Source organism: Marmota flaviventris, chromosome 15 (assembly GCF_047511675.1).
Source record: "Marmota flaviventris isolate mMarFla1 chromosome 15, mMarFla1.hap1, whole genome shotgun sequence".
Taxonomy (NCBI): domain Eukaryota; kingdom Metazoa; phylum Chordata; class Mammalia; order Rodentia; family Sciuridae; genus Marmota; species Marmota flaviventris.
The window spans coordinates 42174232-42318410 of record NC_092512.1 but is presented as its reverse complement, the minus strand read 5'-3'; the positions used below and the strand labels follow the sequence as shown (position 1 = coordinate 42318410).

The following is a 144179-nucleotide window of genomic DNA, read 5'->3' as shown; positions in this document are numbered from 1 at the left end:
TGAAAAGAAAGTGCATTCTTTAGGTATTGGATGGAAAGTCCTGTAAATGTTTGTTAAATCCATTCAATCCAAAGTATACTTTAACTCTGATATTTCTTTGTTGACTTATTGTCTAGATGATCTGTCCATTGATGAAAGTGGTATATTGAAGTCTCCCACTATTATTGTATTGGATCCTACTCTCCCTTTATATTTAATAATGTTTGTTTGATAAAATTGGGTGCTCTGGCATTAAGTACATATACATTTACAGTTGTTATATTTTCTTGTCTAATTGATCCTTTGATACTTATATAAGTATCTCTTTTTACATGTTTTTCTTTAGGGCTATTTTATCTGGTGTAAGAATAGTTATTCTTGCCTGCTCTTAGTTTGCATTTGCAGGTAATATCATTTTTCATCCCTTCACTTTCAGTCTCTGTGCTTACTAGTAAAGTGAGTTTCTTGCAGGCAGAATTATCGCTGTGTCTCGTTTTGGTATCCGTATTTCAGCCAGTTCATATCATTGAGTTGGGAACTTAGTGGTTTTACAGTCAAGGTTATTATTGATCTAAGAACTTACTCCTGTCACTTCGTTAAATTTCCTGTATTTGTTTTGAATATCTTTTGTTCTATTCTTTCTATTGTACATTTTTGTGGTTTGATGGTTTACTATATTAATAAGATTCAATTTTCTTCCTATTTCTCTTTTGTGTATCTACCTTCCCAGTAAGTTTTATCTATGCTTTCATACTGATAATTATCTTTCTTTCCCTCTGGATAAGGAACCTCTTTAGCATCTTTTGTAAAGCCCATCCACTGGTGATGAATTCCATCAGATTTTTCTTGTCGTAAAAATCTTTATTTGTTCTTCATTTGTATAGAATGGCTTTGTGGTATGTAGTATTCTTGATTGACAGATATTTTCTTTCAGGAATTATAATTTGTCATTCCATTCCCTCAGGTTTCTGTTAATGTTAATCTTAAAGGTTAGTCTGTTAATGGTAATCTTAAAGGTTACCCAAAGGCCAGTGTTGAAGGCTTTGTCATTGGCCTATGACACTATTGGGAGTCAGTAGAACTCTGAGGAGGTGGAGCCTAATAGGAGGAAGTTAGGTCATTGGGGGAATGCTCCTGCAGGAGATATTGGCACCCTGGCCCCTCCTCTTTCTTTCTTTGCTTTCAGACCCCCCATGAGGTGAGCACTTTGTTTCACCACACACTCTGGCCCATGATATGCTGCCTTGCCAAAGGCTCCAAATCAACAGTACCAAGTAACCATGGACTGAAACCTCTAAAACCATGAGCCAAAATAAACCATTCTTCCATGTAAGTTGTTTATCTCACAGATCTTCTCAGTGACAGAAATCCAACTAACATAGCTGAGAACACTGCTGTTTAATGGAAGTGCCCTTAAATGTAATTTTGTGTTTTCTCTTAAAATGTATAGAATTCTTTGTCTTATACTTTTGACAGCTTAATTATAATACAACATGGTAAATATACTTTCTGGTCATGTCTATTTGGGTGTTATGGGCCTCCTGTATCTGGATGTCCTTATCATTCCCAATATTTGGGAAGTTTTTAGATGTTATTTCATTTAATAGTTTTTCTATACCTTTCCCCTTTCCTTCCACTTTGGGAATAACAAAAATGAAACTATTTTTTTATTTAGTGATGCTCCAAAGGTCTCAAGTTCTGTATTCATTCTTTCATGTTTTTCTTCCTTTTTCTTTCTTTCTTTCTCTTTCTTTCTTTTAATCTGACTAGGATATTTCAAAAGGTCTGTCTTCAAATTCAGATTTGTTTCTTTTGCTTGATCTAGTCAGTCACTGAGACTTTCAATTTTATTTTTATTTCACTTATTGCACTTATTTTTCCAAGATTTCTATTTCATTCTATTTCAAGCTCTGTCTTTGCTGAATTCCTCATTCATATATGCATTGTTTCCTAATTTGGTTCAACTCTGTATATTCTCATGAAAACTTTCCTTCAGAATTGGAGATGAAGTAAAAACCTTCCATGATAAGCAGAAAATAAAAGAATTCATAACCACTAAGCCTGCACTACAAAACATACAAAATTATTTCATGCAGAGGAGATGAAAAATAAAAATAAAACCAGCATAGGAATGAATTACACTTGAAGAACAGTCAATTAAAGGAAAAGCAACTCTGAATTAAGCATCAGAAATAAATCAAAATGGCAGGGAAAAACCCATCTCTCTATAATAACACTGAATGTAAATTGTCTAAATTCTCTAATCAAAAGACTCAGATTGGCAGATTGGATGAAAAACTAGGACCCAACCATATGCTGTTTATAAAAGCTTCACCTTACAGGCAAAGACAACCACAGACTGAAGGTGAAAGAATGGGAAATGATATACCATGAAAAGGAAACCAAAAGTAAGCAGGGATAGTCACTCTTATATGAGACAAAATAGACTTTGAGTCAAAATTAATCAGAAGAAACAAAGAAGGTCACTTCATACTGGTTAGGGGAACCATCCAACAATATATAATGATTGTAAACATTCATGCCCCAAACAGTGGGGCATCTATGTACCTAAAATAAACTCTGCTAGTATGTTATTATTAATAGAAAATAAACCTCAAAAAAACTCATAAAGTATAAAAAAGAATGATAATTGCAGATCTCTTAAATATTTAAGTTAGAATCAACATAAATAAGTTTTGTTGAAAATAGTGAATATTTAATTTAAGCCCCCAAACAGTCTACTTAGGAAACTATCTGGTGATCAGTCTCAGCTCCATTATAATTATTTCTTAATTCTTTCTCTTTATTTTTTTCTAACCTATACATATTTTTCCTTAATTTCTTTAATTTTAATTGCATATGTCCTTTCTCTATTTTTCCACTTTTTTTTATTGCTTCCTGAAGATAAGGTGTTTAGCTTAGAGCAAGGGAAGGGTTCCTCTGGGCATAGTTTTCCTAGCTCATATGATGAATAGTAAGTGCCAAAATATTTACTGTTACAATCAGGCACTGGCAAAACTGGGGTCTGGATATGTTTCCTTGAGCAGACTCTCATCTCCCTTTCCAGTGTTCTCTACAGTTTTAGGACACCTCCCCCAGAACACCCACTCCATATGCCAACCTTGACCTATTACTTCAAGAATTGTCCTTTTCTTTCCAAGTGCTGCTCAAATATTGCTTGATCACTCTCTACCTCCTTACTCACAATTATTTTGCAGCTCAATCTTCCAGAAATTGCCTCTCCAGGAGACATTGAGCCTAAGTGGAAAGTACAAGGGCTTTGGAGCTTAAAAATGTTGAATTTGATGTATGAAAAAACATTCAACATCTCTAGTAATTTGAGAAATGCAAATCAAAAGTACTCTAAGATTTCATCTCATGCCAGTCAGAATGGGAGTTATCAAGAATACAGACAACAATAAATATTGGTGAGGATGTGGGTGAAAAGGCACACTCATACATTGCTGGTGGGACTGCAAATTAGTGCAACCAATCTGGAAAGCAGTATGGAGATTCCTTAGAAAACTTGGAATGGAACCACCATTTGACCCAGCTATCCCACTCCTCAGTCTATACCCAAAGGACTTAAAAACAGCATACACATAGTAACACAGTCACATCAATGTTCATGGCAGTTTAATTCACAATAGCTAAATTATGGAAGCAACCTAAATGCCCTTCAATAGATGAATGAATAGAAACTATGGTATATATACACAATGGACCATTACTCAGCATTAAAAGAGAATAAAATTATGGCATTTGCAGGTATGAATGGATGGCATTAGAGAATATCATGCTAAGCAAAGTAATCCAATCCCAAAAAACCAAAGGCCAAATGTTCTCTCTGATAAGTGGATGTGGATTCATAATGGGGGAAGCATGGGAAAAATGGAGTAATTTTGATGGGGCAAATTGGAGGGAGTGGTGGGGAGGGGTCATGGGGGCAGAAAAGATGGTGGAATGAAATGGTCATCATTATCCTAGGTAGAAGAAAAGTCCTTCACCTAATCAACAATAAAGGAAAGATCTGAAGAAGACAACACCTGAGCTACTTTTAAAAAATGAATCAAAATTATCTATGCAAAGAAACATTGAAGGATAAATATCACAAGAAAAATTAACTACTTGAAAAGAAGCATGAAAAATTAGGGTGTACCAAGAACTATCCAGCAGTAAAGTGTTATTCAAACATCAAATGTGCAGGAAGATTGACAGGAAATGTGAACAATGTATAAACTGAGGCCAGAATATGGAGGGTTTTGTCTATTGTGCTAAGAAGTGTAGCCTTGGTTCACCTCCTTGGAGAGCATATTGAGGGCGACTGAACTGATGTGGATGGATCTGGTTTCAAAGGATCATGCTGGCTGTGGTGTGGAGTTAGTGGGGAAGGAACTCAAGAGTGGAAGCGGAAATACAAGTTAAGATTGTACTGAAAAATCTAAGAGGACAACAAAGTCTTGAGCTGGGCAATGATATAAGAGGGCAAATTCAAGAAATGTGTAGAGGGTAAAAACAAAAGCCTGCTCATAAAACCATGAAGAAGTAATGAAGAAATAAAGAAATATCAAGATGTCAGCCTCTCATTAATGGTTTGCAAATACTGAAAGTAGTCACTAATGCATAAAGTACCTAGATTAACTGTTACTCCTGATTTGTCATCTATGAATTGATATCTTTACTTGCTAAACCAGGTTCACCTGTTTAATAAAATATTTTAAATGACTAATGTCAATATTTAAGCAGAACATTAAACTTTGGAGCTAGACACATTGCTAGGTACCAAAGTGATGCTCCCTTCAAGTTCTTTGTTACATTAGGTACTATTTCTTTGCCAATAATTTTTTAATTAATCAGTGCAAGTATAAAACTATTATTTGACAATCTTAAATGAAATGGACACGGGGCGTGGTGGCACTTGCCTGTAATCCCAGTAGCTCAGGAGGCTAAGGAAGGAGGATGGAGAGTTCAAAGCCAGCCTCATCATCTTAGCAAGTCCCTGAACAACTCAGCAAAATTCTGTCTCTAAATTAAATATTTAAAAGGGCTGGGTCTGTGAGTCAGTGGTAAATAGCTCCTGGGTTCAATCCCTGGAGAAAGAAGAAAGAAAGAAAGAAAAGAAAGAGAGAAAGAGAGAGAGAAAGAGAGAAAGAAGGAAAGAAGGAAGGAAAGAAAAAAAAGGAGGGAGGGAGGGAGGGAGGGAAGGAAGGAAGAAAGAAAGAAAAATTTTTTTGATCAAATAATTATTTTTACCAGTGTTGTTAAAAATTGACTAGATTCATCTATCCAAGCAAGATAGTTTAATTAGTTGTCCTATTGATATATTTCTCACTTTAAAAATGATCTGTAATTTATAATTAGCAAATGCCTTTTATACATTAGAGTTTGATGCATTTTAAAAAAATCCAAAGCTACAGTGCCTAACCAAGTAGCTTTAAATATTAATTAGTGGTGGTAAATTTTATAATAAGTTAAATGTCCATCAAAAATTGGTTAATAGCATTCTCTGACATCAACATTCACACCAATGGATGGAGATGTTCTATAGTATTCACTATTTTTACATATTGGAGTGCTGAGTGCCAGCCAATAGGTGAGTAATAGAAAATGGGTACAAGGTTTCTTTGGGAGGTAATGGAAATATTCCACAATTAGAATGTGGTGGAGCTTACACAACTGAAGATACAATGAATGGCATTGATTTGTACATTTAAAACAAGTAAATTTTATGGTACATAAATTACATTCTCAATAAAGCTGCTCAGGAATGCCAACAGTAAAAGCACTGTGTTAGAACACAGGCCGGTCCTCTCTCTGAATTAGGGAAGAGGGAGGAGCCCCCAAGTAAACAACCACATGGTATTCCCCACGTGGGAACTCTGAAAGGAGCTGTCATCAGAATCCTCAGGGAGATGACAAAGCCATCAACAGCAACAACACCATGGTGGGTGATCTGCAGAAGGTGATTGACATCCTCCTCAGCCTTCGTGAGTGTGAAATGTTCTTGCAGACATAGCAGTAGGTCACATTAGGCCAAAGAATACAAGAAAAGTCACAGAATATTCTTTAGAGATGCCAGCAAAGAACTTCTCAGGAAAAGGACCACGTGGCTGCTTTGGGGGGAAGCATTGGGGACTTGCCTCATGCAACTGCAAGAAGTGAATTTGTGTAGGCACAAACAAAACTAGGGCAGAGATGGCATGAACAAAGGCCAAGAGATGGAATGACCACAGAAGGAGGTAGGAGTCGAGAGGAGGTGTGATGCCCAGAAACAACCCTGTCATTGCAGCAATGATCGGGCCAGCTGCATCAGGTTTTTATAAACCATCAGCAAATTCTGTATTTGCTCTTACTAGCAACAGGGTCTAAGATCTAAGTTCTAGACAAGAAAAAATAAAAGTAAGAGTTGTAGATGGACTAATTTAAAGTTGACCTGCCCGATCCTTTGTAAGGGTGAGAGATTTACAGCATTTATTTTAATGACCCCAAAGAAGAAACATTTCAGAGGAAGAATTTAGTAACCATAGAGGTTTAAGAGAAGAACAAACGAGGGGGAAGATTCCAAATGGACACTGATTTTTTAGTCTATAGGAAGAAACAGAAATAAAATTAAGATATTTCATAGTCTGGAAGAGAGAAGATTGGTTTATGTCTGAGATGTTAAAACTGAAGACAGAACATCTGAATAAAACTGTTCCATCAAATAATGAGTGCTTATGAAAAAAATGAAAGGAAGGGGGAAAAAAGAGGAAATATTGCCTGTATCCTTAGCTTTCCTGTCTCATTCTTAGGTATAAGAAACTCAGTCTGGCTCCCAGAAAAGTCTCTAAGTTCTCAGAACTATAGCTTTTAAAGATATCTGTTTTCTTCAAGGATGTTGAGTTATAAAACAGTTAAAGTATGAATTAACAAGAATTCCAATGTCTTGAACATATAATTCAACCACTACATGTTATTGCTAGTTAGAGTGATTTTCAAGGCATGCAGTATTAGTTCTGCAGGAAGATTTGCTTCATGTGTTTTTCTTCTAGAAAAATTAATAATTCTGGCAATGTGTTTGTGATGTTCTTTCTAACGTGTTGTAGAAGGATATTGTTGCAACTGCTGCTTTGTGTATTCTGGCTCACAAAGATGATTTCTCACTTACTAAGTTTGAAATCTAAATCATAGGTTTACTGTTGCCAGACAGAAATATAGTAAAGGTAAGATGAAATTAAGAAATTCATGTTGTCGTTTTGAATTTTTAACTTTATGCAGAATAAAAAGCCTGTGCAATGTCAAAATTGCAGGCATGTGAGGTGTAGACTCATAGATTGCCTCAGATGAACAGTTTTTGCAAGTTCTGAAAGATCTGCAGGGCCTGTGCTACTGAAACAGCTCATTCCCAAACAAAGCAATAAATCTAGGATTGACAGTTACACAAATCCATCATCAAGTCAGGGAGGTATTGTGCACAATGCGAAGGCATTCAGGTAATTGGAGAATAAGAAGGAAACGGTGGAATGACAGGACCGCCCTGTTGCGATAGATGGCAGAGATCATTTCTAGATTATAACCTGCACAAAATCACCAGATCTGAGACTATATGAGAAATCTTCAAGTGTTTTTAATGCTAATCACAGAGATCATTAAAAATTTAACCTATCTCCTAAAACATACGCTAGCCTCTTAAATAACAGCCCCAAGAACTGATGGATTTTTTTTTCCAAGTAAAGACATTTCCAAGAAAAGCCAATGTGATTTACAGTTTTGTGAAAAGCTCTGAGTTTTAAAAACCTTTTAATGAAAGTTAAAACCCTCTTTATTTCAATTTATACATTAAGGTTTTTTGGCTTTATATGGCATTTGCTCAGATACTATCCCCCACCCACCCCAGTTTATTTTTTTAAAATCTACATTTAGTAAAATAGATGAAATTGGATATTGGGAACATCAGTCACTAGAATTGAAAAATATTATTAGTGACAAGACAAATTTCTTTTAAATTCTCCATAATTTTGTTTTCCATAAAAATTCTTAAGACACCACTCATGAAGGCACCTTTTTTACATTTTTACAAAAAGGCAGGCAGATATTTCTGATGACAGTATATTTTGCATGTCTACAACGGAAATGTGTATATCTGCTATATAATGTTCCCTTTGGCTTATTGGCACAATAGCACTAGGGAAAAACTGGAAAACTGTTTCCAGAAAACTGACTCTCAGTCATATCCTTTCAGATTAAAGGCTGTCTCCTGGCTTAAAGAGAGAGAAATACACAAAGGCATAAAAATCAAGTGGGTGATACAATTCGAAAAGTTTTCTTTAAAAACTATGTTTGTATGAGAACTGGAAAAGTTTAGCTGGAAGATATTGTTAATTATACAAACCTTTTTTTAAAAGATCCCCTTTTCCAAAAGGTGTCATCTCAATACTTCATGGAGGATGACATGATTGAATGAAGATCTCTAAGGCAAAGAGCTAGTTCCTCCCACCAGCCGCATCAAAATCAGAAAATGACTCTTTTACAGAAATACATAAAATGGGGAAGCACTGTTTGCATTTTTTACATAAATTTGTGAAATTACTGCCTAGAAGATGTGATTACAAACAAGTAAAAATCAAACGTATCCATCTCGAAGGTGGTTCAACATAGAATTTGATATATGAAACCTGAAAACACTAATAAATGGACTATAGGAAAGAGCTTTTAAATGGTAAAACAGCAACATCTACTGTCTGGAAATGAAACAGCAAGGGAAGCGATTTCATCCACTACATGCAAAGCCCCCGGGGAAGGTGGGGAGGCTGTGCACAGGTGCAGCTCAGCCTGCAAACTAGAACGAGGCTTGCCTGGTGAGACCCGGAGCACTCTGCAGAGACTGAGGAGGAGGAAGAGAAGAAAAAGCAGAAACAGGGAGAGCCCCCAAGCACAGCAGTGAACCTGTAAAACTACCAGGCAAGGAGTGAGGAAGGCTGGAGACTGGGGAAAGTGTCATGAGCAAGAATGATTTTTCCCCTGAGCACTTAGGGCTCTTTGCAGAGAAACTGTTGTTCCTATGCCATTTACTTTCTTTCTCTTCTCTCTATCCTGTTGTCCTCCTTAATTAGACCCCCTACAAATCTTTCTGAACTAGAAATCATCTATGAATGTAGAAACACCTCTCTGTATCTTTTTTTAAAATTTTTTTTTAGTTGTCAGTGGACCTTTATTTTATTCATTTATAAGTGGTGCTAAGAATCGAACCCAGTGCCTCATATACGATAGGCAAGCACTCTGTCACTCTGTCACCCAGCCCCCACTTCTCTGTATCTTTATGCAACTCTCTGCCCTTGTTGATGATCCAGTATTTTTTTCAGTTCCTTTATAAATCAAGAGATATCTGGGGGAATAGACAAACTCTAGATAGGGCAGAGGGCTGGGAGGGGAAGGGAGGGGACAGGGGGTTAGCAATTATGGTGGAATGTGATGGACATCATTATCCAAAGTACATGTATGAAGACCATGAATTGGTGTGAACATACTTTATATACAACCAGAGATGTGAAAAATTGTGCTGCATATGTGTAATAAGAATTGTAATGCATTCCACTGTCATTTATTTTTAAAAAAATAATTAAAATTTTTTTAAAAATAAAAATATAAAAAATTAAGAGATTTCTGGCTTTGAGAAAATACAATTAATATTTAAGACTAAAGTGATCCTTACAGCCCATCTAGTCTCTACATAAACAGATGAGGAAACTGAAGGAGGAAAATTGGTGTGTCCTTGAGGTCACCCAGCCTATAAATGACAAAACCCAGATGGTGTACTAGGTTTCCTCACAGATAGGGCTCAGTGAGAATAAATTTATCCTGTGAGGTGGTCAAACCTATCAAGCACTCACTCCTCACAAGTTTCCCTAACTCAAGTCTGTTTTTGTTTTGCATCTCTTTAGAATTTCATCAGCTTTAATAAAATTCTACATTTTCCTCATTTTGAATCATTTTGAGGAAAATTAGAATTTAATAGAACTACATAGCTAAAAGAGAAAATAAAATAAACAATTATCTCTAAGTCAAAGTATCTAGCACAGTACATTTCTGGAAAAAAAACTGACTCAGTGTAAATTTTATATTTCATGGTCTCTTTTAACACAATATAAGCAAATAAAACACCTTTTAACTCTCTTTTTGTGCAATTTTCTGCCATAACACTGTCATTCACTGTAGAATGAAATTTTTAGAAGATCAATAAGCAGTCTTTAATTTTCCTATAATGCAAGTTACTTAGGATGTGTTGAATGCTTACCTTTATGGTAAACTTTCTAAACATTAATTTTCATAATCTATGTTCTAAAGATCTTCTACACTTCATATTTTTTTGTAACTATGCAATGCCTCTGCAAGTCAGCTACCATACAAACCAGCAAATTGTATCCCCCAGAATGTACTTTATCTGCATATAAAAGTTCCAAAACACCTTTTTAGTTTCATTTTTTTAATTTGAATTAAATACTTTACATAGTCTCCTTTTTTTTCCAGAAATACCCTGGAAAAGGATATTTCAAATGTCAAAATTAACAGCCATCTGAATGTTTCATGTTAATCCTTCTATAAAAAAAAAGAAAGAACAAAGCCACAGTGTTTTCCAAATCCTTTTAAGGTTTAGAAGCTAATAATGTGAGATTTTACCTGAGCCCTCTGCTGGAAACACAAGGGTTAAAATGATCCTTCTACCAAGTTTGTGCAAAATAGCTCACTACAAAGAACTACCCTTTCTGTAGGACTTGGATAAGACTTATGTAAGCCCGGTGTTTACCTATGACAAGATCAAATGCAGACCCTTCAAATTACCATTCTTTGGCCCATAAATAATTAGTTGAATCCCTTGTTCTCTTGATCAATGGAAACAATTGTTAACCAAAACTTGGTCGAGCTTCTCTCCTCCTCTATCTTATGTGCCACTCCTTCATCTTACTTCTCTAGCCTCGTTCTCTCCTCTTATAAAGGAAACACCCTTTCCCCTTACACCTGAGATGCTCCAAGCTCTTAGGGTCACAGCATTCTCCCTACTGCAATAATTTTTTGAATAAAGTTTCTCCTTACCATTTGTTTTTTATTTGACAAAATCAAGAATTCTAATTAAAGTGGAGGGAAATAGACTAAATAAAAGAGATCAGAATTAAAAGATAAAATATTCTTGCTCTAGAAGCAAAATTAGGTAAAGAATATGCATATTTTTCTTATTTTTTTATTTACTCCAAAATAAAAATGCAAACCCTTTACAAAAGCAGGACTATTCAAAGGAATGAAAGGTGAAATTATTCTATTTCATATTTTTTACAATTTTTTTCCAAAAATCCCAGTGTTTTCCACATTTTGTCTGGTTTCCAAGTTCTCCAAATTTTGTCCAGATCCAAGCTTTCAATGAGTAAACGAACCACTGCTTTAGTATTCACTTACTAAGTCTCCTTGCAACTCAATATTTTGCAGCAGGGTAAGAAATCTAAATATCTTTTATTCAAAATTCTTGTAAGGGCTGGGGTTGTGGCTCAGAGGTAGAGCTCTCACCTAGCATGCATGAGGCACTGGGTTTGATCCTCAGCACCACATAAAGTAAAATAAAGACATTGTGTCCACCTATAACTAAAAAATAAATATTTTTTTTAAAAAAAATTCTTGCTAACATGCTCAATACTCAGTTGTTTTCCAGAAAAGGAATCTGATTTTTTAATGACAAAAACCACAATGTAAGGGCCAATGCTACTGCAAATCTTAAGGACATTTCTATGGCCAGAACTGACCAATACCATATGCCACATTATGTAAACAAATATGTACCAATGGGCTCAACTGTATAAGCCACAGGAGGAAGCAAAAATGATGAGCTGAACAGATGTCTTTGAAGCATAATCATTTCTCTGGCAATCCAGGAGACAAAAACCCTTGGCTATGTGGAAACAGGTTGGAAATCTTTATAGACCCTTGTTTTATTTTTAAAATATATATATATGAAAACACCAATTAAACAATTAGTTGGCTTCTCATAAACATAGCAGATCCAGGTAAATGTGAATTAATTTAGCAAGTGCCTTTCCACACATGTTGGGGAAAAACACTCATTTCCCTTGACATTAGTTCTAGGCTCAGATCCAGTGCCTATATACTCTGATTCGTTTCTGCTATGTTTTTTGAATGCTGTTATCTATTTGTTTCTTTAGTCATTAAATATTTATTGGTATCCTACTGTATGCTAAGCACTAGGGACAATCATGACAAAAGAGACAAAAATCTCTGTCCTCATAGAACTTACAGTCTAGGCAGAAAATAAACCAGATAAATGAGTAAAAACTACAGAATGCTAGATGAATTTTGTGCTAAGGAGAAAAACATAAAGCAGGAAAAGGAGATCTGAAATGTCTGTGGGACAGGAGTGTTTCAGACAATGAAAACATGATTTTTGAGTGAAGATCTCAAGAGAATGAGGGAGCCAGCCATGCAGAAGTGTGGGAAGAAAACACTCCCTGCAAATCAAACAGCAAGTGCAAAGGCCAAGTGGTAGGAATCCTGCCATGTGCAAAGCTAAGCACGCAAAGGATGTAAAGCTGAAGAAGCTCAAAGAGTTGAAAATCTCGTAAAGAGGCTTTGAATACAGATTTTTCTAAAACAAATACCAAATAGACTGTTTTAAAAGTTGGAAGAGAGGCAGAAGCATCATCCTACAGCAATTCAGAAAAGGAAATGAAAATATAATTGGGCAGCCTCAGCAAGCAGAGTGAAGCAGAACAACCTCAAATTTGAGAGCCATCTGTACAAAGTATGTGCACCAATGCAGCAGTACCCAGGGGACCAACTTAGGTTAGGACCAAAAAAGGAGGAAATATGCAAATATTAAAACTTTTATAGATACATATAAATATATGAAAGATGGATATATAAATTATAGAACTATTTATAGCATAAAAAGTGCTTGGACAAATGCTGAATATATACTTCACTGTGCAGAGGGATTTTCTTGGTATGTGTAATATGGACTTCTTCATGCATTTGTTAGTTGAAAAAAAAAGAAATGGGTTTTTTTGTTGTTTTTTTTTTGTTTGTTTGTTTGTTTTGTCAAATATTAATGCCCTACTAATAGGTGCGGGAAGAGTAAGGGAAATGGCACCAGAAGAGAATCCACAAGAGTCAGGTTATTATTTTCTCTCACTTTGGCAAAAGACAACCATTGAGCAATATCATGAGATGTATCCCTTTCTTTGTGGGTCCCTCCTTGCCAACTCCAGGCCTCTGATTTTACCACAGTCACCCTCTCTTCCAGAATCCATGCCTGCCTCCCCCTCCCCAGAAGCAAACATCTCTCATCCTCTTTGTCCTCAAGGACTCCCTTTCTTTCAGGAAATCTATGCCAGGCATGTGCTAGGGTCTGGGAGATTCAATTATGAACAGGACAGGGTCCTTGCCGCAACATGGGGGCTAAGACAAGTAATCAGGCAATTACTAGACATAGGAGGACAGCTATTCAATGATACCCCTGGGGCTGCAGGAGCCGACAGAGAAGGGAAGGGCCCAAAGGAAGGGGTTTATAAGACCTGGAGGATGAGCCCTAGGAGAAAGGCTGAATCTTCCCTTTTCTCAAGAAACTTCACCAAGAAAAGAAGTTATCCCAAAGCATAAATAATGTTTGCTGGTATAATTCCTTCAAGTATATTTCCTTTTCTGTGTCTTTCTTCCCTCATGGCTGCTTAGAGTTCTTTTCCACTTGGTGCAAAGCAAATGGTAACCAGGTGTTAGGAGAGCATGCATGGCTTCCATGGCAGAGTGATGTCCTCTCGACTTCCTTCCTACTCTTTTGTGAACTTCCGGGTTTTATAGCATGTGGCTCCTCTTTTAAAATCATGAAAAATGGCTTGCAAGAGAATTATTCTAAATAAAATAAAATGATCCCAGGTGGTAGTCACATGAGAGGAGATGCTTTGGAGCAGGGTCATTTTAGGGATCACCATAAGACCCCCTGAAAGGGGTGAGCCCCTACAGCACATAACCCAACCTGAAGAAGGGCTGAATAGGAACTGGGGCTTCTCTAATCGCCCAGTAGCCCAGGGTGTGCAGTTTACCCTGGGTTCTGCCCCCACCTCCCCAGGGCACCAGCTGCCCTGGCATAGTCACCCTCAGTCCTCTCCAAGGGTGATGCTTATCCTTGGTGCTTTGGATTAGTATCTGCAAGACGGCAAATAAAGAATTATGAATCTCCTTACCTTTAAACTCATAGTTGCCAGGATGCTAGGGATGCTGTCACAATTCCAGTTCTTTCTATTTGATTTAGAGAAATTAGATCTAAGCCTTTCCCACTAAATTATGTAAGAATTAATGAGTTGCTATTTATTAACATTCCTTAAAGACCAAATACCCCACTCTGCTATCCTATGTATTACCCCTCTCAAATGCTCTAATGCTATCCCCCAAATCTTTATTTAAAGTATGTAATCCATATACCCTTTTTTACAGCTTAGAAAACATAAAATAAAATGTAAATTGGTGGCCATTGTTTTCATACCACTTTCTTCCTTTTTTTAATATTTGTAAAAGTATTGTATATACTTGAATTTTAAGTTCTATTATTAATTAAAAATATATTAGCATCAATACCCATTTTATTACATTTTCTAGTTTCAAAAAGAGAATTTAAAATATTTCTAAGGAACACACATATTCCAGCATCTTAAAATATTGTAAAATCAAAGTGGAAAGATATCAGTGATTGATATTTAGATCAACATTCAGATCAAGATGATATTAGTCTATAAATTTATTATTTTAAAGTGATTTTTTAATACTTCTATTTTATTTCTTTATATGTGGTGCTGAGGATCGAACCTAGGGCCTCACATGTGCTAGGCGAGTGCTCTACCATTGAGCCACAATCCCAGCCCTTAAAGTGATATTTTTAAATAACATCAGCACAAAAGTAATTAATTTTATTTGAAAATAATAAAGAAAATATCTGGGAAGACTTCCATTGTCTTATTTTGGTTCCTGTTAACTACAATTAAACAGAAAATCTATCACTGACTTTTTTTTTTTCCTCCATTTGCTAGATGCATAGTTGAAAAGCAATCATTTGCTGCCCCCTAGCTGTAAGGAGAGTCCTTATCAGTAACACTGTCTAAATTCTGAGCATTCATACAGTGGTGAATTTGGAGGATTTATTTCCTCCCATAGATATCAGGGTACTTATTAATATTGATTAAGATCCTGAACTTTTAAATCAGAATGCCTAGATTCAAATCCCAGCCCTACAACAGACTAGTTCATAGCCAGCTTAACTGAACCCCTATCATCTTCATTTCCTAATATGTATAAGAATAATGAGAATAATACCTATTTCATGTGGTTGGTATAAGAATTAAATGAGCTCAAAAGTGCCTAGACAGTTTGACTCAGATGTCAGATATTAAAAAATCCTATGCTTAAAAGCAACAACAAGGGGACTGGAATTGTCAAACGTGACATAAGCACTCTTGGTCTCTGAACTTGCTCTGTTTCTCTCTTTTGTTGAGCACTTATTGCCTTCTAACATACTATAGAACTGTGGCTTTATTATGTCTGTTACCCTTTGCTTGTATCTTATCACTAAAGAGAGTCCACGGATCTTTGTTTTGCTCACTGATACATGCCCAGCACCCTGTCAAATCTCCAACATAGTAGACAATAAATATTTGCTAGTGAATGAATTCTCTGCCCATTAATTTCCTTAATATTCATAAAACCTTAAAGTCATAAGGCTGCCATGAATTTTAAAGGACAGCACAAACCCTTTTTGTGTTTGCAACTGCGAGAAGAAAAAAAATAAGGGAGACGCTTCAACATTATATAGGCACAGGCGAAGACTTCCTGAATAAGAACAGGAATCAGTAAATGGAAATGGTATAAAATTTAAAAACTTCTGCCCAGCAATGGAAACAACAGAATGAAGAGAAAACCTAATGAGTGGGAGAAAATTTTTGCCAGGTATTCTTCTGATAGAGGATTAATATTCAAAATATATAAAGAACTCAACTTGACATTTAAAAAAAATAACCCAATCAATAAATGGGTAAATCAACTGAATACACACTTCTCATTGGCCAAGAACTTTATGGGAAAAAATCAACATTTTTAAGCCACTAGGGAAATGTAAATTAAAACTACATTGAGGTTCTATTTCACTCCAGTTAGAATGGCAATCATTGAGAATATAAATAACAAGGATATGGAAAAAGAGTTCTCATACACTGTTGGTGGGAATGTAAATTAATATAGCCACTGTGAAAATCAGTATGGAGGGTCCTTAAAAAGCTAAATATAAAACTACCATATGATCCAGCTATACCATTCTTGGTACTTATGCAAAACAATAAAATAGGCACACTTTAGAGATATATGAATACCCATGTTTATCACAGCACAGTTCACAATAGCCAAGTTATGGAATTAGCCTAGGTGTTCATCAATAGATGGGTGGATAAAGAAAATGTGGTATAATATACACAATGGAGTATTATTCAACCATAAAGAAGAATGAAATTATGGCATTTGCAGGAAAATGGATGGAATTGGAGACCATCATTTTGAGCATAATAAGTCAGACTCAGAAATAAAAGTAGTGCATGTTTTCTCTGATATGTAGAAGCTAGAGCATGGAAAAAAGGATGCCATGAAAGTAGAAGACCATAAAGGTGGAGGAAGGGAGCCGGGGGAGAGAGGAGGAAAGGGTGGGGAAGATACTGGGAAGTGAACTTGATCAAATTACATTTTTATGCATATGTAAATATGCCACAATAAAACCTATCTCTATATAATTAGATGAACCAATTTTTTTCAAAATTTTTAAACCTTGTAGACTCACTCTGTGGCTGATGTTCAAGGCACATGGTATGCAAAATAATTAATGTGCAATTTATGATCAAGGAGTAAGTGGGAGGAAAAAACACATCATTTCAATACAATAAACAGTAAAAGATTTCAATAAAATGTTAGGAATTGAAAACAAGACAGTGTACATCTCTCCAGGGAGAGAGAGACAAAAGAGGGAAGAAGAGAGGCACTTATTGCCTTCTAACATATATAGAAGTGCAGGGTATGTTCAAGTTCAGGAACAGCTTGAAACAGAGCCACAAAAGAACAAACTGTCTGGAGGACACAGAGGAACCTAGGAGCTTCTCACAGGGAAGATTTATTGCTGTAATTATTGGAAGAGACACCCTCAGATATATACAGTCCCTATTTTTTAATATGGTTGTTATTCGGTTTTGTTTGGCTTTAAGCAGGCGTGGCTGAACACTGAGAAGTGAGGATATCCAGAGGGACTGGAACCAAGCAAGGGAGGCCAAGATATAACCAACAGATACCAAAATCAGGCAAGCAAGGAGTCAGTAAATACAAAACACAGACAGAGAAAATCATGAGGAAGATGTCAAGAAGATAACCATGGCTCTCTCCTGTGTGAAACTTCAAAGTAGCATAAAGTCTTCTGTTAAATTAAAAAGAAAAGCTGTTATGCATCAGTGTGGCAGAACAACTAGTACCAGAAATAGATGGAGACCAGCCAGAGATGTGATGACAGAAGAAAAGGGCTCAGTCGTGGGCCAGAAGAAAGCATATATAAAAACCCATATAGGGTAAATGATAAATTCTCCTGGGAGAAGCTGTGTTCCAATAAAAGATGCTTTACAAAAAAAAAAAAAAAAAAAACAGGAAGCAAGTTGCATTGTTTGCCATCCCCTAATCTAGAGGGTGATTTTTCTCTCTTGACTTATCTTAGAGTGAATTTTAAAATATATTAGCACATTATATATCAGTCTAATTTTTAAAGAAATATATATATTAATCTACAATATAGATATATTATAATTTTGCTATTATAAATAGCAACAGTGAATTATAAATAGCTACGGTGAATTATATTTTACATATTTCTTCATGCACATGCATGAACATGTATGTTAGATAAATGTCTAAAAGTGAAAATATGCAGTTTAAATTGATATTGCCAAAATGCCCTCTAATTTTGCCCCCCACCAACAATGTATGAGACAAAATGTTCTAGCTCCACATGGCATTATATGGGTATAGTAGTAAATTGTGATCCACCCTTATTAATTTATAGTTCTACAGATGGGTGTTCAGTTGTCCTAAGATCATTTATTACATTATCTTTACCCACTAATTTGAAATGTTATCTGATTAAAACCTTCTGCCTTTAATAACAGCCAAGAAAAATGTTCCCTATTGACTTACCAAATTAAGAAGTTAAATTTGAATGATGTTTTTATCAAAGCGCCTCTTTTCCTTTCCTATTCAAATCTAAGAAGAAGCAATTTTACTTTTTTTTAATCAATCTATAAAAGAAGTACAGAGATCAATATAGATATACCCATCATCTATGGTCTTATACTGAAAATAACACAACTAACTCTTGATACAGTAAGCATGAGAAGCAAATAGTTACATGTTTATGTTTTCTACTAAAGGGTTACTATATTTTCTCATCCATCTTAAAATTCTGCAATTCTATGTAAAAAGTATATAGATCTGAGGTTATGTCAAAGTCAAGTCTTATGGAGAGAAGAAACCCTTTTCTGGGGTATTTGCTCTATGGCAACTGACATTGAGTAATGCAAAGCATAAGGATAGATTATCTACATTATCATTCTAGATCTTCACTGTCCAAAATGCACACATTATTTTGAGTACTAGACCATATGATAGCCATTAGCCCCATGTAGCTCTAGGGCATCTGAAACTTGGATAGTTGAAATTAAAATGGACTATTAAATACACAGCAGATTTCTAAGACATAATAAAATGTAAAATATCTCAATAATTTTTATATTATTTACAATTTGGAGCTGGTGGAGTATGCCTGTAATCCCAGCAACGTGGGAGACTAAGGCAGGAAGATCACAAATTCAAAGCCAGCATCAGCAATTTAGCAAGGCCACAGTGGCTGTTTGTGTTAGTCAGATTTTTACCCTGTGACCAAAATATCTGACAGGAACAACTTAGAGGAATAGAAATTTTTTTTTTTTTTGGCTCATGGTTTCAGAGGTTTCAGCCCAGTCTATTGTTCTGAGCCCAAGGTGAAGCAGAACATCATGGTGGAAGGGCAGTGGCAAAGGAGCACTGCTCTACTCATAACGACTAGGAAGAAGATAGAAAGGGGAAGAGGCAGTAGTGAAGATGAACCCCTTTAAGACATGCCCCCAGTAGCCGACCTCCTCTAGTCATATCCCTACTTGCCTTCAGTTACCACCCAGTTATTCCATTCAAACTAGGATGGACTAATGAGGTTCAGCTCTAATAGTCTAATATTTCACCTCTAAATATTCCTGCATCCAACACAGAATCTCTTGGGGGACACCTAATATCCAAACCATAACAATGGTGGAGTAGCCAAGTTGTATAATTTGGCACTCGGTTCTCAGAGGACTTTTATGCAGAAGAGAACTTAACAAGGCATACTAAGAAACAAGCATTAGGAAGCCACATGGCAGTGGCATACAGAAATACTCATAAAGATGTCACCAGGACCGTGAAGTCCAGAATATCGGGTGGAACTTGGACAGCAAGGCAACTTTGGGGAAGCCAAATAGAGCTTCCAACGTTGTGAGAGGGAGAGATGATGGTAGAAATCATCACCTGTTAATCTTCAACATGTGGTCTCTAGGTAGCCTTTGGTCTATTGTACCCAATCTCATTTTATGTACATACTTTCTAAAAAGGATCTCAAATAAAATTTTGTTCAATAGTGTTTTAAAAAAATAAGTCCCCAGGACTGGGGCTGTAGCTCAGTGGTAGAGCACTTGCCTTGCACGTGTGAGGCACTGGGTTCGATCCTCAGCACCACATAAAAATAAAGACATTGTGTCCATCTACAACTAAAAAATATATATTTTTTTAAAAAAAATAAGTACCCAAGGACTCTGACCTAGCTCATTGTTCACTAATGGATTTTGTGGCCATTTTAAGAAAAGTCATAGAAATGTAAATTCAGAATCCACCGAAGTCTACCATACAAACAGGAATGTGTACTAATTCCCTAGATATTTTCCATTATCAAATAATAGCAATGATAGTGTGAGAGACTCCATTCCAGAGTGGCAGAGTCCAAGCCTATATAAGGAAGATTCTTGGATAATTTGCACACAAGGAAGGATATAAAGAATTCAATGACCTACTAGTTGACAGTAGACTTGCTGATTTACCATAGCTTTCAGTTTAACTACTCTTAGTTACATGCCATCTTTCTATGCCCTCCCTCCTGGCACTTATCTCACTTCAGTCTAATTATCTGTCGATCTATTTGTAGGCCCACTAGTATACAAGCTCTAAGATAAGTTCATTATTATCATGTGTCTCCATTGCCTAGCTCAGTGCATAGGACATTAGATCCTTATAAATATTTGCTGAATAAATGAATGAACCTTGAGAGGAACAATATAACCATTCAGTTCTAGGGATTCTTAAGACCCAAATGACCAGGCATTTCTGCAAAGAGGTGCAATTTACTCATATCCTTGATAACTAGCCACCCATAAGAATTTCAATATTCATATTGCCAAGAGTCATGCAACCCTTTGAAGGAGAATGGTGAGAGTTCATCTCCAAAAGAGGTTGAAATAGCAACCCCAAAGCTATAATGGGCTGACTACTACAGTTAGAACTGATATAGTTAAAGAGTGGTGCATTAACAGTCTTGCTTCATAAGAGACTCCCCCCAAAAAAATCACAGCAGGAAAATATGAGTATAGAGACTATAGACAAATTAATGCAGGTCTAGAAACAAGAGACCAGTTGAGTATAGGCCAATGCTCTAGGGGATACATGCAGAAATGCCCAGAAACATGGACAAGAAAAACCAGACCTTACTTCTAAAACTCGAAGGTAAGAGTATGAATTAAATCATAGCTCAAACTCAGGACGGAGAAGTCTTCCTCAAGTGGGGTTTGCTCAGCTAAAGAACTTGGGAAGAAACTAGAAGTCTTCTAATCTCATTGACAGTAGTAATGAAGAATAATAGATACTGAATCAAGAAAGATATTAGTTTAAAAGAGTCAACCAGCCATTGCTATGTGATGGAGCTATCTGTACTTGGAGTAAAAACAGCAGCTTCATTCTGGAATAATGCTAACAGCCCAGTGGCCTGGACCTGGCCAGTAATGTTCTCACAATCATATCTTACCTGGAATGGAAGGTAAAACCTACGTCATGGGAACCACTTTAAATGATCTTTAGGAACTCCTGATGCTTTTGGAAAAGAATTCCAAGTAAATACAAACTCCCCAAATAACAGAAAAGTCCATGAAGCAGAAAGCCATACAAAGAATCTGAAAATTAGTAGGAGAGGCATAAAACACTGTTGTTTTGGCCAGATTCATTGCCCCCTCTTTATTAATAGAATCCCAATGTTTCCTCACAAGCAAGGTTCTCTGCTAGACCACATTTTATCCAGATAAACAATGTTCTGAACTACAAAAGAATAGGGTCAAGAAGCAATTTTAAGTTCTGGTGTTCTATTGCATGGTAAGCTGACTACAGTTAACCATACTGAATTATATATTTCAAAATAACTAGAAGAGAAGAAAATGACTAGAAAGAAATTATCAAGTTTGAGAAGATGGATATGTTAAATAACTTGATTTGATTATATACAATGTATATAATACATCACCCTGTACCACATAAGTATGTACAACTATGTATCCATCAGAAACAAAACTAAAATGAATAAAAGTCTATAGTTAAAAATTAAATAAAAAGTTAAAATACCATTTTTTAATTATAACTTAAGATTCTGCTCCCATTTCTAGACAAACACTTTAGTGAAGTCTCTATGAGACCAATAAAAGGGAAAGAAATACATGGGGTCCCATATTATAAAGGAAGCTATACATTATTAAATCAAGATACTGGGAATGGTAAGTACTTAGAGAAAATACATAACACTGTTTCAACACAATGTAGAACAAATAAGTTTTAAATGAGTTAAATAATGATTTACATCAAATGAGACCATATAAAAGTTATAGGGAAGAAAAGGTAAATGCTTAATTGATCTCAACTTGGGAAAAAGGCTTTCAAAAATATAAAAGCAAATTACAGTGGTAGATACCACTAAATGGACCACATAAATATGATTGTCTGCTTTTTTGAAAACATAAAGCTAAGAGGCAAATCACAAATTGGAAAAAAAAAATAATATTTTCAGCAAATATTATGTATTCAAGAAAAATAGATTGACCACCTATTACATTTGCTCTGCTCACCCTCTGGTATATTCACATACAGTCATGGTATTTGCACAGACTCAATCCACAAATCAGCAGGACCCAACCAGATATTTATTTAAAATTGTAATCATCACTATGTAAAAGGAGAAGATGTCAGATAGCATCCAACAGTGGATCTACATGTTCCAGTTTATTTTTTAAAAGCAAAAAATATATGTGGAATTTTTTAAGAAAGTAAGAATTTTAGCCTCCCTCCCTCCCCCACCACTTCTTTCCCTCTCCCCTCCCCTCTCTTGCAGTACTGAGGATTGAACCCAGGAACACTCTACCACTGAGCTTCATCCCCAGCCTATTTTTATATTGAGACATGGTCTTGCTAAGTTGCCCAAGATGGCCTTGAACTTGCAATCCATCTGCCTTAGCTTTGCAAATAGATGGAACTATAGGCATGCACTACCATGCCCAGCATGAAAAAATATATTTGTGCATGAAGAATATATATATATATATGGCATGAAAAAATATATTTCTTTTTTCTATAATATTATAACATCATCTGGATAAAAAAGCAAGTTTTAAAAATGTTCAGATGTTTCATTTACTTCCAGAATATAGATCTAGACTATAATAAATCTCTGCATTTTTCACTTCATGGCATTTGTCATATAAACACTGTGTTTATTAGTTTCTGCTATCACAATGAGAAGTATATCTAAAAACCGGTAATCTGAAGAAATATTACTCTTTCTTCCCTTTAGACTAACCCTGTAAATATTATACATCATAAGTGTCTCCAATACAAGTAAAATGTATTATTTCAAATAGACTAGTCTAGAATTTTAGGCTTTTGGTAAAAAATATAAAAGCACAAAGAGCTATAATTTAACCCGGATTTTTACTGTGATATTCTGTTGTTAAAAATATAAACATACTGTTTCATTGACCATTGATGGTGCTTCGACTCTTTATTCAACAGGCTAACTATTCTCAAAACAATCTCAGAGAGATTGCTTCAATGAGGAACTTGGAATTTTCAGTTTAAAATGGTGCTCACTGTTCCAAGTGTTCAGCAGGGAAGGTACAAAGTGAGCCTGACAACTCAGGTAGAATATAGGTATTCCTGTAACACCAACTTGGTTCATCTTATAAATCTACCAAGTTTCTCTTGGTCTTGAGTCATTTAATCCTTTAGAATATTTTATCTCTAGTTAAAATGATTTAGTATTGGCACAGAAATAGACAAACAGGACAATGGAATAGAATGCCCCCAAACCTACAAACCTATGCAGAGAAACTAAGTTATATGATCAAAGTAGTAATAAAAATCAACTGGGGATGAATAATTCAATAAATTCATTTGGCATAAATGGTTATCCATATGGAAAAAGATAAAGTTAGATCCTTACCTCATGGCCTATACAAAAAATAAATTGTAACTTGATCTAACTTAATTAAAATTAAATAACTCCTATCTTGCAAAAGTTATTATAAACAACATGAAAAGACAATCTGTATAGATACTCTAGAGAAAAATCAAGAATATACACACTGTAGCATATTTTGTAACAAAACCTGAAATCAACCAACATCAGTATTGTGATTCATTCCTACAATAGAAATCTATACTGTACTAAATGTAAAAATACGGATAAACCTCTAAAACATCATGTTATAGTTAAAAAATAAATTTCAAAAAGATATGTAAAATATTGTTCCAGTTGCAAAAAGTTTAAAAACAACAACAAAAAAACCCTATATCATTAATGCATATAAAGCAAAAATACAAAAACAGGCATGAGAAGAATATACACCAACTTGAAGAAAGAAACTATCGTGAGAAAAAGTACTGGTCAGAGGAGTACTTTTTATCCTGAGGGGAATAAAGGGGTGAAGCTTTAACTTAATCCAGAATTTGATTATTAAAAATCTGAAACGAATACAGAAAAATATACCTAGTTTGTATATAAGTCTGTTAACTATTTTCTATATGTTTGACATTCTTCATAATGTAAATAAATCCTGTAATGCCAAAGGCGAAATACACATAAAATCCTACTTTTATAAGACTGCATTTGTGTTTTTATATATTATATATATTTTCTATCTCTATCTTCAGGTAGGTAGATAATACAGATGCAAATAGACAGATCAGCCTACGGTAATCTTTACCTAATATTAGCATACCATTTTATTATGATAGCACTGGCATTTTTTTTCCTTTTCAGTATTAATGAGATCTATCTATCTATCTATCTATCTATCTATCTATTTATCTATCTCAGCAAAGTACAGTAGATTATTGATGGTATGTGATAAAGGAGAGATCCCTAAGCCCCTCACCTTCTCTTCTCCAGGGGGTCTGGGATGGAAACTGGAAGGAGGGAGGATTCTGTGAGTTTGGGGCAGGGACTCTCCAGCTGCTGAAAGTCCCTCTATTCCTTTCATGTCTTGAGGTGGGTGATCCAGGGATTTTCATTGAAGGCCATGCTAAAGTCTACCACCCTGTTGCCATAGCAACATTTTCATACCAGGAAATGAGCTTGACAAAGTGCTTGTTGAGAGTAAAGCCAGCCCATACATCAAAAGTAGAAGACTGGGTGTCACTGTTAAAGTCACAGGAGACAACCTAGTTTTAGACGTGGCCCAGGATGCCCTTTGGGAGGTCCTCTGATGCTTGCTTTGCCATCTTCTTGGTGTCATCATATTTGGTAGATTTCTCCAGGTGGCACGTCAGATCCTTGACCAACATTTTGTGGGTAGGCCACAGAAGGCCATGCCAGTGAGCTTCCCCGTCAGCTCAGGAATGACCCTGCCCACAGTTTTGGCAGCACCTGTGGATGCAGGCATGATATTCTGGGCATCCATGGCCATCACATCCCAGTTTCCCAGAGGAGCAATTCATGGTCTTCTGGGTGTCAGTGATGGTATTGACTGTGGTCATGAGTCCCTCCATAATGCCCCAAAAGTCCCTCCAAAGTTGTCCTAATGACCTTGGCTAAGGGGGCTAGGCAGTTGATGGTGCGGATTACCTTGAGGGAGTTGTCATACTTCTCATGGTTCACACCCATCACAAACATGGGGTCATCAGCAGAAGGGGCTGCCTTCAGGTGAGCTCCAGCAGCCTTCTTCATGGCAGTGAAGATGCCAGAGGACTGCACTACATATTCAACATCCAGCATCATCCCATTTGCTGCTGGTGGGATCTCACTCCTAGAAGATGGAGATGGGTTTTCCATTGATGACAACCTTTCTGTTCTCAGCCTTGACTATGCCATTGAATTTACCATGAGTGGAATCATACTGGAACATGCAAACCATGTAACTGAGGTCAATGATGGGGTCAATGATGGGGTCATTGATAGTGACAGTATCCACTTTGCCAGAGTTGAAAGCAGTCTTGATGACCAAGAGCCCAATATGGCCATTTCTGTTTATTCTGATCTTCACCATGGTGAGACATGGTTGGCACTGCATGAGAAGATGTAACTATCTGTCAAACAGGGAGAAGCACAGAGTCTCAACTTCTAATAAACATGTATCGATTTTTTTCTAAAAGTTAAAAACATTTGCTTTATTTTTTCATACTTTATTCACATTTCCTTAGTTTTTTACCTAATGTCCATTTTGTTTTCCAGGATCTCATCTGGGACACCACATTGCACTTGCTTCTCATTTCTCCTTAAGCTCCTCTTGGGCATGATAGTTTTTCAAACTTTCCTTGTTTTTTTTTATAATCTTGACAGTTTTGAGGAATACTAGTGAGGTTTTTGTAAAATATCTGTGATTTATTTGATGTTTTTCTCGTGATTACACTGAAATTATGGGCTTGGGTGAGGAAGACCACAGGTATAAGATACCATTTTTATCATGTCATAAAACGGTTACACACTGGAAACGATAATTACCACTTTCAGTATTGACCTTGACCATCTGCTTAGTAATGTTTGAAATGTTTCTCCACTATTAAGCTATTTTTTTCTTTTTGTCAGTGCTGGGAATAAAACCCAGGGTCTTCACCTGCTAAGCAAGCACTCTACCATGGAGCTATCATCACAGCCACAAAGCTACTCTTTTTTCCCATTTCCATGCTGTATGTTTTTATTTTTATTTTTATTTATTTATTTGTGTGTATTTTGTCCACACTTAAGGAATGGGCAGTTTTACTCCATCTCCTTGAGGACACTGTGTCTATATAAATCATTTGGAATTCTTCTGCATAGGAGATTTGTCTCTTTTCCATCTATTTTCTTATTTATTTATTCATTCAATCATTGATTTATCTCAGCAAGGATTCAGGGATATTAACCTTTTGCTCTAGGTTATATTCCTTTACTACTTTATTTTGTGGCTCAATTGTTTCACCTTTGGCCATAGCTCTTTCAATTGACTTCTGTGTCTCTTTGACACAATACCCCCCTGTGTGTTTTTATCCTATTCTGTATCAATTTTTCAAATCAATGTGCAAAAAGATTGGTGTATAAATAATTAGAGAAATGGGAATGTTAATAGTGTTTATACTGTGCCAAGCACAAATACCTTAATGATAAATAAAATCGCTAATAAAACTTAGCTAACAATATTAGCTCGACAACATTATTTAGAAGTTCCACCTTATATTTTGAATTTTTCAAATTATAAAACACTGATAACTCTATGATATTAATAGAAAAAAACTTTATGGAGTATTTACTATGTCAGGTATCACACTAGGCACTCAGTATCTAATATTCCATTTAATCCTCCTAAACCTTGTAAAACATTAAGACTTAGTTTGGTCCCTGAATCATCAGAATCAATATCACCTGAGAAAGTGCTATATGTCCACGTTCAAAACCATTTCTTGGTCCTCACTCCAGACCCACTGAATCAGAAAATCCAGGGCTTGGGCCAAGAAAGCTGTGTTTTAACATTCAGTCCAGATGCTCCAGATGCACTCTAATGCTTCAGAGACTGACAGCATCAGACCTTGAATCCTGGTATTAGACATCAAAGCCAATCAAATCCCATGTGCTTAATTACTTAGTCATATTCCCTCTCTATTAAAGAGAACCAATTACAGGTGATTTCTACCTAAAAACTTGCCATAAAAGAGACCTGTAGGCAGTTTCATGCTTTCCCTCGGCTTCTAATATTTGACCAAATAAGTTTATGTATGAAATTCACCACTAGAGGGAGTTCCTACATCCAGCCCCTCATATGACAGTCATTAAAAGGCAAAAAAGTGAACAAAACCAAACAAAAAAATTAAAACTTGTTGAAGAAAAGTTTTAGCTCTGTGTATTGATATTAAACAATTTGCTCCATCTATTTATCACTGAAAAGCTGTTAGGAATGAACTAACTATTGTTATATTGTTAGGCATGAACTCACTGTTAACATAAATACAATATAGCATATGATTGGTCACTTAACATCTTTGTTTACATCTACTTTATGTGTTTGTGTGTGGTGCTGGGATTGAAGACAGGGCCATGGACATGCAAGGCAAGTGCTATACCACTGAGCTCCACTTCCAGCTTCCAATTGTTCATTTCTAAAATGGGGCCAGGGGAAAAGAGAAAGCTCAGAGTATCAAAATAATATTTAAACAAAATAATCTAATTTGAACTGCATCATCACCTCTAAAGTCCCAAAGAAGACAGACTGGAAAAGAATTCCAAAAAGGATCCAGTTGTATGTGTTCTCTTCAACCTTGCTCAGAGAACTTGAGTTCAGGAATGGTAACTTCAGCACATGGTACGTACGTGACAACTGCTCATTAACAAATGCTGAATAAATGAATCAGTGTAACGTATGTACCACGTGCTGAAGTTACCAGTTCCCTCTCAAGTCATTCCAAATAAATTGGAATTCATAATGTTACATAAAATAATACCATGCTGTTTTCATAATATGCAAATATCATGTAGTAGTGTAAGAACATTCAAAGCCTATAATGTTTGAAAACTGAAATAATAATTCCATGGATTTTGGAATTCTATATCCAAAAATGAGTGGAATCTGACATTTTTTCCCCATTCAGAGACCAGATCTACCACTGAGCCCTATCCCCAGCCTCTCTTCCCTTTTTTAAAAAATTTTTATTTGTTCTTTTTAGATAAAAATGACAGTAGAGTGTATTTTACATATTATACATACATGCAAGGAGTATAACTTTCCATTCTTGAGGTTGTGCATGATGTGGAGCTACACTGACATGTATTCATATATAAACATAGGAAAGATATGTCCAATTCATACTACTGTCTTTCTTATTCCCATCTCCCCTCCCTTCCCTTTATTCCCCTTTGTCTAATCCAAAGAACTATTCTTCCCTGCCCCTCTTTCATATCAGAAAGAACATTCAGCCTTTGGTTTTGGGGGATTGGCTCATTTCACTTAGCATGATAGTCTCCAGTTCCATCCATTTACAAGCAAATTCCATAATTTCCTTTTTCTTTATGGCTGAGTAATATTCCATTGTGTATATACCACATTTTCTTTATGCATTCATCTTTGAAGGACATCTAGGTTGGTTCCATGGCTTAGCCATTTTGAATTGAGCTGCTATAAATACTGATGTGGCTGCAGCACTATAGTATGCTGATTTTAAGTCCTTTGGGTATAAACCAAGGAGTGGGAAACTATGTCAAAGAGTGGTTCCATTCCAACTTTTTTGATGAAGCGTCATACTGCTTTCCAGAGAGGTTGCACCAATTTACAATCCCACCAACAATGTATTAGTGAACCTTTCCCCCCCACACACATCTTAGCCAACATTTATTGTTACTAGTATTCTTGATAACTGCTATTCTGACTAGAGTTTTTTTGAGTTCTTTATATATTCTGGAGATTAATGCTCTATCTGAGGTGCAGATGGCAAAGATTTTCTCCCATTCTGTAGGCTCTCTCTTCACATTCTTGGTTGTTTTCTTGTTGTAAATAAGCTTTTGAGTTTAATGGCATGTCATTTATTGATCCTTGATTTTACTTCTTGAGCTTTAGGAGTCTTGTTGAAGAACTTGGTTCCTAAGCTGACAAGATGGAGAGTTGGGCCTACTTTTTCTTCTGGTAGGTATAGGGTCTCTGGTCTAATTCCTAGGACCTTAATCCATGTTTTGAAATATCTGTTGATAGGAAAATAAGATCAAGGAGCCCAGATCTTAGAACTGAGTTCCTGAAGTCTATTCTTTCCATATATTGAGTGGAGACTAATAATGCCTGTTTGTTCAACAATTTCTATACTACACATGAGGCATTTGTTAGAAGCTTTATGTTACATGGTGAATCAAATAGCCCTTGCTCCAATATGTCAATACCTTCATACTGATACTAAAATAAGAATTGTGATAATTTTATACATTGCATGACTGGGCCACAGGTGCCCAAATGTTTTGCCACAAATTATTCTGAGTTTGACTTTGAGGATGTTTCTGAATGAAATAATCATTTTCATCTGTGGAATGAGCAAAGCAAATTGCCCTCCCTAATGTGAATAGCTCTCATGCAATTAATTGGAGATCTGAATAAAACAAAAAGACTGAGTAAAGAGCAACCGCTCCTACTAGCTGCATGACATGGGACACCAGCCTTTTCCAAGCTTCTGACTAGGACTGAGGCATAGGCTTTGGGGGGGGTCTAAGTGCCTCCAGATTTCAGACTAGAACTTACACTATCAGCTCTCCTAGTTCTCAGGCCTTTGGACTCTGAGATTCCACATTGGCTCTCCCAAGTCTTCTGTATTAGGACTGCAGATCTGCTGGGAGCCATTAGCCAAGTAGGTATGACAATTTCCTTGCCAGCGTACCCCATGTTGCAGTGACATTGAATGTAGGTGACCTTGCTCAAGGACCAAGGCGGATTAGGACCAGGGCGGATTAGGGTGTTCCGGGTTTAAGATAATCGTGTTTAGGGCGTTCCCAGTTTAGGTTCCAGGTTTAAGGTTTAAGATTATTCCTCCTGGGAATAGGGCGTATCCTGCTTGCCTGAGTTCCCCTTGAGTTCTCACGGGATTCAGACAGTATATTTTTGAGAGAGAGAAGCCCAGTGGGTGTGGATTTGGGCAGAGAACGTGGATTTGGGCAGAGAACGTGGATTTCCCCAGAACGTGATTGTAGACGGCTGGTGTGAGTTCGGGAATAAAGAGTTGCTGTTTGAATCTACAAGCTGTGTGGTGGCTCGTGATTGTGTGCCCAGCCAGACTGCGGCACAGATCTTGGGATTTCTCAACTTTTCTTTAATCACTTGAACCAACTCCTTATAATAAAACTATGTTATATTAGACACATACGTGTACACCCTATTGGTTCTGTTTCTCTGGAGAACCCTGACTCATACAAGAACCAAATTCCAAACTCCTTAGCATGGCCAAAATGGCCTTTATGATCTGAACCCTACCTACCCCTCTCCAACTACATCCCATAGATGCCCCCTCATTCCAGCTTCACTGGCTTCCTCTAATTTTCCCACAAATGAGAGACTCCCTCTGCAATGGGATTTTCACCCATTCATTCATTTATTCACTGATAAAGTCAAGTGTTATGGTTTGAATGTGAGGTATCCCCCAAAAGCTCACATGTGAGACAATGCAAGAAGGTTCAGAGAAGAAATGATTGGATTGTAAGAGTCTTAACCCAATCAGTGATTTAATCCCGACAGGAATAACTGAGTAGTAACTGAAGTGGTAGGGTGTGACTGGAGGAAGTGGGAATTACGGTGTGGCTTTGGTGAACATCTTTGTATATGGCCATTAGAATCTCTACTTCCTGATGACCATGATGTGAGTTGATTGTCTTTGCAACCCTCTCCTGCCACGATGTTCAGCCTCACCTTGAGGCCTGAGGAATGGAGCCAGCCTTCTATGGACTAAGACCTTTGAAACCGTGAGCCCTCAAATAAACTTTTCTTCCTCTATAGTTTTCTGGTCAGATCTTTTAGTCACAGCAGTGAAAAAGCTGACGAAAACATCAAGTAATTGTTTAGTTTCTACTGTGGGTATTACCAGAAATATAATGTGAACAACATAGGAAAGTACCTAATTTTAAGGGGAATATATCCTAGTCATGGGAACAGAAATAGCACGTTAGCATGTAAACAAACAGGTTAATTTCAGAAAGTGATATGTGCTTCAAGAGAAACAAAACTGAGTAATAAGACAACAATTTGATAATCAGAGAAAACCTTACTCTAAAGGTGCTTTTGAAGGACGATCCCATGATAAAAAGGGATCATCTGTGTGAAGACCTGAAGAAGAAGTATTGCAGGCTGAGAAAATGACAAACAAAACTGACTCTGAAATAAGCTTGATCCGTGCAAGGAGCAGAGAGGCACAGTGGGGCAGTAAGAAGGTAGGTGGGAATGAGATACAACTTATTTAATGGACAGAATTAGGATTTAAATTTTTATTTAAAGCATACTGGGAGCTTTGAAGGGTTGACATGATTTGATTTACATGTTTATTATCCACTGCTGTGTGTAATTGTGGATGTAGGGAGATCGATAAAGGGGGAAGGAGGTGTTGCAGTAGGTGAATGATGATAGTAGCTTAGATTATGGGGGTGTACGAGAAATGAAGAAGGAGGAATTCATGATGTTTTGAAGGTAGAACCGATGGAATTGCCAGTGTGGATGGGGAAGAGAAGGGATGACTCTAGGTTTGTGACCTGAACAATCAGCTGGAAGGTAGTACCATTTTCTGAGATATGGAAATTCTGGGTAAAAATGAGAATGGGTTTGAGGAAAAAGGAGACAATCTGCCTAGGCTGTCCCTCTTATTGGATACTCCCTTTTCACCTAGTAAACCCCCCTTCCCATTCTTCAGATCTCAGCTCAAATGTCACTTTCTCAATGAAGTCCTTCTTCAACTAATTCAAACCAAAGCTTTTTAGGATGTATTCTCTTGGTGTCATGTAGTTCCCTGAGTGCCCATGTTAGATTGCAAAAGTGGCACTAATTCTTTCCTTCGCTTTACCAACTACCCTTACCCTTAACAACAGTAGTGCCTACTCACTCTGAATCTGGTCTGGGCCATGTACCTTGCATCAACCAAAAAGATATCAGCAAATATGACACAGGTAGAGGCTTGAAAGGCACTTGTGCAGTGGGACTTGTACTGTCTTGATGATTTGAAACCCGGAAACCACCTAAATAGGCCTGGCTAGCTCCTGCCAACAGGCTGCTTACCCCAAGATACGTGAGGCCATCTGTACTAGTCTAGTTTGCATTACTAGAGTAAAATAACTCGGGCTGCCTAATTTTATTTGAATAATAAAAGTTTATTTAGTTCACAACACAGTATGTTGTGGTTTGGATATAAGGTCCTCCAAAAGTTCTTATGTTAATGCAGGAATGTTAGGAGGTGAAATAATTGGATTGTCAGAGCTGGAACATAATTAACCCACCCTAGCTTAAATGGACTGGACTGAGTGGTAACTGGAGGCAGGCAGGACATGGCTGGAGGAAGATGGTCTCTGGGGGCAAACCCAGGAAGGGTTCATCTTCCCTGTGGAACCTTTCCCCTGTCTTTGCAGCCTGGATGCCTCACTTGCCCAGAGCCAATGGAGTCGGCTCTGAATCTCTGAGAACCTCTGATATCTTGAGCCAAAGTAAGAGAGACTGAATCTCTGAAACCTTGAGCCAAAATAAGCTTCTCCTTTCAAAAGTTGTTCTTGTCCCAGCAACAAAAAGCTGGCTAAAACATGCATGCCAGGAGGTTTAAGGGTATAGAATCCAATTGCTCTACCTAGGTCATCTAGGGATGATCTCATGGCAGAATGAGTCACAAGAGCACATGTGGGAGGAAAAGATCATATCAGAGTGTGGCCTGACTCTGGCATTAAAACAATCCTCTTGAGAGAACTAACCAGAATCCCACCAGAAATTCTTTAGTCCCTTCCAAGGGCAGGGCCCCAAAGACCTAATGTCCTAACCCTAGGCTCCACCTCTTAAAGGTCCACCTCCCACTGCCACACTGAGGTCCAAGCCTCCAACACATGAACCCTTAGGGAACACATACAAACCATACCAAACCAAATCAGCTGACACACCAAGATCAGCTGACCCAGCACCGGCTTACCAGAAAGGTAGGAACTGAAGTAGTACAGAACTGAAGTAGTACCCAGCCCAATCAGAATCCCGACTTAGCCAAAGGATTTTTGTAAGACACTAAGTTTTGTGGTGACTTATTACACAGCAAAAGCTGATACAAAAATATATACCTTAATTACATATATTTGTTTGTTTGATTAGCATCTATCCCTTCCCCAAGACTATAAGCTTTATAAAAGCAAATACTCTTCTGACTTCAGGTAATCACACCATTCTCACAGCTTAGTACCTGAAACACAGCAGGCATTCAACAGCTAACTTGCTGACTGAATATATGGGGGGAAGAGAGATAACACTTTGTAACAAGAGAGTACGAGAATTTCTAAAGGTGAGGTAATAAAGGTCTTAGGGACATCCATTTGTGCAAAATACACTTTCATCCTGTCACATGAGGCCCTGAGAAATACAAGAGCAAAACCACATTTCCACTTCCTCAAAGAGCTTAAAGTCAAGGAACAGTAAAAAATCAGCAAAGTGTACTGCTGCAAAGGACCCCCAGACTGCCTGGACGAGCCAAGTGTGGGAGAAGTCCAGAAGGGTTTCTTGAGGCAAATAAAGGTTGAATTTAGACCTCAGGTTTATTTGGAAGAGCAGCTTAAGCAAATGCCAAGAGGATAGAAAGGACATGGGTGCTCAAAAGGAAAAAAAAAAAAAAATCTGTTTATTATCTCAGTGTATTTTTAACAGCTGAAATGTCTGTCTCCTCATCAAACTCTCAGGCTCTTCAGGCCAGGGACCCCTGGTTCTTATCTTTGTATTGCTCCCAGCATCTAACACAATCTTTTCCACACAGTAAGAACTCAATAATTACTTGCTGAGTAAATAAAAGGTTAAAAATTACGTGGTAAGCATTTCTTCCAAAGGCACCTTCCAAGAGTCCACATTTTCACATTCAACACAGAGCAATGCAGACAGACAAGAATGTTAGGAGACTTAATTTCCCGTAAGCAGAGACTGGACCCCATTTGCCTTTAGTTTTAGGTCCCCCTCTTGGTTCCTAGTTGATTGGCGTTTCTCTCCTTTGCTTAAGAACTGGACACACAGGGGGCTTGGTAAGAGCAGTGCATAGGCGGGATGAAAGGTCCAGGCTTTCGGTCCGCTGCCGGGGCCCACCGGCCTGCACTGGTGGGCACGTGGTCGCCGTCCCTCCCTGCGTTGCTCCGCTCCCGCTCTGTCTGGGCACTGGTCGCCTCGGGCATTGACCGTGGGGGCGCGCGCCGCGTTTCCATAGAAACGCCCCGGCCGGCGCGGTGGCGCGCGGGGCGGGCTCTCGGGTTCTCGGGCTCTCGGGCTCCCGGAGGCAGCGGATAGCGTTCGGGAGTCTCCGAGCCCCCGTCGTTGGGCTCTAGCCAAGGGTCTCTGGCGGTTCGTGCGTGAGGCAAGATGTTGAGGCGCAGCCTGGAAAACCGGTAACAGCCCGGGGCCTAGCTGCCCAGGGCCGCCCTTACGCTAAGGCTGGGGTAGGGAAAGTGGAGCCTCTCCAAGGGGCCCACCGCGCCGAATTCCGACCCTGGGCCGAAGGCTGCACAGCCCTCTCCGCGCCCAGGGGCCTACCTCCGCGGGCTGCAGCGAGAGCGAGTGCCGGCGACCCCGGAGGGCCCGGGGCAGGGCTGGCTGCCACCCACCGCTCTTCCCGGCTTCGGTCCCTCACTGCCGCTGGCGGTGCAGAAGCCCGAGAAGCTGCCGGACGCCCAGGCCGCGCGGTGCGAAGCGGCACAAGCAGTCGCAACCCCGCTGCAGTGAGGCCCGCGTGGTCCGGGCCTCATTACGGGCCTGCAGGGTCTTGGATCGGGAGGCCGGGATCCGAAGGGGTCCTAGAGGAGCGCAATTCGCCCCGCGCATCGGAAGACCGTGGGATCGTTAAGGGGGTTTGCGCCTTCACGGCTGCGGAATGCCCCGAGAATGTTTTCATATCAAATTAACGCGAAGCCATCTCATCTTAACGAGAATGTTTTGCTTTTTGTGTCACCTTTTTCTCTAGGGACGCTCAAACCAGACAACTGCAAGATGCTGTCACAAATGTGGAGAAGCATTTTGGAGAGCTGTGCCAAATCTTTGCTGCTTATGTACGGAAAACTGCCAGACTGAGAGACAAAGCAGACCTCCTGGTGAATGAAGTCAACGTGTATGCCTCTACAGAGACCCCAAATTTAAAGCAGGGCCTGAAAAACTTTGCTGATGAGTTTGCTAAACTTCAGGATTATCGGCAAGCAGAGGTATGGAATGAGGTCAGAGTGTATTGATGAATGAGCCAGGAAGTAGAGGATGAAGGAACCCCTGAAGACTTTGATTATAATCTACCTTACTGCAGTGGCAAACGCACACTTGATGATAAATGCATATTTTCTTGTCTTTAACATTGTGTTAGTCTACTAAAGGGAAGCTTTTTTGTGATTTACCGTTTCGAACTAAAATTTAGGGTGTTTTTGAAGTCTTTCCCATTTGCCAGCTTTGGCGAAGGGGAGCCCTTGTACAGAGGGTTTTAAACCTAGTGCTTATGGGGAAAAAAAAGCACGACTTATGATGTGTGCACTTAAATACATTTAAAAGTATGACGAAGATGGAAAATGTTGAGAATGGCAATGTGAATGACTGAACGGTTACTAAATGGGCAAGCAAGCTATTACTGATGTTTTCATGATCTATAGCCGACCAATGGCAAGGCTATGATTTATAACATAGTGAGACACTGTGAGGTGAGGTTGGTTGGTTTGTTTTGCTTTGCTTTGAGTGGCCAGGAACTTGTGATTGTTTTTTCTAAAACCCCCCTTTTATCCCTTTAATATTTCATAAGTGCTTTCACTTGTATTTATTTTGTTTCAAGACTCAAGTTGCTTTGTCAGAAGTTGCCCAGTTAGAACTCCATTGCTTTTTTTCTTCTTTTCATCAGTGCTTTTGGTTCTTTTTTTAAAGCCTAAAAAAAATTTCAGTTACCAAAAAGTAAAACGAACACTAATATTTGAACCCATCATTATTATACATACAAAAATTTGAGTAAAAAACTCTCCGGTACCTTTTAGGAAAATGTTGAGTTCTTGTCATAGACATTTCTCAGTTATACATGAATACACAACTGGGCATTTGTTTCAAAACTAATTTACAATCACGGGTAATTATAAAATCTTATTGTAGCCAATAATTTCCCCCTTTTCTAGATTAATGCTATTATCAAATAGCAAAGTGAATTGATTTACATTTGTTCTCCTTTTATTTTCCTTGCTTACCAAATGGTGGAGGTGCTAATGACAAAAGGTAGGCAACAGAAAGGAGAACAGAAAAAATAAACAATATGGTAATCCTTATACTATAGAGTCAGTGTATGAATTATAAGAAATGATATAGACTAAACTCTCCTGATTATTCATGGTTTTGACTTTGGGATTCCAAATATTTAAAAGTTAGGTGAGAACTTGATTGTTTTTCTTCATTTTCCTAAAATATTAATATTTACTAAAATATTAAATGAAACATTTTATAACATTTGGTTTTCAAAAACTAAAGGAAAATCAATATGAAATGAAATGATCTTACATTATATAAATATGTATCTAAAAAAGCTTTCCCTGTCATAAAAATACGTGTTCATTTTTAGCAATTAAATGTCATTTGCATTACCTGTTCTGACAGAGAAAATTTTAATGTCCAAGAGTTATTTTTCTTATGCTATATTTATATATGCACTTGCCTATTTTGAAAAAGTTTCTTCAGTTCCTTCTACTAATTTTATTAGTAAAAAAATCATTTAAATTACTTTGTTATTAAAACTATGTTTAAGGAAAACTGATTAATTCTGGTTAAAAAAAGTATAGCAATATACTTTGATCAGCAATACAGACCACTTGTGATCTAGGGTTTGATAATTCACAAATGGTCGTCAGAAAAAAACTGCAGCTAATATTGTAATCCCTAAGCATTTTTGCTTTTGAGGCTTGTTTTCAGTATGCTAGATCTTTCGGCTTCAATTTTCTGGAAAGATCTAATATCTGAATATTTAGTCTAACATTATGCTAAACAACTGAAAATGGTGGCTGTATTAAAATTTGAGATGTCTTGAAAGGTACCTGAAAACTACTACTAAACACTAAGCTCCTTGGAAATCTCAGACTTTTTTTTTTTTTTTTTTTTTTTGTCTTTCTGCTTTTACTGTTACTGTAGAGCTTACCAGTTTTTAATGTGTTTGAGTTTATATTCTGTCTTAACAATTTCTGGTGAGTATCCTTTTACTCAAAAGATGGGTTAAAAAGTGACTTTTAATTTAAAATTAAAAAATTAATCTGTACAGTGATTATTTCAAAATAAACATTTTATTTCAGCATTTAAAATTTGATATCTTTATATGTTTCTTTTCAGTTATATTTTATAATAATTTTCAATAGGTTGAAAGACTTGAAGCCAAAGTAGTTGAACCTTTGAAAGCTTATGGAACCATTGTAAAAATGAAACGGGTAAGTAAATCTATTTTCTTATCCTATTATTAGGTATTCTGGCAAAGGGCATGAGGTTTCCAACTCTCCTTTTAATATAAAATACAAATTACATGGAATCATTCTGTTTCCATATCTTTCATGTCTGAAAGATAATTTCTTGGATATTTAAAAATAATGAAATATTTTTAGTGAGCTTACTAAGTATACTACTGTAGCAGCATAAGACATTACTATGGAAGTTTAAACATATTTAATATTTATAGTCATGAAGACTGTATGGACAGAAATTGTTTTATTAGATGAATATGTTTATTTTTGTTTTTATATATTTTTTCAAAGCAGATGACACTTGTACTTTTAAAATGAATGTGACAAAGTTCTATTTTTAAAATCAATATATAATTTACATGTAATAAAATTCCTTCCTTTGTAAGTGTTCAAATGTGTATGCCTGTGTAACCACCACCACAATCAAAAGTATATATGTAAATATATTGTATGGTTGTAGCTTTGCATTGAGTGTCATTATTTTGAGAGATTTTTAAAGAAACATGCATGCTCTTTCTCTCCCTTTTTCTGACACACCCCCTGCAATAATAATAATTCCTATGATAATGGTGCCTGAATGAAAATAAAAGCATTCTTCCTTTCATAAAATAGTGTGTCTTATTTCTTAAATCAGAAATTCACAAAAAATGCTTATTTGCAGGATGACCTCAAAGCAACACTAACAGCAAAGAATCGAGAAGCTAAGCAGTTAAGTCAATTAGAAAGAACACGGCAACGAAACCCATCTGATCGACATATAATTGTATCCTTTGAATTTTGGTCTTAAAAAAGTGTTTTGTAAGGTATGCAGTACAAAAGTAAATGTGTATGGAAATTATTCATTTATAGTTTTAAATTGTGGAGACTTTTAATATAATGCTGAAAATGAAAAAAAAACTGTATTTAGAAGTTCTCACTATAGAAATTAGCTCATTGTAAAGAGATTATACCACCTAACTCAATTCCCTTATATTGTTTCCACAAACAAACAAACAACCCACTCATAAATGCAGATGTTTTCAGAGTAAATTCAAATTTTTGAGTTGTTTTTCCATGGTGATTACTAAACATTAATTATAAAATTAAAGACCTATCATTACTGCTAATATATCAATGCCTTTCTGTCCCACTTTTGAAAAGAGGAAAGAAAAAATCCTATAATAATTCCCTTCATCCTTTAAAAAGTAACTCACGTGAAACCATAATTATGACTTTCAGCCAAATACCCTCAGGAGTTTCAGAGAGTATACTGAGGTCCACAGACGGACACAAAAGAATCTAAATAGGAGTATCTGCTGAAACAAGGTCCTTATGGTAAACATTACTATTTCCTAACCTAGAATGTACCTTGTTCATGACTAATAAAAACATAAAATAGTTGCTAAGTGCTAGCAATGAGGATAGGTAGGACTGTGTAGAAAACACTAACTTATCCCTGCTGCCTCTCTTTCCCATTCCTTATGTGTCTCCTTCCTACTTCCTTAAGGTTGTTACTACTCAGCTCAGCCAGAAACCACATGAGGAGTGGCTCTTTGGGGGCATTTGAGGTTCCAGAACACCTCCATTCCTGAGGGGAGTCCCTCGAACAGTGATCTGGGGCTGCGCCAGTTGCCTGGTCCTTCTTCCCATGGACCAAAGGTACATAAGCCCAACCTTATACTTAAGAAAAATGGGCAGCCTAAGGGCTGGGAGTACCCTTTGGAGGCTCTGATAGGAACATCTAGACAATTGTTGAGGCTTAAGATCTCAAACTAGAGATTATAGAATCCATTTTAAGCAAGTCAAACCAGAGAATGCTGGAAAATTCATGACTGACACCTAGAAATCAAGTCAGAAGCCAGGCAAGAGCACCAGTATTTAAGAATTAAGCTAGATATCAATATCTTCTTTGTTTTGTTCTTGGCGGGGAGGGCTATATGAAGACAGGTAAAATATAACATCTGGAATCCCAAGCAACTGGCAATTAAAACAGGAATAATAGTATTGATACTCAATACAGAAATGAAAGCATTTCTAGATGAAGATTTTTTCTGACTTAAGTGTTCTGTTTGGGAAGGATTAAAAGCAACAATAGAAAAGATTATTGTTATAGGTGAATTGATTTGCTCACTGGTAAGATCTACATCTTACGTATTTTGACAACCTGAGGCTAGAAAATAAATGCAATCTACAGATAAATGTATTCAATAAAAATATAAAAATATTCAATCATAGCATCATAGTATTTTTACCAGGATACATCCTTAAAATTCAACTGACTCTTTGTTCAGAAGTATTCTAAAGTTCAATATGTAAAATAAAATGAAGTCCCTCTAGTAAAGATAAGAATCCGGGCTACAGATATATATAGCTCAATCAGTAGAGTGCTTGCCTCATAGGCACAAGGCCCTGGGTTCAATCTTCAGTACCACACACACACACAAAAAAAGATAATGAATCCTAGATCTTTGCCAGCTCACTACTTAGGCCAGCCCCAGGTGACTTCTGAACAAGCTTCCTGTAACAAAGTTTGAAAAACACCAATCTGGCTCCCCCTTTTATAATTATCTGAAACTCTTGACTGATTCCTTTAATATAATGATAGCTGTATCTTAATATTTTAAAAGCATATTCTACTCAAATTGGCATACTGGAGAATTTTTAAGAATTTTCAGTGAAAGGAAGAAATATTAAAAAATCTATATTCGCTTTCCTAAAACTAGCTGTGAGACTCTGGATGAGTTATTGTGCTCAGACAAATGTATTTCAGACTTTCAAAAATGAATACAAGTTGCTGAAGGATGGTAAGTTAAGATAGAGGTCCCAGCTATGGCTACTATCCCCAATGCTTTCCTAGTTTAGTGAACTCTACATATACTTATATGTTTTTATATGTTTTAAGGTGACAATATCAATAATTGGGAAAGAAAAAGACATGAATCAAAAGGAAATAGTCACAAGAACTGAATCAGTTATATTTAATAGTATTAGGAATTAATTTGCTTGAATATTCTCAGCAAAACATTGACATCAAATACTGATTTTTTTTCATTATAAATCTCCAAAACAGTTCTATATTACATTTCTGTGACAAACTCCTAAGCAAAAAAAAATATATATATATATATATATATGTGTGTTTATATATATATACATATATATATATTTAATACCAGTTATGATTAAGCTGAGAGTTTCTGTGGTTAGACTTTACATTCCATATGATAAATGTATACACAGATATAAATGAATTCATTTTTTAGTGTTTGGTATCTTGAAATTGTGTAGCTAAGTATATAGTTCTGTAAGAATACATGAGTTTAGTTTACTGAAAAAATTGTTCTCTTTGAAATGTATTTTTTCCTTTATGAAAAATTCCAGTCACAGGTGGGTAATAAAGTGGTGTATCAAGAAATGGATCCTTATAGTAAACCCTTTTACTTATTTCAATCTATACATTTCCTTAAAAAAGAAACCAATGGCTAAATGTCACAATATTACATATCATAGAAATTTAATGACAAATGCAAATTTTCCCCAGTTATTAAATGATTATATATGAGACTTTTTAATAAATATAATTCTAGCATAAGAAATAACTTGATTAGAATTTAATCAGAAAATTGGGCTATGACTTTAAAAATCTCTGTTATTGTTGAAGAAAACAAATGTGTTTGGGCAACTACTGTCTAAAGAAAGAGATGTTTAAAGAAATAGATATGAAAACTGAACAAACTACGTTATGTACACATACTAATATGTAACAACAAATCTCACTGTTATGTATAATTTTAATGCACCAATTTTAAAAAGAAGTACATGATTAAATTGGAAATGTTCAGCATTCAACAGTACTTTGTCACTGCATATGACTGTTGAGTTCTTGAAGTGTAACTAGAATACCTAGGAACCAGTTTCCACATTTGTATTTAAGTTTAATTAATTTAAATGTAAATAGCTATATGCAGCTAGTGGTCACCATATTGACTACACAGCACAGATCAAGATAGTTGTAGTACATTTCAGCATACATAAAGCAAAGCATTAAATTAGTTATTAGTGTACAAATTTTTTAATATGTATATGCTACATAGAAATAGTGTAATGTTAGTATCTGAGATATTTGTAGGGTATATACTATTCCACTGGATTAAGAATATTATAAAGTTAGAACATTTGAAGAACTATTAAACCTAAGCAAGGTGGTGTAGTAAGAGACTTTAGATATATACTTGCTAACCTTAAATATTTCAGTTATGATAGATGATTGATAGGGAGGGAGGGAGGGAGGGAAAGAAAAGGAAAGAAAGAAAATTAGACTCTCAGTTGTGGAAGGAAGGAAGGAAAGAAAAGAAAAAAATTAGACTCAGTTGTGGAAACTGACATAGCAACAGGTCCTTCTACTGTGTGTTTCTCTTAGTCCTATAGAAAGATGATTCCATCAAATCCATACAATAAATAGTCCTATGAGATAAACTTTATTGTATTTTATAGATTGAGATAATACTTGAGAGAATTGAAAATACTTACTAATAAATCCCAAGTCCTTTCTTAATAAAGTGGTAAGGGGAAGAGAGAGAAAGTAAAGGATAAGAATGATAAATGTTATAAGTAGTGAAATACAAGTATCAGAAAACAGAAAATAGTCTCACAGTAAATCTTTAAAGAGTGATAGGAAAAAGATGATTTTTATAGAAGGGAAGGATTTTTGTTTGAAATCATGAATCATGTCACTTAATAGATTCAAAATTCTTTATTCTACATGTCTTATTATATAAATCATTGTATGTGGTAAAATATAATATTTAACAATTTATACTATTGTCAAAAGCCAATACTACATTAGTAACACGAATAGACTCAACAAAATGGATACTGATTTGATTTTTTATATCTTTGGTTGGGGAATACTTTTACAGGCAGAATCTGAATTACAGAGAGCAACAATGGATGCTACCCGAACAACTCGTCATCTGGAGGAAACTATTGACAATTTTGAAAAACAGAAAATTAAGGATATAAAGGTAATTAAGAATTAAGTTTCAAAAAAAGTTTTCTAACCTTATTTTTTCAAACTTATGAAAAATTACTGATTTTTTAGACCATACTCTCTATGAAAAAAGATGTTATAAATCAAAACATATAATGTGAAAATAATGGTAGGCAAAGGAGCTGCATTTCAACCAGAGATTAGACATTCAACTTTTTATCTCAAAGACTGTTTTTTCAAGGAAAACTAACAGTATGTTTTTATGTATCAAATGGCATTTGATATGTAAATTATCTTTCAATCTTCACAATAGCCCCACAAGAATGGGTGGTGTTATTAAGAAATTAAGCAGAGAGCTTATAATCGCAGTATCTCAGGAGGCTGAGGCAGGAGGATCCCGAGTTTGAGGCCAGCCTTAGCAAATTTAACACTTAGTGAGACCCTATCTCAAAATAAAAAAATTTAAAAAGGGCTGGGAATGTAGCCCCAGGGTTCAATCCACAATACAAAAATTAAAAAAAAAAAAAAATTAAGCAGAGGTACAATTTTAAAAATCTGTGGTTTCCATTGTAAAACACTATCATTAATATCTATTACACAAGACTTTCTAATAGCTATTATCAAATAATAGGGTAATAGCCAACCATATAAATTTTCATCCACCACCACAATAAGGTGTTTTAGTCAACAAAATCACAATCATTGCCTTATTTCTTGTAACACATCATTAGACAGAAACCTTTTTACAGGATCATAAAATTCAACAGGTCTTTGGTGGCTTTTTGTTTATGTATCTTGGAAAGAAGGACTGATTATAACTACTTTATATACTTTAAAAAATTCACCTAAGGATGTCTTTTTGGCTCACTGAAAATTTTCCAGTAGCAAGTTTTAAAATTTTTCTTCCCACTTATTACTAGAAAGAAGCTTTCCTGCTTTTATAAGGTATAATCTTATCAATAAAATAAACATTATTTGCCAGTTAATTATATAATACCTCTCTGAAATCTGTGAAACAATACTCATTTGCATCTTTAATTTCCTATCATAATTTCAAAAGGATTTCAGAACTTTACTTTCTCAATTCAGTCACAGGCTTTGCACTCTGCTGTGTAAGAATCTAAGGAGGCTGCCCTGAGAAAAATGCTTTTACCAAGCTGAGAGAATAAAGGGGTGGGGGGAGGCATGAAGTTCTACAATTAATATCCTCTCACTAGAACTAGAGGAACAAGGCTTTTTTAGATATCTTTAACATGAAAAATGAGAATGGACACTTTGATTCCACTGCTGCCTAAGGGCTTCCTTAGTTAGTAATGCGAATTGAGTTTCTCCCTCCACCACTGACTCTTCCTTGTGCCTGCAAAACATTTTTACACATGGAAATTCATCTCTGATTTTTGAGCTCACTTTGTGCTCCACCTGCATGCTTGCTAACTCTACAAGTGTTAATTCTTTGAGCATCACCAAGTTAACTATTGAGGCACAGAGGATGAGTGCAGAATTTCCAGAGAAAATGCCTGCTACTGGGATTTCCTGAAATGGGAAATGGAGGGGCTGTACAAAGAGCTTCCAACACCTTCTCCTTGCCTGCAGTATCATGCCCCTAAAAACAGAAAGTCCTCTGATGGTTCTGGGATGGGGTACAGGAAGAAACCTTCACCTTTAAAAAGTTGAGATAAGCCAGACACAGTGGCACATGCCAGTATTCCCAGTGTCTCAGACAGGATCAAAAGTTTGAGATCAGCCTCAAAACTTAGTTGTCTCAAAAAAAAAAAAGGGCGCAAGCGAACAAGCAAGTGTGACCTGGGGACTCAGCTCAGTGGCACAGCGCCTTGCATTCAATCCCAGTTCCAAATTCCAATTTACTGATTTTGTGTTTGGGGCCATCACCAATTTGAGAATATTTTCATCACCTCAACCTTGGACTGTCAGCTTCTAAATCCCTGCCTACCTCCCACACCTAAGTAGTCCATTTCTTATGTGTCTATGGATTGGAATCATGCATAGTATTTTGTGACTGTTTCACTTATCATGCTTCCAAGGCTTATCCATGTTGTAGCATGCATCAGTACTTCTTTTATGGCCAAATTACATTCCATTTATTATATGGATATTGTTTTGTTTATCCATTCATCAGTTAGTAAATGTTTGGATTGTTTCTACCCTTTGGCTATTAAGATTATTAATGCTGATGTAAATAAAAATTCATGCCCAGGTTTTTGTGGACATTTTTTCTTGCATACATACCTAGGGGTGGAACTATCGAATCATATGGTAACTGAGTAGCCAGACTTTTCCAAAGCACCTGCACCATTGTACATCCCCACTAGCAGCATATGTGGTTTCTAATTTCAGTACTTCCTATTCATCAGGCTTCTTGATCGCAGCTATACTACTACTGGGTGTAAAAAAAATAAATGGCTATTTCGATATTTTGCCCATATTTTAATTTTTTTATAATTGGGTTACATTTTTGAGTTGTAAGGGCTTTTTAGTGTATTCTGGATAAAAGTTCCTTATAAAAATTTGAAGTTTTCTCCCATTCAGTAGCTTATTCACTATCTTAATGGTGTCGTGTGAAGCACAAATTTTTAACTTGTGATGAAGTCCAGCTTACTTTGATTTGTTGCTAAGACTTCGTTACTAAATCTGTGATCCTTGTTTTCTTCTAATAGTTTTAGTTCTTAATACAAGAGTATTTGAGTCTTTTATCCATTTAATTCTTGTACATGGTGTGCACTAAAGATTGAATTTCATTCTTTTGCATTAGATTATCCAATTGTCACACTATCATTTGTTGAAGAGATCACTCTTTCGCCATTGAATGGTCATATCCTTGTTGAAAATTACATGTTTTTACTTCTGGACTCTTTCTCTCATTGATCTGAAATTATCCTATGCAGTACCACACTGTCTTAACATTGCTTTGTGGTAAGTTCTAAGATCAGGTTGTGTGAGTCTTCCTATTTTCTTTTTAGATTGATTTATCTATTCTGGAGCTATATTAATTGTAGAATCAGTCGGTCAATTTTCCCAAAAAGTCAGCTGAAATTTTAATAAATATTGCATCAAATCTATACATCATTTTGGGAATAACATCTTAAGACTGATTCTTCTAAACCATGAATATGGAATAGTTAGACTGTTAAATTTTCCTTTACGTCTTTAAACTATATTTGTAGTTTTCCGTATATGGTGAAGTAGTTGATGTGAGCAAGAAACAAATTTTAATAGCTTCCTTTTATTATAAACATAATATCATGATTTTTCCATAAAATTATAGAGACAAACAAGAATCTCAGCATTCAAAAAATAATGCTAGCATTTTGGTTTAGATCTTTCCACACTTGATCCTATGCACATATACCGGAGATATAGTAAATAAGATTTAATAACACACATCTCTTGGGCACTGACTATATAGCAGGTACCATTTTATGTAAATAAACTCATTTATTCCTCACAACATACTTATGAGGAAGGCACTATTATAATAAATATAAAATTTATTGTGGACACATTCATGGTAAAAAGTAGAGATCTGTGTCATCCCTTTTTGATTTACTCAGTATTTTGTAATATGGATATTAATTTAACCAGGCTTAATGAACATCTAGGTTATTTTGCAATTGCAGATGGCTTTTTTCAACCTTTGTTCTGGTCCAGTTATTCTCTTGGGATAAGTTGCCAGAAGTGGAGTTCCTGGTTCAAAGAACACACACACACTAATTGTAATAACAATTTTAAAACCTTATGTCTGCAAAGATTGAACAGTTTCTTTTCCTATCAGACTTTGCATAAGCATACATGCAGCTGATGGGTAAATAAAAAAAAATCAGTATTATAATTTCATTAGTACTGTTAAAGCATTAAGTACTTTCTCATGTGTCTAATGATAAACTTTATTTCTTTAGGGGATGCTGCCCTTTTTTGAAATAACTCTTTACATTGAGAAAATTAACTCTAAAGAGATGTGTTGCAAATATATTTCACTTTTACTGCTTATGGCATTTCTGCCACCTTAAACCTTTGTTTTTGTTGCTAAGTCTATTGGTAGTTTTGGTTTCTGCCTTGGTGTCATACTAGAACTGTTGCTGTCCCCAACATTACATAAATATTTGCTTATGTTTTCTACTTTTGCGTTTTTAGAATATTGTTAAATATTTTTCTTGTAATTATGAGGTAGATATATAACTTTTTCCTTTTGATAGAAAGATCTGTTGTCATCCTTTCTTGAAGAGCATCTACTCTAAGTTTTCATTTCCCCTTGCTTGCCTGTTAATATCTTTTTTAAAAGAAAATGCTAGTTTTTATTTTAATTTTTTTCTGCAGATCATACATTTATAGTATTCAAAAATCAATTTTATTAAACAAAAATATGTAGTGAAATATCTTACTCCACTAAACATCATGCTGGAAGCTCTAATATTAGTTGGTAAATAATACTTTACTTTCTAATTTAGCCGATTTACTTCTTGAACAGGTGATATGGCTTGTCACTTTCACTCTCCGGTTTTCCCTGTAGGAGTTTCCACACTCTTAAAGGCACTTGATTCCTAACTGGTTAGCAATTATCTTAGGGAGATAAGCAATTAAGAAAGTCTCAGTCCTGGTCAGAAGCTATTCCACCTCTAAGGCATCCTTTGGTATCTGGCGAGTCTAAGCATCAAATCCAAAACTTAGCATCATGCCGTTTATAAAAGTCAGTTGCTAGGTCAGTGTACCAAAGCCCTCTGTGACCTATATAATAAGTGAAATAAGAGTCATTGTTGGTCATAATTAACAATCTCTTATCCCAGAATACAGTTTTTGTTTTTTTGTTTTGTTTTGTTTTGTTTTGTTAACATCAGTTGGAGTTACTAAAATACCAGCTTCAAAACTTAACTGGAATACTTAAAGGCATGTACCAGAGAATTTGCTGGCATACATTTTAGTCAGATTTTTATTTTCAGAGCTGTCAATTACCAGGTATAAAGATAACTGATAAAGAGTATGACCAGTAAACATTTTGTATAATTTTAAGGTTCTGCCATAAAAGGTGTTTATAAATATTTCTATTTTGGTGTATCTTTTGTACTTTGTCTTGTAGAAAAACAGGATACCTTTGTCTTTCATAAAATGTAAAGACTGTAGTGGGGAATAAGTACTTTTAACTACATTCATAAAGCAATTTAAATGACTAAATACAAATCTTTGTTTTTCTAGAATATATTTTCAGAATTTATCACAATTGAAATGTTATTTCATGGCAAAGCTTTAGAGGTCTATACTGCTGCCTACCAGAATATACAAAAGATTGATGAGGATGAAGATCTAGAGGTAGGACTATGTCTAATATGGTTCTGTCAATATGAAAATGTTTCAAAGAGAATATTAGTTTGTATAAGTAAAAATATCTTAAAAATTAGAACACTACAATGGTGATTATTATGTGCAGTCCCAAACACATGACTTTTCTCATTTTTCCATTTATTTATTTTTTAACTTTTCAAATTAACCATAGTAAAGTTCCAAGACAATTTATAGTAAAACATAATCTACATCAAACTATTACATGAAATAAAAATTGTGCATTTTCTCTGGTGATATAAATACTAAAGTGTACTTAACATTGATTTGAGCAACATTTTGAATGTTTATGCCATACATGATACCCAAAGCTTTTCATTTATTTTCTTATTCAATCCTCTCACAAACCTATGAGATAGTTGCTGTTTAGTCTCATTTTACAACTACAGAAGCAGGCTTAGAGGCTTTAAGTTCATTATCTGTGACCACTTTGCTAATAAATACCAAGATCTGAATTCCAATTGGCTTTGTGTAAATTACTAAGCCATGAAATAAATTTAGGTTTTATGCAGGCTTGCTGACAGGAGTTTTACTTAAATGCAAATAATTCTGACTGTCCAATTAACAATTAACATTGGCCAATCAGTAAGTGTGAAAGCCTGGACTTCAGTAAGCACACCCAAAGAGCAAATGCCCTACCTTATCTTTCCAAAGGAGAAAAAAAATGGCTTGAAAGTGTTTTTGCTAAATGAGAGAAAATATTCAAGTTAACCAGAATTCTGTATTAATAAATGGCTGATTTGGGAGTGTCTCCCATTTGCAGATTCTGCAGACTACCCTCCCTCCCCATCTTTTAAAAATATTCTTAACTATCCATAAAAATATCCTCTAAGCCTTCTTGTCTGATTACTCAACTGTTTCCAGGAAACTAATAAAATCAGGGCGCAGCATAACTAAAATGAAGAAAGGTGCATGTTTATTATGTTTGTTTCTGATTTTATGTCAGTTATGCATATGTGATCATAGTTATATATATCATTTGTTAACAGATGACCTCATAAGTGTAACCTGCTTTAAATACTAAATGTTTTTTTCACTCCTTTTCATGTTGTTTTCAAAAAGATTATTAAGTTTTTATCTGTCATTTATAAAATAGCAAATGTTTCTATAGTGATTACTTTGGGCTGATTTATACATTTTGGCTATGCTAGTTATTTTAATCTTCCTATCTTCATTTCTATGGATGAGAAAACCAAATCACAATGAAGTTAAACTTCCCAGAGATCCCATAGCTTGTTAAGTAGCAGAGCTGGGGGTCAAATTCAGAGGTCTGATTACAAAGTTGTTTTAATCCTCTACACCATACTACCAGAAGTATGATCACACGAATCATTTCCTGCAAGAAACAACACTGTACTAAGGGGCAGGTTAAAAATGATCCCCTACACTTTCAGTCTTTTTCTAATACCTTTCATATTCCACTTGTGAACTGATTCTAAAGTTCCTTCAAGTCCTTTGTTCCCTAAGACTTTTTCCCTCTCGTTCAGGGGCTTCCTTTGTAATTCCTCTTACCACTACTCTTAATCACCTCTTAATCAGTCTATGGGAGACAGATCCATGAAAACTAAAGGTCCCAGGGTGTGTGGTAGATGTGTTTTTAGTGGTACTCACAGATATGATTTATTACAGCAAAAAGCACATAAATAAAGTAAAATCAATATGGGGAGAAGGTGAAAGAGGCAAAACCTGGAGGAAACCAGGGCTAAGCTTCCAAGATCCCTCTCCCAGTTTATTGAGCACCTGTGTTTATTGAGCACCTATAATAGGCATCATTCTAAGTGCTGAGGATTTAATATTGTGAAAAATGGTCTAACTGATCAAAGCAGGAATTTAAAATATACCAGGAAGTTCAAACATTAAAACAAAAAAATACTGTGTAGCTGTTTAAGTTTTAAAATTCCATTAAAAAAAATGCTGTATATGATAATAGCATTCCAAATAGTCTCCAGAATCAAAGACTTGAGAGATAAGGAGGATGACTGACAAAAAAGTCCTGGGGCAAGCTGCTGTGAATATAGAGCAGTGTATTTTAAATAGTTCACAGTACAGGGGAAAGCACATCTTCAATAAACCAAAAGCAGTAAGAAGGTCCCAAGAGGATAAGGATCCTATAAATACAAGGATTCTTGGAAATACAGAAAATACACAAGGAGGGACAGAGAAATAATTCACTGTTCTTCCATGTAGTCCATGTTCTCTGAGAACCACTGAGATGATATTTCAGCATCAGTCAACTTTTTGCAGTTAGGCACTCTGATTACATTCAAACTATCTTACCTTATTTGTTCTTCACATAAGTAATGTTGGGCCCCTTCAAATGTTTTCCCCTTCAAAAATCACTTCTATGCAATCATTTCAGATCTTGAGATCCACACCTAGAAGAGATCTTGGATCATGTTGGAAAATGCATTATTGCCAATAAATTAATCTTTCTGTTGATCTGTTCAACAGCAGATTTGTTGTTTTGCAAGAGATTAATTGTAATAAATATTTAACTGTTTTAAGCTTATCCTAAAAGTTCCATGTTTTCCATTTTCTGCTTATTTCAATCTTTGCTAGAGATGTTTAAAATGTTCAAATAAAAAATATCAATTGATTAATAAGTCATCCAGTTTTTATATCATACCTGGACACCAGTGTTCTGTCTGGCATTAAAATAGAATTTAGTCCTTAGAAACCTGCTAACCTAATTAGTATCCCAGAATTGCCCTAAAATACAAGTTTTGTCTTCTAAGTTTCCTTTTGTGTCTTGCAGTTCTTAAAGGTTTAAAGGAATGTGTATAGAAATCACTTGATTTGGGTCTCCTTTTTCTCTCCCCACAAAATGGGGTTTAAGTTCATATTAAATCATTCTTTAGGCAAAAGTGAATTAAATTATCTATTGGGAGAACTTGCAAAAAGAAAACAGGGTTTCCTACAGTAGTTGTGGCAAAGGTTTAAAGGAATGTGTACAGAATCACTTGATTTGGGTCTCCTTTTCCCCACAAAATGGGGTTTAAGTTCATAAATTATCTATTGGGAGGACTTGCAAAAAGAAAACATCGTTTCCTGCAGTAGTTGTGGCAACAGATACTTAATCCATTAAAAACGGACATAACTATATTCTTGAAAATAAGAACAGTAGGAGCTACTGACCAGAAAACAGGGGAAAGCAAAAGATAGCATTTGACTTGGCTCTTGAAAGATGAATGAGTTTGCCGGGATCCCAAGCTGAGGAATTGCAAAGGCACAGTATGACATTATATATGTTCTCCATATAAGTATGTAGACTACAAGTGATGAATGGTAGGTAAGTTTATTAAGCCTTGGATGTCACCTAAAGTATTTGGTCTCTGGTACTACCAGAGTCAACCACCACAAAATGTTTTTTAATAGAGAAATAATATGGGGCTGGGGTTGTGGTTCAGCGTAGAATGTTTGTCTAGCACATGCAAGGCTCTGGGTTCGATCATCAGCACCACGTATACATAAAGATATTGTGTCCAACATCAACTAAAAAAATAAATATTAAAAAAATAGAGAAATAATATACTTTTGGTCTTCAGGCAAATCTAAGTAAGCTATAAAGAAAATTCTATAGTCTGTAAAATTAAAAGTACCTCAGGTAACAAATTTAGGGAGAAAGGCTTATAGCTTGGTCTACTAGGTAATATATATAGAAAGGCTAATGCCTTTCACAATAAAATTAAGTCTAGAGCTGCACTGCCCAATATAATAAGCTACTAGGTATATATGGCTTATTTTAAAGAGTAGCCTAAGGGAAAGGGCATAAGCAATAGAAAGGAGATATGAATAAATCTAGCTTTCAAAAATCTAGCCAGCTAGCACAATAAAAGAGGTTTCTAATGCCATGGAAAAGAAAAGTTTCAGGATTGGACAGGGAAGACAAAGACAAAGATTTTGGTGATTTTGGTAAGGGATTTTTGTGGAAAGTGAAAGCCCAATTGTAGTTTGCTAAAAAATGGAGATGAAGTAGAATACTTTAGAAAAATTTAAGAAGTAACACTGTACCTTGAAGTTTAAAATATATCTGGAGCTCATTTTCTAAAGGAAACCTTTGAAAAATGAACAAAATTTTTGTTTGTAAATTTAAAGTTCTAAAGAAAAAATACACATTGGAAAGGATCAGGATGCTTGCTTTTTAAAATAAGGATACATTGAAGAGTTTGAAGAAAAAGGGAAGTTGAAGAAATTCACACTTGTTAGTCTGTATGTTAGAGCTATGGGGAAAGAAAAAACCAGAGATAGGATCCGAAGTTTAGTAGAGTGCTAAGATTTGAAAATACTCTCTTAAGGGAATAAAAACTGACAGGTCATGGCATTCCAGATCCTAATGAGACTGGAATCCATGAATTAATAGTGGCTCCAGTTTACTCTTATGTGATTTTCCATAGCAATTCTGCAATGAAGTTAAATTGATGAGTCAAGAAAAGGCAGAGCAAAAAGAATCAAAGGTATGAGCTACAACTGCCTTACTAGCTTGCATACTCTTTGAAGACCAGAACTTTTGCAATTTCCTGGTAAAAGCACGCAAGTTTTTGTTTCATAATTAATTATTGCCTATATCCCCCTTCATTGTACACAGTTCCAGTGGATAAGACTATCGTCTTAAACTCACAATAATTCAAATTTTGTCCATGAAGGGTATGCTTTAAAAAATCTTGATTAATTTGACTGTCTAGATTTTCATTTAGTATCTCCTTTATAAAAATACTGTTTTATCTTTGCAATAGGTTTTCCGAAATTCTCTGTATCCACAAGATTATTCATCTCGTTTAGATATTGTAAGAGCAAATTCAAAATCACCTCTGCAGAGATCACTGTCTACTAAGTGTGTATCTGGAACAGGACAGGTAAGCTAAAAACCATTTAAATCCAAGTTTCTGCCTTTGGAGGTTTTCAGTATTTAAAAATGTTTCCATTAGGTCATATACTTTACTCTATCGGGAGCTATTTTCTGTTTTGTAAAGGACAGAAAACTACACTGTGTTATTTCTTATCTTCTATAGTCACACATTATTCTCTGAAACAGAACTCTTTGAGAGCAGAGATGAAAAGACAGAAGAATGCTAATGTAGATTTGTTGTCTGGTATATGAAGAGCATAGATTGTAAATTCAGTTTAAACCTCGCTGTCATTTAGATTTACCCAAAAAATGAATTACAAAATGAATTACACTGAACATTTTCATGACTCCAGCAATACAGCTCTTTAGAGAAAAAAAAGAGCCAGTTTTCTTTTTTCTTCTAACATACAGAAAGCCAAGAGTAACTGGACCGAGGATAGCATGCCAAACTATAGTCTAGAGAGCTCTGACCTTTCTGTATCTAGCCTTCACAATTTAAAACTGAACAAAATATTTTCCAAGTACAACTTTTAGATGAAAATAGAAATCTGACTAAATACCTTCTATTTTCATTTGATTCTCTTCTAAGCATTCATTTTCTACTTTATAGTTACGTATTTCTTCCCTCAACCAAATTATATTTTACTATCTCAGCATTAATGTGTGCTTTGCACATATATTCCATAAACTTAGTCATTATATTACATATAAAGTTTTGACTATTTGAAACTAGTTAAATATTACCTAAGTTAACTTATGTTTGTATAGTACATTATCCTAGGATTTTCAACATTAGCTCTATTGACTTGGGACCACGTAACTTAGGAGAAGGGTTATACTATCCTATCATTGTAAAGATATTAATTAAACAGCATCCCTAGCCTCTACCCACAAGATGCACAAAAAATATTAACAGTTGAAACAACCAGAAGTGTCCACTAGGAGTTATAATCACCCTTAGAAAGGGTTAAGCACATGCCAAACGTAAGCTGGTGAATTCAGATTCTCAATTCATTCCATTTAAGTCCCACTATTTTTATATCAGTATTTCTGTGACATGCCTAGTTGAAATATCCTTCTGTTTTTGCCATCCTTTTGATGATTTACTAATGCTGTTTTTGCAACCCAAGAATTTTTTTTTATACATAATATACTGAGTCCATATTTTGTTACTACTTACTGGTAGCTATCTAACCAGAATTAAATGGTTAATTTCATATATATGATAAATTTCTATGTACCCTTGTAAGGGCATATAAAAAGATACCAAGAATGTAAAAATATTTTAATAAGTATCTTTATTTTTAAAATATTAATTTTTAACAGATAGCTACCTGTCGGCTAAGAAAGGATCAACAAGCAGATGATGATGATGAAGATGATGACGACTTAGATGTTACAGAAGAAGAAAATCAATTTTAAGTAAACCTTATTTCCATTTTCATCTTAAATGAATTGAAATTCTGGATTACTAAACTGTAAAACTTTATATTCAGTTGATGGGTTTCACCTCAAAATGAAATCCTACTAAAATGGAAAAATAATTAAAGAAATTTATGCTCACCAAAAATGAAGGTTTTAAAAAATGATATACTCTAGTCATTTCAACATTCTACCCTAGTGTTGTGTGATTTTTTTTAATATAAGTTCCAGTAAAAAAAAAAAGATTATGTATTTCAAAACATTTCAGATTAATTCACTATACCTAGTTGAAGTTGCAACAATAGATAAAAAGAAAAAAAAGATTTTAACAGTTCTTCATGGCTTCTTTTTAAGACTCCCTGTTTTCAACACCAGAAAAGGTATGATTACAAATTCTACTTCATAAAGCCTTAAATAAAAAGCTTTTTTTCTCTTTTACCTTTATTAAAACCTATGTGTCATTTGATATGTAAATTTACAGTTTTCAACAAGAGTGTAATCAAATACAGTAAAGGTACTGAGGCATTATGACAATAGGTTTTACAAGTGTCCATAAAGCTTATATTTTAGTCTTAAACAAAAGTGCTATCATACCAAACAATTATATGTGGTACTGCAATTTGGAAAAAAAAAAAGTAACTTTTTGGAATGTTGCCTTATCTTGGAACACCATGAATCACTAAAAAACTCTTTAAAATTTTGCCAAGCTATCATCTAGTTAATGAAAGGTCATAAAGTCATTCTATTTCCTAAAAAAATTTAATCAGAACATTTTAGTATATGTACTGCTTTTATTTCTTTTAGGAAGAAATTATTCTTTTGTTATTTCCTGGATCCACATCAGATATTTATGAAATCATTCAGGGTAACTGGAAAAAAGCAGTTATTCGCAACAGAAAAATAAAAGAGTTTCTAGAAAGCTTTTTGACTTGTTATTCATGGTTCTGTGTTTAACAAAGTACGACTTCCTAAGACTAGTAATAATAAAATTATTTCAATGTTTTTAGAAAATTCTCAAAACACTAAGTTGATATTGTTAGTAAATTTGGTGTTGTGATTCAAAGGAAAAAAAACAGGGTTACAGTATTTTACTTGCTGCTTACTAAGAAGTAACTTCTCTTGAGCAACAGGCGCCTCACCTGTATAGCTAAAATGTTTTTGTACCTAATTAATGAATCAATCAACAAATACTTCTGGAATAAAACATATACTAAGAACAAAAGGAATACTGTCAATGAAAATGAAAATACCTTCATCAGTGTAAAATTAAGTTTCATTGTTTAAACTTAGTTTGGCATACTTACTCTTAAAGGGCCAGATGATAAATATTTCACATTTTGTGGTCCAAGAAACACAAACTAAGGTTATTATACAGTTACTTATGTAACCACTTAAGATATAGCCACATTTAAGAGTGTAAAAACCTTTCTTAGCTTCCCTGCTGCAAGCAACCAACCCAAGTTATTTAGCCTGTAGATCTTCATCACTTTAGTGATGATCATCCTGATCAAGTGATAATACTTCATATACAATTATAGATCATAAATATAAATGCAGTTATCTAACGCAGTCCACTATTTAATGCATAGACAGAGGCATAGATAGAGGCAACAAGTCTTCAGAACTCTAGTGCTCTTAACAATGATAAAAATCATATTTGGGAATATATTTCTACCTATCTCTTGATTATGGGATTAAGTTTACTTTCTAAACATGGTTTAATATTTTTCAGATACCTTCTAGACAAAATGTTTAGCTTTCAGACACTGGGTGCCATGATAGAGAATTAATATGCTATTTCCAGTGTACCTAATACATCTCTGGGCAGGACAGAAAGGAAAACTGGTTTTGAAATGACAGTTACAAAGGATGTAACACACTGTCTGAAATTGTGATGTGCTGATAAACTGGTTATCTGGAATGACAAAGGGGAGGAGAATGCCCTGATTTGCTACATTTACCAATCTGGTATAAATAACTGCTTCCAAGGCCAATTTCAGTCATCAACATATCAATGAAAGCTGAGTGGGAAAGAGACAGGCAAAAATGGCTCCCAACCAGTAGAAGCCAGCTATTATTAACATTATTAACTTTTAATAATGTTGAAAAATATTAAGCCCTAAATGTTACAGAATAAAATATTCACATCATTTAATTTCAAAATTAAAATACAAACTTGTTATTTACCATAGCTAGCCTCTCATCTACCTCTACCATCCCATCCCAGCCCAGTTTGAAAAACAATCACATATTAGGTGATTTTTCACTTTAAGCTTTATCTTACTTAGCTTAATGCTGAGAGTGGATTCAAGTCTTCCATTCATTACTCAAGAAGGTTTAATAAAAATAAACCATCTATAATCATTAAGCAATTTAAAATATTATTTCTATTTTGTTCATTGTGCTTGGTTTGGATATTCCAGTTTTATGATTCTATCTATAAGCTTACTTACTAGTTTAAAGAGCCACACAGAGGTGCTTTTTGAAAACCAAACTGAGTAGTTTCACTATTAACTATAGAAATTTAAGTAGGCTTCTGTTGAATTTCTTTATATCAATGAAAATTAACCCAAGATATGTATTGTTAGTAACTGAAAAAGTAGTCTACTTCTGCAGTATCCTATAATTAATAATTAAACTACCATAAAATTTTCGATTTTATTCTTTTCTTTACTCAATGTGGAAAAATCCCTGTATCAAAGAATTGAAGAAAATTAACTTTAAATTTTATACAAACTATGAAAGACCAAGCAGTCAAATCATGTTGGATGAAATGAAAAATTCTGAATTAGAAGCCTATATATAATGTGAGTATCCCAAGAGAAACCCTACATATATAAAAAACTCTTAAAGCTACTTTCTCCTTGTTTAACAATGTCTGAGCACACTAGTTTTATCATTTTTTAAACTGACAATGAAGGTAAGAAAATAGCATTTACTCTTGAAAATATTTCCAGCATGGTCTTCCTGAAATTAAAAATACCACTTAACAAAGTGAGGCAGTGAAAGTATTAAAGAACATACTCTTGAGTAAGTGGTCTGTTTTGGGTAATTGGCTCCATGGCTTACTGTGACTTCAGGCAAGTTGCTTAACTCTCAAAACTTCATTATCTCATTTGGGATAAAAAATAATATTATCACAGAGGTAAATAATAAATCCTGTACCTTTTAGGGAATACTGAGATCATGCATATAAAACTCTTATCATGCCTAACACATAGAAAGTGATCCATAAATGTCAGCCATGGGAATTGCTATGGGTAAAGAAAATCAAATCCAGTATTTGCAAAAATGTCTGCACTAAATGTTAAATATCAAAGTAAAAATTCAATCTTAAAACTCAACATGAAGTCAGTCTTTGGATACAAGGTTTGAAGCTAAAATATGAGAACCTAAAAATAAACAAGTTATGTAAATCATCAGTAACTTCTTCCTAGAAAAACTATATCCATTTATCAAATTCTTCCCAGCAAAGACCCGAGAGTCCCCCTGGTACCTTATTTTTATTGTCTTTTGACTATTTCATGTTAATTTTATCAATCTGATTAATAAGAAGTTGCAGAAACCACTGAACTATACATATTTCAGAATGTTTGGTCCCTCCCATCAAAAATGTAGTTTAATAGAGCTGTTGAAAAACCATAATACCCACTGCAATACTTTTATACAAATAAGTTAATTAGTTAAGTCTCTTCAGTTGTAATTTCTTTTATTTTAAAAAAACTTTGCAAAGTTATGAACATGGAAACTTTAAGAATCCCCTAAGCTTTTTACACAAATAAATTTCAATTTCACAGTCTGTTCATTTTTAACTATTTATAATTAACAGGAGACCTTAACACAGCAATATCTCAGACCAGAGGGCATGAATTCTGTAGGCAGGTAGTGATGAAAATGCCAAACCTGAAAAATTAGTCACTGACCATTTCCTTATTACAGTTTCAGTAATATATGCTGACTACAGAATGAAATAAAAGTGAATATAAAATTTATTTTTCCCAACTACAACTCCATATAAGTCTGAGGTTTACCCATAACATCAACAAAAATTAAACACTGCCCTAGCAAAGAAAAAAAAAAAAAAACATATATAATTTTAAGTTAGAAAAAAAATAAATGGCAATTTGCAAGCAAAAGAAGCAGATTCACATTCAACTATTTACAGTTTTTCTATGCACAGGTCAAAATTAAACTGTTTCACCATATAACTAAAAATAAACACTTTTTTAAAAAAATGCATTTTACTGCATCAATACTGTGGGATTAGAAATGCTCTCTAAAGCAAAATTAGCTTAACTTTGCGGGGGCCAACTGGCCTATCATTTAGATCTTTAATAGCAGCCATGGCTTCATTATAGTTTATCATAGCTACAATGGCTTCCCCTGTAGGCAATCCTTGCTCATTATACTGTATTGAAACTGAATCAGGTATGATTCTATAACCATGGAAAAAGTCTAAAATTTCATTAACATTAGCTTTAAATGGAAGATTCATTATCTTAACAGGAGTTACTCTACCTGAACCACAGTTTAACTTCTGATCAGGCATAAATCTCCCTTCAGGAAAACCTCCCATATTACGCTTTCCAAAATCAAATTTGCCACCTTCTGGACGACCAAAATTCACAAAAGGGCGATGACTTCTAAAATCATCAGGTGGGCTCCTAAAATCCTCACCAGGAGGTCTGAAATTGTCAGGAAGTCTAGGATCCTCCTCTGGAACTTCCCTGAGGTCTTCCTCCGGGAGCTGCCTGAAATCCTCATCAGAAGGGGATCTAAAATCTTCCTGGGGACTCCTGAAGTCCTCATCAGGAGGGTGTCTGAAGTCCTCATTTGGAGGGCCCCTGAAGTCTTCATCTGGCATATGTCTGAAATCTTCCTCTCGGGAGCGCCTGAAATGCTCTGGGGGTGGTCGCCTAAAATGCTCTGGGGGCGGTCGCCTGAAGTGCTCCGGGGGCGGTCGCCTGAAGTGCTCCTGGGGTGGGCGCCTGAAATGCTCCTGGGGTGGGCGCCTGAAGTGCTCCTGGGGTGGTCGCCTGAAGTGCTCCTGGGGTGGTCGCCTGAAGTGCTCCTGGGGTGGTCGCCTGAAGTGCTCCAGGGGTGACCGCCTGAAGTCCTCCTCAGGGGAATGCCTGAAATCCTCCTCAGGGGGTCTCCTAAAGTCCTCCTCAGGGGGCTGCCTGAAGTCCTCCTCCCTAGGGTGCCTGAAGTCCTCTTCCGGGGGGCGCCTGAAATCCTCTTCCCAAGGGCGCCTGAAATCCTCCTCTGGTGGCCGCCTGAAGTCCTCCTCGTGGGGCTGTCTGAAGTCCTCCTCAGGTGGCCACCTCCAGTCTTCCTCAAGAGGTCGTCTCCACTCGTCCTCCCGAGGCCGCCTGAAGTCTTCCTCAGGAGGCCGCCTGAAGTGCTCCTCCCGAGGGTGCCTAAAGCCCTCTGGGGAGTGTCTGAAGTCCTCCGGAGGGAATCTGAAGTCTTCCGGAGAGTGCCTGAAGTCTTCTGGAGGGCGCCTATCAGGCTGTCGGAAATATCCCTGGGGATGCTTGAAGTTATCTAGTTGCCTCAAGTCCTCTAGCTGATACCTAAAGTTTTCAGAAGGGCCCACTGAGTAAATCGGTGGGTCTTTTGGATCAAATAAATGGGAATGGTCATCTCTATCATGTGACTCTGAACGGCCTTGTATTCTCTCACTGGACATCAAGGAAAAATTTACACCAAACTCCTGCATTTGTGCCTCAGATATAAGTCTTAACAATACCTCTGTCCCTAAGAATCTTCTTCGGTTTAAACGTTCAGCTTTAATAGCCTGTTCTTCTGATTTAAATTTCACTAGTGCTTCTCCCAAACCAACTCCTTTGTCATCAAAAAGCAAGTAAATATCATCCTCTGAAAGAGAAAAGTCTGCAAAGAACTTTTGCACTTCAACTTTTGTAACATCAAATGGGAAATTCCTTATATATATACACAGTTTCTGGCCAGAATAGCTTTCTTGAGAATATTTTTGTGAAACATGTCCTGGCCTCTCTTTCTCTGGTCTCTTCTTTTCATAACATTCAATGAACTTCAGCATTTGTTTTCTAGAAACTGGATCAATAAGAACTGGACGATACTGTAAAACAGTCTTATGTAAACCAAGAGCAGTATTATAGTCTTTCAGAGTCTTGAACATCACAAAGGCATATCGCGTTCTTCTTTCATCTTTATATAAAAATTTAATCTGTTCGTTAGTCAGATCAGTGTCTCTAAAGAAATTTCTTAAATCTCTTTTGTTAATACTTAGTGACAGATTTTTTAAGTGAACATAAAATCCAAGAGGGGAGCGAGAACGTGTTCTGGGAGATTTTGAATGAGACCGTTTTCGAAAATGTCTATCATTAATTCCTCTCGGAGAATGTTCTTCAGATCTTATAGCGACTTCATCCTCCTTAATTGCATTACCACCAAACTCAATCCATTGTTGTTCTGAGCCTTGCATTACTTCTATAAATCTTGAACCCATAAAACTTCTATGGCACTTAAGACCTCCTGAAGCATCGATACACGAAGCAAATTTTACTATGGCATCACCATTATTTCGGCCATCATGATGTTTTAAGAAAATTACTCCATCCACACACAAACCAGAGAAAAAGACACGTACATCATCTTCATTTACTAAGTAAGGCAAACCTCGCAGAAATAAATAAGGATTCTCGGCCTTCAATGGCCTTGTCTTTCTTGGCCTTAAATCATCAAGTCCTGTACCATTAGTATGAAACCCAGCATCTTGATTCATTGAAGAGCCATATCCAGAATTACTTTCTTCTTCCTTCATAGCCTCAATAAAATTTGATAGGCTGCCAACCCCTGATGCCCCAGATCCTGGTCGCCCTCTTCCTACACGATCAGTTCTTTTCATTTCTATAGTCTTCTGCATTTCTGCCTTGCTACTAAGAAAGAGCTCTACAGATGAGTCCTTGATAAACCCTCCTGATCGACTTATGGCACGTCTTGCATCTTCATCTGTTGCAAAAATAATAAAAGCCTCCCCAACTTCCCCTCCAATTATATGCACTCCTCCATCAGGAATAGTCAATCCCGTGAAGAAGTGACGAATATCCACAGGCCCCGCAATAAAAGGAAGCCCCAGTAAACGGATGACTACAGCCATGCTGAGCTCAAACCACAGCAATAATGACCTGCAGACAAAAAGGTACACATAATAGCAAGTCTTATTTTTTAAGTACCTTAGCCTAAACTAAACTTAATAATTACCTGGTTCCCATTTCCTTCAGCATTTATAAATGAAAGCAAGATACAAGTTCACAAAAATATTGATCTTAGCTAATTCTTAAAGAAAACAAAGAATAAATTTTCTCCCATCCATCTAAACATACAAATAAACCAACTATCCTGAAGAAACATATCACCCATCCTATACAATAGGAACATCGAAAATATCAAATCTTCCTTTGTAAGTCTACCAAATTCTACTTCACAACAAGACCAAACTATTTTCAGACTCATTCTGAAACGTGTTTCCTAAATGTAAGAGAGATTAAAAGTATTTTACCAACCACAATGAGTTTAATATATTTAGAAAAGCCATCCATGGTCAGTATATAATGTCTTCTCATGATATTATGTTGCCTAACACTGTGCTTCCCTGGTTAGACATAAAATAGAAGCCACTGGTACCAAGATGTACTATTCTATTTTATATGATTTCTGTCAAGCCTGTGTGAAAGCCTTAAACTCTGGGTGTCTTACCTGTTCTTTTTATTTCTTGGAGACCTGTTAATTCTGTAAAAGCAACTTAACTGTGGAAAGAAAATGAAATACAATTAATCTTTGAACCCTGTAATTGATTTCAGTGCCCAATTAGGATATCCATTTCAGAATTACCTATCAAAAGTGAAACAAGGAACTGCAATTATGGGCATTCTAAGGCAAAATTAATTATCCCTTTGCAAAAAGTGCAAAACCCAAGTGTAGACAGATATCTACAAATTATTAAACATAAAAATGTGCTGAAAGTTATACTACTCCTTGATTGGAAGCAGAATGAGGGAATGTTAAATATTTTAAGTTCAGTGATGGTTACATGGGTATGTATATTTATCAAAGCTTGATGAATTAAGGTCTATGCATTTTGATGTATAGAAGGTTTACATTCACTCTTCCCCCATACTGGGGATCAAACCCTGGGTCACGCTACCACTGAGCTACACCCCCACTCCTTCTTGTGGCTTACATCCACTTAAAACAACAACCAACAAAACCCTGTTATCCAAATATCAATTTAAAAACAACACACATTCCAACAAAAGACCTTCTATCACTTCCCCCAATGAAAATCCAAGCTTCTAGTTCATATTTATGTCCAACTCTCTTGCCATTCTCTTCTACCTCAAAAGGTTAAGACCAAATCAAATTAATGGACCATTCAAAATGATACAATGAATACCAAATAATACAACACCAAAGCCTGAAATTCAAAAACCCAATTTTTAAAGCAATAAATCAAAACCAATGAAAGTGACTATCTGGATACAATTTTAAGTTCTTCATGTTCCAAACATAGAACCAAATTTCATGATCCCATAATCAAAGAAAATACCCCTAAAATTAAAAAAAAAAAAAAAAAAACTCCTTATGCAATAATCCTAGAACAATAACTATTAAAACTCATCTGAATGTTGATTAATATAAAATCTTATCACACCAATATGAGTCCACTTTGAATCATTATCCTGTACTCTATTAAGGAAACCCTGACAACAATGTATAAATATTTAGAATATTGGGATTACCAATATTAACAAGTGAAAAATCCAATTTAGCATTTTTGTAGAAAACTTGCATCTAATTATTTAATGCATATCCAAGCTAAGCTAACAATATTTGATGAAGTCTTACCAAAAATATTTAAGACCTGCCAAATTAATCACTGTAACCAACATGTCTTTAATATGTAAATACATGTTGGCTTCACACATTACTTAAGTACCACTTGAATACCATTACTTAAGCACCACTGTCCACAAAGTGGAATCTAAAGACATATTCCTTGAGAACTGAAAGATGGTTTTCCTTTAAAAAGGATCCAGAGATTAAACTTTTTAAACTATAAACTGAGCAAAGATATCAACAAACTACTTGGCACAAGCTATGTCTGAAAAATATTGGTGAGGTTTACTATAAATTATCTGCATAATACAACTTTTTTTTTCCAGCATAAGCCTAGTTTCTTCAACAAACTAATATCCACAGCAAACACTTCAACAAAATCTATGAATGGCTTCTGGAAAACTTGTCCATGTTAATATTTCAAGACTCCTTATTAACTGGCTTAGCTACTTTTTATTTTTTTAATTTTACAAAGCATCATTAAATAAGCATCATTTTCTCTGTGCCCAGCTTTCTTCTTTTTAATTTACAAGGGATTTACCCTGAGAACATAAATTCATTTGCAAGCAAACAAATTAGAGACACTACAAGGAACAGAGTCAAATTCAAGAAATCTCTAATAATATATCCTAATTTGCTATCTTACCTAAATATCTTAACTAAAACAATCTTAGCTAAGTAGTTTCATGATCACCAATCCCAAGAATTCCAATTCAAGCAAACTATTTAAAAAGTTTATTCTAATTTGCCACTGTTAAATAAAACTAATAATTAAACTTCCTTGTCCTTGAGATACTAGGGTAATGAGATACTAGGTAATCCCTCTACAGTAACAAATCTAGAAGACAACCTAAAAAAGACCAGCTTTCAAAATGAGTTGTTTTCATGTAGTTCCAATATGCTGTTTTCTTAAGCAAATTCTCCAGAAAATTCTATCAACACAGTACACAAAAAGCAAAACACACAAATTATCCTGCTCCTAAAATTTTCCTAATTATGAATGCAAAAGTATTTTTGTGTTAAGGACACAGTGATTTTTTTAGAACTTCTATGAAAAAGAAATGAACCCCTAAAAGCTCATTTGAGGGCAAGTGCATTTTAAATAATTGCTTATTTAAGCCAGTGCTACATCCCACTTAATCACCATTTCAGCTAAATAATATAAAATGTGCATCTTTTAATCAAGACTGAAAGGAAAACAGGAGGGGCGACTGAATTATGTCAGATCCGTTTGATTTTAACTGGCAAATAAAAAGTCATCTTCCAGACATGGTGAGGGAAAGAAAATTCTTTTACTTTGCCTGTTGACTACTTCTTAAAACCCAAAGTCATGATGAAGCATATTCAAATTCTAAATATGAACTTCAGGAAAAAAATAATCTACCCATTCCATAATTATTTTTTCTGATGACCTGCCTTTTGTAATGCAGATAGTTAAAATAAAAACCAAAGGCCATGGTCCCCAGGAGGAACTGTAAATGAAGTTGAATCCACATGGCACAGGAATTCCCATAATATCCATCATCGTCAAACGGCAATCATCCGAAGGCATCGATTCTACAGCCCAAAGCCTTTGTCCACACTCCCAGGGGTCAGAGCTTCCTTCTTTTACGCCAGGCCAAAGTTGCTACGTGGGATCCGATGCTGTCGCCAAGACCTTCAGCCAAAATCAGCCTTCCAATTAACCAGGACCGCCCAACCTCCGTGCCTTTCCTTTACACCGTCCCAAGGGCGAACATTCCACCCTAACTCACCACTGGATGAACTGCCCTCAAATCTAACTAAAACGCTTTTGCCCCTCTCAAGCCTAATGAGCAGGGCCTTCAGAGCTTCCCTGCCACCACTGACTACGATGACATAGCAAAGAAAAAAATACCTATGAGATCCTTCGCGATCTTCAGTGTCAAGATCACTGGGAAGCGCACACACACCGCCACATGGAGGCTGACGGGAGAGGGAGAGTCGGTGTTTAGCTAGAAGAGGGTGCCCTAACGGCACAGGCTACGCTAGATCCTGGCGCGGCCGCCGGCCCCGCCTTTCCCTGTTCCTCCGGCTCGGTCGCCAACCCTGCCCACCCCGACGCCCCACGGGTGACTGCTTCGCACTTGGCAGTAAACACACACCACTGCTCCGACTCGGACACACAGGCCAGGGGCTGGGGCACTCTTCGCAGCAGCCTCCACTGAACAGGCAGAACCCTCAGTGAGCCCGAACAAGATGGCGCCCACTCTCCCCTCCCGTCCGGACAAACGGACGTACAGTTTGTCTGCCCATGCGCTCGCCAGGCGTAACCCCCTACCCCGGCGCCTCGGCTGCGCCTGCGCCTGCGCCTTGCTCACCGGCTTCCCGTTGTTAGGGGCAGGGAGGAGGTGCCCTGGGCTTGTGGAGCTTCTGCGCTTGCCCAGCTTCTAGCCAACCAGAGACCCTAGACCTGGAGAAAGCAAAATTGAGACAAAATTAGGAGTAAACTGCAGTAGGTTACTGTGGAAATGGAGATCAAACGTTTGAATTTTCCAGGAGCTACGAAAAAAGACGCAAGGGAGAAAAGTTCCTGATTTATTTGTCTTCCAGTGCTGTAGTTGCTGTGTTAACTTTTGAAAGCCTTTTGAAATGCTCTTGTAAACTCTAAAAAGCCACAGAATAACTTATTTCACTGCCTTCAGCGTTTGCCAGGTATAGTTCACACCTAGAGGTTTAAAAAAATGCATGCTTACTCAATATTATAGGTATTAATAACCTAGTGAAGTACCTTTATAAATTTGTTGATCCCATCATCTGGATTTTTGAAATAAGAATAGATGAACCAGTCCTGAAAATTGAGAAATGAAAAATTCAGTTATAGACATGTTCTATTGATGGCTGGTACTTAATAGCTAGTGAACAACCTTGGGTTTGTTTTTATTTTATCATTTGTAAATAAAGCAATCCACCTTGTTGTATAACTACAAAATGCATATATGGGTGGATCAAAACTCGCCATGAAAGCAGAAATTACATTTTAAAGACATTGTTACAGACAGAGAATAACAAATAGTTTTGAATCTCTCTTGCTTCAGATTACCCATTCTTAAACTTAATAATGACTTGGAAAGAAGAAGCAATTTAAGTGAATGATATATGGTTTAAGTGAGAGCCATCTTTTACTCACTTGGGTAAATCAGCCTCTCTGCCTCAGTTTCTTCATTTAAAATGGTAATGATAATAGTACCTACCTCTTAAGATTGTGAGAAGTGTCAATGACACCTGAAACTATTACAATTACCAGTGTCTTCTGTCAAATGCCAAGGTGATCTATAGAGAAGCACAAGATGTCACCTTGGGAAGATAGGCTCATTGACTAGATATCTTATACCTTGTTAATTCAGGATTTGGTCCTGGCCTTTTAGACTCAGGAGCCTGACCTTAAAAGCTAATATTTATTGAGGGTTATAATATTTATAATATTTAATATAATATAATATTTATTAATGCCAGGCCGTGTGAATTGTCTTCTTTTAATTTTAAAATTACTTTCAGAGATAGTATCTATTATTTTTTATTTTACAGATAAAGGAAACTGAGGCATAGAGGATTACATAGCTTGCTCAAGGTCACAAAGATAGTACAAGGTAAATCCAGGAATTAAACCTTGGTGGTTTGTTTTCAGGAACCATTACTCTGTATTAGGAGAGGATTCTGAATCCTGAAGGAGAGTCCCTTAAAACAAACATGAGCAATATTATCAATATCCATTTACAAGAACAACACTTGACATCAACTCAGACTGACCAGCACCTTTGTCTGTATATGCTTTCTATATGAAGTCAAATTATTAGAGAATTGTTTGCTAAGCATAAAAATAGAACATCAGTAGCTACCTAATCTTAAAAATTAAAGCTATATTCATATGTATTCTTGCCCATTAAAACAAAAGAAATAGCTATCATTTAATGAGACCTACTATAGGACTTACCTGGAAAAGTATATTCAGACCAGACTCTCCTCTGAATAGGCTTATAAAGGCATTGTTCTGGAATGACCAACCTTTCTATTCACAAACATTTTCTCCAAAGAGGTTACTAGTGACTTCCTGTCTTTTCTAGTGTGCCTCCTGCCTTTCTCAGATTATTTCACTATTGTAAAAAAAAAAAAAAAAAAAAAAAAAAATCAGCTGAAGGTAATTTGGGTATAAGCAGGGTATACATCCAAATTACCTTCAGCTGATTCTTTTGACAGGGTATTTTATAACTTTAATGTATCAATGTCAAAATCTTAATCATTTGGGGGAGGAGAGAGAAAGTTTCTGGAACTGCACAATGGTAGACCCTGAAACAGTGATCACACTGAGCTATGACAATTCTGTGGTTCTGCCTAAACAGCTTTTCAGCCTCCCCAGATATTTTGCCACCATTGCAGCATCACCTGCCCTCCTCTAATGATTCTGGTATCATAGTTTTCAGCTACCTTTCATGGCTCTTCAACAGCCACACGAACAGCCTTGCTTCACTTGGTCTCAGAGTTACTTAGAAATTTCTCTACACTTTCTCTAGGATGCATTCTAAAGTATAAATCTGGTCTTGTATTCCTTAGCTTGAAATCCTAAGCTTGAAACCATGGTGGACAAATGTGGCATTCATAAGCTTTCATTTTTATTCCTTTCTACATTTCCAACCTCGTCTTCTATCACTGACCATACATAACATTGTATTAGTCAGGGTTCTCTAGAGGAACAGAATCACAGGAAGTATAATTATAAAAAGGGGATTTATTAGCTGGATAGTCTACGATGGCTGTCTGCAGGGTAGAGAGCTGGAGAACCAGTAGCTGCGCAGTTGAAGAGGCTGAAGCCCCAAAACAAGTGGGATCAGCGTGCTACCCTAGTCAGATTCACAGCCTTCAGGAAACTCCCTGGAGAATCAATGGCAGAGTCAGATATCTTCAGACGATAATAGCAGCAATCAGGAACCTGTTCAAGAAAACTAAGCTTGCATCTGCTGCTGCTTCCTCATTCTTCCAACTTTTATTCCATCCAAGCCATTATTCTATTAGACTGTGCGGCCCATTTCAGTTGGCTATCCCACATGCCAATCATCCCTAGACACACCCTCACTGACACACCCAGAAGCCTGTTAATCACCTACATCTCTTAATCCAATCAAGTTGATAATTCAAATTAACCATTACAAACTTACACCTCAAGAATACTGTCACTCCCCAGTGTGCCTGCCCTCTTACACCTCTGAGTCTTTCCTGCTGGTCCTTCTGCCTGTCTTGCCCATAATATTTTCTCTTTACACTGATCTTTCACATCTACAATCTCAATAAGGGCAGTTATCCATATCTACTTCTCTATTATACTTTGAGGGCCCAGATGGAAAGTGCCTTTCTTTCTGACAACTGTCTATCTCACAGAAGAGCTCAATAATGTCTCAAAACTTATTGAACTCCCCACCAAAGATAAACCACTGAGTTCTCACATAGACTCTCTTTCCTAGTCCTAAACCAAAGGCTTCAGGAAACTCCCTGGAGAATCAATGGCAGAGTTTAATATCTTCAGATGATCATAGCAGCAATCTAGAACTCCTTCAAGAAGAATCAAGCTTGCATATGCTGCTGCTCTTGCATCTTCTAGTTCAGTTTAATTTAGTTCAGTTAAGGATCCATTGGGTATTTTTCATCTCCCAGTGAGCTGCTTCCCAATTACCCACTGTGTCTTCAAAATATTTCCTATTTTACCCATGTTCATTACACAGAAAACAGATCTTATTTGACTTCTCTGCTATTTACCCTGGGGTTTCACTCATCCTCTTTTCTTTCAGACTCTAAGAATGATTCCCCCTCCTCCCATTCTTCTATCCTAGTTCTTGAACCCTTCTTTCTCCAGAGAAAATCACTTATTTCCCAAATTACTTTAAATCTCTCCTTTTCTAATTATTTCCTCTCCACTTACATATTGCCCTTGTCCTTAAAAATTGTTTTGTAACTATTTTGCTCACTGCCTTCTTGTGTTTTCATTTCAATGCCAAATCTCTCAAGATGGTTTTTATCTGGTTTCTGCTCTTTCTCACTACTGCTCTATGGTTTTCTTCTACTTCAATTGCTATAATTAAGCTGCAACCCCAAAAGTAATTAATAATCATGGTATTGCCAAATCCAAAGATCCTTTCTCTATTTTCCTCATTCTTCACCTTTGTGCAGCACATTTATACTGTTAGAACAGTATACTGTATACTGTTATACTGTTAGAACACAGAGCACTGTTTAAGCAGCCTCTAAAGCTAAACTGACAGAATTCCAACTTTGATCTTGCAAATTCTGAGCTAAGTATTTAAGTAAGTTTTTAATCTCTAATTTTTGTCTCCATTTAATCATCCATAGAAAGGAGATAAAAACAGTATATATTTCATAAAGTTATTGGGTAGATTAATTTTGATATTGCAGGTAAGGCATGGCTCAGTGCCTGTCTAATACTAGGTATACTATAAGCAGGAGCTATCCTCTTTGAACTCCTCCTCTTACTTTCTTTAGTACACTTCTTTCTAAGCTGTCATAAACTATATTCAGCTAGTCTCTTCCATTTGTCAAAAATAACTCATTTTCATATCTTCACTGGGTAATATTAGGCATGTCTACAATCCTGATAAATGGAGATAGTTTCACTTCCTGCTCAAATGGTTGTTAAGAAGACTGAAATGATGCATGAAGAAGTTTAGGACAATACACAGTATAGAGAACATATTTGTTTTCTCAATTAAGGAGAGAGAGAATGTCTCTGATCCAGCTCCTTTTCTTCTCTTAAATTTGAATTTTGATATCTGGTATGTAAAAGTCACACTGCAATTAAGAGAGAAGAGACAAAAGAACTGCAGGGATGACTATCTGACATTATTGAGCAAACATCAGCAGCCAGATTTCTGTTTGTTTTTGATTATGCTATTATGAACTGGCTTAACTACCTAGTCTTCAGTTATTTGCAAAAACAAATCTCCAATTATATACTCTCTCAAATTTATGCTTAACGGTTATACCTAACAATCTTTTCTGTTGTCCTTGTGGGTAGTTTACATAGATAAACCTACAGTACTTATAGTTATCACAACTTTAACTGTGTTTGTCTATTTCAAGTTCTACGCAGAGAACTTCTTACTTGACTACTCTCTAGATCTTTTGTTAGGTATAGTGTCCAAAGGTCTTAGACAATTATAATTCCACTGTATGTGGGCTACAATGGCAATATCATCTCATTATATAAAGATAAAGCATGAGAATATGCCAAAATGTGTCTAAATATATGCTACACAGGAGTTACTTAAAACACCACAAAGATGACAATTTTTGAAGTTATCCAGGTAAAGATAAATTCTACTTTCTTCACTTCCCCACACTTAACTTTTTTGATACTCCATTTCTATTTTTCCGAAATAGAGATAGTACTTTCTCAAGAGATTGTTATGAGTTGGCAACTTAGTGAGACCCTGTCTCAAAATAAAAAAATTAATTAAGGACTGATGTAACTCAGTGGTAAAGTGTCCCTAGATTTGATCCCCAATAATGAAAAACAGGGTTCTTATGAAGAGTTAAGATTAGGGCTGGGGTTGTGGCTCAGTGATAGAGCACTCGCCTAGCACACGTGATGCACTGGGTTCAATTCTCAGCACCACATAAAAATGAAATAAAGATATTGTATATCCACTTACAACTTAAAAAAAATTAAGAAAGAGTTAAGACTAATGTTGTTAGGTGCCTCGCACAGTGCAGAGTGTGGGGCACAAAGAAACCCATCATGAATGGAAACTCTTTTTATTACTTTAATTATACAGCAGGCAAGAACTACATATTATTGCCCTAATCCGCTCCATAGAACATATAACCATATGTACTTTATCAAGGAAGACTAGAATTATAACTCATCCAGAGGAAGCATATGCAGGTTAATTCCAACTCTTCGATCATACCTTTTCTTAGTCTTCATTAGTATCTATATGTTCACAAATTTCTTAAAATATGTATTCAGATAAGTGATTTCCAGTTTAAATGTCTACTGAAGTAACAGTAATTACTCAAAAACATTTAGAATTTCTCTTTATTTTTTAAAAAATAAAATAAAAACTTTTATTGACGGAACACACAACCATAAAATTTGAATACCTAAACAATAAACTACTACATTAAAGAAATTTTAAAAGAGATAATAGTACCCAACCCACATTACTAAGAGTGTATTTTCACAGGAAAAGTATTGCAAAATGAATATACTAGAATTTAGGGACTTATGGAAAGTTCCTTATCAAGATATCTTTTAAAAATATTTTTAACATTCCACCTTAAATAATTACATTAGGTCATTGTTTTAGTTAAGCTGACATGTGTGGTACTTAAAATTTTAGTGTGTCTCTTTTGCATAAATCTATTTTCAGAGCAAATATTCTGAGGATTTTGTTTTTTTTATTAACATTTCTGTAAAAGTTGCAATATCTGGTGCAGAGGCACCTGCCTGCAATCCCGAGACTAGGGAACCTAAGGCAGGTGGATTTCAAGTTTGAGGCTAGTCTCAGCAATTTAGCAAAGTCCTGTCTCAAAATTTAAAAGTAAAAATGGACAGGAAAATGAAATTATGGCATTTGGTAGTAAATGCATGAAACTGGAGACTATCATTTTAAAGGAAAAGCTGAGATTTAAAAAAAAGAATTTTTTTCTCTTTTTTCTTTTCTTTTCTTTTTTTTTTTTTTTTTTTTTGATGATGCTAGGGATTGAATCCAGGCTTTGTACATGTGAGGCGAGCACTCTACTCTGAGCTACGTCCCCAGCACAAAAGGAATGATTTTATAAGACAACATTGGTCATCAAAATATTCCTTTACCAACTTTATCACTTAGAGTATTTGTCCTCCATTCAACTTCTACTCCCCATATGGTCATGTCTACTTGAAATTCTCATATTAGGCTCACCAAGGCCAACACAATGAGATCCTGTGAAATGTAACAAGCACAGTGAAAGGAGAACCAGTGTTAGGAACTGCTCAGGTACAAAAATGAATAAGATTTAGACCCAGCTCCTAAGCAACCTACAGTCATAAAAGGGAACTTAACAGTTATATAACCAACCACCAACTCCGTACTTCCACATGTAATAAGTGTAGTAAGTGTCTTAAAAGAAATACAATGAAAATCAAATAGTGTTCCTTAGATGTGTAAGCTCATTTTTAAAAGCAAATTTGGCCAAAATAAAATGCTAATTGCTAACTTATTGAGACTTACTACCCATCAGGTACTGTAATTTGCATGCACTATCTTATTTAAATATTTAATCCTTAAAATAACCCAATGAGGTTGTTTATATTGCACTATTTTAAAGAGGATACTGAGGAAAGCAGGTAGAGACATTTGAGGAACAAAAGATGTTCCTTTCCCAATGAAGAACAGAATTTGGAGGGTGGAGAAGAGGCCGGGAGAATAAGTTCCCATACAGTATCTGTCTGTGTTGTCCACTATGGCAGCCTGAGCCACAGTGGGGCTACTGAGTACATGGAATGTGGCTGGTCTTAATGGAGATGTGCCAGCATAGGCCTGGAGGATCCATACCCAGGAGAGAAATTGTACAGAAGCCTGGCGGTCCAAAGAGACTGATGGTGAAGATGAAATCTGAAAAGAGGGCCAAACCTTGTAGAGCAGTTCTGTAGCCCCAGCAAGTCCAGAACTTGAGGCAGGAGGATCACATCTTGAAGGCCAGCCTCAGCAACTTAATGAGACCCTCTACTTAAGTCCTCCCCTTAATTAAAGTCCCTGCAGGCGACTTCAGGCTTCCACTTATCCTCGCTCTGGAAGGGCCTTAAAGAGATTTTTGGGAGGTCTCCTGTAGGGACACTTTCCCAACAGCACCAGCTACATGGCACATAGAATTTCTCTTTAAGGAACTTCTTTCAGAACATAAATTTCTTGTGTCAGAGATAATAGTAATTGGATAAACGCTGGTCTTTTGAGCAAGGACTAATGGGTAACTAATGGTTACAGTTATGGAACTTCCTTAGGTGCATTTTCCACATGCACTAAGACTATATATACACTCCTTAATAGAGACAACTCATTCTTACAAAAAATGCACTTTTTCGAAAAAGCAAAAAGTTACCTAATAAATAAGGTGCCTTAAAAATATATCAGGTGATTCTACTGGGGAGAAAGAAAGAGAGAGACAAAATACAACAATCTTACAAAATAAAATAAAACAGAAGTTAGATTTAAATGTTAAGAAGTAAGTTTTTCCTAAAGGCCTGTAAACTGGCTATGAAGGCAATTTCAAAATATTCGGGAGCTAACAGTCTCCAAGTATGTTTATTTATTCACTTATTTATTGGATCAGGGATTGAACCCAAGGTTGTGCTTAGTCACTGAGCCACATCCCAAGGCATGCATTCATTCATTCATTTATTTTAAAATTTTAAGACAGGATCTCGCCAAGTTGCTGAGTCTGGCTTTGACTTGCAATCCTCCTGCCTCAGCCTCCTTAGCAGATGGGATTAGAGGCGTGGACCACTGCACCTGGCCAACTAGGAAATATTTAGAAAGAAAGTTGTTTTCCCCCAATTTTGAGCCATAGTAAACCTCCAAAATTGCATATTTTAAATCAGTGGAGGTTGGGGGTTCTTTGTTTCTCAGAGCTAAGGATTGAACTAACAGGATCTCACACATGCTAGGCACTCCACCACTGACCTACACCCCTAGTCCTCAGTGAGAATTTTTGAAAATTACTATAACACACACCATGTCTCCTTTATCGTGAAAATTACATAGACTGGATAAACTCTGACGTAAATATCATTTAAGAGTTTCATGAAACAATACTTACTTTATGTTATACAACAGGATGTATTCTTTGCTTAGGTATTCTGTTTCCCCAACCCGAACATTGACTTTCACGTCTCTCTAAAGTATCGCGTGGCGGTGTTTGAAATGCGCGTTTTAAATAGCCTCCGGACTCTGTGGACAGTCCTCCTCTAATCGGTCTTTTCTTGGACCAGCCACCTACCTGCGGTTTTGGTAACCTAGCAACCAAACCGCGCAGAATGAGAGTTCCAGAACCTGAGATGTCCAATCAGCTCAGCGGAATCGCCGCAGAGGCTCATGGGGTGTTGGAGACTGCGCCGTCGCTGGCGTCGGTGCCATGGAGACGCGCGGAGGCGCTTGGGTGGTGATGGCGGGCTGGTGTGTCTTCTCCTCGGGAGCTGTGACTGCTTTCCTCCTGTGGGTCCTTCTTCGAGTCTCTCAGGCCCAGGGCTACTTCTTGCCTTTCCGGCAGCCGGAAACGTGCGACCACAACCAGTACTTCGATATCTCGGCGCTCACCTGTGTCCAGTGCGGGGACAACCAGAAGCAGGATGCCCAAGGTAAGACGGTTTCGGGAGGACCCAGGCAAAAGTAACACTCCCGCCTTGGTGCTGTCCCCGGTCCCCGACCTTTTTGTCTGTAGGAGGAATGTTTCAGAAAACTGAGCTGCCGATTCAGGAGGAAAAGGTTACATGGGAGGATTGCAGTTTGCACAGTAATAAGATTGGGGATCCCTGAGTCCAGGGAACCGTTGCCAGTAATTCTCGGCTTCAGTTCCCCACCCCTTTGGATCAGACAGGGGCTTTTACAGCAGCACCTAGAAAGCGTGTGCTGAAGGTAGAAAAGAAACCATAGAAAAGTAGTTGAGGTGAAGAGGTGCCGGTGACCGGAAAGATTAGGAAGTGTCAACTTGGATAGATACCCCTTTTATCTCGCTTCTCAAACCGCAGAAATTTAGAGATCCGTCTTTTTATTTTACACATAAGGAGACTGAAGCCCAGATGAGATTGTGACATCTTTTGTGTGACCTAAATTTGAGAATTGGGAGAACGCATGACTATACCGCCAGTATCGAACTATAAATTTCCAAAACATCGTTTTGTCTTCATTTTCCCCCCAAATGCATCATTTGGACCTAGTTCCCACTCCAGCTTCTTGAAATATGTTGTCCTCTATTAAAAATAGGATTAAAGTGTTTTCAATTTCAGTTTCATTACCAGCGGTGTTAATTTTCTGCCATCTTCAGATTTGATGTATCCTTATTTAAGTTATCGAACAGGATAGATCAGGCTACTCATGCAGGGAAATAAGAGTGAGAAAGCATTCGGGCTTTAAAATGTAAGGTATTAGTTTCATAATTATAAATACAGATAATGTATGTGTTGTACCACATAGACTCCTATTGGTGATTATTTCACATAATGACTCCTTAGAGAATGCTAAACTTCTGTATCCAACAAGTTGAATAGTAATAATGACATTTATTGTCTTTCCAGAGGAAACTTATTTATTTGAGTGAAGGTAATTTTCTCAATAAGGTTTTGGCAAATTAAATTTAAATTCAATGAATGTATGTATGTGATTTAGTGACATAGAAATGTAACATTTCTTATAGCAGGTAAATAGTTTTAATAGTTCAACAGTTTAATAGTTATGCTTGCAATTAAAATATTAGGAACACAATGCCAGCTGTGTGTCAGACTCTTTTATAACTCTTACATATAACTAATTGAATACTCATACTAACCCTAAGAGATTGGTACTGTTATTTTCTCCATTTTATTGAAGAAGGCAAGGCACAGAGAGAGGTTCAGTAACTTGCTGAATGCCATATAGCTAAGTAGGAGAACTGAGATTGGAATCTGGGAGCATGTTTCTAAATTTGCTCTCAAACAGTACTAGCTCAAGACTCTTGCTGTTAACCACTGTACAGTACTGATTACTCAAGATCTTAAGAATTATTGAGTTTTCCTATTCCTGGAGTTGTATTTTCTAAGGACAAAATTGGCTCTTTTTGTTTTAGGAACTTCATGTGTGTGTCTACCAGGATTTCAGATGATCTCTAGTAATGGAGGACCTGACATTATTTGTAAAAAGTGCCCAGACAATATGGTATGGAGAACTTAAAATAACTTTCCTGTAAAAAGTAATAAATGTCTTTATTTTTAAAACTTCAATATAATGTTTAATATTCCCCCACAAACTTTAAAATTATTAAGCTGTCTTTATTTTTACTAGAGTAAATTTGGGGAGATCAATGAAATTTTATGCAAATTTAGAAAAGACAGAAATGCACTTCTTCGCTTTTTAAATTTGTATTTTTATTTTTCCTCTTAGAGTAACTCAGTAATAAAAATAGATGAATAATACATATATCAAGCATTTGGGGATATATATATCCTTTGGTACAGATTGAGTTCAATGTCTTAGACCTACTGGGTCAACAGTTTTATATGATGATGGATGTTTGTAATGATAACTAAGATGTAAAAAAAATTGTATAATACCAATTATATCAAAAATAGTTAACAAGGCCCTGGATTCAATCCCCAGCACCACACACACACACAAAAATAATAATAATAATAATAAATAAATAAATAGCTAAATAATGTCTTGAATTTTTGTTAGCTTGGTATATAGGATAATTCTCAATAAGCAGAAATAGATTTTCCCATTATTTTAGATATTATGAGTCTCTGTGGCAGTTCTGATTTTTATAGTACTGTTTTTTCACATGGTCATATTTAAAAAATTAAATCTGATAATGTGATATTAAGTTACCAGTTATTCTAATTAAACTATTTATTACCATTAAATTTACCATTTTGATATTTATTTTATTAGTCCTGAGTTACTGCTGATAACAAAAAATTATACCAGAGCAGATTTATTTTTCAGTGACATTAGTTAAGCTATTGTAATTTTTAAATACTCCTATATAAATGCATTGTCAACTATAGGAACACTTATTGATAAATCCATTTTTTCATCCAAACTTTAAAGTAATTTGTGGCATTAAGTTACTTTTAGCATTGTTCTCTATTAATTTAGGGAACATCAGTATTTATAATTACTGATGTTTATTATATAACCTATCTTATATTAATATAAATTAATTATGTTAATATGTATTATATGTTTTTCCTAAACCATACAATAAGCCCAGTTTTTATATAATCATTGATGGGTAAAAGGAAGTATTGTCATAAACCAATTTTAGCAATTTATGTATCTTATATGCCATTAAAATTCACCCATTGTGAATCATAACTTATATGTTTATGGCATCTCTACCCCTTTTTATATTTTATTTTGAGACAGGGTCTTGCTAAGTTGCTTAGATCCTTGCTAAGTTGCTGAGGCTGGCTTTGAATTATCGATCTTCCTGCCTTGGCCTTCCAAGCCCCTAGAATTATAGGCATGTGCTACCATGCTCAGCTTTTCCAAGGAATTTTTAATTGGATCATATGAGTATGATTTCTTTGTCCATTCCAAATTACATATTGTTGTGACTGAACTTATGTGACTAATTAAGAAGAAAGTTAATTTAAAAGGAGTTTTTTGGTGTTTGTTTATTTGTTTAATTTAGAAGGGTGTTACTGAAGATGGTTGGGACTGCATTTCTTGCCCTAGTGGCTTAACTGCAGAAGGAAAATGCCACTGTCCCACTGGCCATATTTTAGGTAAGAATTAACTTCTTTATAAAACACTAGTGATAAATTTTTATTTGTGTTTATTTTGTAAATGATGTCAGATAACTTAATGATTACTTAATAGTATTTTTAAAATTTATTTTTGTGCAAAAAAAATTTTAATATATTTTTATTTGTTCTAATTAGTTATACATGACAATAGAATGCATTTTGACACATCATACATAAATGGAGAATAAGTTATTATTCGTCTGGTTGCAAATGATGTAGAGTTACACAGGTCATTTAATCATATATGCATATAGAGTAGTAATGTCTGATTCATTCTACCATCATTCTTACCCCTATGCCCTGCTTTTCCTTTACTCCCCTCTGTCTAGTCCAAAATACCTCTATTCTCCACCCCTCCCCTTATTGTGAATTAGCATCTGCATATCAGAGAAAATATTCAGCCTTTCATTCTTTTGGATTGGCTTATTTTGCTTAGGATAATATTCTCCAGTTCTATCATTTACTGGCAAATGCCATAATTTCTATTTCTTTTTTAGAGAATATTACAAGAATATTATAAAGAATATCAAAATATTCTGTTGTGTATATATACCACAGTTTCTTTATCCATTCATCTGTTGAAGGGCATCTAGGTTGCTTTCATAGTTTAGCTATCGTGAATTGAGCTGCTATAAACATTGATGTGGCTGTGTCACTGTAGTATGCTGATTTTAAGTCTTTTGGATATAAACTGAGGAGTGGGATAGCTGGTCAAATGGTGGTTCCATTCCAAGTTTTCTTAAGAATCTCCGTACTGCTTTGCACAGTGGTTGCATATAGTCCCACTGGCAATATGAGTGTACCTTTTCCTCTACATCCTAATCAACATTTATTGTTGCTTGTATTCTTAATGATTGCCATTCTGACTGGAGTGAGATGGAATCTCAGAGTAGTTTTGATTTGCATTTCTTTAGTTTTTCATGCAAAATTTAATGGTGCCTTAGACATCAGCAGGCATTGAAAAGAAAATATAAGGCCCTGCCTGATTTTTAAAAAGATTCTTACTAATGTAGGATTAGATGAATACTTCCTTAGTATAATTTTCTGAATGCTACTGAAGGATACAAAAGCAGGCTTTAATAAATGAAAAATACTTTTATCATTTTTGAATGGAAAGATTAAACATTAGAAAGATGTTAGCTTTCCCATCAATCTATATATTTAAGGAAATACTAATAAATTCTACCCAGATTTATTTGTTTGGAGAATGTATAAACTGATTCTAAAGTTTATCAGGACAAATATATAAAAAGCCAAGAAAATTCTGAAGGAAAAAAGAAGCTATCCCATCTGATGTTATGCATATTTTATGGCTGTTGTATGTATGGCTGGCATGTGAGGACAAGGACTGATTGATCAAACTTAAAATGGAACTAAAATAGATCCAATCAGGACATGTTGAAGTAGAGCATGCTTATAATCCTAGCAGCTCAGGAGGCTGAAGCAGGAGAACTGCAAGTCTGGGGCCAGACTTGGCAACATAGCAAGATTCTGTCAAAGAGTTGGGAATGTAGCTCAGTAGTAAAGTGCCTCTGGGTTCCGTCTCTAGTATTGGGGTGGGTGGGGTGAGGGAAAATAGATCTAATTCATATGGAAATTTGGTATGTAAAAAAGTGATATTTTGTATCATTGAGGATAAGACTGATTAATAAATGATATTGAGACAAATTCCAAGTTATATAACGAGAAGGTACAAGCTAGGTGTGGGGCACATGCCTGTAAATCTCAGTGACTTGAGAGATTGAGGCAGGAGAATCCCAAGTTTGAGGCCAGCCTCAGCAACTAAGTTAAGGCCCTAAGTAACTACGTGAGACCCTGTCTCAAAAATAAAAAATGAAAAGGACCTGGAATATAGCTCAGTGGTAAAGTGTTTCTGGGTTCAATCCCTCATACCAAAAAAACAAACAGAAGGTATTGAGTGTCAGCCATATTTGTAAGCAAGTTAATCACTGGACAACTGAAATATTTGAAAATCTTATGTAACTAAAATATTTTGATAATAGTGAAGTACTATTATCAAAAGCTCTCCAAGTTATAGAAACTACAATTTTAAGTGGGTTTTATTAACTATTTTCTAAGTATTAAAGAAGCTTATCTGTTCATTATGAGTTAGTTATATCTTAATTTTTCTTCTAAATTGTTTAGTGGAAAGAAATGTTAATGGAACATTGTTGCCTCAAGCAAATTGTGAGCTTTGTGATGATACTGAAAACTCTTTTACAAAAGCAAATGCTTTAGAAAACAGGTAAGTAGTATAATAGGGGTTGGCTTTATTAATATCATATTTATGTGTAATTTCCAGTTTTTAGAAAGTGCTCTCATTTCATTTAATTTTCACAATAACTCAAGAAGGATAGAAGTAGACATGAACAATTAAAGGAACTGAGGACTAGAGCACAAGACAAAATAGGGTTAAAATCTTTGCTCAATCTATTAGATTTTTTACTTTAGATAACTTAGAAAGTCCTTTGTCTTTAGAATGGGACTATATCACTCACTTAATAGGCTATAATGGCTCAAAAATGAATATGTAAAGTTCTTAGCGTAGTACTATATAGTAACTGCTAAGCAAAAGGTGGCTATTTTGTTTGTTATTATATAATTTGGACATAATCTATAATTAAGTACCAAGTATGGTATGAAAGCCTTTGTTATAATGTTATTTAGGAAAACATTAATAGATATTACAATTATAATAACTCAGGTACCCTGATTTACAGCCCTATTCTCTATTTCTTCTTCCCCCTTTATGCATACGTGTACCACACACACTTCCCTCTATCTTAAACACATTATTGCAATTTCAGCTTTTTCGGGTTTTTCTTTTCTTCTTTTTTTTTTTTTTTTAAAGAGGCATTCATATTGACTTCCCTCTAAGCACAGTTTTTCTTTTCATTTCCCAATGTTTATATAGAAAATAGTTAAATGGTTTCTCCTAATGATACTTAACATTGGATCATCTTTTCTCTCAGACTGACCTGAGTTGCAACATCTGAAACTGACTATTGGGCTGATCCTCAAGTTGGCCCCTTAAAAATCTCCCCAGACCTGGAGTTTACGTCATGCCCCAGCCCTATTTCCTGCCTGTTTTTTCTTATAAGTAATAGTTCATATAAACTCATCAGAGTCCCCAGTAGTCCTTCATCTCATTCTTTTTTTTTTTTTTTTTTTAGAGAGAAAGAGAATTTTTTTAATATTTATTTTTTAGTTTTCGGCGGACACAACATCTTTGTTTGTATGTGGTGCTGAGGATCGAACCTGGGCCGCACGCATGCCAGGCGAGCACACTACCGCTTGAGCCACATCCCCAGCCCACTTTATCTCATTCTTTAATATATATTAATATATATAGGAAAATATATTTTCCTAAAATAAATAGATGGTGAATAGACTTTATCTTAAAGTATTGGTTATGAGTTTGATGAAGGCATAGATATACTCATCTTTTAGGCTTATGCCACCTTTTTGCTTTGTGGCAGATAAACTAAGGAAAGTATATTTGATATAACTACTTGTAAATATTTATTTAGTTTCATTATATATTTGTATATATTGCATATTTCATTATATATTTGAAAGTATATTTGATATAACTACTTGTAAATATTGATTTAGTTTCAATATATATATTTTTTGGGACTCTTGTTAGTTGAGTGACTTTGCCATCTTTGCTATTCAGTATATTCATTCTATGCATTCCTATGTATAGGTAAGAAAATAGTCTTCTATTATTGGTTAATTTTATTTGTTTATACTTGCCTTAAAACACAAAGAGGGGTATAAGACTATTTAAATCATTGTTAATATTTTTAATTTGTTTATTTAAGTAATTGCTTAGTTGAATGAATCTGTTCTAATCCAGCATTTTAATTCTCTGGGTGTCTCCCATGTATATATGAAATATATATGTTAATAAACTTATTTGTTTTTCTCTTTTAAAAAAGTTTCCAATTAAATGAGGTTTAGTGTAATTCATGAACATTTTTAAAAGTGGTTTTTTTTTTTTTTGTATGTTGAACAGGTGTATCCGATGTGAACCAACATTCATTAATGCCAGCAGGTCCTGTGCATGTTCAGAACCTAACATTTTAGTAAGAATAATTAAATTAATAAAGTATGTGTTTTTAATTCAATTGCTTATAACTTTCCATAAACTAGGTCTTTTCCCCCCTTATTTATTTATGAAGACAGGAGGATTATGTATCAGTAACAAAGGGAGTTTTCCTTCACATTTACTTTCAACTGCACGTCTTGGAGAGCTTGTGAGTATGTTTCACTTTTTTTCTTGATTGTGAAGGATCTTTCTTCATTTCTCCTTTGGTAGTTAATTTCAGACAAAAATTAGAAACATTTAAGTTTTTAAATCACTTTGAAACAAATTATCAATCTAAGAACCCTCAGTCTAACAACTGAGCATCATAGTTTAGCTCATTGCTTTTTCAAGGAAATCACAAAATGTTTAAACTGAAAATATCTGATATAGGTTCTATAAAGGACTCAGTATAATGCAATGAAGAGCATCATGGACTCTAGATTTGAACCCTGGTCATTAATTTTTTATTCTTGATTCTTTGGGAAATTTACTTAATATTTCTACACTTCAGTTTTTTTGTAAGTAGGACATAATAATAGTAATACCTACATTGCAGTGCCTGTACATAATAGGCATTGGAAAAACAAGGATTGTTTTATGTCCAGCCAGATTCTTTGTTTTATAGACGAGATCACTGAGAACTGGGGTTAGAGATTTTGTATCACATGCTGGTGATAATAAGGTCTGGGGTGTAAAATGAGAGAAGAGGGTGAGTTAGAACAAGAATAGAGGTTATGTTACTGACTGGGAGTTAGTTAGGATAGGAGCTGGTAAACACTGAAGATATCCAGTATGCCAGCAGAGCTTATGGAAGATAGGTTATGATCTGCATGTTAAGAAAGTAGAAGTGATTGGGAGGGACATGAAGATAATGACAAGGGTGGATTCTGGTATCTTCAAAAAGGAAAAATTCCTTTCGTCCAGAATAATATTGTGGGGGTGACAGGCAAGTATCAAATAGTTTCAAAATGGCAAATTAAATGCTAAAATAGAAATATATGTAGGAAATTCTGAGATTATCCTCAAACTGGCTCATCTGCAACAAAATGTGTATCTTCTGGGGAATTCTTTCTCAGTCTGATTATCAAATTTGCAGGCCTTTATTCTATTTTTTTCCTTTTTCAAATAATTCAAGTTGAAATAATTTTGTCAAAAGACCCAATAATGTCTGTTTTGCCTAAGATCCCAAATCCTTTAGAAGTCATGTTCCTTTTATCTTTTCAGTCTCATTCTTTCCCTGACTTTCTTGAACTTGACAGTTTTGAAGCTTATAGGGATTACCATCTATAGGATGACCCTTCAACCTGGGTCTGCATAGTGTTCCCTATACTCAGTTCCTGCTTGGCAGAAAGCCACACAAATGATGTACTTTTCTCAATACATTGCATTATATCAGGAGGTATTCAGGGTCCCACCACTGATGATATTAACCTTGATCACCTGCCATAAAGTTACCATGACTACTATAAAGTTACCATTTTCCACTTATTTTGTCAGGGGAATTTCTAAGATTATACTTTCTCTTTCTCACTAAGCTTATTAGCTTCCATCTCCATTAATGACACTTGCCTTTATCAGCCACTGCTGTAATGGTTACCAAAAGTTAATTTTTGGTTTTCACCATTTCTTCCACATTTACTAATAGAATCTATTATATACCATTTATATACATGTATACATTTATTGATAATGTCAGTATGGATTTACTGGTCCCTATTTTTTCAATTGATTATAATCTAAATACATTATTTGTTTTGATGCTTAGATTACACTAGATTTGGCCAATAGAAGCCTCTTCCATTTGTCTCCTGTGTCTTTGTGACATGTCCCCATTATTTCCTTATTTTCTGGCACATTATTTCCAGACTTACCTTGTACTTTTCCTGCCCCAGCCCTGGAATCAGTCATTTCTTTTTTTTTTTTTTTTTTAATTATTTATTTATTATTTGTTCTCCTGAGTTGTACATGACAGCAGAATGCATTTCAATTCATCGCACACAAATGGAGTGCAACTGGTGGTGCTGGGGATTGAACCCAGGGCTTTGTGCATGTGAGGCCAGCACTCTACTGACTGAGCTATCTCCCCAGCCCCATATCAGTCATTTCTCTATAAATTTGGGAGGGTAATATTTAGTAACAAAGATTATCACCCTTAATATGCCCCCATACCCAGACATGGCCAGAAACACATGTACACATACTTATACACATACATGCATCTATAACTATTTCTACATCTATCTCTGCATACATAATAAAAGAAATGAGTTCATACTGATATCTTTAAGGTTCCTTCTACCCATTCCTTTTGGCAGGTTTCAAGTACCTGCTCTAATAATAAGAAATCTGGGGCTCATTATCCTCAATTTTTTTTCATCACTGACATTTTTAATATCGTGTAAAATCCTGGATCCCAAGAAGTCTTAGCTAAAACTTTCTTTTCTTCATAACAGTTTCATCTCTCTCTTGGAATCCCACTTTTTCTTCAATTTACTCATGTGTTCAATGCATCGAGTCTTCCCACCATGTCACTTTCTCTTGCACCAGCACCTCCACATCCCCCTTCCTCAGAGGAAAAGAAGGGCCATTCCCTTAGGAAAGGAGGGATTATTTTTAAAGTTAATTCTGATCCAGTAAATATATTTCATTTAAACATACCATTCCTGAAAACAAGCTTTCACAAGGACAAGTTTGGAATCCCCACATCTAAGTCATATCATAACTGCTGTTTATGATAAGATGATTCTGTGTAGACAAAGTATAAATCATGGAAACAAAATCTAATTAAGATATCATAAGTATCTTGGCCCATTCCTCATTTTGGCAGGGATAAGAATTCAGTTATGTCTGTGCATTTGTAGATCAGTCCAATTCTGAGGGACTGGTTTAAAGGAATTAAACATGAAATTAACTTAATTGATAAAACAATGTATGTTTACTAACTTATGTTGAGACTTGAATTGCTAGTTAGACTTAAATACTTGTATTGATTGATTCTACAACACAACACTCTTCCTGATTAGAAAAGTCTATTTTGAATATTAAAGTCGAAAGTTTTCTTGGGGCACAAACTCTGAATGTAGTTACTTTTGTATAATTTTATAACAAGGGCTTTGAATCCTAATCTGGGAATATTCCTGCCAATCAGTAAAGAATTTCCATATATATGGTCAGTGTTTTCTCATTCCCTTTTCACAAAGACAGTAATAGTGAGCTAGCATCTTGTGTAGGTGTTTATCTCAAAAATTTTTATTTTGAAATATTTTAAAATTGCAGAAAAATTGAAAGAATGACTGTGCATACATTTTCACCTAGTTTAACCAATTATTAATATTTTGCCACAATTAATTTATTTCACTTTATGTATGTAAATATTGTTTACATATTGTAATGGTATTTAATACTGTATCTATAAGTTCTGCATCCACAAATTCAAACAATTGCAGATTGATTGTATTAGGAAAAAAATAGCATGTGTACTGAATATGACAACTTTTTTTTGTCATTGATCCCCAAACAGCAGTATAACGACTATTTATATAACATTTACATTGTGTTTGGTATTATAAGTAATCTAGAGGATTTAATGTATATAGGAGAATATAGCTTAGGTTAATTGCAAATACCATGTCATTTTGAATAAGAGATTTGAACATTTGTGCATTTGAATATCTGTGGGGGTCCTAGAACCAGTTGCCCCAGAAACAAGAGACTGTTATATGTAGATATACATACATATATACACATTTTTTTCCTAAGCCATTTGAAAATAAGATGTAGACATAATGACAGTTTATTCCAAATACTTTAATGTATATCCACCAAGAAAAAAGGCATCTTCTTAGCATCATATCCTGAAAATTTAAAATTAATACAATAGAATTATCTAATATTTGTTCAGATTTTCTCAGTTCTTCTAATAATACCCTTTTTTCCTTTCTTCTTTTTTTGAAGGAGAGTACCTAGGATCCAATCAAGAAACCCACATTGCAACTAATCTTTTTAGTTTTTTAAATCTACAGCAGATGCCTGTCCCATTTTGCATTTGTTTGTGTATGTGTTTTCCTGATTGTTTTCTCATGAAGCATCATTGTTTACTCAGTGAAGAATCTTTTTTGGGGAAAAGACAATTCTATAGGTTGTATATAGTCTCTTACACTGAAACAAGAAAAAACAGTTCAAGTCATCCAGTTATTGGTAACACTAATTTGGTTGTTTGGTCACAGTTGCATTGGCCACTATCTCTATTATAAAAGCACTGTGATTGATAAACTAGTCTGAGATTTTAATTTGTGATTTTTCTATGTAAATATCCATTTTAGTATCTATTGATGAACTTTCTCATTATTTTTAATTTCTTTTATGCCACTTTATTTTTTGTATCAACAAAACAGGGACATGTATTTTCTGGATTATTGACAGATTTTGTTTCATGTTCTTTGCCCAAGTTTCATTATATTGCATGCAATATACATTATTAAATTGGCCATTTCTAATGATTTCACAATTCTGCTATTCTATATTAGCTAGCTAATAATCTTCTACAAGGAAGATTATTCTCTTTGTGCTTTCTTTTTTCTCTTAATCTTTACCATGAACTCATGCAATCTTTGTTCTCTCAGTTTGTAATCTTTTTTTTATAATCTATTAGTTATTCTTCTTTTCAAAGCTCAAGTTGTCCCAAATTTGGATTTTCCTTCAAGATAGCTCCTGTGTTCTTGACATGACTCTATTATTCTGTAGGCACCTCCTTGATTTCTCTGTATTGTTTCAGTCTTACCTTGCATGGTTATAATTTTTAATAGTGAAATAATACTCTAGTTCGTGCACTCAAAGTTATATAATCATATCAACTGGTGCCACGTTCTACATAATTTTCTGTATCTTCTCTGTTCATGACCTGTTTACTCTGAATGGTGCTTCTCTGTGTATTCTGTTTTTAGCAGAATATTCAGATAAACTTTAAAACAGTGGTTCTTAGTAGTTTATATCCAGAGCTTTCAAAACCCTGGTCTCATCCTGGAGCTTCTCATTGATTTTGTTTGGAATGAAACTAGTCATTTTCTATTTTTAGGGTGTTCTCAAATTAATTCTGATACCCTCTGAGTTTGGGAAGCGTGATCACCTTAGAGATTTTAAATGTTAGTTATTCTGTATATCCCAAATCTCTTGCTGAGAAATCATGCCCCTAATTTTGTAATACTTGTCAATTTAATACAGTATTTATCCTAAATCAACAGAAGTTAACCACTCAATTCTCAGGATTTATTATTTTTCTTTTCTTTTATGCCATTTTAGTTTTTGTATCAACAAAACAGGCACATGTATTTTCTGGACTATTGACGAATTTCGTTTTATGTTCTTTGCCCAAGTTACATTATATTGCATGCAATCTAATTTGTGATAACTGACATTAGTTAGAATTAAATTTTGAATTGCTATTAGAATCTGTCTTTCCACTAACATTAAGAAAGTAATAGTAGTAATTTCTCACTTAACAGTATACATACTAATGTCTTCCTAATAGTATGGGATTAAGCAGTCTTCATTTGAACTTAAAACTAAACTTCATCTTTTTGCTTACAGGGTATGTCTTCAGCTTCAGAATGGTTTGCAAAGTATTTGCAGTCAACAGCAATTGCATGTTGGGTAAGTTCGAATTTTTTTTTTTAAGTTTTATTTCACTTTGAAGAATCGTGGTACCATTTCTTATCCTAATAAATGTTTTTTCTCAAAGTACCTATCTCCTTGGTCATATTCTATAAGAAGAATAAACCTTTTCCAATGAATTGAAAGAGAACACCTAAAGAAAACATTATTCTGTATATACAAATTGAATATCTCCAAGCTGATTTGGCAACAATTGAGTGTTCATGAAACTGACCATCATTTAGTAGATGTTAATTGATGACCTAGTGTGTGTCAGGCCTTCTTCTCAATCTGCTTAGTTATTTCAGAAAAAGAAAAAAAATCCCTTCACTGAGTTTATAGACTCAGTAACTATGTCAGGCATACTAAGTGCTACAAAGGCAATAAACCAGGGTAAAGAACATGGGAGGGAAGGTGCTTTGTTACATAGGGTGGTTAGCACAACATTTCTGAGGGTGATATTTAGTAAAGACCTGAAAGAAGTGAGAGTGATCCCTGCAAATATCTAGCAGAGACCACAACAAAAGCAGAGATCAAAAAGCACGAGTTCACTGACTTGTTCATGTTTAAGAAACTAGAAGAGGACTAACGTGGCTGGGACAGAGTGAGCAGGGAATATGGAGACTCAAGAGGTGTAGGAATTGGCTCTAACAAGGACCCAGGGAGATAGAAGGATTGTTTGCAAAGGAAAACATGACCTAACTTCAGGATTTGAAAGTATTGCTGTAGCATAGAGATTAGATTTTCTTGTGGCAAGGACAGAAGTCTTAGGACAAGGGAGAATTTAGGACAATATTATAGTAATCTGAGTGAGAAAAAGGGAAACAGTGGACAAGGGAGATATGGAAATGGAGAGAGGTGTTTACCTTTTGGCTCTTCTTTGAAGACAGAACCAATAGGATTTACTGAGGAGTTGGATATGGGAAGGAAGAGAAATGAATGCACTTCAAAGTTTTTGACTTGAATAACTGAAAATGGAGCACCCTTTTCCTAATAAGAAAAATTGAGGGAAAAAAAGTTTGAGAAGTAAACTAAAAAATGATTTTATTTTATTGTTCATAAACAGATTACTTAAACAAAATGGACTAGATTTATATGATCAGATCTAATTTACAAGCACATTATTCTTCTTTCAAATGTATTTTACGTAATAGTTTTTTTTTTAAATATCATGCTATATGTTTTTACTTTCTCTTCAGTTGATTGTCTTTATATTTTGGCCGAAAATTATAATTAAAATATAACTTCTTATTCTTCTTCCCACATGGAAAGTTTCTACTTAAGCTAGAGGAAAGGCATTTATAAGCAAAAGAATTAATAGAATAGATAAAATGAAGCAAAATTTTTATATCAATTTTTGTTTGGGCTATTAGTGTCATGTTAAATTTCTTTGACATTGTTTTTTGTAGATGTATGCCAACCTAACGTCTTGCCAAGCTCTTGGAAATATGTGCGTGATGAACATGAATTCTCTTGACACTGTCACATTTGATGCATGTCGACTATTTCAGTTAGTCTTTGAAAAGACTGCTGGACTGAGCACTGTTCATTCTATTTCATTTTGGTATGGACATTTTAATTGATGAAATTTAGTTTTGACCGAATTCAGTGCAGTTATTTTCATAAATATTAATAATCAGAAATGTTTCTTGTTTTTATTAAAACAATTATAATTAATTATAGGAGACAGAATCTTCCATGGCTATTTTATGGAGAACAGGCTGGATTGGCACCTCAAATACTCAGTACTGCTCCTCTTCCAGCAAATTTTAGTTTTACAGGACAAAACCAGGTACAAATTACTACATCATTAGATGATAACTGCATTTTTATCTGCAACTTTAAGTGGTAATAAGAAAGTTAACTGCTCATAATTCTTAATTTTTTAAGATTATTTTTTAAAGTTTAGTTACTAAAATATAAATATCAGTTACTTATAGAAACTAAACAGTGTAGAGCTTAGCTGTCTTACTTGAGTATATGGATATGTGGTTATAGCATTACACATACTTGTGAAATTGTGAAGAGTAGTTTGTGCAAAACATTCTCTGTTCTCATGTGTCTCCACAGTTTTGAGAAGTGTTTCCCAAGATTGATTGGGGTCTGTGATATTTCCCAGCACTTCACAGGTCCTAATTCTCACTTCTATTTATTTTCCCAGAAGGAAAGAAGGATACCTTTCCCCTATGTTCATCCCCCATTTAACAGGTTTGAAAGGAGATTATCACTAAGCTCTCAATTCTACAATAATTTTTATGCAAAAAATAAATTCAGTTTTTTGCATGTATTTAATTATAGATATACTTAGATTAACCTAGATTCAAAATGAAATTTGAATTTAAGTTTTAACTATCAACAGTGAAAAAAGATTAGTTAATGGTGAAAATTGCTTTATAGGATATTATATTGGCTTCAGAGTATTAAACATTATTTTATTGTTTTTCTTTAAGCAGAATACAAAACTGAAGTTTGTTGCTGCTTCCTATGATATAAGAGGATATTTTCTCAAGTGGCAAACTTTAGAAGGAGGTGTTTTACAGGTGAGCATGATTCTAGCTAAAGAATTACAAATGTTTTTCATTTTTGCCTAAAGAAAAGACTAAATTATTGCTTGAAGAGTGGCAGCTATATACCAAGCTAATTTGTTTTCTGATGCTTTAAGCTAGACTTTCTTAAAACTGTTTTTAAAATAATGACTATAATTTATGATGAATATACTCCCTTAATTTTTCATTCCCTTATGATGAATATACTCCCTTAATTTTTCATTCCCTTGTACATTAAATAAGTTTTATAGCAAGCTTATGTCCAAGTGGTAGCTAAGAACTATGGAAAACACTTGTGAAAGATATTTATCAGTTATATTCTTTTGCTGTAGCTTTGTCCAGACACTGAGACAAGACTAAATGCTGCTTATTCTTTTGGAACAACCTATCAACAAAGTGTAAGTTTGAACTATATTAGTCTAAGTTTCAGCTTTATCTTTCAAACTGTCACAACAGCAATAATTGGAATAATATGTCAATATTTGAAATTGAAAATGTTTGAATAGTAAGGAGTAATTTTATTAAGCATTATAACTTTTATCATTTGGACACAGAAAATGTTAATTTAATTAGTATGAAGAGAATACCTTGGCATCTATAGAATCTTAAACATCCCGTAATGTTAAATTTTCATAATCTCGCTCTATGTTGATTTTAAGATATAATGCTAAAAAAATAAAAATTAAAATAAAAAAAATTTAAAAAAAGATATAATGCTATTTCCAATCATTTTGGAATAAAGTTGAAATGCAACTTCATTTTTTGGTGACTCGCACAAAGTTACTTCTTTACTCGACTTCCCCATTACACATAAGAAAATATCCTTGCCAGGTGCAATGGCACATGCCTATAATCCCAGCAACTCGGGAGACTAAGGCAAGAGGATCGTGAGTTCAAAGCCAGCCTTTGTAAAAGCAAAGTGCTAAGCAATTCAGTGAGACCCTGTCTCTAGATAAAATACAAAATAGAGCTGGGGATATGGTTCCATGGTCAAGTGCCCCTGAGTTCACCCCTACCCTCAAAAAATATCCTTTTCTCTCTCCTTGGGTTCCCTTTTCTCTCCACATCTTTGTTTCTCCTTCTTGTCCTTATTGTTCATTTTGAAATTATAGTATGGTACAATGAAATATTTTGAGCTATTAAACATTTGAAAGACATTCAGTGATCTACAAAAATGCTTCTTATTAAAATATATATGCACCTATATAGAACAAAATCATAATGAAAAATATCAGTATGAAAATAGGTTGGGAGAAAATATTCATTTTGGAGTGGTTATCTTTGGATGGTTGGATTAGAGATGATTTTTTTCCTTATATTTTCCAAGTTTTCTACAATGAACACAAATTTACTTTTATTCTCAGAAATTATTTATTGTTGTTTTCTAAAAAGAATGTTATTGTGTACCTACCATGGGCTAGGAGAATCAATATTTGTTAAGCACCTGCTGCTATATGCTCAGTATTTTATCATTCTTACCCCATCTGATCCATAAAATAAGTATTTGATGTTCTTATTACATGTGCTTTACAGTTGAGGAAATGGTGCTTAATACAATGAGATAATTTACTCAAAGTCTTATATCAGGTGAACTGTGGAGTCAGTGTTCTGTTAGGATTAAAACCATGCTTATTCCACTGACCCTTGCTCCCACTCAAGTAGTTCACAGCCCAGGAGGCAAAGCAAGCTATATAGACAGAGAACTACAGAGAATGTAATGAAGTGTTACACTATAAATATGCATAAGGTACCAGTTCCCAGGGAAATACAAAAAGGCTTCACAGAGGGAGTGATACATAGGTTTATATAATGAATATGAGCTAGACAGGAGAACACAGTGGGAAAGGAAATTCGGGCAGAATCTATATTAATACATCAAAAAGTATATGGCATGGCATAGTTAGAAACAGCAATAGATTCATATGGATGGATGACCATAAACTAGTATGAAGATAAACTTAGCTGTATTAGGGGGAGCCAAATCACAGATCACTGTACATAAGGAGGAAGAATTGGGACTTCATCCCATAGGACAGTAGTTTCAAAATCCTTTCACTGATGTACACTTAATATTGAGAATGTAGGCATACCTTCTCTGTGTGAAGAACAGAGCAGTTAATGTTAGATTTTGGGGGGCGCCCTTATAAAAGAATCATATTTGTGAATTCACATTTTGTAAGTCATATGGAAATGCATGTAAACAAGATAATTTAAAAATATTTATTTTGCAAAACTAAAACAAAACATTGTCTTAAGAATAACAAATATGCTTTCTAAATTTTCAATTGTGATGTTTTTATTTTTATTTTCCAGTGTGAGATTTCTGTCTCTAAAATATTAGCTGACTTTCCTACTCCTGTATTTTATGATATTTATCTTGAATATACTGATAAAAATCAACACCAAAATATTTGGGCTGTGCCTGTATTAAACCTAAATCTTCAACACAATAAACTGTTTGTGAACCAAGGTAAGACATCCATACATATCATTCTTTCTCTGAGCTGAAATAATTAAATAAGTTACCCAACATGGTAATTTAATAAACCACTGATTTTAAGAAAGGTTATGGATTCTTTTTTTTTCATAGCTAGATTTTTTTTCTTATTTTTTATTAATGGACTTCTATATATTATGGCAAAATGTAAAACAATAAGATCACTTATATATTTACTAATCCTGTTTTCAGGCATATTTTTAAAAAATTTATTCTATTGCTGAGAATGTACACTGAGAAAAATTAGTAGAACGATAAATTGATTTTTCCTTAAACTGCCCTTGATCTGCTTTTTTTTTTTTTTTTTTTAATTTTTTATTGTGGGTTGTTCAAAACATTACAAATTTCTTGACATATCATATTCCACACTTTGATTCAAGTGGGTTATGAACTCCCACCTTCACCCCATACACAGATTGCAGAATCACATCAGTTACACATCCATTGATTTACAAATTGCCATACTAGTGTCTGTTGTGCTCCACTGCCTTTCCCATCCTCCACCCTCCCCCCTCCCCACCTCTCCCCTCCCCTCCCCTCCTCTCTCTCTACCTCCTCCACTGTATAACCCTGAGGGTCTCCTTCCATTACCATGCAATTTTCCTTCTCTCTCCCTTTCCCTCCCACCTCTCATCCCTGTTAAATGTTAATCTTCTTCTCCTGTTCTTCGTCCCTACACTGTTCTTAGTTACTCTCCTTATTCTCTTGTTGTTACCTATGCTATAAAATCTGACTTTTTCAGATAATTTCCATCCATATTAATGAAACATTCAATCAGATGACATCGATTGAGCTGAGAAAAACAATAACTAGACATTTCTTATAGCAGTAGCTCTTTACGGCCACCTTGTCTGAAACAAAATAGTAATTTTGTATTTTAAATTTGTTTAGTAAACATTTTGAGAATCATTTTGAACAACTTGATTTTTTTTTTAATGTTATCTTGTTTTTGTTTTTCTTTTTATAATAAAAGACAGTGACCCTAGCAAGTGGATTCTGACTCGGCGCATTTTCTTAGTAGATGCAATAAGTGGACGAGAAAATGACTTAGGAAGTCAGCCAAGAGTAATTAGAATTGCTACCCAAATATCACTGAGGTAAACAAATATCTAATGACTAAATTAGACTTGGAGTATATGAGAAAATGAAAATATTTACCAGTTAATTATCCAGTAAAGAAAACTGAACTGGAATAATACATAGGTTTTCTCGGGTAGCTGGGTAGATTAACACAGACCAATAAAGCTGAAGAGCCAAAGAGAGGATTATGTTAGGGGAGCCTGAGGAATTTGGTCAAAACTCATAGTCTAGGCCCCACTCTAGACCTGAATTAAAATGTGTTCAAAGAGTAAGGGAAGGTAAATACTGAGCTGAAATGGGTATTTTAAAAAGAGCCTGAATGATTGTTAGTTCAGCGACACCCATCCTCATACTTAATGGCTATGGTTCTAGGTCAACCCATACTAATTAGCAACACCAGAATTGTACATGTAGCTCACATTTTTTGTCTTCAATGTGAAATTCCTGTCTCTAAGATCTTAACTGAAACCCACTTTAATATTTTATGATATGTGCATTGTACATATGGATGCATTTTATGTTAGTACTTTAAAGCATTTTAATATACACTATTTTTTCACTCTTATTTTACTTTGATTCTGTTAGTAATTATATGAGGTGGCAATATGGAAGCTTTGTCATATATCTTGCTGAAATCCAAATGTACTGGGTTTTTTTTTTTTTTGGTTTTTTGTTGTTTTTTTTTTTTTTAAGAGAGAGTGAGAGAGAGAGAGAGAGAGAGAATTTTTTAATATTTATTTTTTTTAGTTTTCGGCAAACACAACATCTTTGTTTGTATGTGGTGCTGAGGATCGAACCCAGGCCTCATGCATGCCAGGCAAACGCACTACCGCTTGAGCCACATTCCCAGCCCCAAATGTACTGTTTTTAACCTTTCTTTAATCTGCTAGTATAGCATCCCTAGTAAAAATGAAATCAGACCAAGTCAGTCTTGACTTGTTCTTGATGAAACCATGCTGGCACTTTCCTTTTTGTATTCACAAGCTATACAGTACTAATGCATAATGTATCCTATTTGAGCAAAATGTAGCCTACTTTGTGCCTTAAACAGTACTTGATTTTTTAAAAATATTTTTTTAGTAGTTGATAGACCTTTATTTTATTTATTTATTTATATATGATGCTGAGAATCGAACCTAGTGCCTCACACATGCCAGGCAAGTGCACTACCACTGAGCCACAGATACAGCAATGTGACACATATTTTGTTAAGAATTATTTTTTCGATAATCAGAATATTATCTGACTTTCTATAGTCATCATGTAGCACTGCTCTTTTGATAATTCCTTAAAGATGGTTTTAAAATGCTTTCAGTGATTTCATTTGTAAACTTCATAGGACCTGGATCATAAGAGTTTCTAATTTTTTCTGAGCAAATACTCTTAACACTAAATTTTCAACCACTTAAGATTAGCTTGTTGTTACTGTTAGTTTATGTTTAATCTTCCTTAGAACTTATTAACAGTTTGGTTCTGAGATCATCATGATAACCTATTTTAAATTCAAATATAATAATAAGTGTATGTTTAAGTCCCTATGTGTATTCATAACTACAAATGCATTTTCTTTTAAATAGCATCAGCCTTGTGCCAAACACAAAAAATGGAAACATATATCCTCCCTTAATCACTATTGCCTACAATGATATTGATATCAAAGACCCCAAAAGCCAGTCTGTTAAGGCAAGTACTTTACTAATCAGTGCCCTTATATGTATAAACGTATAACTGATGTAGTTTACTTAATGGTCAAAGACAAACTTTTTTTTTCAAGTTTTTAGATAAGTTTTTCTCTTTATATAATCAAGTCTTAATTTGTTTTAACTAATAATGGTAGGAGTTGAATTTTTATGGATCCTGAGTATAAAAAAAAAAAAGAATGGATAAAATTCTTTAGTGGAAGAGTCATTGGCAGTCAGATATCAGACATCACTGTGGGGGATCTGGGGTAGGCTGAGATAGGAAGCATCTAATTGCTCCTGTCCTTTTTGGCCACTTTGCTTCTCGTTTCCTTGCCTGATTAAACCAGGAACTCAGAAGTCATAGTGGGCATATACATGCTCACCACTCTATGATCCCCTGAATAGACATACTTTAGTAGGCAAAAAGAGATTAAAATAATCAGCTTTATAACTAGTAATGCTAAAGTGAACTGGGTTTTTTTCATGAAAACCTCTCATAAAGGTCATCAGTGAATTCTACTTGACATTTATGCATCTAACACTGACTTCTTGGCCCCTTCTTTCTTGAAATGCCCCATTCTGTGACTGTGGTAAGACTTAAGTAGTTGACTCTCACCATCTTCTTCTCTTATTCTTTACTAGTTTTGTTTTTCCTCTTGCCTCTTCATATAGTGGCATCCCTATGATTCTTGTTCAGACTATTGAGTAACCTTGATATACAAGTTCATTCACATTTCTTAATTACAGAAACCTACCAGAAAATGAAAATGCTTAGTTTGACTTGAGCTGCTGTTAATAAATCTAACTAAACTCCTAATGAACCCCTCTTTCTTTCATGTGTCTAAGAAAGAAATATTTAAAGCAGCAGAAATAATTCTCAAAAAGCATATCTATTTATGTGTAAGGAAGGGTCAACTCTAGTAATATGGACAGTTAAAAAATATGGCATTTATGGTGAAATCCAACTACAAATGTATTTTTATAATAAAAGTAGGTTTATGTTATAGAATTTAGTATGACTCATTTGTTTTCTTTTAAATATCAGGTTTCTTTCTCAGTCAAATATGAAATGAATCAAGGGGAAGCATTTGTCCAGACAAATGTGCGTATATTTTAACCTGTTAAAATATTTATTACATCTTTGGGGCTGGGGTTATTGCTCAGTGGTAGAGCACTTGCCTAGCATGTGTGAGGCATTACGTTTGATTCTTAGCACTGCATATAAAATAAATAAAATAAAGGTCCATCACAAATATTTATTACATTTTTTAAATCTAAATAATTAATTTCAGATATACAAGAAAGGTGTCAAAATAGACTTACCACAAACTCTTATCTGACTTCCATTAATATTAACATCTTAAATAACCATAATACAGTGATCATAATCAGGAAAAGAATATTAATGTAATCCTGGTAACTAACTGCTTTCATGGATTGTTTGGTTTTTTTTTTTTTTTTTTTTTTTTTTTTTCACCACCCTTCTCTGTTTTAAGACACAGTTCATATCCCAGATTGCTTATAGCTGTCATGTCTTCTTATTGTCCTCCAGTCTGTGACACTTAGTATTTCTTTGTCTTTCATGACCATAATACTTTAAAAGAATACATTTTAATTATTTTGGCCCTCAATTTTTTGTTTGTCTGGTATCTTTGTATGATTAATTGATTTCATTTAGTTTTATCAAAGATGCCATGGAAATGATGTGTTCTCAATTCATGATATCAGAAGGCACATGATGTTAGTATAGTATGTCTTATTACTGGTGATATTAATTTTGTTCATGTGGCAAAGATTGTTTCTGCAGTGTTCTCATCTATATTTTTCCATTTGTAATTAGTAAGTATTTCATGAAGAGATTCTTTAAAACCATTCACATATTCTGCTTCTCTTCATTCTTTTGCCCTCCAATTTTAGCATCCATTGATGATCCTTGCTGGCAGAAAGTATTATTATTACCTGATGGTGATATTTTTTTTCTATTCCCTTCATTCCTTTTGTATTTACAAATTGGAATTTTATTACAAGGAGAAGTTTTCCCTTTGTTAGTAACTCAATTATAATCCATTATTATTTATTTTGTAGTTCAAATTCTTCCAGATTTGGCCATTGGAACCTCCTTCAGTTTGGTTTCAGTGTCATTTAACCATGTCGGCCCCCAGCCCTGCGCCATTTTTTGAGTACTTTTCCCTTTCTAGTTATAGTGTATTTGAATATTGATGAAAGGAATCATATAAATTCTAAAATTTTTCTTGTTTTTTTTTTTTTTAGATTGCTTTGGGTGTTTTGGGTGGACTAGCCATTTTATCATCTCTCTTGAAGACAGCAGGGTGGAAGAGACGCATTGGAAGTCCCATGATTGATTTACAGGTATAATCGAAGTGTACTTTTTCTCTTTTAACTGTTCTGGATCCTTCTCATAAGACAAACTATAGGATGAGTAAGGAAGTTGCCTTGAACTTTTCTGGAGTATAAATTAGGATAGGTAACATACAAAATAAATCAAAATGAAACTGGAAAAAAAGATTAGGATAAGTATTGCTGGGTCATAGGGCATATTTACCTCATTTTCCTCCCACAATGCTTTTATATCAGTCTGTATTCCCATCAGCAGTGCCATTCTTGTTTCTGCCCATTCTCACTAACATTTGATACTTTTTCCAAGCTTTCCATTTTTTATCAGTATGATGGTATATATTAGTATGTCATTATTGATTTTATTTTCACTTTTGATTCTGTATTTCTTTTTTTTTTTTTTTTTTTTTGCTACTGGGGATTGAACTTAGGGGCACCTGACCACTGAGCCACATCTCCAGCCTCATTTTGTATTTTATTTAGAGACAGGTCTCACTGAGTTGCTTAACTCCTTGCTTTTGTTGAGGCTCACTTTGAACTTGCAATCCTCCTGTCTCAGCCTCCAGAGCTGCTGGGATTACAGGCATGCCACTGATCCTGGCCCTGCATATTTTTTTTTTAATCATTTGGATTTCCCTTTCTGTAAATTGCCTATTTACAATCCTTGCCCATTTTTCTATTAGATTTCCCACTTGAAATCTTTTGTATTTTCCCAAATATTAACCCCTTTTTGGTTTTTGATGCTGAAATATTTTCTCTGAATATATGAGCTATTTGTTATTCTTATCAATGAGTTTGCTTAAAAAATTTAATTTTGATATTATTACATCTGAATAGTTTTGATGTCACAGTTTGCATTGGAAAACCTTCCCATCTCAACATCAAAAAGATGACCACCCTCATTTAATTTTGTTAACATAGTTTTACTCCGCATTTAATCTTTTTAAATTTGTTTTTTAATTTAGTAAATATTTTCTGTGTGCCAGGCACTTTTTCAAGCTTTATGTATATAATTCTTTTAAACTTCACAATATAGAGATATTAGTTAGGTATTATTATTATTCTACCCATTTTATACATGATGAAACTGAGATAGAAGTTTTCTACTCAATTTTTACAGCATTTTAGCAAAAGCTATTGTTGATTTTGCTGATGAAGATTCTGAGAAAGGCTACATGGCAACTTGTTTAACCAGTATGTCTTAACTCCAAAGCCAATATGCTAAGGAATAAGAGCAGGAAGACATGATTTACTAATAGTCAAGAAATAGTCACTTCCTACAGAAGTGGATATTAAGCTGGACTGTCTGAGGCTTAATATCTGAGTTTCTGGCACTGTATCAGGCACTGGGACACAAGGTAGTGATATGTTTATACCCTAGAACTAAGAAAAGTATTCTAGAGAGAGAAAGGGAAGAATATTTGATAAAACATCTCATTCCACAAAGTATTTGAGATGGAAGTGTAGAGTGGATAGTCATTTAGTACATGATTGGAATTGGCAGAAGAAGATAAATAAAAAATTAACTTTGATTCATGTTGGAAGGGAAATTGTGGGTTAACGATTTAAGTTTCAGTGAGCACTCATGTATGTTTTTAAGAAAGGGAGTAACACATCCAATTTACATTTTAGAAAAGTAACTCTGGTGAAAGTGTACAAGGTACATTGGAATAGAGGTTCCTAACTAAGAGAAAATTTGGAATTACTCCCCTTTCTTAGTGGAACATGGGAGAGTTGAAAGGAGACAGAGCTTCCAGGAGTGAATGAAGAGTAAGGATCCAAAAGGTATATGTAGGAGGGGGCTCAGTTGGTCTAAGTAGACATGAATACATGAAACAAGACCTTGGGGCTTGAGAAAATGCATAAATGATATGTTATTATAAATAGTGTGTCACTTGAAGGGCTAAATAGATGGAGTCTTTAACATTTTTAATTCTTTTTAAATTACAGACAGTTATGAAATTCTTGTTGTACTATGCTGGTGATCTGGCCAATGTTTTTTTTATCATCACAGTGGGAACTGGTCTTTACTGGATTATTTTCTTCAAAGTGAGTGAGTTTCTGAATTTAACCTAAATGACAGTGTCTGAATAACTAGTAAGCTCTCTTACAAAGAAACTATTTTTATCTGGGGATGTTTCTAATCAAGAGTATTGAGGCAAACGCTAAACTCATCATTCCCTTAGTATGCCATTCAGTAAGTGCATCACTATCTCCTTCTTTCACAGTTTCTTTGGTTTATACCTGGTGTGATTTTTTTGACCAAATAATTTTTATTATAGGCACAGAAGTCTGTCTCTGTTTTGCTACCAATGCCAGTTCAGGAAGAACATTTTGTTACTTATGTAGGATGTGCTTTTGCCCTAAAGGTGAGTTTCAAAGGACGGATAATAAACTAGTAAAAGTCTTCAAAATTAAAATGTTTTCAAAATCTTTGATGTAAAACTTAAAATTTAGTTTTGAAAGAAAGAATGAATTGTTTTATATAGGAAATTTGCTTTTATTTATAATAGCTCATTCCATAGTTTACCTTAAATAAAATATGTTTGGATTATCAAGAGTTATGGATAACTTAATAAAATGATATTTTACTATCTATCTTTCATCTTTAAAATCTGATGATACATTCACAATGATATAAAATGTTTCAGGCATGAAGTTTTCCTCTTTGTTAATCCAGGATGAAAGGTAACACTCTGGATAAAGTACTGAAATCTTAGAGGTTGTTTTCTCTAGTTCTTATTTCTTTCTCTTCTCTTCCCATGGAAACCCCTCCCCAACTTCAGTGTTTTCCATCTATGTCGGTGAAGCTCTTAACATGATTCTTTGGTAGATTCCATTCCATTGTATTGTGATGGTTAGGTGTCTACTTTTCCCATTGAAATAGGAGCTTCCTGAGGGGGAAAAAAAGTCATACTTAAATTTTTATTCTTTACCAGTATTGCAGCCCCTAAAAAGAATATTCATTTTAAACATATTGATCATAAATGAAAAAGATGTTTCAACAAGTTTTTTTAAATCAATAATCTCAATACTAGAGATAAAGAGACAGAGCATCCTAACATATTAATTAGGATTAGCAAATTACAGTTAAATTTCTTTTCTTATAAAGAAGTCAGATGATTCACAAAATTTTGGGAAACTCAATTATAATTATGCAAGACACCTATGGAAAGAAGAGATAGGATGTCTTCCTTTTTTGTTTGTTTGTTGGTTTTAAGGAAAGAATTAATAGATGTATGACAATTCTGTGAATTTGATAATTCTAGGTTATGTGATGAGCTTCTAGTGACTCGCTAATGATATTAGAACTTCATATGAAGTCACTTGCAAAAATTCTATACTCTTTATCATTTCAGTTTGTTTCTTTTAAAAAAATCAATATTGATTTCATACACAGGCTTAATGCTGATACTTTTCACATGTTTTATTGTATGTCATTTTCAGGCTCTGCAATTTTTGCATAAGATCATATCCCAGATTACCATAGATATATTCTTTATTGATTGGGAGCGACCGAAAGGAAAGGTTCTTAAAGCCGTTGAAGGTAACTGAAATAAACATTTGTACCAAATTTTTTGCTACTCTTGCAGAGCAAAGAAGATGAATTGCCTTTATTCATTTTATCTTTCCAACCAGGTGAGGGTGGTGTACGGAGTGCCACTGTTCCTGTAAGCATATGGAGGACATATTTTGTAGCAAATGAATGGAATGAGATTCAGACTGTAAGAAAAATCAATCCACTTTTTCAAGTACTTACTGTGCTCTTCTTTTTGGAGGTATAAACTGTTTGATGTAATTCTATGCAACTTACTGGTATCTCACAAATGTTAATATAATTCCAACTAAGTTTTCATGATAGTGGAGGAGATTTTTATAAGTTGAAATATTATTATAAACACATTAAAAAGCAGTTGTTTTGAAACAAATTTGGGGACCTCTGCTTTCATCTTTTCTTCTTACTGTAAAATAGACCAAAAGAAAAAAGTTGTGGTGAAATACTTACAAGAAAGTTTATCCTCTTGCCCATTTTTAAGTGTATATAATTCAGTGGTGTTAAGTATATTCACATTGTTATACAAAACCCTCACCTCCCTCCATCTCCAGAAGTTTTCATCTTAAAAAACCTGAAACTCTATACCCATTAAACAACTCAATACCATTACCTTGTCCCAGTGCCCCAAACCCATTCTTCTTTCCACCTCCATGAATTTGAGAACTCTAGGTATAATTTAAGCCATTGGTTTATGTCAGAATCCCTGGGGGAAGTTGTGTAAAATATCTATGCTCCTTACCTTAGAGATTATATTTCATTAATAGCTCTGAGATAAGCACAGTTATCTATATTTTGAAAAACTCCTCTCTACCATACCATATTGTTACCCCTGCATTAGAATCATTATTATAAGGTTGATATTTTTCAACCAATTATTACTGAATATCTATTTCAGACTATGTTCTGTGCTAAACGCTGGGGCTACAACTGAACAAGATACAACACTCTTAGTGTACATTTATGCTTTTTTCATGGATCTGGTTGAGATTATCAAAAGAAGCATTTAGTGCTGGAATATAAGACTGAAACATGGAAAAAGATCTATCTTTATGAATGACTGGTTTTTCCAGGAATTATCTGCCTTAATGTTGGATATAAATTAATTCTTATTCTGTTTTCTTTTTTTCCATCTTTTCTTTTTTCTATTTCTTTCCTTTTTTGGTGTGGCAGGGGTAATTGGTGATTAAATCCAGGGGCACTTCACCACTGAGCTACATCCCCAGTCCTTTTTTATTTTTTATTTTGAGACAGGGTTTCATTAAGTTGCTGAGGGTTTTGCTTAAGCTGGCCTCAAACTTGGGATCCTCCTGCCTCAGCCTCCCAGGTTGCGGAGATTACAGGCATATGCCACTGTATACAACCCTTCCTTTTCATTTTTAAAAATAATAGAAGAATGCATGTGTCCCTAGAGCTTTGAAATAATATTTAAATAATTCAAAAACTGAGTTGAATTAGTGCTTTTATTTAATTGGCAAGGAAAATGTTATATATATTTATAAGGTACAATATGTATTAATATGAATACATTATGGAATGGCTAAATGTAGCTAATTAGCGTATCTATTACTTCACATAATTAGCTATCTTGTTTGGTAATGTAGTGGTTTTTGAGGGTGTTTGGGGGTGTTGCGTGGTCGAGGGATGTGGTGGCTCACACGTGCAATCCCAGAGAGTAGGGAGGCTGAGGCTGGTAGATCACAAGTTCAGAGGCAGCCTCAGCAACTTCTCAAGGCCCTAAGCATAGCAAGATGCTATCTCAAATAAATAAATAAAACAAGTTGGGGTGCAGCTCAGTGGTAAAGCACCTCTGGGTTCAATCCCTATATCAGAAAAAAGAACGTTGCTGGGTGTGGTGGTACATGCTTGTAATTCCAGTGGCTCAGAAAGCGGAGGCAGGAGGATCACAAGTTCAAATCCAGTCTCAACAATTTAGCGAGCCCCTGAGCAGTTTATCGAGACCCTGTCTCCAAATAAAATATTAAAATAAAGTGCTGGGGGGTGTGGCTCAGTGGTTAAGTGCCCCTCTGTTTAATGCCCAGTACCAAAAAATAAATAAATAAAATCCCAAAACAAAGATTGGTGAGCTTTAAAAGGTGTTTCATGATAAAGAAATTTTATGTCAGTTAATCTTGTAAAACACTTAAATCAACAAAATGATTTAGAAATCTTACACTAAAACTTCTCAAAGCCTTTATCCCACAGGAGTGGGAAGCATGGAGGTAAATGTAATTTACAAATCAAACTTATTTGACCCTAGCCTCTTTTCATCAAAGAAGATATGTTTAGAAGACATTTTGGAATATACTATTTTAAAGGAGAAAAAGTAGCTAATATATTGCCTGACAAATGTTAAATCCTCATGAACTGCTACTTGTTAGTTTAACTCAATGATAGTTTACTAAAGAAAGTTTATTTGAACAATTTTCTTTTTTTATTTTGCCAGTAGATAGGTCAAAGTTATATTTGACCCTTATGTGTATCAAGAAGAAAACCAAATGAGCTAACAAATATTGTGGAGTAAATACTTTACAATTTAAATACTGGATTAATAGGAATGGAGATGTGGCTCAATGGTGGAGTGCTTACCTAGCATGCTCTGAGACACTGAGTTCAATCCCTAGCATGACCAAAAAAAATTTTTTTTAATATACTGAATAATAATTACTTTTAACCTAGACTTTCTACTGTTTACAGACTTGTATATTTAATTCTTTTATGTTGGGGAATAGAAAAAAATATTCCATTTTCAGTCTGGAAGAGTTTTTTTTTTATTCATGTCTGTTTAAATTATTATTTTCCCTTTTTATTTCAGGTTGTGGGATTCAAGAACTTAGCATTAATGGACTCATCCTCTAGTCTTTCTAGAAACCCATCTAGCTACATAGCTCCTTATAGCCGCATCCTGAGATATGCAGTGACTACTGCTCTTTGGCTAGTCATTGGAATTATACAGGTAATAAGAGATTATACTTTTAGATAACATTGTTTCTCTGTACCTCTGCTTGCATAGTAATTATCCTCAAATAGTGACCATATACTGATTTCAACAGCAGAAGAAAGGTGATAAGAACAACAATAATAGCTAACTCTGTATTGTATTATAATGCAAGCATTGTGTTAATCATTTCATTGCTTTCCATATATTAACTACTTAATCTTTACATTAACCCTCAGAGATAGGTTCTGTTGGACCCTTATTTTGCAGGTGAGGAAACGTGGGGCATGAGAAGATTAAATAGCTCAGAGTTATGTAAAAATCATGCAAATTCATAGTTTGCAGAACTAGGTTGGAATCAAGCATCTTGATTTCAGAGTTCATGTTCTTGTTACTAGTGGGCTCTGAAGGGTCTTTCAGGATCTATAGCTTTCTAGTCATAGGATGGACCCCTTGTCTAGTTTATGTGTACTACAGGACAATTATGCTACCCTAAGTATTCTCTTTTCCTTTGAAACGTAGTTTATTGTTACATTTATTTATGTGTCATATACTCAAGCTGCAAATATTTCTTTTGAAATATTTATTGAAATAACCAAAAGTAAAAATAATCCTCTCAGCCTCAGAGTCCCATGGCTTTAGTAGAGTTTTTTTTTCCAATGCTTGCTTTCCTTATCCTCTTAAAGTAAAAAGAAAAAGCAGCAACTAAAATACTTAACTCTAATAATCTGTACTTCTCTCTTTTGCTTCCAGCTGCTCCCATGAATAGAAGAGAGTTTTTCTGTTTAATTAAAATGTTCTTTTATAAACAGCAAATGAAGATGAGACCTCTAGAGTGAATAGGTTTAACTTCCTATACTCTGGTTAATAAGTGTATACCTAAAGCAGCCTATTTTTAAGGATATTTTGGGATTAAAGTCGCTTTAATAGAGCATATTCCTACGGAATTGGATCCAGGTGGCATTGTATAACCTGAGAATTGACTTTTTAAATTGATATTTATGGCTGGGCACTGTGGCGCAGGCCTGTAATCCCAGCAACTCAGGAGGTTGAGGCAGGAGGATCTCAAGTTTAAAGCCAGCCTCAGCAAAAGTGAGGGGCTAAGCAACTCAGTGAGACCCTGTCTCTAATAAAATACAAAAAGAGCTGGGGATGTGGCTCAGTGGTTGAGTGCCCCAGAGTTCAATTTCTGGTACCCAAAAATAAAAAAATACAAATAAATTGACACTTATTATGAATTTTTAAAAAAATTTTAAAATTATAAATTGATGAGATTTGGTCAAACTTAAAGCTATAGGGATTTAGCTAATAAGGGAAAGTTAATAACCAAAAAGGAAAACAAACAAATTAGAATTTGAAATAAGGTGGATTAAGAGTATGGAGTTTAATGTTTATCATCAATATAATAGTAAGGAAATATTTTGTACATGTACCAGTATTTTTGTGAATATATCAGATGTCATCTGATATAGAAAATTTAAAGGAATATTATCTGAAACTTTCCATATTAGGTTGAATGTAACAGAAACAAAACAAAATAGGAGTGACTGAAATGAAAGAACTTTGTTTTTCCCATGAAAAGGAAGAGCAAAGATGAACAGTGCAGGACTAGAATTGTGGCTTACTACTGCCATCGGGATACAGAAAGCTGTTCAGCTCTGTCACCTGGGTCTTCCATCTCTAAGGTCATACGATGGTCCATAATGACTGGGTTGCAGAAAGGAGCTAGGGGAGATTAATTCACCTTCCCATTTTTAAGAGCCTTTCAGAAGTGCCATCCAGCTTCTCGTTGGCTAGAACCTGGTCATTTGGCTATACCTGGCTACACTGGAGTCTTTTGGCTGGGCATTTGTGTGGGTCCTGCTCAAAGGATTAGTCTGTTATTAAGGAGAAAGAGTAAAGAATTGTTGGGACAGCCACATGCCACTACCTAACCTCATTCTTTGCTTCTCATTTCACTGTCAGACTGATGTCTCCCCTTGGTAATATTCTAATATTTCAGTGTTTATTCCTCAAATATCCTTGTGAGTTTCTTAATAACTTGTTATGGCCTCATAAATGTGTATAAATATTTCTGAATTGTAATAATCTGTTAGGCTTTTTTATTGTTCAGTCCTTTTATTTCTCTTAACCTAGCTTCTTCAGCTTTTAAGTGGTATTCTTTAATTTTTAAATTTCGAATGTTGGTGTTTTTCATGTTCTTCAGAGGAGCTTAAAAATATGTATGTGGAGTGTTTCAGAACATGTTCTTAATAATCAGCTGCTGTAGATTCACTTATTTATTCATTTGCATATTTGAATACATCTTATATAATAGATACTGTGCTGATTCATGGATATGCTATAACAAGAACTAGTTATAGGTTATAACACTATAGAGATTTGGCAGGAAATAGTGAACAGAGGTGAGGGGAATGGGGATCAGGAATGGGGGACAGTAGTGACAGCTTTAAATAGGATAGTTAGGAAATGTTATCTTTCTCCAAAACCTATATCTAAAAAGGTCTACAATGTAAAATTTTTTAATTTGTAAAATTTCCCTTTCTAGTGTTGTTAAATCTAAGAAAACACTGAAAATCAATCCATTTGCATAGTTAACACATCTATTGTCAAAATAGAATACTAAGATATATACATTTTATGTGGTATTCTATCAGAGAAAATTAATTTGAAAAGCACAAATTTCGAATGACTTTTGGAATCCAGGAGATGAATAAAATTACAGAACCAAAGATAAATCTGGCCATTAGAACATGGATCCATCCTAAATTTTTAAATTTTTTTTTCTCTCTTCATTCAATTTGTCTTGTTTAGACACAGAAAAGTTTTTAAAATTTAAAATGGGGTCCCTCAAAGACCCTTAACACAAAATCTTTGTTCCTTTGACATACAGTCAGAAACGCCAAGTAGGATCTTATCCCACAGGAAGCATTAGAGACCACTGTGTTCCTGGTTGGAACTTCTTTTTTTTTCTTAAAATACTATGGTATGACTATAAAAGAAGATTGAAATCCTAAAAGCTAATAAGCATGAACTTGGCTTAATGTTTCAGATTGTGTTCTTTGCTGCTTTTTATGAGAGATTTGTGGAGGATAAAATTCGACAATTTGTTGATTTATGCTCTATGAGTAATGTAAGTACTTTTTGACTTTATCTTGCAACTGTCATTTTTCTCTTTTTAAAGGTTATGAATAAGCCAGGCACACACCTGTAATCCCAGTGACTCTGGAGACTGAGGCAGGAGGATCACAAGTTCAAATCCAGCCTCAGCAACTTAGTGAGGCCCTAAACAATTCAGCAAGATCCTGTCTCTAATAAGACATAAAAAGGCTGGGAATGGCTCAGTGGTTAAGTGCCCATGGGTTCAATCCCTAGTACCAAAAAAACAAACAACAACAACAAAAAACAAAAGCTATGAATACATTAACAGAGGCTTTAAAAGTGATTTGGTATGATTGGATTTTTAGTCTGATTTTCACTGGCTTTTAATTTCAGAGATAGTTATAATGAGCTACAAATTAATACTCACTGTCTTAGTTTGTTTCTTCTTTATTTGCAGTTCCTAATTATGAATTTATTTTGCTGCCAAATATTTTATTTATCCTCTTGCCTCTGAAAATTTTTATGTTTCGAAAAGTCTTCCTTTCTTAGAAAATATCTTCAAGTCTTCTTTCCATCTACTTTTTAAAAATAACCTCATTATCCTTTATTACTTTGTTATCCCTTTTATATATTTCCTAAGAATTCAATTTTTATTATTTTGGGAGAAAGGAAGTAATTTTAAGAAAAATTAATTTTTAGTGTTTTGCTGGTGAATTGCTAATTGTTCATTTTCTTCTCTTTTTATAGATATCGGTGTTTCTGTTATCCCACAAATGTTTTGGATATTACATTCATGGTAGATCAGTTCATGGGCATGCAGATACTAATATGGAAGAAATGAATATGAATCTTAAAAGAGAAGCGGTATGAAAGTATTTTACATTTTTTGTTTGTAAGTTGAGAGATGGATTCTCTTTTCTTAATCTAGGATTTATAATAATAGTTTTTAAAAATCCTCATTAGTCAGTTTTGAAAGTTGCTAGGCTACCAGTTTATTACCATGAACATTAGTCAAGGAAAAGAACCTAATTTTATCCCGCAGTTCATATAGAATTCTGTGTAATTCCACATCTGAATAATACACAATATAAAAGTTCTTCCTTATAAATTAGACAGTAACCATTTTTTAATAACTAGTGAATTAATGAGAGTAGGCAGCAGTCATCAGTGGGTGTCAAAACAATTAAGTGAATATTGATGGGAACTTTATAATGAGGGATCAGGTTGTCATAATCTGGACATACTTAGTCAGTTTTTTAGTAATTAAAATGAAGGAAACTGACATTATACACTTCCTAATATGCTATGGGAGGATGTTCATAACAATACCTGTGAAGTATTCTTGCCTGAGAAAATTGGACCTGAATATAATCAAGCCTTACTGTTTTACAGGAAATACAAGGAATATAATTACAATTTAAATACATTTTAAATAGCATCATTGGAAGTAATTAGCCAGATCCAGAGTATAGATGCCTCATAGGACAAATGACTCAATGTCTCCAAACAAACTAGTGACATGTAAAGAAAATGGGGGTGACTGTGGTGTTGAAGGTCTGTTATATACTAAGAGAGGTTTAAGAATCGAAACAATCAAAAACAGTGTATGGGCTTTATTTTGAATTCTTATTCAGGCGAACCACTATAACAAAAATCTTTGGAAAAAACCTGATATTTATCTGTTAGTTTATTTTTATTTCTTTTTAGAGATATGTTTTTAGTAGAGCAAAGAAGACAATATAAAGAGCTATAGGGAAGTATGAACTAGAATGAACTAGAAATCAGTAAACTGGAAAGGAGTGGGAACCTTGAATAATGTTAGAATCTCTTTTCTTCAAATTCTTCAGTAAACTTTACAAGGCTTCTAAATCTTGGAGTATGTGATACCAACTAAAAGTAAAATATGTGTTTTCTTTTTGAGATAGGCAGATTTTTATAATTTCCATCTTAATTTTAATTCTTTTAACTTTTCAGGAAAATTTGTGTAGCCAGAGAGGTTTGGTGCCCAACACAGATAATCAGACTTTTCAGATTGCAGTTTCTGGCCAGATGAGACAACACTATGACAGAATTCATGAGACTTTGACAAGGGTTTGTATAAAGTACTGTTCAGATACATTTTGCCAATAGTTAATGTTACTTCAATACCAAGAACATAAAACATGTTGTATTTATTTATTTCTCTTTTTTATGTTAGAAAAATGGCCCTGCTAGACTATTGAGTTCATCAGCAAGTACTTTTGAGCAGAGTATAAAAGCATATCATGCGATGAATAAATTTCTTGGCTCTTTCATTGATCATGTATGTATATCAACATTTATATTTAAGCTAGGATCAAATGCAATTTTTATAAAGCTAAGAGCAAATGTCAGTTATAATTTGAGTCAACCAAATGAGTGAATTTTCCTCTTTTGTCTGTCAAATTTAATATGTAGGAATGATTTTTAAAAAGATATTTGTAGCTACTCAATTGCGATTTAACAATGTTAGGTTATATAAAAGAAAAGTATGAGTTTATGTGTTTATTAACAAGTGAAGAGTCCTATAAAATAATCTATACTAGAATTTTTTTAGCAGGTTACCAAAATATTACTATATTACTGATCATACTGAGTTACGTTTATGTTATGATATAATTGCATTCCAAAAATTCTGTAAATTGATTTTCAGTATATCTAGCCATAAATGCTACTCGTAGTAGTATTTAAAACTTAAATACAGCATTTAAAATTTAAAACATTCATAAAGAGAATTTTGTTCTAGAATTCAGTATAGTACATTCATTTTGAAGAACAGATTTTCTTTGTGTACTATTCATTTTCCCTATTTCTTATTTTGCATTAATTGGAAATCATTTATTTCACTACTATTTTTTATATGACTGTTTTATGTTAGGTTCATAAGGAAATGGATTACTTCATAAAAGACAAGTTGCTTCTTGAAAGAGTTCTTGGAATGGAATTCATGGAGCCAATGGAAAAAAGCATCTTTTACAATGGTATACTTCAAATACCTTTGCTGAACTTGTTTATTATTTTCAAAGTTTAAGGGGAAAAGACTTGTGGTTATTTTTCCTGTGATTTTTATGATTTTATATGAAAACAGGGAGACATCATGAACTCAATTTCATGAAACTATGATAATTTTCTGTGTTATGTAGCAGGAAGCAGATAGATAAAAGATTCTACAAGAAAGCAAAAGAGATGAATTTCAGAATCAACAGTACACACTCAAGAGAAAGTAAAACAAATACATAAGATTTACTTTTTATTAGAATGTTCATTCAATAGCAGACTTTTAGAAACATTTAAAGAAAGAGTAACATTTGTGTTTAATCTTCAATATCTGATTCTTTATTTTGTCCAGGTTCTTCAAAAATCACTGATGTTTGTAATGGGAATAGTGATTAAACCTGGTTTTTAATTTATAGAAAAATGGTATATATCTTACTTATAATGTGACTAATAACCTGTTATTATAGATTTGTAAGAATTAAAATAGTATAACTAGCATCCTGGTCTAGATATCCATGTGTATTTCATGCCACATGTTTTCCAGTCCTGGGATATATAGACTCATTAATGATCTGTGGAAGATGGGCATGTGAATGAGTAAGTAGAGTGTTCTGGGATAAAAGTCTGTGCAGGCACAAGTTACATCAGGGACAGAAAAGCAATAAAAAAAAATTTAACCAGATAGGGTGAATTCAGAAAAGGCAACATGGAGAAGTTTGAACTGGATGCTAAAGTGTAAATAACTGTTTGTCAAACAAGAGTGTTATGGTCTCCCTTACCGGAGAGAGACACACAAATACATTCATGCAGAAGAGAAAGGAGATTTTTTTTTTTTAAGAGAGAGAGAGAGAGAGAATTTTTTAATATTTATTTTTCAGTTTTTGGTGGACACAACATCTTTATTTTCTTTTTATGTGGTGCTGAGGATCGAACCCAGCACCCCGCACATGCCAGGCAAGCGCGCTACCGCTTGAGCCACATCCCTAGCCCAAGGAGATTTATTTTTAAAGTCTATAAAATGCATTCTGTACTTTAGACTTTTAGTAGTCTAGTATGAAGTAGGCCACAGTGTAGAAGAGTCTAAAATTTTTGCCCCACCTTCTATAAGTAAGTTGATCCACATATGTGTGAGAAGAAAATGTTAAAATGACTATTCATGTATTTGTAATTTCATCATTCTTAATTTATATTTTTAAAAAATCATCATATAAAATAATTAATAAAATATATCTACTATGGTAGCATGCTCAGAATTTTATTCTGATAGGGATATATGACCAAAATAATTTGAAAGCCTCTGCTAATGAACATGGATATCATTGAGGCCTCCTACTCAGATCTGATTTGTGAATTGGATGAATTACTTTGGCATATGGTACAGGTTGAGATAGAGATGAGCTTAGTCATTAAGAATTTAGCTTTCACAGTCTTCTGGTCTTGATTCAAAATCTGAGGCTATCATTCACTAGCTTTGTGAACTTGAGAAACTTGCTTAACCTTTCTGAATTTTAATGCCCTCTCTATAAAATCAGGTCTGACCCCTCTCAAGGTTTTATGGGATTACCATGTAGAAAGAACCTAGAACAATACCTGTTATGGGTAGACACCTAGGAAAGGGATGTTGTTACCATTTCTAATAACACAGTCATCATTTTTGTACATTCTTCTTTCTTTTTCTTCTTCCTTTTTTCCTTTCCCCTTTGTTGTTCTTTGTCCTTCTCCTTCTCTCTTCTTCTATGTGTCTTCCATCTTCAGCAGGAGATTATGAAGACATGGGCTAAGGCAGTAGAAATGGGAACTGAGAAAAGGAAACATTGCCAGAGATGTTAAGGGGGAAAAAACTGTAGAAGCAAAAGTGTAGACGAAAGTTATCCATACTTCCAGCTTATGTGACTAAGTAGATGTTAGTGTTGCCTTTCTCAAAGTCAGGGAATGTAGATGGAAGGACCAGGTTTTGAGTGAAAGCGTTTGAATTTAGTTTTGACTATGTTATATCTTGAAGTACTTTGAGACATCAAGGAACAGGTATCCAGTAAGACATTAAATACAAGGGACCAGATCTTAAGAGAAAGTTAAGGGCAATAATAAGCTGAGGAACTGCCGTTGTATGATGTCATTGATGGAGTGATGTGGATCACCAGGGAAAATGTGTAAGACAGATTTTTTACTTAGATATACACAAACATAATATGCATAGAGAAGTACATGTTTTGTAAGGCTGTAGCTGATAGGTCATTGAATTTTCCCAAACTGAATATACTCCCATAACCTAGCACCCAGATCATGACAGAACATTTCCTGTACCCTAATGTCCCTCATATGACTGAGGCTCCTCACTGTGTATCCAGAGTGGCATTGGTAGTTCTCTGAACCTCCCAAAAATTGTATGCAGAATTTGTATATTTGTACTTTCTTCCTTTTTCTTTTTCCTATTGAAAAGGTCTGTAGTGTTCATTAAATCTTTTTAAAAGGGTGTTCATATTCCAGAAGGGACAAAATCCACTTGTTGAGTTAGAGATTTTTCTTTTCTTAACTCACTCTACCTTAGAAGATCTTTCTAAGATTAATGTATCCTTTAGTTAGATAAAGAAATACAAAAAGGGATATTCATTTACTGGTCTTTGCAAGGTATTGATTATATACTTATACTACTAGCAATTGCCAATCTTTGTTAAAACTGCTTCTTTGGAGTTTTTATGAGTTCTTTGACTAACCTTTTAAATTAGCAAATCGTAATACCTTTTGCTTATTTTTGTGTAAACTATATTATAATGTAATACTTGCTTCTAATATGCTGTTTTTAAATTTCCAAATTGTATCACCATAAATTTATCACGGATTTATTTTTTAAATTTCTCACATACCTTATAAATTGTTTTTTAATAGATGAAAGTTATTCCTTCAGCAGTATGCTATATTATGGAAATGAAGCCACTCTTCTTATTTTTGATCTGTTGTTCTTCTGTGTTGTGGATTTGGCTTGCCAAAATTTCATTTTAGCAGCCTTCCTTACATACCTACAACAAGAGGTAAATTTTACAATTTTTTCTGGATTTCTTTTAAAAGAAATAAATTGGAAGTAGGTATTTATTTGCATTGCAGAGAGTAAGACATCTATAAAGAATATAATTCTTACCAATTCTTTAGAATATGATTAACCTTACCAAAAGAAGGGCTACAGCTGACCACATTCTGCACCATGTCCTTAGGATCAGTGAACTACTACTAGGGTCTAGTGGAAGGCATAAGTTGCTTCAGAAGGTGTGAAAGAAATCTGGTAGAAAGATACTTAATTGCCGGACTCCTAGATACCAAAAGTTAACAGTAATTTAAAAGAGAGTCCCATTCATAACAAAAAGAAAAGCAAGCAATGGATATCTAGCTCAGGAACTCCCTACTGAAAAGCTCCTTTACCTTGTTGTGGATAATAAATAACTATGTAAGTAAAATCTCTGAAATCGAGATTTTAAGAAATGGTAAATCTGTGCTTCTGGAAATATTGTTAGTAAAATCACTCAAGTATTTTCCACTGTATGAAGGATGTTTATGAGTGATAAGATGTAATTTATTAGTCCTTGTTAGAGATCTAAAATTCTGAAAAAAATTCTGTTCATACTAAATAGATTATTTTGATATTTCTATGGCTATTAGAGTTAGAAAAAAGTTGACTCTCCAAAATTTAACAGTATATTCCCGTGAACATGAGAGATTTACATTAATTCATAAACATATCATCTAAATAGGAACATGAACAGCTTCAGTATTATGAAGGATGATAATAGCTTTGAAATAATTTTGTGTATCACCATACAACTCAGAAGTCTAATATATGAAATTAATTGAAAGAATTAGCTAATTCAATTCAGATGTTTTATTTGATGTGCATATTTAATTTTCTTGATAAATATTTCATTCTCAATTGTTTTAATGTTGCAGATTTTTAGATTTATTCGTAATACAGTAGGACAGAAGAATTTGGTAACCAAAACATTGGTGGATCAAAGATTTCTGATTTAACTTATTGATCATATAAGGACTCAATATAATCATGGCAAAGAAGTCATGATATCAGGTTAGTCTGGCATATTTTTTAAAATCTATATTACATATTATTCTGGTTTTAATTATTTTTTATCTATAGATTTATTTTTATAACTTGTCTATGATCAATATAATGGAAAGTATTATTTCCCATTATGTGTGGTATTTAATTCACTAAATAACACTGAAAGGCTAAAAATCTAAATGTTGCTTTCAGAAAAACAATTCTTAACAGTAATCAAAATAATTCATATCATTTGTACTAAAGATCTTTTATAAATTGCTTTACCTACATTTTCTTACATTGACAAAATTATTTGACTCCAAGTTCAAGACTAATTTTCAGTTTAATATTTATGTTTTATTTGCACTTATGGTTAAATAAATGTTGAAAGATATTTTCAAGTTCATTTAGAAATTGCAAATTGTATTATTTTTGATTCACTTTGCCTCATTCTAATTGTTCACCTATGCCTGTGTACAATACTCTTTTCATGAATTGTGTTGATATCTCTAATGTGGTTTACATTTATTGTTATAATATCTGGCATATTTCCCAATATAGTTTTTTATACATTTTCAATTAGTTTTTAAGAATACTTCTGCATTTTGTCTTTTTAATTTTGTTAAAGATAATAAATAACAGACTGTAAGTTGATCATATTATGTTGCCAAAGAGATTTATTAAAAGCAAATTTATGCTTCATAAGTCAGTAAACTTTTAAGAAGAAAAAATAAACTAGGATTCAAAATATAAATAAAATAAGTTCTGAAACATATAGCTGATAATTTTCCATATTTTCCCTCAACATACCCTTTAATAATTCTTCTCATGGTATACCCATGTACTTGAAAGCTCTTCATGGTCAAGTATAATAGTCATTAACCCCTAAACCAACATTTTTTACTGCTAACTATGATGCTATGTAAATATGTAAATATAATTCTATGTAAATATTATTAATGTTTCTGAATTGAAATATGTAATAAAACATTTTGTGTTACTGTTGGATTAATTTATGTTCTGTGAATTAGCATTCAGGAATATAGCACTATTGGGGCAGGATTCCCAGCCACTGCCAAAGGTGAATCTTTCACTTTTCCCTGAATCTCAAGGATCACTGAGAAAAAGAAGGAGAGCTAGTAAATTGAGTCTTTGAAATTCAAGTCTAACAGTACAGGAATGTCTTTATAAAAGCTTCAGAGATAAATAAATGTACCAGCATAAATTTCCACTCAGAAGGATGTGAAAGAAATTCAGCCTTCATTCCACATATGAAATGTTATTATTAATATGAATGTTTTTAAATAGTAAATTTCAAAATACCAGATTGGGTGACTCCCTTACTAATAAATTAAAACAGAAAACATTTTAAAATCATTCTAAATTAGTTTTGTACAATATTTTTATTTTGGTTGGATACCTGACAATTTGTTTAGCTTTTCATGCACTGTTGAGTTCTTTGTTCACATTGCCACAGTTTTGCACAATAGACATTATTTTTCCAGTAGGTCAATTACCTTTGTCTCTTTTTATAGCACCTAGAAACATTTACTGCATCTCTTCATTGTTTCATAATGAAACAAACCATAGAGAGGTTATTTAAAGGATATTTTGTATTCTCCTTAAAATACATAGGCACTCAAAATAAGTGCCTCTGCTGTGAGAGATGTATGTGCTTGCAGTCATTGCTGTCCATACAACTTCCTTTTGAGAAGGCCTAGTTAGTCTCATGGAGGAGGAGCATTCATAATGATCGTTAACTCAGTGTTTGCAAGCATGAAGCATATATCTTGGCTAAAAGTACTGATTGATATAAGCTGAGGGTTAATAAATATGTCAGTAGGACACTGACCAATATGGCGTAATGGAAAAACTTCAGATTTATTAACAGAAGCCCTGAATTCAAATTAGGGTTTTGCCCCTATCAGGAGCTTTGGCACTATGAACAAATTTATTTGGCATTATTGGCATTATTAACTTCATTCTGCATCTCTACAATGGAAATAATACCCTTTGCTTACCACTAGGGTGTTTTAAGGATTAGTATATTAAAATATATCTACAATATGAGACTGGAGATGTAGCTCAGTAGTAGAGTGCTTACCTTGCATGCAGAAGGCACTGCGTTCTGTCCACAGCACTGCAAAAAATAAATGTATTAATGAACTGGGTGCACACCTATTATCCCAGTGGCTTGGGAGTCTGAAGCAGGAGGATTGCAAGTTTAAAGCCAACCTCAGCAACTTGACAAGGCCCTAAGCAACTTAGCAAGACTCTCTCAAAATAAAAAATGAAAGGGATGGGAATGTGGCTCAGGGGTAAAGCACCCCTGAGTTCAATCCTCTGTACTAAATAACAAAAACAGAGAATAGACTATGAGCACAATTATGGCATTCTTATAATTATTAGCCTAAAATATCTGCCTTGAAACATATTTTCTTTCTTCCTAGCAAATTAATTTCATAATATTAAAATTCAGATTACTCATCTCAGTAATAGATCAATGCAGGCAAATGCTGAGCCATCCTCCTTCTTCAGCCACTCCGGTCTCGCTAGGAAGAGGGCCTGGTGATGTGACAGCCATAAAGGTGAAGGAAGGGTGGCAAGGAAGACGCTATCATCACCCCATATTGGAGACATGGTGGGAAAAAAAGGGGGGAAGAGTGGAATATTGTTTCTGGAAGAGAGGTTTTCTTTTATTTATTCATTCCTTCATTCAAACAATGTTTCTTATCTCTTCCCAGCTCCTTGGAAGTGTCTTAAAATTAGCAGAGGAAACAGGAATTTTAACCGGTAATTACAGTGATAAGGGCTGCAATCATGAGGATGTGATAATGAAGAAAGCTCTTAACTGTGCATCTGGGTCATCAGGGCTTTGGCCTTAGAGAAGTGGTATTTAAGATTTAAAGATAAAACAAAAAACCAGTGCATCCAAAGCAAGAAATAGTGTGAGCTCTGAGATCAGGAAACACATGGCAGTTTAGAATACTATAAGGTAGTCTGAATATAGAGTACACATATTGTTTGCATTTTATAATTTTCTATACATTGTGATGTTTTGACTTTTTTTAAAAAAATAGTAGGGGTTGAATCCAGGGGATGTAGCTTATTTCCAGCCCTTTTTTATTTTTATAATGAGAGAGGGGCTCTCACTAATTTGCTTAAGGCCTAAGTTGCTGAGGCTAGCCTAGAACTTGTGATCCTCCTGCCTCAGAGTTCTGAGTCACTGGGATTACAGGCATGCCACCACACCAGGCATGTTTTGATCTTTAAAAAACTTTCTGCCTTGGGAGAGACTGCCTCTTCTGGGGCTAGCCAGTTCTTAGAAGTTAGCAAAGGCTTTTGTATTTGCTTTTGATATACAGACGAATCAGTCTTGGCCCACACTCCAGGAAAAATATATTTCTCTGCCTCAATCATTCCAGGGCCAGGAAACAAGCAACCAGGAACTACCCCTGGTTTAGAGCTGCTGAAATTATTAAAACTAGCCAGTCCTAAACTTTTGACCACCCCACCCTTCACCTTTTCCCTGCCTTTTCCTTAAATTTCTAATAAAGGCCTAAGCTTCCCTGGTTCCTGCCCCTTGTGTCTCCTGACTGGTGCTTTCCCATGTGGCTCTGCCCTGGGTGCTGTGTTCCTATTTCTAGAATCTGTGAGTATGATTTGTGAATATATTGTTTACCTGTGTTCTCCCCCATTATAGCCACACCTGACTGATCATTACATGAAAGAACACAAAATAGTACCCCTGGGAGTTAGGGAAGAAAATGAGATTGGAAAGAGAAACAGGAGTCACATCATTACTAAGCTGCATTATCACATGTATGAAGAGTTCAACCAAGCTAAGTATGCTAGCCTATCTTCAGATGAGTGCAGTTGGTCCTCTGTATTTGTAGGTTCCACATAGATGGCTTCAACCAAATGCACATTAGAAATACTTGAAAAAAAATCTCATCTGTGCTGGACATACATAGACCTTTCGTTGTCATTATTCCCGAAACAATACATTATAACAACTATTTACATAGCATTTGCAGTACATTGGGTATCATAAGTAATCTAGAGATGATTTAATGTATGTGTGAAGATATATGTAGGTTATATGAAGTACTATGCCATTTAAATAAAGGATTTGAGCATCCACAGATTTTGATTTCCTTGGGTGTCCTGGAATTGTCTGACACATATAGATACCAGTGAGTGAATGAACAGATAGGCAAGAGGGAATCTTCTCTACTCTAATTGCTCTGGAATAATTAATGGTTCCTCAGGTAGGAGACTGGTGCTCCCTTTCCCTGTTGTCTGGCTGAATGTTGTGGTTTGCAGGAAAATACATTGCCTAGGTGAGGCACCAGGAGTAGAGGTTAAGAGCACAGATTCTGGAGTTAACACCTGTGTTCCAGACTTGGCTGTACCACTTACTAGTTGGATGATTTAGGCAAGTCATGATTTAATTTTCTCATCTTTAAAAGGAATTAAAAAGTACCTATCATAGAGTTACTTAAAGCATTAAATGAGTTAATGTGTGTGTACTTTTCATAGAAGAGTGGCTAGTACATAGTAAATACTATAGAAGTATTAGCTTTATAGGTGTAGTAAATCCTATTCATATTTAACTTTGAAAGACACCCAGATTCATCCCACTAGAACCACATTAAGACACTGTCTTGAGCTAGGTATAGTTGCCGCAGTCTGGCTGGGCACAATTCAGGAGCCACTTGTCAAAAGAAACGAACTTTATTTTTAGAACACACGCCAAACCACACAGCTCTTCAGGAAAACCTTCAGAGCCCAACTGCCACCACCCCGCTTCCCACAAGCCTCTCAACCTCCCCCACTCCTCCTGCTCTTGAGGCCCATTGGCTGGGTCGCGTGGGCGGAGCCAAAAAAAAGTCCCCCAATGAGCAGCTCCGTGGTCTGAAAGGGCGGGGAAACAACCCAATGAGCATCACCCCAGAGGAGCCAATCAGTTGGCAGCTAGAAGTTTGCTGGGGCCGCTGTAAGCCAATCATCAGCTGGCAGCTGGAAGTTTGCTGGGGCCCCTTCGGCTGTGGCTCTCAACATATAGTGGTGCACACCTGTAGTCCCAGTTACTCAGGAGGCTGAGGCAGGAGGAGCATGAGATTGAGGCCACCTTGGACATAGCAAAACTTCTAAAAAAAAAAAAAATCACATTGCTGTGTGAGTTAGATGTAGTAGTAGACAAACTGCCTACTGCAAGGCAATCCATGAACTTTAAAATTTAGTTTGTTTTTATTATGGTTATCACAATTTTAAATATCATTTCTTCTGTTATTATTATTACAAAGAAATACAAGGCTATGGTCCAAGAATAAATAAATGACCAGTACAATGAAGTCTAAAAACAGATCCACAGGTGTATAGTTACTTATGACAAGAGCAGCATGCAGTGCCGTGAGAAAGAGGGGTTTTTTGAATGGTCAATTGAATATCCCAATGGGGAAAAAAAGGGAACTTTACCTTTATATCATACTTATCCTTTGGTATAGGCTTTTTCAAACAAGATCAAAAAAATAAATCATAAAGGAAAAGATTGATAATAAATTGGACGTTACCATTTATATTAAATGTAAATTTTAACTTTATAATAAACTTATGAGCACTATTACATCAAAACCCGCTTATTTTTCTCTTGTTACTTCTCAATATGAGAAAAACATATCTGCAAAACAATCTGACAGAGCATTCCTATTCAGAATAAAGAAGTCTTCAAATCACAGTGGAAAGACAGACAACCCCGCAGAAAAATGAACAAAAAGAAATGTTGTAGCCGTCCCTCAAAAGAGGGTTTCCAAATGACCAATAAGCACCTATGAAAAGTGCTCAATCTTAGCCATGAAAATGCAAAATCATAACACTAGAGAACCACCAAAATAGCTAAAATTTAAAAACTTAAAATACCCAGTGTTGTCAGGGATGTGTGGAACACATGAACTTTTATGTCATGTTTACTATGTAAAGCAAGGTGAGTAGTCTTAATTTGTAGCTTACAATTGAATCATTCTGAATCTTAAGAGACACAAAAACTAGTCCTTGCAGTTTGTGTTTGATCAAAACCACAGATGACAGCAGGTGGCACTAGAGCGCATATTAAGTTTTTCAGGACTGGGCTGGGGTTCTGACCTGTGTTTGCAGAGCCAAGAGAAACTCCATCCTCCTCCAGAGTCCACGACCCCATCACCCCTTCTCACTTCTGTTGTCTCTCCCTTTGCTGCCTAGGAGCATTGTGCAGCTTAAATAGCTAGTGTATTCTAAATCTAGTGCTGAGGATTTTAAACCCAGGTTTAGAAGTTGCATACTAAAATTAGAAAAATATGCTTCCATCTCCCAGGAAGAAGGTCATAAAACAGGTCCGGTGGGGCAAAGAGAAAATTATCTAATGATTATGAAATTCTCCCCTCATTTTAATGAAATACATATTTACATTAAAATCCTTTTGAAAATTAAGCAATTATTCAGAATAAATGATAACCCTTTTACACATATGGTCTCCCCAAATAAGACTCTATGTAACATTTTCCTTATATACAGGATATATATTATAATGTAATGTAAATACTATGCTGTATGTTAGTATTATGTGTTACATATATAAGTGTTGCAACTTTAAACCTCACCAAAAGGCAATAAAATTTGAATGACTATAAAACCTACCTTCTCTTAGATTGTCTTAGTCTATTTAGTTATAAGAGTGAATCTTCTCTATTAAGCAAGATTACAAGAGATAAATCTTTCCACATGTAAAAGCATGTACATGTGTGTGTTCTCATTTTTTGTTTAACAGTATTTGTACTTTTTATTAAGATTATGCTGTTTATTCTAGTTTATATCTTGTATTGATTCTTTTACTTGATAGAAACAAAAAGAAAAAAAATAATCCTATAAAATATTTTTGTCTGACTCAGAGAGCAATGGACAAGCCTGTTATCAAGTCTGGTTTCTACTGGTCAGATATCCCTAATTTGTACCTGTTTCTTTTCCTTTGGGAGACAGTGGAATTTACATGTAATGGTCAAAACTATTGTGGACTGCTGCTTATCCAAGCAACTTCCTAATAACTTCTTAGATATTCCTATTATAAATCTTTTATTTGTTTGTTTGCTTTTTACAGATGACATAGCAAACACAAATATGAATTCTAACCAAAGATTTGCACGCTCAATAATTTTGGACACTTTGGCATAACCATATAACAGAAAAGGATTCTCCTAGGTAGCAGCTGATGGTACCATTTATAAATACTCATTACTGAGAGAAGGGCCAGGGCTCATTTTTTTTTTTTTTTCAGTGCTGGGATTGTGAACCCAGAACACATGTTAGGCAAGTCTTCTAGCACTGAGTTACATCCTCCTCAGGAAATATTTGAAGGAAAGAATGATTGAATTTGGAATGGATATTTTTGTTGAGTTATTGTCTATCTTAAAGAAGAGCCCCAGGGTGGTATCTCGTAATGCGGTTATTTTTTGCTCTTCCAGAGCATAAACAGTTTACAAATATATACCCAGTGCTGACTAATGCCAGCTACAGTGATAAGTGCTAAGGATAGAGAGTTGAATAAGACGTGGTCTCTATACTTATAGAGCTTATAGTTGAACAGAGAACAAATAAACACAGTAGAATAAGCACTGTATTAGTTTGCCGTGCTTCTGCAACAACTTACCACAATTTTGTGGCTTAAATCACCATCACATTATCTTAGAATGCTGGATATCAGCATTCCACTATTGTCATGTATTAAATAAATAAATAAAGAGATTTTTTTAAAAAAAAAAGAATGCTGGATATCAAAAGTCTGAAATGGTTTTTAGTGGATTAAAATCAAGCTATCAGCAGGGCTGCATTTCTTATAGAAAACTCAGTAAAGACTACTTTTTCTTGTCTTTTCCAGCTTCTAGAGACTGCCTGCATTCCTTGGCTCTTGTCCCATCCTCCATCTGAAAGTTGGCAGCATAGCATCTTCAAATCTCTAACACTCTTGCCTTCCTCTTTCTCTTATAAGATTTCCGTGATTACAGTGGACCGGCTGGATAATTTGAGATAAATTTTCCTATCTCAAGATCCTTAGCTTAATCACATTTGCAGAGTCCCTTTTGCCACATAAGGTAACATATTCACCAACTCTAGGATTAGGATATGAGTCTTTTGGGGAGGGGGCAGCATTTTTCTGCCTACCAGAAATAATCTACCAAGTACAAGAAGAACATAAAACCAGCATTCCTGTAATAGATTGGGTAGTCCAGAAAGGTCTGTGAGATACTCTGAGATATAGTGGATGAGCAGAAGCCAGCCAAGACTATAGGATGTGAATGGGTTTGAAGGTTTCCAATTAGAAGAACCAACATGTGCAAAGTCCCTGAGGTAGGAGCATCCTCATCTGCAAAGGCTCTGGATTGACCATGAGACAGAACTAACCAACAGCAAGATTTTGTTTTAGCTTGTTCTTTGGGGTTTTGTTTTGTTTTGTTTTTTTGTTTGTTTGTTTGTTTGTTGTCTGTGTTTTTTTAACCTAGCTAAATGTAATTCAGTGCACTAAGTAGTTCTCCATTTCTGGAACCTCTCTCAAAGCCAACATTACACACAGTTTCAAGGGATTGTTATCTGGAAGGGGGAGAGACCACATTCAGAACAAAACCAAAGGCAATGATCTAATCCTCTTTAGGAAAGGTCTGCTCCTTGCTGTGGTCAGCTATTATTCCGATCGTGTTTTCATGTTGGCCGATTTCTTTTGCAGCCACTCGTTGTGAGGATCTGAGGGACAGAACTTACACAGCAGGAAGAAACAGCTGGAGGCAGGCAAGGGCATTTTTTAAAAATACTTGCAAAATGAATCATAGAGCTTTGTTTCCTCTTATGTCACTTACTGAGAGCTTTAAAACTCAAGCCAGCCCTGATTGAAAATCCTTGTAGTGAGTTGTTTGCTTGGCACTTTGATTCCCAACATTTTAATAAATATTTGGGTACCTTTCCATGAACCCTTTTTAGCTATCTATGTCATCTGAGTAAAGCAGTGCCAGCTGCCAGGAAATTCATTAAGTTGACTTTTTTACCCTGTCGGCCCAGGGATCAAACCCAGGGCTTTGTGCATGGTAAGTATAACTTTCCACTGAATGGTACCCCCAGCCCTAAATTGTCATTTTAAATATTTTTGCAGTTACTAAGCCACTTCAGCTCTAACCACAAAATCTCTAATGAGATTTTATATGTATGACATTTTTTTTAGTCCTAGACATCAAAACAACTCTAATCCTATTCCTCTTAATTCTGTCTGTTCACCTTAGTTATTATAAAGCCACAGGAAGAATTCTCATTTAATTAGTTTTTTTGTTTTCTTATTTTTTTTCTGTATACTTAGAGCAAAGGCAGATAGAATTGTAGCTAAGAGTAAAAACTTCAAGTTATGACAGACCCTGCTCTGAATTCTCCACCACCCTATTTCCTTGTGTGTGAACCTCAGCAAACCCTTCTGCCTTGTGCACTTGTTCCTCATCTGTAAAACTGGGTAACATCTGCCATAAGAAAGTAGTCATGAGGATTGAAGAAGATAACAGCACAGTGCCTGGAATAGGTTAGTGCACACTGAATGTAGTATGTCACTGTGACTGAATTATGTTGACAACCACAAAACAAATTAATATGACCTTCTTGAATGTTTTTGTGGTATACCCGAGGTAAGTGTAGATATGGCACCCTAGGGGAAGTAAATAGGCCCAACAACCCACTCCAGAAAAACAGTAATAGCTTCAATTGACCAACAAGCTTGACAGAACAACACAGGATGAGGTTGTTGGCATAATTGAAAGCTACATTAAGAGAGTATACAAAGTAAAGGAGGTGATGGTCCTATTTTATGCTGTTTACACTTTGTCCATTGTAGTGTGTCTAGTTGTAACTGTGCCTGATTCTAAAGGGCCTTGATATGTTAGATTTTTTTTTTTCAGTTTGGGGATTTTTTTTCTATATATTGATAAGAAAATATTTCTGAGATGTCCTAACTTAGTTACAGGCCAAAGAATGGAGGGAGGAAAGAGATAAGAGAAGTTCATTTTAACTCACAGCTTCAAGCTGTGATCAGGATAGTGAAGAATTCAGAGATACCCCCATGAGAAACAATAGAAGGAACCAGAAAAAAGATTAATCAGGACCATGATGGCTTCCTCAAATATTTGTTCAGTGTAAAGGGAAGTTAACATCCATATAGCTCCTAAGTACAGAATGAAGATCAATAAGCAGGAGCTATAAAATAGGGGATTATAGCTCAGAAGAGAAGAACTTTCAGATGATTTAGAGCTGCCCAAATAATAATGGCTCCCTGTGTTTGGGTCTTCCTGCAGATGCCTATGGGAACACATCTGGGGTACTGAGAAGGATTATCTACCCCTGGGCAAAGGAGGGACCACATGAGTTCTGCTACCCTTTACCAGTTAGCTTTTTGGATGTGCCCACCAAGGTTTCCCAAACAAATCACAACATCAAGGGAGGTTGTCTCTTTGGCCTCCTAGGATGTGAGCCCTGAGAACTGAAGTGCTGAAGAAAGTTCCCTTGCAGACAGAACAAACTCAAGGATCAGAGACTAACTGACTCATAACAGGCTCCTATTTATATAATTCTCCTATTTGGGAAAATACAATTTGTTCCATAATATGTATGTCCACATCCATAAAGTAACAAGCCTATTATTAAAATTGTCGTGGCAGACCCTGTAAATAAGAATTAGGTTAGGAAAGAATCTGAAATGGCTGGAAATAAGTAAAAGCTGGGACTGATTGCTTCTTTCTCCCCAAAGAAAGGTTAGACACATTTATAGACAAAGTTGAGTAGTGGGACTAGAATTCAAAGGTTTGGAACTTTATCCTGTCTCAGTTGATAACTAGAACTTGGCTAAATCAGTTATACTTTCTGGGCTTCTGTTGTATCATGTATGGTCCCAATGACCCTTAAGACTTCCTCTGTCTCTAATTCCATGGTCCATGATGGATAATCTTATACATGTAAAATGTTGGATGAAGATAATGTCCATTTGAGCCTATTTGTTCTTCTACAAGTCATTTAACCTTAAACTTAGTTTCATATATACTTTAAAAGATAATAAACAATCATGAATGAGTGTGGTGGCAGTGCAGGATTACACATTAGGTAATGTACATGAAAAAAAATTAATAATCTGGCCATTTGAACATGATTTAAAATATGGAGTATACCACTGCAAAGCCCTTCATTGCCAGCCAAAAATTTCAACATGTAGAAGACTATTGCTAGATACCTATGAAATACCTGTTAGCCCTTCTTTTTTACACTGGCTTCATTTGGGATGAAATGTAATCAAATTTTCATTGTGGCTAGAGGACCATGTTTCCCAGTGGCCATTGAGAAATAAGCAGAAATCTGTTAAATGGAGCTTCTGAAAACACTTTATATCCTCGTTTAAAAAAAAAAAAAAGCTGGTGTGCACTTTTTGCCCTTCCCTATATTTTTGCCCATAATGTGCTTATGAAGCCTTGAGATGCAGAAGCAGGCAGACACAGAGCCAGGGGATAAGGAAACAGTGTCCTTGATGACTCTGAAACAGCTATGCTGGCTCTGGCTGCTTCCACTTCTTATAACTGGGAGCCATAAACTCCTAATTGTAGACAGAAATCTATTACAAGCAGCCTAATGCAATCTTGACTAATGAAATATCCCCAAACAACTGCTTCCCAGTTGTCTCACATTAGGTACACCATAGCATGAACTAATTTAACTTGATAACCACACAGAAGTTCCCGCCTCTTAAGAGAAAATACACTGATCAGCAGCCCAACCCAGTATTCAATGACAATGGAGAATCCCCCCCTTGACCTTCTCGCTTTGCATTTTTTTCTTCCAGATATTGATAAGAAAATATTTCTGAGATGTCCTAACTTAGTTACAGGCCAAAGAATGGAGGGAGGAAAGAGATAAGAGAAGTTCATTTTAACTCACAGCTTCAAGCTAAATCAAAAAAGAAAAAAAAAAACTGTCCCACATTCCTTTCCTGTGTGCTGAAGATTTGCCATCAAGGTCACATTGCATTCTGCTTTTGAAACCAACAAACTAAGAAGTTGCAAAAACTTCCCTTTATGGACTGACTTCCTATCCCAGGACTTTGCCCACTTCGCATTATCTGTAGCCAATGTAAGTTCAATGTAAATGATTTATGTTTCTTTTTCCAAAATTTTTATTATAAAATATCCTGGCCCCTTAGGTCCATGGACATTTTCTCACCTGCTCTCTGGCCATGCTGCTGGTTGGCTTAGGGGAGTTAATTGATGAAAGACCAATCCTTTCATCTTTGGGTATCATCTCTAACAGTTCAGCAGGCCCTTTATGTCAGAGACCTGTTAGTATCTGGAACTTTGATTTAACAACATGCCATTTAGTGTTTTCAGAAAAGAGCTCATCATGGTAACCTCTGTGGTAATAAGAATAATAAACATAGTAACTACTATGTTCCTTAAGGGACTTTTGATTGATCAACATCGAATAGCACTGCTTAATTCAGAAACATCCAGAAAGAGGAGACAGTATTAACATTGAATAGCCCTTGTAATAGTTATACTTACTGTTCCATAAAATTATATTTAAGTGCTAAGAAGGTAAACGAAATTATTGTCTAATTCATTTTATCATGCATACTATTTCATATTAAGTTTATGTTACAATAGTTATTTTTATAGCTGCTTGCTTTATTGCATATGGAGTCTCTTGTAATATTATGCATATATTAAATTTATGCCTGTTTATAAAAGTTAAGAATAATTTTACAGTTTTAGGTGATTGTGTAAGTTCGTCATTTTCTTAGCTTTTATGACATAAAATTGGTTGTATTTATGTGATGCTGAAGTCTTGGTCAGTATGAAACTCTGTTATATTATTTTCCTAGGAGGAATACAGGTTCTATTTTGTAGCAATATACTTCATGACGCAGTTTACAGAAGTGCCTGTACTCCATTTAAGAAGAGACAGTAGTCATCTTTTTTTTTTTTCATCCTATAAGGATTTGTCTCCTTAAGTTCCTGCTAAACAGTGCAGATTGCTCTCAACCAAGTCTTCCCTCCAAATCATGGGAGTTCCTTTGTCACTTCTCTCTGTGTATCTTCCACTAACCAATCCACTTCACTTCTCAAATACTCAGCTTCCTTTAGTACCTCAATTCCTGATCACTAGGTCTATTATACTGCCTCCCTCTGAGCATGGCCATGTTCTTCAAATACAGCCAGGGGTTTCTGCTTGCCTGGGCTATAGCTGGTTACTCCTCTACAGGTTCCAGGAAAAAAAAATCTGTGATTTATTTTTAAGCTTTCTGCATATTCAGAGGGCCCCAGTGGCTCCCACCCAACATCTCCCTTCTCACTTTCTCTCTTTCTTTCTCTTTCTCTCACTTTCTCTCTCACCTCCTCCCTCCCAGATTTACCCTGTAGTGTCACAAACCAAAACCAGCCTCTGTAGCCCAGGTTTACCCCAGGTAGGAATGGCTTTTCCTAAAAGGCTAGCTCTCCCAAGAAGGACTCTTAGAACAGTGGCTAACAGAAATTCAAATTCCCCCATCTTGTTATAATCATACCCAAAAGTCATTTGTTTACATATTCCCATGAATAACCAAAGAAAGCTCTACATTCACATACTCACTTCATAATGTCATTTTTTAAACTTTGATTTTAGAAATGACAGCCTATAAAGAGTACAAAAGGTCTGGACCTTTCTTCAGCTTGTAAAGATCATGGAAGAGTAAATCAGGATGAAATCAGATCCCTAGGACCCAAACCACATCTGGTATATTTACTTCTGTTACAGTCACAGGGTCAGTGTTTCCATTTTCACACAGTCTAAAGGGAGAGTATATGAGGCATCTAATACTAAAACTCCAACATTTAAATGAAAAAATTTCCCTAACAAGTAAAGGGAGATATCCCATGTGAAAGGACCAGGCAATTCTTTGGGCTCCCTTAAGTGAAAATATTTCAGAAAGGACTCAAGAAAGACAGAGGTCCTTGCAGCTGAAGGCCAAGTTAATGAGCACACATAAGTACAAGGTGTGAATTTAGCTGAACAAGAAGTTAAAATAGAAACACAACTCAATGAAAATTTTGCCAACAATAGAAGTGACTTCTATACAAGGGAAATTTCCACTCTGTTTTAGAGAACAATTCAGCTGACTGAGGTTTAATTTTGCTAACATAACAGAAATGTTGTTCTGTCAAGAACCATATATTTCAATGAAAGCCATTTACCAATGTCCCAACCTCTGGGAACACCCTGTCCCATAACATCTGGAGAAGATGGTCGCGTTCCAGCTCCCAACCCATATGTTCTGAGAAGTTCTGCCTCCTACTATTTCTGAGGATTCCTGATAGGATGTGCATGGCGTGTGTGTATGCATTTGTATGTGTGTGTTAATATGCTCACACATGTGGTCCTTGCCACAACAGCAGAGCAAAGGTTAAGGAGGTTGTTGGCTTATGTTCCTCAAGTCACCGCTCACTCCGAGTAATTCTCCTGAGCACTTGTTTCTCATCTTAACACTGCAAATATAGTTATTGCTCCTATCACTTCACACCTATGGGGACCCCCCACTTAAATTCTTCAAACCATTAACCTTAGACAGTTGCATGTTTTAAGCTTTTGCTGTGACTCTGGGATAACAGAAGAGGACAGTAGCATAGCATAGATTGGAAAAGTTGAATACCATACCTTTCTGTTCTCAAAATCCTTTGGCCAACTCTCTACTATGGGAGATTGGCGATTTGTCTTTTAGTTTAGGCCCTGGCCTGCTGCTGTGCTTCTAGGAGCTGCTTTCTTCTCTGCCCTGATCCTTCCACCATTTTATCATCTTCTCAGAGTCTTTAGGGTTCCTATACCTTCCTTATTCTGCGAGCAGTGCATTCAAACTCTCTTTACAGAAGAGGCTGAATGAGAACAGTCTGATTAGAAGTTAAGGCTAAAGGACTTATCTCAAAGTCTTCTGTGCTTAGAAGCATACTGCTTTTTACTTAGACTGTATGTTACCCATGTTTTGGGTTGGGGTCTAGATTGAAAAGAACTAATGACACTTTCACTGATATAGCCACCCCTCCATTTATCAGGAAACTCCTGCAGAATAATTTAATTTTCTTCAAAACTTCCTCCTTTCAGAATATACCTTACAGAGCTCACCTTGTATCATTAAAAGCCCTCTCTGAGTATGTCCCAAACAAAAGAATAGCTTTGTCTCTTTCACTTTCCAGAATGTGAAAGCAATTTCAAGCATTCCTTCTTAACAGAGTGTTCCTTTTCTATAAAGCTTATAATATAAAAATTATTAGTATTCAAAGATAAGATGTTCTCAAGTTTACCATGGGGGAACAATACCCCCAAAACATTGAATTTAATATACCTTATCATTGGTAGCTCACCTCCCTTATTTGTGGTTCAGAAACTTGACCTGAAGCAGTTCTATGGCAGGTCAGAGTTTAAGCCCCTCAGTAGAAAGCTGGAACTGAAGTCCCCTCAGGACATAGCTGGTCTGATAATAGCTTAGTGGAAAGATTATACAATTTAGCTTGTTCACCTTCTTTGTCAAGTGCAACCAGTGTGGCTCAGAATTCTTATAAACATTACATGGGGTGGGGGTAAGGATTAAATCATATGCAAATGATGTGATTAGACATGGAAAAACATGTGCATATTTATTGAACTATAAAACTTATTTGCCAATAAGGAAACTTATGTTGTATTGTCAAAAGATGGAGTTTCCCATAGTGATCTTTAAATTACAATTCAAATTGTTATAGAAAAACTCAAGGGAAGTCTCATGGGCTCTGAAATCCCATCCAGATCTCAGTGTTGTTTTTCCCCCATTAAAGAGTTGCCTACAATGCATATCATTAAGACACTTGGCAACTTTTAGCCCTTAGGACACTGGTCTCTGTCTGGAAGGCATAGTTCTTATGTATTCAAACATTTTCTTATAATTATAAAATAGTATATATTTATTGTAGAATTTTTTTTAAATACAGATAAGTATAGAGCAAAGAAGAAAAAACTACATGTACTATCATCAGAGATAGACATGGATTACATTTTGGTTTAGCATATTTCTCTAAGACATTTTTCTTTGCATTATATTTAATACATAAATTTCTGGTTTTTTCTATAGTGGGATTATGTTTTATATTTGTTGCTTGGTAGCCTGCTTTTTTAAACACCACAACAAAAGCATAACCCCATATGATTGCATATTCTTCAGAAATTGGCTTTGAAGGTGTTATTATTTTTAAAAAATGGTTTCTAAGCTGGATGCAGTGGAATACACATCTATTACTAGCTGCTTGAGAGGCTGGATCACTTGATTCAGTAGAATTCTTGAACCCAGGAATGTAAACCAGCCTGGCCAACAGAGCCAGACCCCAAGTCTCAGTCACTCAATCAATCTACTCATCAATCAATAGAAAATGGTTTCTTCCTGAAAAGTACACACTAGAGCTAAACCCATTTATTGAACTTTTGAACCATTCATAGTGACCTTTGAGAGGTTACTTAAGGACAAGCCTAAACCCCACTTAATGTGGTTTCAGGATTGGCCCTTGCTTATTTCTTTACCTTCTCCTCTTCTTGTTGTTCCATCTACACTCGAACTTTTAAGTATCACAGACACCAAAACAAATTCCTGGAATGAATCAGCTGGTCAACCAGACAGTTTGTCAGCTCTCTCTGCTTCACTCCCTTCTTAAGGCTTTCAAATTTGTAAGGGCTCTTTCTAGAGAGCTCCCTTGTTTCAGCTGCCTAACGTCTAACTCATCTTTTAGATGCCAGTTTGAACTTCCCTCCTGGGGATGCCTTCCCTGCTCCTCCATGACCAAGTCAGGAGTCACTTTTCTACATTCCCATAATGTTCCCACTCCACTGTTCATAGTATTTATTATCTTAACAGCCTTAGCCTGTTTTCTTATCTGCCTTCACAGAGGGACCATCTCTATCTATCTCAGTCTTAAAATTGTATCCCTAGCACCAATAACAGTATTTGGCACATATTTTATATTTATTTATGTCATTTTTTATGTATATTCCCATGAGAATGAAGTTTCTATGAGAAGGGACCTTAACTGTGTTATTTGCTACTGTATCTAATCCCAGTACCTAGAATTCTATTAATGAATTCTCTTAAAGGGTAACATTCCATATTTTGTTTGTGACTTTGTATCTAAGTATGTATTGTTTTTTATAGAAATGAGATGACCATACATTTTTTTTCACAACCTGCTTTTTTTCACTCAACTATGTGTGTGTGTTGTATGTGTGAATATCATTTCATGTGAGCAAATATCTTCTGTAAAAAATTTTCTCAGTCCATCTTCCACCATTGAATCTTTTAATTATTTCCTATTCTAAACCCTTAACCATATGCTAACTATTTAGAAGAACTTCAGATACATTCTATGAACAGAAGCAAACATCTTCCTATCTGGTGCACTAGCACAATGAGATCAGAAGGTGGCAAAAGAGAGCACCTTCCTCAGTCTCCTTGGAGTCCTAGAACCTGTCCATTCAGATGGGTGCTGGAAGTAGCTCTGCCGTGGCCTTCTGTTTTTCCAGTCCTCTGCATCTCCCTGGTTTTCTCCTTATCCAGGTTTTTCCTCACATCTTAGATAATGAGATGTTCAATTTCCTCTGTTTCATAATGGAGCTGGGGAAGGCATAAAGGAAAGTGGCCTTTCTGGGCATAACCTTCCTCTCTCTGGGATGTTTCAGCCACAAGACCTGAGCCTCATCAAGGAGTAATAAAGTGTTTCTTCCCTATTATGTGCCCAGGCACACAGTATTTAGAGAGCAGTAGCCCTGAATATCTGTCATCATTTGTGTGAGCAATGGTCTTCAATGAATCCACAAACACTTAATAAGGTTTTTTTTTGTCTTTTCTAATTCAAATGCTGAAAAGAATGACCATTTAGCTATAACTTTATATTTGTCCTCAATTATATCTTTAAGAGAATGTTCTAAGAGTTCAAAGATTATATGCATTTTTTAAAGCTGCATTTTTAAGTCTGATGATACATATAAGTCAAATTGCCTGCTCTAAAGTTGTACCAAATAACATTCATGCCCATGGTATTCAATTATGGCTCTCAGCAGCAAGAATAATCACTTACTTTGCTAGACAAAAAAATTGTAGTATCCCCTTGTTGCAATAATGTACATTTCCCTAAAATACGTATTTCTAGGTAATGGGTAGGCAAAAACTGATATCCCATTAATGCATTAATTTACACTTATGTAAAGCATACATTTTCAAAATTAATAATTTCAAAGTATTTCATAATACTGAAAAGAAATTAAGTAATAGATTTTTAGGATTTTTGTCTATTTGTTTTAAGATCATTGGAGACAAGGAGATACTAGTATTTTTAATTCTATCTCAGAACCATATACTACAGATGGTTGGAGTTAAAAATAAATAGTGGGGCTGGGGATGTGGCTCAAGCAGTAGCGCGCTTGCCTGGCAGCCCGGGTTCAATCCTCAGTACCACATACAAACAAAGATGTTGTGTCTGCCGAAAACTAAAAAATAAATATTAAAAATTTTCTCTTTCTCTCTCTCTTAAAAAATTTAATAAATAAATAAATAAATAGTGATCATCTAGGCGTCTCTGTTGTTTTACAGATTAAAAAAAAAAAAATTAAGACCCAGTGGTTGAAGGGAACTGTATCCAACAAGAGCATTGTTGAATCAAAAACAAAATGAGATTCATTTATAGTCATGAAAATTTCTGTGTATTTCAATTTAAGCAGTATCTTGTAGAATATACATTGCAAAAGGTTGTTTAAAAGGTGACATAGTAAAACATGGATAAGACTTTCTTCAAGGAATACAAAATGATAATTAGTATTAACAGATTGCTTTGTAAAAAAGTGAAGCGTTAACCTTGAAAATGTCTACAAAGAAGTTAAATAAAGACTAATAAAAAGTACTTTATAGGTGAAATGTTGTTACACTCTGGTAAAAAAAAAAAAAATTTAAACCCACATATGACCATATTTATATGTACTTCCTGTGGATCTGAATCTGATTATATAACAGAAGTTTCCGAAGTTTGTATTAACTATCAGATAACTCTACATGGTGTTAAGAATTTACAGAGTGGGAGTGCCCACTGCCACTAGCTTGGGAAAGAACTATGTATTCAATCAATAAGAAAACTCATTAGCGATTTATTCTAAACCTAGTGCTATGGAGGAGCTACAAAGATCAAAGACAGGTCTCTGCCCTGGAGAGTTCAATCTAATGGTGAAAATAACTAAGAAATAAGACAGAAGAGTATAAAAGAGCTATGATCGTCCCATCAGAACCAGTGTTGGTCAGTCCCTGAGAGATGTCAGTTCCAGGGAAGCTACAAATAGGACAGACTGGAGTTAAATGCCAGAGAGATCATCGACAAGATGCCAAAGTCTTGTCCAGGGACAAGAGACTGGCCTGGAGCTGAGGTCAGGTGGTTGTCACCATGCTGGAGTTGGACAGCAGAACTGGCAAGATGAATCAAGGACAACCCTTGAGGACAAATCTGAAAGCAGTGACGGGGGTGGAGGGAAAAGCAGGAAAAGAGAATAAGAAACCTAAGGCAGGAGACCCGGGAGAATTGGCAGGAAAATCACTCTGTTGTGGGTGGGGACATTTTTAAGGAGCTATTCCTTAGGAGAATTCCACTGCTGACCTTAAGGGATCCACTATCTGACCAAATATCTAACTATACAGGCATGTATAAAGTCGTGGTGGTAGAGGTCATCACCTGGGAATTTTGAGGCTTTGTAAAGGATGTAACAGAGTTTGGGCTGGCCTGCTTGCAAGATGGACGATGGAAAGAATATGGTGTGGGATGAGGCTTATAAATTGGTACCAACAACCCACATTCATTGAGCACTTCCTTTGGGACAAATCAAATGTAAAGGGCTTCACATGCCCAATCTTGTTTAAGCCCCACAACAGCTTTGGGGCATAAACTCTATTGTTAACTTTCACAGATTAAGCAAATGAGGTTTAGATAGCTTACGTAACTAATCCAGCATTTCACATGACAATTTGAGTTCCAACTATTCTATTCTGTTCTATGAACTAATAAATAATCTCCAGGGGCATCATTATAAAAAGGCTTTCATACTATAAATTCTGGCCATTCTCTCATAGGCAGTGATGATGCATGTTTGATAGGATGGCTTAATGTCATCAGTACAAACTTTAGTCTTTGATTTGGGTTCAAATCTCATATCTATGATTTCTAAGATTCTTTGGTCAAGCTAATTTTCTTAGGCCTCAGTTTCTTGTTCTAAATTAAGAATAATAACAATGTCTTCTTACTGTAGTATAAGATTTAAATACAATGATGTACATTAAAGCAATTTGTTAACTACAAAGCTAAAACAAAATGTTAACTATTAGGATTTTTACCATATTTTAGAAAAATCAAGGCAGTCATTGGGCAGAGTGATAATGAAAGCTATTTGGAAACTGTTCATTGTCCAGATGAAGAATGCTGACATGGTAGTAGTAGTGAGGTTGGAGAAAAAGAACATATTTAAGGGATAAATTAGGACATTTTACAATCAGGACCAAATGACTAAGTGAATATAGGGAAGTTAAAAAAAGGGGGTCAGGATGATTCAAAGTTTCACAGTGAATAATCAGGTGGATGGTGATGTCATTGATTAAGGAGGAAGAGTAGGAAGGATAATATGTTTTATTTCAGGAATATTGCGAGGAGGAGTCTATGAGACATCCAGCAAGTAGAGGTGGAATATGAGTGGGACTGTAAGTGGGGGCTCAGAAAAGTAGCATGCTGTAGATTCATATTTGGACATCCATGGGTGTTTGTGAAACTAAAACTCAAAAGAGTAGATGTGATGGCCAAGTAAAATATAAAGCAGTGCTTTGTAACCCTTTAAAGCCAAGGGACCTCTCCCATCCCTACACAAATATAAATGTGTATGCCAAAATTCGATTGAAGAACAGATCAAAATGAAACTTTGCTAGTAAAATCCAGAATGAGTTGTCTGGAGCCTACCTCTTGAGATGGCCTCTGAATGGGTTTCACTTAGCCCAGTTTGAGAACCACTAACATTGAGCAAGAAGTAAAGAAGAGGGAAGGCTAATTGCCCTACTGAGTCTGAGAGAAAGCAACTTACACAAAATCAGAATGAAATTTAGTTTGAGAGATTTTTTTTTAAATATGTTTTAAAACTAATTCTTTTGGAAGATTTGCCCAGTTAAAGTAATGACTGATACTTTTCCTGGCCTGCTCCCATTGTCTGACACTGTGCTACAAAGTCCATGCGTGCCCACCAGAAGCCACAGGGCCATTCAAATAAAGAGCTGGCCGAGTGCTTATGCTAATATTGATTTTTCATGTTGATGCACATTGTTTTTCCTCCTTATCAGAAGAGGGTTATCATGTACACATCTTCTGGGTCATTAGTGCTGAGATAACCATGTTTGTCACAATTCCCATAAGACTCTGAAGGGGTGTCTAAACTACATAAATGTTGTCCACCCACTCAAATAGTTATTTAATAAAAATTATCCTAAATATTTAACTTGTAAGTTTCTTAAACATTTAATTGGTTAAGCTTATTCTTCTAATTAAGAGAGTCTGCTTATTATTTCCAACACTGTGGAGGTCTTAATCCCAAATCCACTGAGTGCAGTTTGATTTGGTTACTAAATCCGAAGACCTAAGAGAGACAATGAGAACAAGAAAGAGAGGAGACAAGAGGGTGGCCAAAAGAGAAAAGATAGAACAATAGGTGGTACATTAAGAGCTATTGTTAAAAAAAAACTAAAAACTAAAAAACCTAATAATATCTTTGTGATGTGACACAATGAATATTTCTCACTTCCTCAAAGTTCAAGGTCATAGATGTATGTGATTAGCATGTGGCTGTTTATTTTGTGACTTGGGCACCTTTTACAAGGTTTTGTGTCCTTGGGTCGAGTCTTTGCTACCTAGCAGGTGGACTGGGATGAGAGAACACCACACAGAAGATTTCCTGGGCCAGGTTGAAGATGAGCACATCACTTATGTACATATTCCATTGGCTAGAACAAGTAACGGACCACACTAATCTGCAAAGGGGTTGGAAAATACAGTCTCGCTGTGTGCCCAAAAGAAGATGAAAGTAGATACTGGAAGCAGCTAGTCAGTTTTTGCTACAGAGGAAATAAAAAGTGCCTATGCACAGTTTTGTAAAAATTGGGAAAAAATAAAACCCTTATGGCATATGTATGTGTGTATAAATATATGTATATGTATATGTATATATATATATGTGTGTGTGTGTGTGTGTGTGTGTGTGTGTATATATATATATATATATATATATATATATATATATATATATATAAAATTTTTATCCTGATTTCTCTTATCTGTAAGCCTTAATCCAAAAGCCTGAAAGGTGAATACCCATTATCTTCATCGCTGCCACAGTTAATCAGTGAATTAATTCCTAGGCAGGAGTAAATTACTATGTTTTCAGATGTACCAAAGAAAATGTTCTTTCCCATTATAGGTAAGACTCAATTCTTAAAATATTGTTTTTAAAACATTTCAAATAATTAAATAAAATTTATATGTATTTGATATAGCTCCACCTTGTTATATAAACTTTTCCTTACAAACTTCTTATAAAAACTTCTTCACATTCTTAGCCAAAAAAAGATTTTTAAAAAAAACTAGACATACCCACTGAGTCATAGAATAATTGGAATTTTGACAGGGAGATAACTGTAAAGCAGTTCTTTTAGAAAGAACACCACTCTGCTTTATTTAAACTCCACAAAGTAGGTAAGCGTTTTATGGGTCGTGGATTTTCTAACAGGGTATTATGTAATATGTAGTTCAGCTTTGAATGGTTTTCTCCTTTGTTCTTCTTGCGCACCACACATATGCCATTTAGTGACATCCTGAGGTCTGAGAGGCTATTGGATTAGATCTTCTGAAAAGAAAAGGTTATTCTGCTGCATGTATAGAAAAAAGCTTTGATGATTCACAAAATTAAAGCTTCTTAGTTCCTGGCAGGGGAGATTCTCTAGCCAATGCTTTGAAAGGAAAATGGCTGTATTATAACTTGCACCCTAATAGAACCAAAGAGCTCAGCTGACATTTTTTTTTTTTTTTCAGGAAGGACAGAGCAGTTGGCTAATGTTGATTAGACAACTCTTAAACAGCACAAAATAGACAAAGACATTTTCAGCCTTAAAAAAAATGTGTCAATAAATCTGCATTTTACTATAAGTTTAAGGATCGTTCCAGTAATTCTTTTCTCACTGTGGATAAATAATGATTGCAGAAACATCAATCATGCCCTTCATAATTTGTCCTGTGCCACTGAGTTATACCATTGCAGTATGTCTGATAAGTAAAATTGTCTTAGAAAGTGTAGTCTAATCATATTTGACATAAATTGAGAATCAGAGTAGGATCATCCATTCCCTTTTTTTTGGTTTTCATTCCACCCAGTGTTTTTGCTCTTTCTGACTGAAGAGAGCACTTACATCAGTTTGTAATTGGCACCAGAACTGATTGCTTAATAATTTGGAAGAGTTTTGAGTTCAATAAAAGAAGTTCTTGCTGGATTTTTCCTTTTTTGTTGTACCAAAGAATGTTGTCTCTTTTCTTTTCTTCCTCATTATATTCTGATCTTTCTAGGCCAGATTCTATCCTTCATATATTTTAATCTTTAACCTTTCTGATTATGGTCATTGCAAAGTGAAATGTGTGCCTGCAGTTATGTGTTCAACCTAGCATTATGTGGAATACATGATTTGGACCACCCTGGCACCTGAGGTAATTTCAGTTGCTGTGTGAACACAGAATTTATTAATTAATAAAAAAACTAATTAGTTCCTCTAGAATTTATTTATGACTCATGAATAGTGAAAAAAATCACTCAGTTTCAGTTCTCTTTCAATCCTTCCTTCCTTCTTTCTTTCTTTTTTTTTTAACTGGGAATTGAACACAGTGGTACTTTAACATTGATCTATGTTCCCAGCCTTTTTTATATTTTATTTTGAGACAGGGTCTCACTCAGTTGCTTAGGTCCTCAATCTTGGTATTCTCCTGCCTCAGCCTCCTGAGTTGCATGTTTCTTCATGCCCAACTCTTTCAATCCTTTCATCAAAGAGAAAGTCTGTCTCAATGATAGTTACAAATTTATTCCTATTGCTTGTCATTCTATTGAAGAAAGAACAAATTTCAAGTCAAGAGTCTTCAATAGAGAACATTAACTGGAACTTAATATTTTATTTTTCTTATTTTTTAGTTTTCATCTATGTACAACAAGTGAAATGCATTTACTAGTTACCAAATAAAATAAGATTTTCTTTAAAAATAAACATGCTTAATGCTGAAAAGGGATTCCATTTGAAGGAAAATGTGAAATGGTAAGAGTAAGTAGTTTACAGGATTGAGCAACAAAGGCATCAAGTCCTGGGATTTTCTTTTAAGTGAAACTTCTTATTACTGATTAAATTTCCTTATTCATTACTATTCTGTTCAGATTTGCTGTGTGTGTGTGTGTGTGTGTGTGTGTGTGAGAGAGAGAGAGAGAGAGAGAGAGAGAGAGATTCTCTCATTGTATGTGACCATGAATTTATCTGTTTCTTCTAGGCTATCCAATTTTTAGTGTATAATTGTTCAAAGTAGTCTCTTATCATCCTTTGTATCTCCAATATCAGTTGTAATCTCTCTTCTTTCATTTCTGATTTTGAGTTTTCTCCTATTTTTGTAATTAGTCTAGCTAAAGGTTTGTTTTATCTTTTCAAAAAAAACTCTTAGTTTCTTTTAAAGAAATACTTCTTTAAAAAAAAAAACTAATACCAATTTTTCTCAAACTCTTGCAAAAAATTGAAAAAGGAATACTTTTAAGTATTTTACAAGGCCAACATTTCCCCAATACCAAAGCCAAACAAGGATACTACAAGAAATAAAGTTAAAGGCCAATATCACTGATGAATATAGATATAAAAATCTTCAAGAAAGCTCTAGCAAATCCAGTTCTACAATACATTAAAAGGATCATTCAAGGATAAAGTAGAATCTATTCCTGCATTGAAAAAAGTTTCAACAGACACAAATCTATGAATTTGGTATGCCACCTTAACAAAATGACATGATCATCTCACTAGATACAGAAAAAGCATTTGACAAAACTTAACATCCTTTCATGATAAAAACTTCCAACAAAGTAGGTATAGTAGGAAATTACTTCAACACATTAAAGTCCATTTATGAAAAACTCACAGATAACATTATACTTAATGGTTCAAAGTTGAAAACTTTGTATAATATTGTGAGCAAGACAATAATATCTACCCTTATCACTTCTATTCAGCATAGCTCTGGAATTCCTAGCCACAGCAATTTACGCAAGAGAAAGAAATAGAAGGCATCCAAATTGGAAAGGAAGTTGAATTATACCTGTTTGCAGACACATGCTCTTATATATAGAAAATTCTAAAGACTCCACCAAAAAACTGTTAGAACTAATAAATGAATTCAGTAGAGTTGCAGGATATAAAATCAAGAAGCAAAAATCAGTATCATTTCTATGTAACAATAAACTATTTGAAATACAAATCAAGAAAACAATCTCATTTTTAATAGTAAAAAAACAGAAAAGCAACAAATTCTCTGAATAAATTCACAAAAGACTCGAAATGAAAACAATACAATACTGATGAAAGAAACTGAAGAAACAAGGAGAAAGATATCCTATGTTCATGGATTGGAAGAATTAGTATTGATAAAATGTCTATACTACCCAAAGCAATCTATAGATTCAGTGCAATCTCTATCAAATAAATCACATTTTTTAATAGAAAGAGAAAAAATCCTAAATTCCTATATAACACAGACAACCCCAAATAACCAAAACTATCTTTTTGGTTTTTGTTTTATATTTTTAGTTGGACACAATACATTTATTTATTTATCTTTATTTATTTTTATGTGGTCTGAGGATTAAACCCAGTACCTCACATGTACCAGGCAAATGCTTTACCCTTAGCCACAGACCCAGCCCAACCAGAACTATCTTGAACAAAAAGAATAAAGCAGAAGGCATTGAACTATCTGACTTCAAAATCTACTCTAAAGCTACTGTAATAAAAATGGCATGGTACTGACCTAAAAACAAACACATTGACTGATGAAACTCAATAGAGATGCCAAAAATAGATCTGTGCTTTCACAAATGATTTTAAAAAAAATTGCCACAAATATACAATGAGAAAAGGATAGTGTCTTCACTAAATGGTGTTGGGACAACTGGATATCCATGTGCTGATGAATGAAATTAGACCCTTATGTCACATCATATATAAAAATCAACTCAAAATGAGTTAAAGACATTTAAGACCTGGAACTGTTAAGACTATGAAAAGAAAATAGGGGAAACTCCACCGTATTTGGATAATGATTTTTTGGGGGTATGAATGCAAAAGCACGATAAGAAAAGCAAAAATGGACAGATTATCGATTATAGTAAGCTAAAAAGATTATGCACAGTCAAGGAAACAGCAGAGTCAAGACACAATATATGGAATGGGAGAAAATATTTGCAAACCATACATCTAATAAGTGGTAATATTCCAAATAAAAGAACTCAAAAAAGTCGATAGGCAAAATAGGCAAAGGATCTGAATAGACATTTCTCAAAAGAAGAGCATGCTGATCATCAATCATCAGAAAAATGCAAATTAAAACTACAATGGGTCTCACCTAGAATTCTAACCTCTAGAATGGCTATTATGAAAAAGAGGAAAGATGAAAAGTGTTGGTGAGGATGTGGGGAAAAAAGAGACACGTGCACACTATTGGTGGTAATATAAATACATGTAGCCATTATGGAAAATAATATAGTAGTACTCAAAAAACTAAGAAAGAACTACATATGATGCAGCCATTCCATTACTGAGTATATATTCAAAGCAAAAAAAAAATCAATATGTCAAAGAAATCTGCATCCCCATGTTCAATGCAGCATTATTCACATTAGCTAAGATATGGAATCCACTTAAGTGTCCCATCAATGGATGAGTGGATTAAGAAAATGTGGTATGTATACACAATGGAATAGTATTCGGTCTTAAGAAAGAAAGGCATCCTGTCATTTGTGACAAATGAACCGGGAGGACATGTTAAGTGAAATAAGCCAGAAACAGAAAGATAAATACCACATGATCCCACTTGCACACAGACTCTAAAAAAGCCAAATTCATAGAAATAGAATGGTGGTTACTAGGGGCTGGGGAGGAGGACTTGGATTAGGGACATAATGGTCAAACTGCAAAATTTCAGACAGGAGGAGTAAGTTCAAGAGACATATTGTACAACATGGTGACTATAGGTAATAACAATGTATTGTAATGTATTGTATTCTTTAAAAATGCTGAGAGAGTAGCTTTTTAGTCATCTCAGCAGAAAAAAAATTATATGTGAGGTAATGCATATATTAAGTCATTCCACAATGTACACATATTTTAGAGCAAAATGTTATACATGATAAATACATACTAAAAAAAATGCACAGTGGTTTGTGAATGAGTCAAAATCGAGAAAGAAAGAACACTAGTTTGAGAACCAGAGCACCTGGGTTTGTTGTTTGCTGCTAACTAGCTTTTACAGACAAGTTACTTAACCTCAGTGGGTCTCAACTTCCTTATCTGGGAAAGGAGAAGGTTGTAATATATCAATGCATGTCAACTTTGGCTGCTCATTATATGCATGTCAACTTTGTCTGCTCATTATAATCACCTGGAGAAATTTTAAGACTTCCACTGTTGGGGTCACATCCCAGAACAATTGTATCAAGATCTCTGTGGTTGGAAACCAGGCATCAATAGTTTGCATAGCTTCCAGGTGATTCCAGTGTGCATCTAAAGTTGAAAACCACTGCATTCAATGACTTAAAAGACCTTTTATCTCTGTTTGTATTAATCTAGTAGGTCATGTAAAAGATTATATTGACATAATCAAGAAATATAGCTGAACATTCCTTATAACTTGTCAAATGAATCCGCTTCTTGTCATCATTTGTTGATTTAGGTATTCAAATGTACATATAAACGAATCTATATATACACATATTACAATTTGACACAGCAGCTATACTGCAGATCCAATGGCAAACAAGGCAGTTGTGATCTCTTCCTTGTAGAACTGACAGTTTAATGAAAAAATAGCTAACCTGTGTCTCTGCACTGGAGACTATTAGGTCAAATGGGAAAACATAGGGGGGCATCACCAATAAATCTTAAATTTTATTATTTAAATTCTATAAATAAAAATTGAAACATCTCTTTCCCAAACTTGGTATTCTATTTCACCTGGGCTACAGCTCAGGATAATGCGACGCATGCCAAACAAAAAAGCAGTAATGTGAACGTTTAAGGTTTGAGTTTGCACACAGCAAAACTGGTACTGGGCATCTAGGTAGCCCTGAAAGAAAAGCAAGAAGAAATTCTCCCCCTCCCGCCCACTCCTTTCTACCTGGAAGGCACTTTTAGAGACATTGCTTTGTTTGTAGAAAACTTTAAAAACTTCCATTTACAATCTGCTTGAACTCAGAATAGTAAGAAGATGGAACCCACATTAAGGATTCAACTAGTGATGCATGTCATTTCACTCAAATAATAAAGGGACCTCATTCTGATGTTCCAGTTCCTTAGAGAAATGATCTACACTGTGATTTACATAGAAATAATCAGACATGATTCAAAAATCAAAAGAAAATTTTCACTTCAGAAAACTCTCGTGTCAGGTAATTTTTGCTAAAATGGGGTTTGTTCTAAAAAAAAAAAAAGCTAAGAAGATAAAACCATGTGACCACTGCTTAAATCAAATGAATTCCATTTTAAATTTAAAAAATAATGGTCACAGTTGAAGTATTGGAGGATCCACAAGAACATTTTCGAGAAATATGTACCCAAGTAGTCCTGAGGAGTATCCTAGCAACCAAGAAATGTTCTGGGAAATTTCCAGTGGAGTATTTGTTGAATGCCAGCATCCTAGCATGAGAATCAGTGCTGATGTATTAACTTCATATTATATTAACTGGCATATGGGGACTATGTAGACAAAAAAAAATCAAGAGTTCCCCAGCAGGTAGACTTTCGGTAGCACTGCCTTCCGTCCCTCAGCCATAAGCTCAGGCCCCCTGGCACTTTGTGGTAGGGAGCAATTCTGTGGGCTAGGTAAATGAAGGTCAGCCAGGCAGGATCTTGTGGTGCCCAGATCTCTGTGGCTTCCTCCTGCCCTGTTTTTCTGCCACTAGCTTCAGATAATGAGAGTTCTACACTTATTGTTATCTATCTCTGAGGCACTCTAAATTGGTTGCATTTTCTCTGATCTCAGTTCCAACTCACCGCATGTATGGAAATATAATGCTTATTTCTTTTTAATGTCTTATCATCTCAAATTCAATATATCCCAACTGACTAAAACAGCCTCCCTGCCATGTCTCCACTCCACAGACAAGAAGTTCCCCTTCCTAATTTTCAGTCCCTGACCCCAGGGGACACCATCTTCTTCCTTCTCATTCTTACTAGAAAACATAGGAGTCATTTGGAGCATTTTCCTCTCCTTAATACTTTACTTCCAAGTCCTGGCTAGCTCTCCCACCTCTTTCCTCTGCATTCCAGCTCCTCACACATGCTCTAGCCCCTCTTAACAATTCCACCTCCTAGTAACCTTAAAGACCTCTTACCTCCCCTTTACCTCCACGGTAGCCCTCTGCCATTCAGACTGCATTCTGTTGCTCACAGGCCTCGCTCAAATTGCACCCTGGGTCAGCCACTCCTGTGTTCAGAAACTGCCAT

At 35.2% G+C, this 144179-nt stretch overlaps 3 protein-coding genes across 7 annotated transcripts; 2 read left to right on the top strand and 1 right to left on the bottom strand.

The window, feature by feature from the left end:
- Window positions 1-34447: 34447 nt before the first annotated feature.
- Window positions 34448-55280, top strand: Cibar1 (CBY1 interacting BAR domain containing 1). Its single transcript, XM_027948045.3, has 9 exons — window positions 34448-34705; window positions 35278-35512; window positions 37673-37741; window positions 38433-38534; window positions 41132-41137; window positions 42670-42774; window positions 47946-48059; window positions 52823-52942; window positions 54262-55280. Exons 1-9 carry the CDS (start codon window positions 34680-34682, stop codon window positions 54355-54357), a joined length of 873 nt encoding a protein of 290 aa, XP_027803846.1. The 5' UTR covers window positions 34448-34679; the 3' UTR covers window positions 54358-55280.
- A 2769-nt stretch (window positions 55281-58049) lies between these two features.
- Window positions 58050-65474, bottom strand: Rbm12b (RNA binding motif protein 12B). 5 transcript variants are annotated; one of them, XM_071602246.1, is made up of 3 exons: window positions 65117-65474; window positions 62101-62150; window positions 58050-61529 (listed from the first exon to the last, which is right to left on the bottom strand). In XM_071602246.1, exon 3 carries the CDS (start codon window positions 61499-61501, stop codon window positions 58634-58636), a length of 2868 nt encoding a protein of 955 aa, XP_071458347.1. In that variant the 5' UTR covers window positions 61502-61529; window positions 62101-62150; window positions 65117-65474; the 3' UTR covers window positions 58050-58633. The 5 variants fall into 5 exon arrangements, with proteins under 5 accessions (XP_071458347.1, XP_071458348.1, XP_027803825.2 ...); XM_071602247.1 differs by having other exon boundaries at window positions 58050-64897; window positions 65117-65184; window positions 65364-65474; XM_027948024.2 differs by having other exon boundaries at window positions 65364-65474.
- An 8902-nt stretch (window positions 65475-74376) lies between these two features.
- On the top strand, window positions 74377-114546 carry Tmem67 (transmembrane protein 67). Its single transcript, XM_027950868.2, has 28 exons — window positions 74377-74599; window positions 76063-76151; window positions 77632-77725; window positions 79892-79991; window positions 81768-81837; window positions 81934-82008; window positions 87426-87488; window positions 88898-89052; window positions 89172-89280; window positions 89942-90028; window positions 90367-90432; window positions 92348-92504; window positions 93505-93628; window positions 95189-95294; window positions 96339-96395; window positions 97565-97663; window positions 99599-99697; window positions 99931-100017; window positions 101096-101195; window positions 101288-101427; window positions 104017-104157; window positions 107192-107272; window positions 107989-108105; window positions 109216-109332; window positions 109439-109543; window positions 110138-110240; window positions 113143-113285; window positions 114193-114546. Exons 1-28 carry the CDS (start codon window positions 74377-74379, stop codon window positions 114271-114273), a joined length of 2988 nt encoding a protein of 995 aa, XP_027806669.2. The 3' UTR covers window positions 114274-114546.
- The last annotated feature ends 29633 nt before the right edge of the window (window positions 114547-144179 follow it).

Bases quoted from the DNA above. Each gene is read 5' to 3' on its own strand.
- Cibar1 (XM_027948045.3), top strand. From the start codon at position 34,680: ATGTTGAGGCGCAGCCTGGAAAACCG. The intron at 42,775-47,945 runs GTAATTAAGAAT...TTGTTTTTCTAG, and splicing joins AGAAAATTAAGGATATAAAG to AATATATTTTCAGAATTTAT. The intron at 52,943-54,261 runs GTAAGCTAAAAA...AATTTTTAACAG, and splicing joins GTGTATCTGGAACAGGACAG to ATAGCTACCTGTCGGCTAAG.
- Rbm12b (XM_071602245.1), bottom strand. From the start codon at position 61,501: ATGGCTGTAGTCATCCGTTTACTGGGGCTTCCTTTTATTGCGGGGCCT.
- Tmem67 (XM_027950868.2), top strand. From the start codon at position 74,377: ATGGAGACGCGCGGAGGCGCTTGGGTGGTGATGGCGGGCTGGTGTGTC. The intron at 90,433-92,347 runs GTAAGTTTGAAC...TTTATTTTCCAG, and splicing joins GAACAACCTATCAACAAAGT to TGTGAGATTTCTGTCTCTAA. The intron at 109,333-109,438 runs GTTTGTATAAAG...TTTTTATGTTAG, and splicing joins TTCATGAGACTTTGACAAGG to AAAAATGGCCCTGCTAGACT.